Here is a 144,179-nt window from a genome sequence, read left to right as displayed (position 1 = left end):
TGCCTGGGTTTTTGTGGAACTCTTCTTGGCTGGTTCCGGAGCTTCCTATCAGGACGTAAATCAACAGTTCACATGGGGGACTCTTTCTCCAGACAATTCTCTGCTTCTTCTGGTGTGCCTCAGGGAAGCCGTTTAAGGCCGATTATCTTCTTAATCTACTTCAACGATGCGCTCTCATTCCTCGACGGCCCAAAGCTATGCTATGCTGACGACCTAAAACTATTTTACAACATCAACGGCCCGAACGATATTGATGTCCTTCAAAATCAATTTACCTCTTCACACACTGGTGTAATATTAACTGACTGCCTTTGAATCGCAGTAAATGCGCAGTCGTCAGCTTTTCAAAAAGGCGGCCGCCTTTTCCCGCTCAGTACTTCCTCGGAGATGAGCCAATCACACGCCTAGAACACATCAATTATCTGGGCGTAATTCTAGTCCGGAAGCTGGAATTCAGGAGTTGCCGACAAAACCTCGAGAAGTCTTGTAATCTTATTTCGAGTGTCCAAGGACTTCAAGGATGTGTATTGCCTGAAAAGTTTGTAATGCAGTCTTGTTCGCTCTATCCTTGAATGTGCATTAACTGTTTGGTGTAGTAGGGCTACCAGAATGGAGAGAAAAACCTCAATTTTTCTATCGAAACACGTCAGCAGCGTTCAAATCGATTTTCAAACTCCCAAAAAAAAACCATGTTGATAAAGCAAGCTAAAAAAACTGATCTTTGAATGCCACATTTGCATTTTGATGCGGATCTGAATTGTATTTTTTTAAATAATGTTAATGTTTGAATTCTGCTGGTGAAGATTAAATTGACGACACCGACCGTGGCCTAGAGCCTCTAGGCTAGAGGACAGCGTTTCAGTCTTCTACGCCTTCAGTCATGAGATCGAGTCTAGGATACTTAATACAAAATTTGGGAAAAAGTCCGGTCCGGCCCAGTTTCCCGGATTTTATTGAAAAAAATCCGGATTATTCACTTTATTTGTCAAATCAAACAAAAAAAAACACATTGAGTTAAAAAAAATGTTTTATGTATACGCCTTAAACCAAATTTTTGAACAAATTTTCAAAAAATAATAATGGAAGCCCAAAATTAAAATTTGCTGACAAGTTTTGACGACAAAAATTTTGGTTTAGTTTTTTTTTTTGTTGAGTATTTCCTGGGTTTTGACCAAATTTACCCGAATACTGCCTTGATTTTTGATCGACAATTATTTGAAATTATCCTCTACAGAATAAATATTCTAAATTAAGCTTATCATTTCCAATTGACCATTCTAAAATTATTTAGTCATAAAAATAATCCCATAGTTGAATTGCGAATTTCATTGAGTGCTTCTTTAATCATGAATACTTTTATGTTTTTTATCTTATCGTTTTCCAGATTTAAAAAAAAAGATTCAATTCATTCAGATTTTCAAGTTTGTGGTGTTTTTTTCAGTTTCATGGTTTTTCTGACTTTTGAGAACTGAAGATCTTTTTTTTACATATTTGTACTCCTAATCTGATTTTTTATAAATAATTATCCTGGTTTAAAACATTTATGAATTCATGTTTTGAAATGTAACTTTTTTCATTTTGATAAGAGTATCTGTTTTCATTATTTCATATGTTGTGAATAATATTTTGTTAATTTAACGAAAACGATTTTTTAAAGATATACAATAGATATAAATGTTTGGATTATGAATAACAAATTTTTCAATTCCTGTTATTGCGCTGATCGTGAATTTTATTTTCAATTTTGTATGTGAATTTGATCTGTAATTTGTTGGTTAAATTTTGTTTTGAAATGATGAATCTAATTTTAGACACTGATTTTTGGCTCTGAATAAAATCTGATTTTAGGTTTTGAATTTTACTTCTGAGCTCTTATATCTGTATCGCCAAGGAATTTGAATTTTCTTAGAATTAGTTCCCAATTGTCACGAGGGAAATATTTATTCTGCTTAAGATGAAGCACATACAAATATCTTACAACAAAATTAACTTTTGCTAAGATTATTTTCTAAATAGTTTTCTTCAAAAGCTCAAAATTTTACTTTTACTAGCGATAGGGCAGTAAACAACAATTGGTAAATCATAATTCTTATCTAAAAAATCATGTTTTACGAAATTTCCAAGTTTTGTTGTAAAAAGCCCATGAGATAGATTTAACAAAAGTGACAATATATGCCAATACCCTAAAAAAACCAGAACATATTCAGCGTCAACGGATTGATTGTGTACTATCTTCCTTAATATGAAATTTAAAGCTGCAGCTGCCGGGTTTCAGACCAGTGAAACCCTTTAAAACCAACTGGGCGTGTGTGTGTTTGTGTAGAATGGCAAAGTTCGAAAACCCTCCAGACAAAACTACCATCAGCATCATCAATGTGGTACCACCTAAACAATTTGGAACCATTCGTTTTGGTTCCTTTCGAGAGGATGCAGGAAGAGACGAGATTTGGCAATGGAAGAATTTTCTGCACCTAGAACGGTGCACTCTCACGTGCACTTGACGGCAAAGTGCAGACAATCGACTACGACAATCTGTCTGGTTTTTCGCCACTCTTTATTCTTTTTTTTATAGTTGCATAGTTTTCCCTGGCATACAAAAATCAAGTTACAAATTAAACCAAAGAAATGGCAACACTGATAAGAAGTACACTTGACGATTTCAATCGTTACAATCGAAATTGCATTTTTGTGGTCCCTTCGCGAAGTAGTTTTGTACATCGGAATTCGAAAGAGCTCGACAATGAAAGCAGGTTCATGAAACTGTTTTTTTTTTTCCCTTCCCGATTATTGGATCTAGAATCTTCCAATATCTGCTTCAGTATGTACGAAACAATGAACCGGAATGATACAGGCGTAGTTCAAAAGCATTTGTCTTCCCAATTTTGAATTGCTGGAAAAACAGATCCCAAACCGAATTCGAAAACAAATATTTCTTTCTTTCCCCCTTCTTCCGAGTTGAGTTTTTCCAATCTTCGAAGCGAGGCGAGCGAGGGTGGAAAACTACATACTATTCCGGGAAACGTCTAACGACAACCTTGACTGGTACGGAACAGTGGGAACGAATGAATATGTTGTGGCAATTATGAGGCCAGCGATTTCAGGCTTTATATCTGCTTCATGCTTCTCAAGACGTTTTTCCCCATGGAAAAATCTTTAACACTGTCCCTCTATCCAATCGAGGGGAAATTAGGCGAACGCATATCTTCTCTCAAATGATGTGATTTGTTGCTCGCTGGTGGGACTTTTCCTAGCAGCAGAACAACCATGTAATCTAAACTGCCTTCGAATTAGTCGCATTTTATGGATCTTTAATGGTTCTAGCTTTATGGGGATTTGATGAACTGTTGGATTGGTTTGGCTCAAGCAGAGATATGGATTAACTATGTGTTGCGGAGTGGATGAATGGAAGTTTTTTTTTCTCCTGTCGTTCACCGAGTCCTTGCTTTGATTCATGGCTCTGGAGGGTCTCTGGTAGTTTGAAGTGGATTTCAGAAAAAAAAACATTTTAAAATAATATGCCATCTACGTCAATCAGAAACAGACATCGATGTGAACGTTGTCTATATGCAAATCGTTGACTTCCAAACTCGGTAATGCTCAGCTAATATATTTAAGGATTCTTCGGAATCTTTTGGGATTACAACAAAAAGCCAAATATGATTACAGTTGTGACAGTTTGTAAAATCTAGATCATTAAACATATCTGAAAAAAAATTCTAATTAAAAAATTATTTAAAGTTTCAAAAAAAAGTCCAGCTGTTTTGCAACTATAGCCAATACAAAGATTCGAGTGAAAATTACCTTATTCGGCTGTCAGTTTTAAGGCAGGAGTGTCAAATTGACACTCCTAGAACTCCAATGAGTAAACAAAATCTGTAACGGATTGTTGTTCAAGATTGAAAATATTCAACGAACACATGAAAAATGTAATAGGTACCACAAAGTTTGAATTGGTAATTCACAACCGATCCGAAAAGTTTTTTCGAATGGGTGTTTTGTACAGTAAAATAGTTTTAATATTGCCGTAAGACGTATATACTACGTCGAAACAAGTACAGACCCAGTTTGTTTTGGGCTACATTAGATTTTGGCAACATTCGATTTTAGCAACATCCGATGTTGGCGCAAGTGAACTTTTTTTTTAAACAACATTACATCTAGTTTTCGCTATAACAGGACCAAGATTATTTAAAAAAACAAGGGGTAATCGTAAATCCCAGCTAACATTTTCTTATGTATATTTTGCAGCAAATATGTTTCATGTAGGTACATTATAGAATTAGCATTTACCTACCAAAGTGGAGGCATATACTCACATATTTGTAACTTCTGACTTAAGCGATAAGAATTATACAAATTAGAAGATATTCAACACATTATTTGTACATCCTGAAAGTATGCGAGAGAGCGCAAGTTTTGCTCTCAAATCTTGCAAAACGTTACCAGCGACAGTATTCGCTGCTTCTCTCGTTGAACAATTTTTCCAAATGAACCATCTGATTTATAGCAAGCAATCTAGTTGCACTGCTTATCGCAGAGTGAACCAAGGTCTTTTGATACACTAGGTTCTCCGACTCTCACAGTAAGTAGGCGAGGAGTGAGCGGGGCTCTCAATGAGTTTGTTTATTTTTTGGTCAGCTTCTCGGTGGTTTGTTGGTAAACAAACTTCATGAGTTCCGCATAGTTGCATAGCCTACATAGCCAAAATGGCTGAATCGGGAATTCGATATTCGGTAACACCTCCTGAATATATAAACACCTTGGAGTGAACAACAAGGTTGTTTTCTCACTTGAATCCCGCGCGGGAGAACAAATTTGCAATCATGGCGAACTTTTTATCATATCCGATTTATACCGACTTTAAGTAAAGGTTTTTAAGATCGTTTACTTATTTGGTAGGAATTGCGATTTGCATTACATTGTTAACGATTTGATCTACCATTTCTAATGCGATTTTATGTTTGCTGGTATATATTTTACGTTCTTGAATGGTAATAAAATACAATAACAAAATCAAAAAAAAAAAAAAAAAACAAAGTACGCAAAGTAACACAATACAAAACCATGATACAAGGAGCATCTCAATCGGTTTAATGAAAATATTAAACTTTGGAGGAAGTGTTTCGTAAGAAGCAGCTTGAGCCATCGGAGACACCGGATGTATGTTGTCTCCCATCATTTCAACAGAAGATTCTACTTGATGAGATTATCAGTAATGAAAAAAAACATGTATATGAGTATAGCCAATATGTAGACAATGTTTGAAAAAGCAATTTACCTTTGATTTTTTGTTCCAAATGGTTTCCTTTTTTGTCCTCGTTATTCTAAATAGTCCCTTTTAAGTTTTCGTTCAAAAATCGTTGGCATTAGAACACAATTTGCACCAAATTAATCGAAAAAAAAACGGATTATAATCGTCCAAGTCGATTTGAAAAAAATGAACAATGGTGGAAAGGAACATTTTTTAACCATTATTATGGTTTGCCACTGAAACTTTGAAAACGCTTGAAATTTAACAATTCATTCCGTTTGAAAAATTACAATTTTCGAAGTTTTCAAAGGAAAATCATAAAACGGTTGAAAAAAACCTCGAAAATGATTATAAAAAATGAGCGTGCATGTCAACGGAATTTTTCCATTTTCTAAAACACACTTCACAATTATGTTCACCATCGCGGTTATAATCAGCTTGATTCGATGTTCAATTGACTTTTTTTTTGTTATTTTCGTATTACATACTAGAAAAAAAATTTCACGGAGCAAAAATTTTGACGTCCTTGAAAGGCAACACCTACTTGAACCTCCAATTTTTTCTATATAATTGTTTTTTTTCGCTTATTTAAGTTTTTATAAGGGATGAATCATCCGCGAGGATGAAAATCCCGGAAAAAAGAAAACAACAACTTATTTAGGTTCGACTGCATGTAGCATCTTGCACCTGCAGGATCCGTGATTAAACTAATAATAATCTTCAGTTAGGTGTAAAGTGTCACTAATAAAGACAAAAAAAATCTTCAGTTAAAACAAGATAAACAATTATGGAAATTCCAGACTACTTAGATACCACATTCTCTCCCTTTTTCCATCCTTCAATTTATATTTATTTCAATATACTTCATTTGACCTATAATTCGACAATTCAAGCCACCTTCACTAATCTTGGTGTGGTTCTATCTACTGAAAAAGTTTGAGTACGACTCCAATATCTCCTACATCGATCGATCTGAACACTGTTCAAGCTTCCTGACGTACCGCCTTATTCTGCGCCGCGCGTGATGTGACGATGATCGAGTCGAGTCGGAGTCTTGTGAGTCTTGTCACCTTATTCCCGAAGCCGATGTGACAGAGGTTCATGCCCAGCTGACTACTAGATTAGGATAAGAACTCAAAAAGTTCATTTAAAAGACGTTTCTCACCTAAAGCGTCTACTGGAATCGGGTGACTAGGGTGACTCGAGTGATTCAACTATCGTCACCTCACGCGCGGCGCAGAATAAAGGGGGTATTTTCTTCCACAAATCTATGCGGATATTGGTTGGGTGGATTCTTCCAAGGACAACGAGTTTTTACGGTTACAACATCTATAACGTTTGTACTTACGATTTTCCAATTTAAAATTACGATAATTCGATTCTGCGGTTATACTTATGATTTCGTCATACGGTTTGCTTAACGCACACTTCTCGCACTGTTCTAATTGAGATCGGATTTCTCCACGTGATCGGGAAGTAACAAGAAGTTCACTTATGAGATTCATGTTGTTTTCCATCAGCTTTTCCTCCCGTTTTTAATCTCTAGTGTCCATTAGATCGACTTGTCGGATTTTCTGTCGTTCAAGGATTTTTGAACGCCGTGGAATATGATATTCATACAAAACTTGCATTGAAGCTTGAAAACGGTTAACCGTCAGATGATTGCACAACTGACTTTGTCAATTGTTTTGAATGATAGATCCTTCATGATCCTAGATCCTCTTCAATCGACGTAGGCATCAAACATCCGGCGCCATTCTTCTTAGCGAGCTGCCATACTTCCTTCACCATATTCAATGGATGGCTATATTAATGGGTTTACCAGTGGCCATTTATTCGAAATCAATGTTAATGCATATTAAGGCAGGTTAAATTTTTTCCCGTTCTCTCTCTAGAACTATTTTTTTTTTTCAAAATCAGAACTGTCAATCTTTCCATCTTCAGTCAGGCTTTACACTCGACTGCAGGGTAAAAAAATTACCACACTTCGGGCAGTTAGAAGCTCCCATAATTTGAGAACCATGTTCTGATTTGCCCCTAGCCAAGTATTTATTCTCGACTGCATGGAAACATCGAGTGTTTCCACACTTTGGGCAACTGCTCCGAGAATTCCCGTTTTACCGGGTCTCGGTAACAGTTCCCACATTTAGAGAACCAGGTGCTGTGTCTGAGGTATTTCGGCTCACAAGCCGGCACACAAAGTTTCAAATCTCTGAAAGCCACAGGGAGAGAGCAAAAACAACAAACTCACCATTGGCCAAGCCATTTTTCCTCTTCTCCTCAAATATTTTCTTCATTTGCTTGATGTAAATTTTCCGGACGACTGGTGTTCTCGATGAAAAGAAAACAAAACTTAAAAATTTCATCGTCAAATAGTAGTATCTTGAACCTTCAGGATCCGTGGTTAAACTAATAATAATCTTCAGTTGGCACAAGATAAACATTATGGAAATACCAGACTACTTAGATACCACACTGTATATCAAATGTTGTATTTTGATTTAGTTTTCTAACTCAAATTCATAATTTGAGCTTCGTTTTTCAAAATTTTGAATTTATAAATTTGGTCTTCAAGTATTTATTCAAATTTCAGGTTTCAAATCAAAATAAATTTACATCGAACTCGACTTAAGGTAAAAATGTTCATTTACACAATTTAATTTGTGATGTTTTGAACATCTTATCTAGATTTTAATAAAGAATCAGGTTCATTAAATTGTACGAATTCTTCAAGACCTCAAAATATTGTATATCAGAGTTAAACCGATTTGATTTTTATTTTCAAATTCTTGAGAAAGTTGGTTTGAAATGAATGTATTTTTTTTATTGAATCATTTTGTTATCCATTTTACTAACAAGCTATGCAAATTGTGCACTAGTTTTGGGCATACCTATTTCTGGTTTACGACTTATCAGGCTCAATTAGCAACTATTTTTGTTTGCTTTTCTTCCTGCTTATTGAAGGGTTGAAACCCATCGAAGTTCTAGAAAAGACTCAACAGAAGAATAAGGAGGAGCTAATTTATTTAACGTCACAGCTTAGACGATTCTTCGGCAGACGAATTGAAGGAAGTATTCCATCCTAGTTTCTTTTTTATTTTTTTGGGTGAGGGGCAAGTCACCGCAACAACCGTGCAACAATTTAGGCTTAGCGGGCCAGGATAATTGGGCTTTTTGTTGGATGGTTTGAGGTTTCAATTAGGTTTAACTACCTCCCGCCCGGAAGTTTAGTTTCGGCAGTCATTTTGGTTGGCTTATGGAGTTAATTAAATTTTGTCGGTTGAAGAAAGTAAGACATCTCGCCCTAGTTTGGATTAGGTGGACTGTGTATAGCGTGCATAATTTTACTATTATCTGATTAATTGCTAAATATTTACACTATAATGTTCGTACTTTGTCTTTTTTGAAAGAGTTACGTTGAATAAAGTTTGATGTTAAACTAAAAGTTTCTTGAGTTCCTTTCGGCAGAAGTTAGTTTTAAATCTTCCCAGGAGACATGCTGATTCATTTTGGATTCTTTGCACTCTCTCTTGTCCATAGCGCATTCCCGTTGAAAAAAAAACTTCACTTGTGTGAAAATATGCCAGACATGAATCACAAACACTAATTTGGTTATTTGTTTTTCTTCTACCTTTTTTTTCCATTTTTCCAGTGGCCTCAACTTCCAGGACCTGATGGTGCGCCTTGGAGCCATCGATTCGCCCCCGAAAACGCCAACCATCCTCGGGTTCGAGTGTGCCGGAGAAATTGAAGCCGTCGGCGAGGAAGTCGAAGGATTCAAGGTGAGTTTTTTGCAGATGGGAAGGAGGGAGGTGAAAAAACAAGATTTAAGAGGATTTTTTTACCCGACTCCCTTCTTGGGTGAGGAGCTGCTGCTTGCAGGTTGCATCCAACTTTTCCCGGAGACTGGGAGGAAAATTTCGGTAACGCGGGAGCAAAATATAATGGGAAAAGTTTTCTCCTGTACCAGAGGAAAACTTCTATTTAGCATGCTTTTGCCAATCGTAACCAGATGGTGGTGATGACCTGCTGCAGCAGAAAAGATCCAACCCTGACGGGCGTCGTCGGCATCCCGACGCCTATGCTTACCTATCTGTTTGCCCACCAAAAGATGTGGACAAAGTTTTACGTTTGCTGGCAAACTTTTCAAACACCACATTTCTAGGTGTTTTCCGAAGATGAGAAATGAAAATAAAGTAAAAATAAAGAACTTTAAACAATGCTTATCTGACTCGGTTTGCACTTTGCATTTTTATCGAGCAGTTAGTTGAATATTCATGGTGGCGGATGTCGTGTTTCAGATATTGTCGATGCAATCAACAGGAGTTACGTACTTACCTACTGATTCTTGTTCCGTTTCTTTGAATTTATTGAAAAAGAGCAGTCCCAATCGATTTAATCTCTGGAGTATTGAAAACAGCAAACAAACGCTTTAGCCTGATGGATGAACTAATATGTTTATATATTTTTAAACGAACACCTACATTTATTATCTCAGAGATAATTCATAGTTCTTTGAAGAGATCTAATTTACTTCAAGCTAAGTCGAACATCTTTCAAGGATATGATGGCTGATGATGAAGTTCGCGAATATAAGTGCGTGGAGCCACATAACAACCAAAAAAAACTAATGGGAGGTGTAAAAATAAATAAATTTGAAATTTGCATACAAAATTTGTAGCGATCTACTGTCTATGTTTAGCAAAAATATTTTAATATTTTGTCACAGAACACCAACAGCGTTCAAATTGTATTATTGCGGACCAAATACGAGATATTTGGTTTTTTCGCTCGTCGTGATTGTTGTACATTTAGATGCATAACTTAGATGTTATGAATTTAGAGTAAAATTTAATTCTACAAAATTAAACACAACACTTTCGGTTACTCAAAGACTCTAAATTTGAAGTATTTGGCGGTCTGGTTTCTGAGATATAGATTGTCGAATTTTTTGTATATCCCGACTTAATTTTTTTTATCCTTTATATGTTAATACTTCAAAAACACGATTGATGTTTTTTTTATGAAATAAACACACAAAAAAAAATTTCAGATGAAAATTAAATCCTATGAAAACTTAATTTGAGATTTTTGTTAAATTTTCCCAATAAGTCATGTGAATAAACCCTGGAACGAGCCGGGCACTTTTTCGGACTTGTCTCGAGTTTTTCAGTGAATATCCAGGCAAGTCCGGATAAAACCGCTTTTTCTGGCTATAAATTTCCTGGTTCTAATTATAATTCTGATCCCGACATTGATTCTGAAACTGATCTTGTTTGTAATTAAGATATATGTAGAAACCGATTTCTGATATCAAATTCTGTTTCAGAATCTGATCGTTATTCCAATTTTGATTTTTGATCTTAGTCTTGATGCTTATTTCAATCTTGATCCTGATCATGATCTGAAAAATGATTGTTCATACTGATATTTTCGTTGAAAGAAATTCATTTTAGCAGTGGAAACTACTGAATGTGAACCATTAAGAAATTTTTTAGAGCACCTGTATTCGTGATTTATTTTTGAGTCTAATTTATACAATCAACAAAATTAGATCCAATCCAGTGAAAAAAAGGCAACCTCACTCGAGTTTCATTAACTGTCAAACGGTTTAGAACTGCGTCAAATCGGGTCCAAGTATCACCAGTTTTGGAGCCATCCTCATACAGGTTCTAAAAAAAGCGGAATTTAAACAGATAAATTGGTCCAAGGATGCGGTTGCTTTAGTCGGAATTTGAGTCTAAACTTGGGTTACCATATCCCGCAACACCAAAAAGAGTACATTCAGATCATTTTTCCGAGTTGTGCGCCCGGATGGTATGCAAACCTAGAAGGAAATTGGTTTATTCTATGGGATAGAAGTATTAAGATGTTATGCTGACATATCACACAAATCATGATAAAACAATGCATTTAAAACAGGGTTTTTTTATTGACGAGTACATTTTCTATACAATCAATATTTAAGATTTGTGAACATTTTATTTAAATACGAGGCATTTAAGCCTATTAACTAAATTTTGTGCATATGGAAAACTGTATTCCAACTCAAAGGCACTTATCGCACTCACTGTTTATTAAGACTAAATATAAGATGCCTTTGCCAAAATGTTAACGTGGTTTTTGTAAGGTGTTTTGCTTTCATATTTCTTGCATAGCTTCATAAAATTGGAGAAATATGTACATTGGCTTCCTTATCAAATATCTTTCAACAATAGAAGGTAGGTCACAGCAGCGTTGCCGGTTTGCAAACCACGAAAATTCGAAGATTCGACGAAAAACGAAAAATGACTGATTTTGACGAATTGAGACATACCTTTTTTGTGGTCGTCTGTCTAAATTTTCGTTTATTCGTTGAACCCCTTCAATTTTTTCAATAATCCGTAGAAACTGCCAATCCGTAGATTTTGAGCATCGATCCGTAGGTTCGTAGAAGTGTTCAAAATTAGTAGAAATCCGTAGATCTGGCCATGCTTCCGAAAATCAATCATTTTCACTGAGCCATGCTTGACTACATTCAGAGCCAAAAAATCAAAGCAGTCAAATTTTCCTTCTTCAACCAAATCATACAAACAATCATGCATGACAACGACGCTTCTGTATTTGAAACACTTTTGCGAAACATGATGAGGTAAAAAAGGACGCAGACTATCAGCAACGAACGTCTCGATGCTGATTTCCTTCCCCTAATGACTTTCAACCTTTAGGATCATAACTGATATGTATCAGTTCTGAGCGATCTATGTAGGCTATCAGATGATTTTTTATTTTTCGTTTTGCCTAGAAGGACAAAATCATGACTAGGTAACCGCAATGAACTGTCCAGCATGTGCAACAGCTTTTTTGAACATGTGGTCCTGGTATTTATTCAGATTTTTCCTTTTGAAACATTAATGATCGTCTATCAATAACGAGCATTATCAACAATGATGCGAGGATAGATGTTCGGGAATGATTGAGGGAGCGACGTTCAAAATGTATCACCAAGTATGTCGATCACCGTCGATTAGCCACGTGACGAATAGCAACGGTAGCCTCCGGTGGGGCATGGTATATCTTCTTGTATCAAGTTAGTGTTGATTTTCGACATATATTCAATGGGTACTTTTACCACGTGCGTATCACAGCACTCGGAGGTAGCATCATTCTAGCTAGAAACCATTCCTGATTGCTTTTCTTGAGCGATTTTCCGACCACTGGATCTGGCTACGCTGGGTCATAGTTGGATAAGACGGACACTTTCAAAATGTCGAAAATTAAAATGTTTGGCACAAATCTACTAAAGGGAATGTGTTCGCCTTAGAGTATCAACACTTTCGAAACCTTTTGTTTATTTACATCAAGCAAGGTTTCATAATAGTAAACAAAAAAAAAAACTTTGAGGATCCATTATTTGATGTAATTTTCTCTCCTTAGAAAGGAGTTCATAACTTGCAACATTTACGAAAAATTCAACCGTTTTCAAAGGTGGTATGTTTTTAGGCTTCTTCTTAACCAATTGGTACAACATCATCAAATTTGGTTCGAAGGACTTGATCAACCAACAAGTTGCTAAGGCGGGTAAGACAGAAACCTCAAGGTCGGGTAAAGCGGACACATAAGTTTCTCCTTTTTATCGGTTTGATCCTCCATAAATTATTAAGTCTTCAAAAGACCTTGGCAAGAGCGATTTTCGGTTCCGAAAACCAAACTATTTTGCTTCTGGACTCGGACCAGTTGGTTCCATTTTGGTTTAAAAATGTTCTTAAATACTTAACTCACAAATGTATAAACTAAAGCCATTTTTTCCGCATAATGTACCATTTCTAAGTAGTGTCCGTTTTACCCGACGATTTTTGAAAAGTTTAATTTGCAAGCATGTTTTAGATTGCTAACAGTTCAATGCACAGTGGTGCAGAACATCAATCTAGCTGTACGAAATTAACAGCGCCCAAGGATGAAGAGATAGACATTTGATGTCTTCAGCAAAATTATTCAGTTTAACATGGAGCATATTTTGATATAAACATGTTTAATAATATGTTAAAATCCTATTACATCACTACATTAATAGGTAATTTTTATTAAAAAAAGAGTATTTTCAATCATTCAAAACTTTGTTAGTTCCACTAATTTCCCCGCTAATTTAAATTGTAAATGGTTCCGCATATCGTAAAAAATAATCACAAAAAGGTGGTGTTGCAAAAATGTGCACTTTTTGTAGGACGAGCCTTCCAAAACTGCCAATAAAATACACTAAATGCTTTCTATAGAGTTTTAGCATAATCCATCATAATGTATGAGACAATTGTAGATCTAGGCTTGTTACAACTTTGTTTCGAAGACAGCGAACCATTTTATCCAATCTACAACGTGTCAGATTCTGTTTTTTCTGTTTTCTCAAGGTATTTTTTTAACGTTGACTATCACTTCTAAGAGTGATGTAATAGGACTTTAACCCTCATCCGCATTAGAGTGTCATTTTGACACCATTGCAAGTTTGAAGGCTTGTAACTTTTTTCAGAAGCTTCAAAATACAAAAATTTCTTCGGGGACCATAAATGAATTCAAAAGTTCTTCAATATTGCATCTTTACTTTTTTTATGGACGAACCCTGGAAGCCTGGACAAAAAAACTCCCTTTTCCGACTTTTGGTGTCATTTTGACACCACAGAAGTAAAATCTATTTAAGTCGTTTGAATTATTCTGAACTTCATATAAAACTTATATCAATAGAAACCATTTAATGTCAGTAAAATATGTTTAGAACATTATATACAGCTAAAGTAACAAGTTTTCTCGTTATTCAGCATGAAAGAAAAAAAATCTGAAAAAACATGCCTCACGAAAACTGTTGTAGTTCATATGTTACACGTCCAAAAAAATATTTGTCTTATGCATATGAAAGCTGAAGTTAATACCTACGTCATGAAGACAAGAAATATTTTTTTAAATTTTTTTTAGTGAAATGGTCACAAAAAGTTCAAAAAAGTGGTCTAAAAAACCTACTTTTCATTCGATCGCTAGTAAATACTGTTTGAGCGATGGTAGAGTTTTGAAAAAAATATGACTACAAAATGTATTAAAATTCCAACATTTTGATGTCTTTAGATTTTTGATGCAACAAAAATTGAATTTACTGGAAGTTTTCAAAGTTCACTACTTTGCGCGATTTTTTTACAAATTGAAATTTCATCTCTTTTTGTGGTCCACCGTCATGTTGTACCCGGATTATCAGTGCTTTTACTTTGTTTGGACCAACCAAGAGTATATTCATTGGAAAGCACATTTAATCTTCATTCTAGTGAGGTGCTGCAATTCACGCTGTGAGATTGCACAAAAATATGAAAATTATAAACATAAAATCATTCCTGAATTTCTAGAACTACAAGCACCTCGTCCAGCAAAACGTGTTTGTTTGCTCTCCGAGTAGGTACGGTGGGTGGTGATTTGGTCAGAGAGCGAAGCCGACAGACGAAATAATGATGCGTGTCGTGACAAGCAAACGTGAACTACTATCAATAGAAAATTTCCTACCAAGAAACGTACGACACGCATCATTATTTCGTCTGTCGGCTTCGCTCTCTGACCAAATCACCACCCACCGTACCTACTCGGAGAGCAAACAAACACGTTTTGCTGGACGAGGTGCTTGTAGTTCTAGAAATTCAGGAATGATTTTATGTTTATAATTTTCATATTTTTGTGCAATCTCACAGCGTGAATTGCAGCACCTCACTAGAATGAAGATTAAATGTGCTTTCCAATGAATATACTCTTGGTTGGTCCAAACAAAGTAAAAGCACTGATAATCCGGGTACAACATGACGGTGGACCACAAAAAGAGATGAAATTTCAATTTGTAAAAAAATCGCGCAAAGTACTGAACTTTGAAAACTTCCAGTAAATTCAATTTTTGTTGCATCAAAAATCTAAAGACAGCAAAATGTTGGAATTTTAATACATTTTGTAGTCATATTTTTTTCAAAACTCTACCATCGCTCAAACAGTATTTACTAGCAATCGAATGAAAAGTAGGTTTTTTAGACCACTTTTTTGAACTTTTTGTGACCATTTCATTAAAAAAAATTTAAAAAAATATTTCTTGTCTTCATGATGTAGGCATTAACTTCAGCTTTCATATGCATAAGGCAAATATTTTTTTGGACGTGTAACATATGAACTACAGCAGTTTTCGTGAGGCATGTTTTTTCGGATTTTTTTTCTTTCATGCTGAATAACGAGAAAACTAGTAACTTTAGCTATATACAATGTTCTAAACATATTTCACTGACATTACAAGGTTTCTTTTAATGTAAGTTTTGTTTAAATCGGTCTATTACGCCAAAAGTTATAACTATTTGAGCTTGTGGTGTCAAATTGACACCACAAGTGCTGATTAGGGTAATGAAATCTAATGCGGATGAGGGTTAAGGGGCCGTTCAAATATTACGTAACGCAATTTTCGAACATTTTCGAACCCCTCGCCCCCCTACGAAACAAATTCGTCTCAGAATTTCTAAGAAAAATCCACAAAGCGGAAGAAGCTGCTATAACCCCCCCCCCCCCCTAAAAACGTTACGTAAAATTTGAATGGTCCCTAACATATTTGACAAATTTATGTATTTCAATAATATAAACAACTATGTCGAAGACATCGAAGTCCTAATTTTAATAACAAAAAAGGGTTTTTTTCATCTCGCTATCGGTGAACCCCACGGCAAAAAATTTTATACCAAAATACGCTCCATGAAAAACGGAACAAAAGAGTACAGTAACCGTATAGTAACCCTAGTCTAAACCGGCTGTTACCACGGATACAGGTGCTCTTAAAGAGTGTATTCGAAATAAAATGCATCTCTTTGTTTTATTGATCACTTCTGCATAAATGAATTAAATTTGATAAAATTTTCATTGAAGCAACATAGTTTAATGTTTATATGGGCAAATTTTTGTGACGTTCTGTCACGTGGTTTTTGAGATAACGTCCAATATAGAAGGTCATTGATTAAATTTTTTGAGCAGAATCATGAAAAATTCAGTAAAGTCCCAGTTGGAGACTCAAAAACAGCTGGAAATCCACTAATTGACTTAAATTCATATTGTAAATCGTTTAAGGAGTCCTAGAAGATCTAAAAGTGTACTAATTCATTCTTATTTTTACTATTCATCAAGTAAAGATGATTGATTCCATGAATGTAGGGGATATAAGTGCGCAAATCTAAAATTTCGTTTGGGGAAGTGACAATATTTTTTTCTCATAAGTTCATCTAGCTGACTAATAAACCCGCCTGACTTCATTTCTGCAAGAAAAAAAACTGCCCGCCTTAGAAAAAAAAACAAAATACGGTGGTCAAATCGTGTGCAAAATATTGGTACCGCTATCGGGGAGATTTTTTGTAAAATCACGTAAAAGACAGCAACACAAACTATTAAGCGAGCACCTGGCAGGTTTTCCACAAGAAACTTTTCGTTGATAAGTCTTGCCTGGATGTTTGAGAGACGAACACAGAAAAAAAAATTTAAAAAATTTGATGTCTAGCACTTGAGGTGGCTGACGATCTCTGGAAGCTGTAAATCAGTCAGTATTACATAACTATTGACACAATGCATGGCTAAATATACAAAGGAAGTTACCTCCAAATCCGATCTTTTTCCCTGAATAACACTTCCATAGATCCTACAAAGTTGATGCTATGTTTTGGTTGGATCTGGAATGGTGCAATTACTTGAAAACGGAGCGGGAGTGATTAAATGTTAAATATGTTATTCTTGTGTCGAAGGAGGACAATCTTTTTAAATTGTCATATCTTCGACCAAATTAAAAGTTTTGAGTAGTTTTTAAAGTCAAGCTTCAGAAAACAAAAATGCAATAAAAAACGCCTCAATTTGTAAACAGGGTGGTTTGTAGTATGAACAATGGCGCACACGGCGCCCAAAAATTAAAGTCAATGAACTTTTTCATTGGACACTATCTCAAAAACCACTCTACAGAACGTTTCAAAAATTTTCACGTGGAAATATTACATAACAAGGTAGCTTTGCGGAAAATTTTATCAATTTTCATAGATGCATTCAGAAGTTATCCACAAAACAAAGTGTATTTTTACTTCTATTTATTAACATTTTTATACGTTGAGCGCGGATCGTATCGACAGTATGGTTTTATTGGCTGTATTTTTATCAAACCATGTTTTGCGTATAGATTCTTATATTCACGAGAAAAAAACGATTAATGTCAGTCAAACTGTAAACAAGCCAAAAAAATATTTTTCTTAAAACACCAACGCCCCAGCCGTTACCCGAAGCTCGTTCCAGCTGGGGAGATGACTTCTGGGTACTAACGAGCCCCATATAATGACATCCGCCTGCATGTTATCACTTCAATTTCGAACTTCAGGATAGAATACAAAAAAACTGCGAAGGGCAAAAGTTTGATAATACACGCCTTACGCTTGATCCAGAGAAGATGACCTAATTGTGATTCAGATCTCGTCGTATGCCGGCGTACCATTTTTTTCCTACTTCTATCCCGGCAAGCATTAACGTCAAAAGCCGCTGACTCGACCAAACTCTGACTGCCGGCATAATGGATAAACCACCTTTCGGGGAGGCTGAGGAGTCCTGTTTCTTTGGGCTAATCCTTATAGGCTGAGTGTTGTGTATGTTCTTTTTTTCGGGAACCGTTGGGACTTGTCGATGGAGTTCAACTTTAAAGAATATCCTTTGAATAGATAACGTTTTTCTGTCATTGAGGAATTTTAAAGGAAGTCCACATTAGTCTTGATATTTGTTTTTTTTCGAAATGACTGAGGTACTGATTTTCAAATCTGATTTTGACACACTTTGTCAGACTGGGGTTTTTTTTATTCATGTCCTCGTCTATTCCACGAGTGAATCATAATATCCTCACGATTTCCGTTTTTTTTCTTACGTTTTCATCCTTCAACAGGTCGGGGATCGGGTGGTAGCTCTGCCGGAGTTCCGGGCCTGGTCCGAACTGGTGGCCGTCCCAGTCAAGCACGTGTACCACATTCCGGAGGAGATGACATTCCAGGATGCGGCCGCCATCGTGATGAACTACCTGGTCGCGTACATCCTAATCTTCGATTTGGTCTCGCTGCGGGAGGGCAAATCGATCCTGCTGCATTCCGTGGGAGGCGGTGTGGTAAGTTTTTTTTCCTTTGATTAATAAGTATTATTACTTTTGTTGGACCTTTCTTCTGTCCTTCATTGTGCAATGTTGGTGAAAGAAGGTGTTGATCCTTCTTTCAGCAATGCGTAATAAAGCTCGGAGAAAGCCGACGAAAGGCGGAAGAGATGACTTCTCACGAGCGATGATGGAAATTAACTAGGAGAAATCCCTTTTCTTTGATAACGCCTTTCCGGAACGCACCACAAGAGAAATAATTGTGTGAACAACACATCGTTCGGCTTCTTCAATCATATCGGGAAAAATGATGGACGTGATGAAGTGGCTATCGGAGGGATTCGATGTAGTTGGTCACTTTTGGGAAGTAGGTCATTCATATCTTGGTCCTGGGTACAATAATCTCTTATTTGAAATAGATCCGCTTCCTGTGGTGTATCGATAAATTTCGTTATAAATTGGTTTTTCATAAATAAAACACTTATTAAAATGTAATTTTTCATCCATATATGATGGGTGTGCAGTAGAGACATGTCGTCACTTGAAGCAACTTGATTCAATTCTCTTAGCTAGTTAAATATTGCTTACATTACCTCAAATAAATCTTCCTTCCAACGCTTCCCGGTGTGCTTTGCTACACCTTTCAAAAATCAATAAGTCGTGTGAAAAACATTTCATTATTAACACTAGAAAGACCGCACCAGTCAAAATGACTGGTTGGACACTTTGTTTGTTGAATATCTTTTGCATACTTCGCTTCAAAAATTCGCAAAAAATACGACTTTTCATGAATTTTGAATCTCTACAAAATTTGTATTTTTTTATTTCACTAGCTCTTTTAGTAAGCGAGAAAAATTTCGCCATGGACACTCGGACCGTGACCAGTCAAAATGACTGCTAAAATTCACAACCCTATAACTCAAACAAAATAAATTTTTTTGCTGACTTTTGGTTTCATTTGCAAGCTACGTTCAAGACAATGAGTCCTAGTTGATTTATGGTGGGCGGAAGTGTGTCATTCGTTATGAAATTATTGATTTTCGATGCGAAGTCGTGAAGATTTGAAGAAAAAGATCTCGGATTGGCCACTGTGTGGCGCTCCAAGCACTTGACTCCCAATTTTTTTGGTCTGTTTTGTTTCTCAACTATAATAGAACTTTCTGTCAAAATTTGGCGAAATTTCATCAAGATTTGTAAAAGTTATGTTAGATTTAATACATGTCCATTCGAGTAATCGAGTAGTTTTAGGTGATAAATATGTTTTAAACTAAACTAGAATGAGTAACATTATTATGAATTGAGTGCTTATTTATTCAAATTTGAAGACATCAGCTATGAAACTGAATAATTTAAATGATATTTCAACATGGGTGCACGATATATTCTTATATGTTGGTTATCCACCATGGGTGCTCGGATTCACCGCAGTTTCTGCCCAAGCATGTATTCACCTCGACAAATTTCCAATGCAAGTTCACTTACAGGTATTCCGGCTCCCGTCTATATACCTGGCCAGCTGGCAACTGATTGAACATTCTTATTATAAGAGGAAACACATCTTACCTGTCGGCAACTTATGGGATTTGAACCCAAGAATTTTCTTGCCGATACAAGGAATCGAACCCAGTACGCCTGGCATACCTAGACCGGCCTTTCTGATAGACCACATCGGACGCGGATATTTCAACATGGGTGCACGGAATGGCTGCAAATTCGCCGTTGTATATTATATAGAGTGAAATAGTTTTCAACTTGCTTCAGAACACAACATATTTTTGAGTAAGATATGATAGGTATTTGAACTGCAATATTTGTCAATCGAAAAACTTTTAAGTTAAAACAAATCAACGTGTATATTTGACAATGTTGATTCATTATTTTTATTTTCACTGTTTTTGATGCATATGATCCCTAAAACACACTCGGTCCATGGTAACCGTTTTCCAATTTCTTGGATGTTGATCAGATCTTATCAGATAAATGTACGATTGCAAAAACCTGTTTTGTAATAATAAATAAATAAATTTATTATTTCAAGATAAAATTGAAATAATTCTTTTCCTGGATTGAAAAAACGGAACTTTAAATAAAAATCGTTATTTAAATCATTATGTCTGAACATGAAAGACATGGTTTCGACTTTGGCTTAGTTAAGATTTGAAAAAATGCTTTTTTTAAAATTTGCAAAAAGTCCAGTATTTGATTAAAACGCGGTGAATCCGTGCAGTCATAGTGAAAAACCATGTATATAACACACATTTTTATTTGAATCTATAAAAGTCTTTATTCTTTACCTTTAGCATGTAAAAAAATTGATTTTGGATGAATAGCGGTGAATCCATGCACCCATGGTAAATTGCTCTACTTATAGAAAAAATATGCTTCAAAACCTACAATATCAGGTATAATTTATAGGCAACGTGTTGAAAAATTTCAGAGCGATGGATGCTAGAAAATATCTACTGAAACAAAATTGAAGTGAAACCGTGCTCCCATAGTCAATACCCATAGCCATCTAACATGATTTTACAATTACATTGATAATGTGTTTTTATTTTTTGATAATTATTTGAAATATTCATTTTATGACATACACGCATTCGTCAACTATGCCAAAATGAGGTGATTCCGTGCACCCATGGTGAAAAAATATTTCCATTTTATAACAAAAATGATATCGAACAAATAACAAAACAATTTCAAAAGAAAAAAGTTAAAAATATTATGATATAAAAAATTTCCCCTTTACCAGTCATTTTGACTGGTCACGGTCCGAATAGCTATATTCAATTTGCCGGTCCTTCTAGTGTTAATACATATATTTACACAAATGAGTGCTTTCACATTAAATTATTAGGGGGCCGGACATTCGGCCGATAGGCCGAATGATGTTAGACCGAAGGTCGCTAGGCCGAATGGGGTAAAAGGCCGACGGATGTTCGGCCGAATAGGACAATAGGCCGAATGGGACATTTGGCCGAACATTACTTGGCCTTGTTAGGCCAAATGGTCATTAGGCCGAATGGTCACTAGGCCGAATGGTCTTTAGGCCAAATGGACGAAAGGCCGAATGGTCATTTGGCCGAATGGACGATAGGCCGAATGATCATTAGGCCGCACGGTCGTCGGGCAAAACGGTGGTAAAGGCGAATGAATGCTAGGCCGAAAGGTCGTTATGCCAAATGGTCGTAAGGCCGAATGGATGCTAGAAGGTCGTTAGGCCGAATAGCCACTAGGCTGAATGGTTGTTAGGATGAATAGTCGTTGGGCCGAATTTATGCTAGGCCTATAAGACATATTATCTTTTTCTTGCATGTTAGGCCGATCAGTAGTTAGGCCGAATGGTCGTTAGGCCCAATAGTCATCAAGTCGAATGGTCATCAGGCCTAATGGATGCAAAGCCGAATTTGTCCATTCGGCTTTGCGACCATTCGGCCTGTCGTCCATTCGGTTTTACGATCATTCAGTCTAACTAATAACCATTCTTCCTTGTGACCGTTCGACCAAATGACCATTCGGCCTAATAGCCAATCGGCCAAACGACCATTCAGCCTATCAGCCATTCGGCGAAACGACCTTTCGGCCTAGCATGCAGACAAGTGTAAAAGATTTCTTATTGACCTAGAACCCATTCATGACGATCATTCAGCCTTATGACCATTCGGCCTAGTGACCTTTCGGCCTAGTGACCATTCGGCCTAATGATCATTTGGCCTAATAACCATTCGGTCGTATGACCTTTCGGCCTAACAGCATTCGGCTGGATAACCGTCGGCCGAATAACCCATTCGGCCTAGTGGCCTGTTCGGCCAGATAGCCCATTCGGCCTAAAGTCCATCGGCTGAATGACCTTCAGCCAAATGGCTTTCGGCCTCATGACTTTCGGCCGAATGACCCAGTCTCAAATTATTACAGTAATACAAAAAAGATTAGATTCTGTGAAATATTTTTTTTTTAAACTTGATCTGAAATTGTTTTTCAATATTTGTTTTAAATCTGATATTAAGAACTCGTTTTTATTTGCATTTTACCCTGTAATGTGGGGAGGGTCCACGAACTGTGATAACAACATTTTTCGTAATCCAATAACATCAAATTTAGCATTTGGCTCCATTTGCTTGATAAGTTTTCGGGCTATACAGACTTTCCTCCTTCCCGTTTCTCCTCTGTAAGAAAAAGGAATCATAAAAAAAAACCTTTCATGTAAAATATGGTTGCTATAGCTTGAATAGTTTAACAAAATTATGCGATGAAACTTCTGCCATTTTCTGCTCTGTACTGTATGGAATCTTTCCTAAAAAATTAGAGACATTATTCAGACTCGAATACTTTTTCTTTCATATTTGGTTCTGTTTGTTGGATAAGTTCTCAAGTTATACAAAAAATTGTGTGGAGCTCCTTTTCCTTTTATGCTGCCCAACATATTGTGCTCTGCAGTGAATGTAAAACAAGTATTTTAATTTAATAAACTTTTCACAACTGTGAAGTTTAAATACGTTAAGTCTTGGTAGTTAACTTTCATAGAGTTAATTAATCTACGATTTTTTACCGTTGTGCACTTTCTTTACGAATATGTGGTTTAAAAAAAATTCCAAATGCTGCGACTTTTTAATTCTGATGTGAATTCATACGTTGAAATCAGACAGTTTTCTTATGTTCACTTATGTCGTAAGCACGATTTTGGGAATTTTTAAACCCCCCCTCTCCCCCACCCCCTTAATCAGACAAAGTCAGATTTTTCATAGCATGTTCGGGGTAACAAAAAACATCATTCTATACTACTAAAATTACTCATTTCAGCAGTAAGCAATAAAGTTTTAGGATTTTTTTAGTAAATCGTTTGTAAAATTTAGAATCTATCACTGGAAAAGCTGTCTAGAAAATCATTATCTAAAACGCCTAATATTGATTTTTTAAAGATTTTGTCTTGATGAAGTCGTTTTCGAAATATGATGTGTCACAGTGCGCTACTTTCCTTTTTGTTTCTATGAATTGCTCAATTGAAAAGACTGTTATGATTAAAAGGGAAAAGCGATGATCTTTTTTAATAATGTGATTGTGTGGTTTTGGTGTCATGTTGGTTTGAATTCGTTCTCTATAAATTTTATAGAACCAGCTTTTTTTTCAATTAATTCAAAGACTTAATGAGAAATAACATAACATCAAAAATAACCAACAAATAGGTAGTGAAAAAAATAAAATAAAACCTGAGTAATATGGTTTCGTACGGCTGTGACGAATTATCAATTTAACATTTCTTACGTAAGATTTTTGGAAACTCTACCTACCACCCTAGTAAGAGATCGTAATAACTTGGGAAGTTATTTCGAAGAGTCTTACAAAAATATTGATTAATTTGGTAAAAAAAATTGTATGTTAATACATCGTAAAAAGAGAAATATGAATTCAGTTGTTCATCCTAACTCGGTCAATTAATTTTCTAACAAGCTATTTTTACAAAGATCTTATGATTCAATGCTGTTTTTAAATAAATTGAAAAATGCAAAAATGCAGCTTACGATATCTTTATTAAAATTCAAAAATAATCATAACTATACTTCAAGTTTTCATTTGATTGATAAAATATTTTTTAAACATCTTTTTTTTTGTTTGTGTTATATGTACTAACACACTCTAAATTGTCTAAAACTTCAAATTAACAGAAATCAACCGTTGGAATTATAAATCGCAGTCAATTCCTAGTTCCTAAGTGTCCCCTATTGCATTATTAAAAACTTCAAAAATTATGTCCTTCGGTTTGCCACGCGACCCCTGGCCACATACGTCATCCGCAGGTGAAAAAATTTACAATAATTTCGTCGCGACTTTCCATTTAAAACCTCGACCATATATCACTTCAAAATTGGTATCGATTTTTGTCAACTTGGCGATGTTGTTGTGGAGGGTGCTGGAGAGCTGCTACCTTTCGGCGCAAAGTTGTTCACATTCATGCCACCGACACACGAAGACAGGGAGCCCACAACCAACAATCAACAACAACCCTTTCATTGACGACAGCCTACGCTAGGCTAGCGCGAAACTATCAGGCTCAGGTGGGCGCCCGGCTGTCTGTCTGTTGATTTCCCGCCACCACCCTCAACCACTTTTAACATTTGAGTCCTGCTTCCCCTTTCTCTTTCTTCAACGTACCTATTCCTTCGGGGAAAATTACGACCTTTGGTGGTGTGACACGCAAACCGCACTTCCTTTTAACTTTTTCCTGTGTGTGAAGTTGTAAAAGTGACCCGGTTGTTTGTGGGGGAAACCCACCTACGCAAAGCGGAAATCAGAGTCTTATTGTTAACATGAATTAAATTCAAATTTAATATATTAAAAGGAGATGACTCGATGCAGCCTTAATTAAAGAATAACTGGAATGTCAGAAGAAACAGAACATTGAATCAGAAATACTTAGTACAAGACTTCGAAAGCTAAAAGCACAGAACAATGATTTCAAACTAAAAATGTAAAAAATATCATCATTGTTCTGAAGTTCATCAATCCTTCGTGATTCATGACTTATCTCATAAACTCAGACCTGATATCTATCATATCTTTTGTCTTCTATCATATAGTTGCAAACCTTTGTTGACAATTCTGATTCAAGCTTTAGAAGCTATATCTCAATAGTCAAGCGCACTATTTCGAAAAGGTATGATAATCATCAACAATTTGATATTTAAGAAAAGCTTCTAAAATATAGCTTTTGTTCTATAAAACTTATTCTAAAAAAATGGCTCTCCTAAGACAATTCGTTCGTTCCTAAGGTTCGTCCGATCGATTCTTGAGAGGATCGATGATGATAAGTTGTACAGGAATTTCAACTGTCACCACTTGTTACGTGAGACAAATTGCTGCGTATAATCGATCGATCCGGGCGCCCCTGAGTCCAGGGAGTGGTTTGCGCAAATGGTTCTAGTCGTTCGTTCAACAACACTCAGACGTCGTCTCGGCACTACTGTCTGCCGCTGTCTTCTTGAATTTAAACTACGTCGAAAGTAAGTAAAGAGCAAACGCAGATATGAAGGTACATTTTGTTTCTCTAGGTTCAAAATATTTGCGACGTCATAAAACAGTAATGTAGGACTGATAAAAGAGGAACTCAGGCTATTTGAACTATTAGTCATCGTCGTTGCTTCCCAGTCAGCGTCAGAATTATTTAAAAGTTAGTGCACCCCAGTGTATGTATATGGTTGGTGTTTGCCGATAGAAATATTTCCGTTTTTTTTTATTTCGTTCAACTTGCATTTATTCAAACCGATTACGGTCGCTTGACTGGAACAAACAAGTTGTATGTAAACAAATGTGCCGCATTTCGAATCACTTTGCGGTTTCGATCAAGTGTGATAACAGAAATTACTTGCTGTGCGATGTCAGAGTATTGTTGAAATGATTAACCTGTTTTTGTAATTGAATGAGATAAATCAAATCGTGTGTCATTGCAATTTTAAAACCTCAATCTTTTGTTGGAAAAATTGAGGTATTTTTAAATTCTTCCAAGTATAAACTGTTCAGCTATATCACTGGATGGTTTGATAACCGATCAAAGGCCTCATTTTTAAATCGATTTGAATTTTATCCTTGTGTTAGTTTGAACACTCTCATCACGTAAATTTTATGTATCCCTAACACGATTACATGTTACCCTGGGAAGGGCGGGATAAGTTTTCTGCTCTTAGCAGGTCAACTAAACCATCATTCGCCTATCGTAGCTACGTTACTACACTGGATAGCCCATGTTTATCGAGCCTAATCTTCCGGCCTATAATTACTGACAATTTCATCAGTATACTGTGTCAGGGTTGGAAATTTTGCATGAACATAAAAAACGTGCTCAGCGAAGAGAAAAAAAAAAATTGGAAAACTTTGATACTTTTATTTTCCTATGACCCTCTCTTGTGGTAACACGATTTGTGTACCTGCACATGAAACACGGACGCAATTCTTGGCGTCCTTAATTATTTCCAACTATCGCCGTTTTGTGCTCCAGTTACAGGAGGTAGCACACGACCAGCCATTTTCGTGTTGGTTACAAGGACGCTCGGACCTGTAATTTGATCTTCTAGGTGACCTCTCCACCTAAAATATCTTTATTCCTAAAATTATCCCTACATTTTCCGTGATTGAACAAGGAAACGTCTGGCAGATTTGGGATTGCACTATGTAGTATTCTTTAGTTAAGTTCGTAAAAAAATAAATGTAAAAAAAACTAATCGTTGTTTTGAAAAGGAATGAGATCCAACAGTACAGTATTGTAATTATGGTTTTACTTATGGATGAAAAAAATACTTCTACAAAAGTTTTTTTTTTTGGATTTTGAATATCACGACTACTGATGAGTTTTGACGGTCGCCATGAAAAAGAGCGCCCAATACAACATTCAAAAGTTTTCTGGTCTACAAAAACGAGAAACGATTCGCCATGCGACTTATTGCTCGATCTCTCTCCAACACGCATGACAGTCCTTTTTGTAAAGCAATATCTGAAAGTATGGACAAATTTACAGAGAGGGATTTTTTCGAGCAATTCTGAGAGATCGTTTTGCTCAGCGAATGTAGGGTAAAGTGTTCCTAAATGCGCATATCTGACATACAGCCGTTTGACGAAATAGCTGATAGATCAACATATCTCATCAACCCAGTTTGATGGTAATACGCTTTTGATACACGGAATCAAAATTATTTATTGATATACAGTACCGTTCATAATTGTATAGTAATTGGAAGCACGCGCACGGTCACTCCGACTTTGAACTTGCATAACTTTTTACTCTGATGATATTTTTTTATCAAACTATCTGCGTTAGATAGATCATTGATCAACTATCACACTATTATATCACAAAGTTTGAGCTTTCTGAAGTTTGTGTGGCCTGAAATACAGTAATTCTACGAAAATCGGACTTTTTAGACTTTTCTCATTCAAACTACAATATCTCAGAAACAAAGCTACATTTTTTATTGAAATTTTACGGGCTGATTTTTGAAATATGAAGCTAACATGTCTGAAGTTTTTTGAAAAGTTCTATCGATGTGATCAAAAGTTACGTGAGGTACAATGGGTGGTATGAAAAAAACTTAGTAATTGCTTTTGCTAAACTGAATCGAGCAGTCGAGCAGTCGCTTAAAGCAATTGCTTCGGTTGTTATGAATAAAGTTTTTTTGACAGCTGTTTTCTCAGTCAGGAGCTTTTACTTTTAGAACAAGCTAGTTTGGTATGAATAAAGCTCAAATCTGAAGCAATTGCTCGACAAATCTCATAGCAATTGCTTTATTTTCTAAGCATGCTCGGTAGCAGACTTTTCCAATAAAAAATTCTTCAATAACGTCATGAACTTATCAAATTAGCAATATTTCACTTCAAAACAATTCAAAAAGGTATTTTCAACATAGATAAAGAAAAGTCGAAGTGATAACCCAACTTTTTTTCATATTCCTGTCGTTATAAAATCCGTATAAAATCATTCGTCTAAGATGACAATAAAAAAATCAATTAGGAAATATTTCAAATTAAAAAAAAATCCGGCTTTAGTGGAAGAAGTCCCAATTGGCTCAAAGTAAGAAACAAATTGTAATAATTTAAAACATTATACAGATCTCTCATTTTTATATAATTTTTTATAATCCTAAGATTTAAATAAAAATCTAAATTAAAATGCGCGCCTATTGCCTATTTTTTTATACATCGGATTATCCCGATCCGAATACATGTGGGAGAGCTTATGATAAATATTAAATTTAGGCCATTTTTTGTTTGACAATATTCGAATATGTATTCATTTTTCTTTAAACATCAACATACGAGCACGCATTAACAAAAAATACCGGTCGTTCTTACACCCACCACCCGCTTCGTCGACTTCAAGGCTGCTTTAGCCGTACTTTTCAATTTTCTGATCGTCTTCTTTCATTTTACTTTAGAAAACTTCAGATTCTGCTGGTTGGATAGCTCTATTATTCGAAGCAAAAGCTATGTTCTAAGACTTTAGTACACATCCGCTAAGCAAATGTTTATTCATACCAAACTAAGCAAATGCTTTGGACTTTTGCTTTGATTGATTTTGAGCTAAGTAAAAGCTACCAAAGCAATTGCTAAACCTTATTCATACCACTAAATATTTCATGTATGTATGAACATAAAAAAAGTGATTTCTATAGAATTTTGGACGATTCATTAGGACAATATCGTTTCCATCCACAAATCAGTCTAAAAATGTCTGGCAAAAGCAATGAAGAAAAGAAAAAATGGAATAAATGATCCATGTGTGTTTTGAAATGAGAATCTCGCGATATTGTATTGATTTTTTAGTTGAAATTGATTTACTGGTTGTTAAACAGAAAATGGGATTTTCCTATGGAAACATTCGTTCAAAATTCTATAGAAATCGTATTTCTAGGTTCATGCCTGAAATATTGTACCTCGCGTAACTTTTGATCTCATCGATAGAACTTTTCAAATATTTTAGACATGTTAGCTTCATATTTCAACAATCATCCTGTAAAATTTCAATAAAAAATAAAGCGTGTTTCTGAGATATTGCAGTTTGAATGAGAAAAGTCTAAAAAGTCCGATTTTCGTAGAATTACTGTATGTCAGGCCACACAAACTTCAGAAAGCTCAAAAAATTTGAATCAAATTTGATCAAAAAATATCATCAGAGTAAAAAGTTATTCAGGTTCAAAGTCGGAGTGACCGTGCGCGTGCTTCCAATTTCTATACAATTATGAACGGTACTGTATGTAGATGGTTGGCATTTCTCTTCAGTTCGGCTTGTTCAGTGGAAGAAAGTGCAATTTTATTTCTACTAAGGACTGTATTCGAAAAAATGCACCACTTTCATTAGCGTAGATATCTTTCAAGTTACCAAACTTTCTTAGCGAATTAAAAAAAATCTACCTATGTAAAGCCTGCTTCAGATAGAATTGAAACAAACACTATTGCCGGTATTCCAGTTATTTATTATTAAATTCAAGGCCTTCTTTAATAAAATGTAGCGTTTTCTTCATACTTTTAAGAAAAATATAGATAAAATTATTCGTCACGGTTTCGAAGGATTTCTCGAATTTTTTCTGCAATACGGCTCATTTGGTGGTGCACACCTTCGTCCATCGTTTTAGTTATCTTATTCCACCAGGTCTTCAACTGATTGATTGCCCAGTATTTCTCAATAGGTCGGAACTGGAGGCAGTTGGGTGGGTTAAGGTTTTTTCGAAAAAACTGGATCCCTTTCTCTGCATACCATTCTTGAATGACTTTGCTGTAATGACAGCTTGTCAAATCTGGCCTAAGCATTAGGGGATGGTCGTAAGATAGAATGAATGGCCAAATTCGTTTTTGAGACATTCTTTATAGTAAACTTTAGTTTTTTTCGTGCGAATTGTCGACAAAAACTAATTTAAATTTGGCTTTAACATCCCCCCGACCCGTTTCCAAGTAAAATGTTTGAACTTGGATTTGCCCGAAGACTTCCCTGACAAAAATTTTATCGTCCATCGCCCACGGATTTTGGCCACACTATTCTGTTTTATGGTCCAATTTGGCTGTTTGCTAGCTCGATACGACTTGATTCCCCCTATGTGCAGCACCGGATTTTCTGACCAAATCACGGTCTGCCAGATTGGAATTCATCTTATTCGTCTTCAAAGTCTTACCACGCAGTTTCCGGTCGACAGTTCGACTCCAACGATTGGCTTGAGGCTTCCGGATCGTCATCAATGTTTCCTTACCCTTTTATAACGCGCCATACGGTATTTCTGGGCAATTTCAGCTGTTAAGCTAGCCTCAGACCACAAAGGATTTTCCAAAAAAACTGTGCAGAATTTTTCCCCTTCTATCGGCTTCCATGTTGATTGTTTGCAAAGTACATTCGATTTGCGAAATGTTGAAAATACATACGTGCAGCTGACAAAATTCCTGACAGGTGAGCGCCAAGAACTTCCAAATCCTTTTACCAGGATCGCCACAATGTGAGCGAAAGTTTGTTCCAATTTTTAATTAAGCAAGCTTTACATCTAAAAAATATGGTTAAAATTGCAATAAAAATATTTTTCTCCAACATGTCAATCGCTATGGAGAATGACATAAACTTCCCTTTTTCCAAAGTAGTTTTCTATAATTTTTTTTATTAAAGAATCAGGACTTCTATCGCTCCACGAAAATGCTTATAATTCATTTATCAGATCACGCATCGTATAATTTTTTTTCAATATAATAACTTGGAATGTATAGGGGAGAATGGGGATACTAGATCCCTTTTCCTTATTTGATTCCTTATAGACCTGGCCAAAAGTCAATATTTAAAAATTAACTAGGTATTACTATGTATTCTATGTTTATTTGCTTCTTGAATACATATGACACCATATACCAGTCAGTTTTTCAATATTTAATTTTTTTTTACGAACAACAGTAAAGGGTGTCCACGATTAAACTGCCACACCATGAAATAACCCTAACTTTTTAACCGTTGGGTAGAATTTGATGAAAATTTTGGTGGATTTAGTTCATAGTGCATTGTTTATTTACATCCTGCAAGTTTTAAAGTCCTGTGATCAAAACTTGCGGAAATGGAGCCGAAAGAACAGCTCGTGCGTGATAAAATTTTGCGCATTCATCACGAGAACAAGGATCTCTCGCATAGTCCCATCTCTAAAACGTTGGGAATCGCGAATTCTACGGTGTCGGAAGTGATTAAGCAGTTTGAGGAACGATTGACCACCGATCGGAAACCCAGAAGTGAAGGAAAAAGTATTCCGTACAACACCAAAAATCACAACCGCGTAGTACAACCGAAACCCGAACACCTCCGTTCAGGATGTGGCTAAGAAGTTGCACCTAAGCCGAAGTTTTGTCCAGAAGGCTTAAACTAAGGCTGGGCTTCGAACGAGAAGCAAAACCAGTCCGCCAAAACCCGTGCCAGGAAGTTGTATCTCAACATGCTGACGAAAGTTGAATGCTGGATCATGAACGACGAAACATACAGGGTGACAAAAAAGTCATGTCACAGTTTTTTTTGGGGTCGCCTGTAGCTTATACGTCGTTTCTCTCTGGTGCCATCTATATGTCAAATGAAAGGGCTAACTTTGCTGCCCACAGTGGCAGATTTTCGTTTCTGTGCGGTTTGTGTACATTAAGTTGTGAGTGGCAGAGTTGAGAGCAGCTGTTATCGCTGAATACGTGAGAGGGTACAAATCCGGAAACATATTCAACATATTCAAACACCTAAAACCGCTCGTAATCAACCGGAAATTCGTGTTCCAGACCATAAATCGATCCTAGAGACCAGAGGCACCGAGGACAAGACACGATCTGGACGACCAAGGTCTGTGAGAATTCCAAGGTTGAAAAAGATTATACGAGACCGTCGTACCGAGACGTCTGAAGCTGGTTCGATCAGAGAAAGGTAGTGTAATTCCGAGATATCGTCTGTGAAGTATCTTGATGAGTTACTGAATCTATATATATAAAAAGCAATTATCTGTATGTTTGTTTGTTTGTTTGTTTGTTTGTTTGTTTGTCCTCTATAGACTCAGCCGTCTTAAGAGCTAGAGATCTGAAATTTGGCATGGATGCTTATTAGGACCAGGAATGATGAAAAATGTTTTTAGATTTTTGGACGACCCCTTCTGAAGGGGGTCGTCCATACAAGACAAATATTGTTTTCACGTTATTGACGATATTTTCCGTCGGATTGTGATGAAAATGTGCACATGAGTGTTTTGAGAGACGAACAATCGATTACAGTTACCAAATTTAGGGTCAGAGGTCGGCCAAAGGGGTCGTCCATATCAACTGATTAATGTTTTTGCGATATTGGCGTTAATATACACCGGATTGTGATGAAAATTTGCACATGAGTGTTTTGAGAGACGAGCAATCGATTACGGTTGTCAAATTTAGGGTTTGAGGTCGGCAAAAGGGATCGTCCATATCCACTGATTAATGTTTTTGCGATATTGGCGTTATTATAGATCGTATTGTGATGAAAATTAGCACATGAGTGTTTTGAGGGACGAGCAATCGATTTCAAGTTTTGAATTGCGGATCAGAAGTCGGCTGAAGGAGTCGTCCATACCCAACTTTAACGTTTTTGCGATTTTGAAGTTATTCTACATTGGATTGAGATGAAAATTTCCGCATAGGAGTTTTGAGGGACGCTCTTTTGCTTTCAGGTTTCAAATCTTGACTCAGGGGTCGGCAAAAGGGGTTATTATCTGTTCACTGTTTTTACGATATTCTCTTGATTGAGCATAGAATTGTAATGAAAATTGGCAAATGGGAGTTTAACAGAAAAGATAATTGATTTCAGGTGTCAAGTTTTGAATCGTGGTAAAAAAAAGGCCGTCCATGTTAGTTGCTCACTGTTTTCGCGATATTGTCGTGATCATGCATCGGATTGAGATGAAAATGTTCAGATGAGGGTTATAAACTATGAGCAATTGACTCCAGGTAGCATGTTCCGTGTCAAGGGTCGGCGAAAGGGGCGTCTATATTCACTGATCACTGTTTTCAAGTTCCTGACGTAATTTTACATATAATTTGAAAAGAAAAAATGGCACAAGGGAGTTTTGAGGAACGTAAAATTGGTTTCAATTATCGAATTTCGGGCCATAGGACAGAATAAGAGGGTTTCATTGAAAGTTCAGTGTTTTGTGCAGTAATTTTGTTGGAGGCAGTTTATTGATACCAATTTAAGTGTGAAGGTCAAGCAAAAGAGTCGTGCACACAAACAAATAGTATATGTTTCTGCCATAATGTCTAGATTTTGCAACCGATCGAGAAGAAAACACTCTCACATAAATTTTTAATAAAAAGCCAATCAACAGTTTTATTTGAATTACAAGTAATAGTAATAGTAGCGACTTTAAACACTGTTGAATTTTTTCCCCAAAATTGTCGAAAGAATGTTTCGAATTCATTTTCTAAACTCATTTTGACGTACCAATGATTTAAAGCGAAACGAAGTTCGTACGGGTTCAGCTAGTAAAGCTATAAAAGTCAGATTCTGATTTTCCTCTTATTCTTTGAAATATTGAGATTTTTCTGTGTGACCGGACTTTTTTGTCACCCTGCATGTGAAGGCCGACTTCAAACAGATCCCCGGCAACCAGTTTTTCATGGCCAAGGATAAGTTCAGCGTGACCCAGGACACGATGAACGGACAGGTGTACATGAAAGAGTGCCTCTATCGCTGCCATCGCTGGTCCACTGATGGCATGGGTTCGATTCCCATTTCGGTACTGGGTGTTAAATGTTAATCTTAAGTTGTCCACGTCATTTATTCAGTCTGTAAAGGCTAAATCGGTAAGACGGTGTATGTCTTTTAACCCTCCCAACACTCCGGAGCTCCGCCCCATCGAGAAGTACTGAGCGATTATGAAGCAGCACCTTCTTAAGCGACCTAAGGTAGTGAAGACAGTTGAGGAACTGAAGAAAGTATGGGTTTACTGCAAAAAATCGAATGATTCACAGGTTGTGCAGAATCTTATGGCCGGGGTTAAGGCCAAGGTGCGGGCATTTTCGTATGGGGACTGTAAATAAAATACGAATAAAATGGTCAAATGAAGTTTAATAGTTATTTTTCAATCCCTGAAAATTTGATGGAAATCAGATGAAAACTCGAATTTTGCGAATCAATTTTGTGTATGGAAATTTCATCGTGGACATCCCTTAGCTGTCGGAACTTCAATATTTTTATCCACTGGAATTTTAGAACACAACGTATAAAAAATTCGTTATTGTTCTACATGTGATTACAAGATTTAAAAGTGACTTAACAACAAATTTTTAAATGGAGAATTTGAATGAATGTTAGAATGCTATGTTTGAGGATAAGTGGTTACAAAAAATGATTAAGTTACTGTATATGGAGCTTTTAACAATCGTTTATTTTGTTAGCAGCTTTTAAAGCTTATTTTGTTTAACAACAAGTGATTTTTTTTATGTTCCCAGCAACAAATTTTACATCATGTGAAAATTCATAACATGTACCGAAGAAAAAACTTCCACATACTTTCGCACTCGTGATATTTTCAATGATGAAGTTGAAAAATGTATCTCCTTTTTGTAAAATCCTTTCATTGCGCCATATTTATTTTAATCATTTGCTCAAAAAATAAAAGTTTTTCAAACTATAGTTTAGAATTGCTTTTCCCGCTTATTATAAATTGTTTACATTTTCATTAATGTTTTCATTAATGTTAGTCTCCTGGAACATCTTGAAAAGCCGCTGTATTTGTTATGAATTTTATACACTATTCTATTTTATCATATTTTAAATACATTTAGATATACACTATTTTTTAAAAAAAAATTAAAAAAAAAGAAAACTCTCGGATTTTTAGTTACGGGTTTTCAGTCGAGTTTTGATTCAAATGAATTTCAAATTTTTGTTTGCAGAACAAGCGTTCATTTCTCATAGCTTAGCTGTTACTTAAAATAATCATGCAGTATAGATATCGCTCTATAGAAGCAAAACTTATATTTTTAGAGAAAAGGCTTATTGAAATTTTGCGGTGTGCTCCAGATCGAAGAAAAAAGATTAAAAAAAAAGCACGGGAGCTCCATGAAATCGTGCCTTTTGATTTTTTAAGCTATGCATTACAATCGAACCAAGGGGAACGACTGAATTGCAGAATCTTTCTGAAGCACATTACATAATCGGGATGTTGCTTAAAATCCCTTGAGAAAAAAAAACACATTACATAAGCATAACAAAACTACAAAAAATTGAGTAGAAATAAGTACAATAAAATTGTAAGGAAATTAGATAATTTTCATTAAAACAATTTTATGATATTTTTAAAATTCAAGGTTCGATATTGATATCAATTTTTTTTATCAGAAAGCTTGAAAATCACAGCTAGATAATTAATTGGCTAAAATTATTTTTATAAACTTTAATAATATTTAGATAGTCTTATTCCAAGATATTCAAACGTATGACTAAGTATAAAAATAAAAAAAACATTTTTGGTCAACTTTTTGTTCTACATATTCCTGTGTGCAGCGTGTAATTTCAAGTTTATATGCTGCATAATTTAGATCGATACACCACAAGCGTTTTCGGGGGACTAAAAAAGTTGTTTTGAAAGGTAAAGAAGATAGAACTCTTTAATAAGGGTGTCCTAAGCTTTGGCAAAAATCATGCAAAATCTAAAGATAAAAGTTCCATTGGCTATTGTTTTTATATAATTCATTGCTTAAAGGCGCAATTTTCTAATTTTTACATAAAAGCACTTTTTGGAGTCTTTTTTATCAGCGAATTAGGGCAGAACAAATTTCAAATCCTTCTTTCGTCACTCGGAGCTGGTACATCGCGAGGGGGGGATTAAAAGAAATTGCACGAAAGCTTGTTTGCAACCAAATTGCATACTATATCATTGCACAAAACCTATAAATCGAAAAAAAAATTATCGAAAAATTCGATAAAATCAAGAATGCAAATGGTTAAATAACTGCTATCTTCCAAAATTGGTTTTTTGGTCTAGTAATCTTTCGAACATTTTATTTGTTTTTCGAAATTTACATAATATACTTCAAACTTTATTTATTTCCCCCTTCGGGTTTTTTGGAAATTTAAAAAGGGGGGGGGAGGGGGTGTTGACAAAAGAAAACATGATATTAGTGATAAATATTAATAATTTCGTGTTTAGCAATGATCAACATCCATTCAGAAGAAAATATATCTTTTTGGACTCGAGGGATCAAGTGAACCCATAACATACATTTTGGAAAACTTTTTCAAAAAAAAGGCGAGTTTGCTATTACTTTGAAAAGATGACATCAAGAAGTTCATATTATACTCGAAATATTGACAATTTTTCGTGTGGGAAACATTTAAAAGCGCTTAAAAAAGATTTTCAAGTCACATATTGTTAGATTTTTTAAACAAAGTGCAATAACTCGAAAAATAAAAAATTTAAATTTTCTTGTTTGTTGTTTTCTTCTATTTCGCAAATTTGATAAAGAATTCGAAAAACTGCTACTTTTGAAAATCCTTCAAAAAATGTGTGCTGCGGTTTTGGTCAGGAGTGTCAAGAATTCTAATGTGTTAAAAAATCTGGGAACGAACTTCTGGTTTATGAAATTTCAACCTAGTTTTATCATTCCATTCAAAAAGTAATCATTATCCTTGAAAACAGATGTCGGCTTTCTAATGTGAACATTTTTAAAAAAGTACCGAGGCCAGAAAGCAAATGCAGAATTTCCTGTAAATCTGGGCATTGAAAAAAATCGTTTAAATCATCAAAACAAAACCAGCAGTCGCTCGTGAAAATCGTTCTATAACATACGGATGACGCTTTTATCAAGCTCTTTAGCAAGAAAACGATCTAACTTTAAACTTTTTTTTTTATTTCCCAGGGTCAAGCCATTGTCCAGTTGGCTCGCACGGTTCCGAACGTCACCATCTTCGGGGTGTGCTCCAAGTCCAAGCACGAAGCTCTGGCGGCTACCGGCTTGATCGACCATCTGATCGACCGTACCGACTACGTCAACGAAGTTAGGAAGTAAGTTTGTCTAAAGGTTTTTAAAAAAGTTGTTTCAATAAAATGGATTTTATTTTCAGGATCACAACCGAGGGTGTGGATATTGTACTGGATTGCCTGTGCGGTGAGGAATGCAACCGTGGCTACGGACTGCTGAAGCCGATGGGCAAGTATGTCCTCTACGGATCCTCCAATGTGGTCACCGGTGAGACCAAGAGCTTCTTCAGCGTCGCTCGTTCGGTAGGTTTTCCTAAATTTTTCTTAAAGTTTCGAAACTGAAAAATTTATTTTAAATTCTCAGTGGTGGCAGGTGGACAAAGTGTCCCCGATCAAGCTGTTCGACGAGAACAAGAGCTTGGCCGGTTTCAACCTGCGGCATCTGCTGTATCAGCAGGACGGATCCGAGTACATCCGTTCGACGGTCGATAAAATCTTCGGTCTGTGGAAGGATGGCAAGGTGAAGCCGGTGGTGGACAGCGCCTGGGCCCTGGAGGATGTGGCCGAAGCCATGCAGAAGATGCACGATCGCAAAAACATCGGCAAGTTGGTGCTGGATCCGGCCCTGGAACCGAAACCGAAACCGGCCACCCCGGCCAAGGCCAAGAACAAGAAGCAGGCCAGCGAGGACAAGAGCGGCAAGAAGGATAAGGACGATAAGCCGGCCGAGAATGGCGAGGAGAAGAAAGAGGACGAGGAAGCCAAAACCAATGGGGAGGAAGCCGGCGAAGCCAAGGAAAATGGTGACAGTGCTGAAGAGAAGAAGGAAGAGGCACCGGCGGCCAGCAATGGAGAAGCCACCGAAAGCGGTAAGTGGAGAAAGTTTTTCATGACAAAAATGCATAACTTGTTTGGAAGATGTTTGGGAAATTTCTGAAAATATGAAGTACGATTCAACAATTCTCGGTTTGATTGTGTATTTCAAAACTATACATTATCCAACATAGAGAAGGTTGAATAGTTTTTTTTCTGTCATATCTTATTTAACAAAAAAAGACAAGTCAACCATATTTATGTTTGATTATGTGTGCACAATCAAATATAAATATTGTTGAATTATCTTTTTTTTTGCAAAAAAAAATCTTTAAAAAGAACTGGATTATTTAAAAATGATATTTGATGACTCTAAAATTCTAGTAACCCTCAACTTATTTGTGTTAAAGATACAATTTTTAATGTTGATTAATTCATCTGAACATTTAAGACTCCAAGGTGGATAACTGTCTTGCTCTAAACATATCTCTTACAAGTACCAGCCACAAGCACAATTAAATTGTACTTCGTCTATGTTGCTAAATTCTTTCAATCCAAAATGAATTAGTTACTCTCTTTAGGGCTTAATAACGTTCGTCGTTAGGGTGGTAAGACTTCAGGCATTTCAGCAATTCGAAAAAAAAAACAAATTTGACACACTTACTTACAATTTAGACGTGATTACTAATTTCTATTTTTTCTTGTTGTATTTACAGAGAAAAAAGAATCAAGTTGAACGCCCTAAGTTGAGTGCCTCTGTTCCGCATATTCCAGCGAATCATCAGCCGCCAATTGTATCAAATAAAAGTTTAATAACAAAAATTAAAGCAAAACCATACTCACATCATCCTGGCAAAAAAGGAAAGGAAGGAACCATCAACGGCACAACAATCATTCTGTGGCATCCTGCACGCAAACACACACCCACGTCAAGTGCTCCTCAGAAAAGATTTCCGGAACTGCTTCAAGAAAATCGGCAAAACTTCAGATATTTTGTTCCATCGTTTCCATTGTTTCAAAGCGAAAAATTTCATCACTTAACTACGATAGTTTTGTTCCACACACACACTCAGTATAAGATTTAATGTAATGTCATAAAGTTTGTCTTTAAACGTGATCTCGATTCATAGCGAATGCTGCGGTTCTTAAGTTTGATTGGAACCGTTACTGGGATATATTGTAAAAGTTAATGAAGGTTAAACAAAAGTCAAACTATCTTAAACTTCTAGAATGTTGTAGTTTTCAGGATCGCTGCAGAATTTCATATGGATAGCAAAATTTTCCTCCCAACACATTGTGAAACTGAAAAAGGAAAACAAAACAGGATTGCTCCAGATTTAAACACAACATCCACAACAAAATAAAAATGTCATTAAAACCCATCACTCATCATGATCCCATTAAACAAGTTAAAACGAAAGCTAAAATTAGTTACGAAGAAACAAATCAAGCACAAGTTCACAACATTCTTTCAGTTGATAAGCGTTTTTTTAGTGATAGACCCTATTAATTTATCGTCTTGATTTCGAGGACCTTATTGAGTTAGTTAGAGAGAGAAAGAGCGCGCGAAACAAATTGAAAAAAAAGCAGAAGCAAAAATTTAAAATTTTTAACTATGTGTCATTTAATATTGTAATATTTAAATATATATACGTTTAAATCTATAATATGTATAACTAAGCAAATGAATTGATTGATTTGAATCTATTATTACAAACACACAAGAAAAAAAAAACTAGCGAACGGGGGGACCCCACACGTCTTGTTGGAGAATTTGACCCTACACTCTATTGGTTTCCTTAAAGTAAAATGTTTAATTTGTTTTTTTTTGTCTCTCGCTCGCTCGCACGCGACGAAATAGAGAAATATGAGATCGTTTACATTCTGTTAGCAGCAGCGCGGACGAACAACAGACAGACACGTGTGGGGTTTGGTAAGAGTGCGGCTTGAGCAAGAAGCGAACAAACTGTTGTTACTGCAATTTCGCAACGAGTATAAGGTAAAAAAAGAGCAAATAAACTTAGCGGAATACGGAAGGATACGGTTACGGCTAGTTTGTTGTGATTCCCGGTGGGTAATTTGTTCCTTTCGGTTTGGCGTTTGCGTTTTTTTTCTTTCTCCGGTTGCAGATGAACACCACCAGATTGAGGAGATATTTTTGTCTTTTGTATAAATTTTAATATTTTTATATTTTAATAAATTTGACAGTGGATTGATAAAAAAGTGTAGTTTTTTATGTTTATTTTTATTTCTTTCCCCCACTCCGAAATCATCCATTCATTGTTTCACCGTTTCATTGAAAAATCACATTGGAAGAAATCTGTAAAATACCTTGAAGGTTAGTTCACATCGATTCTAGGTTTAATTTTTACTTCCCTTCGAAGATAAAAAAAAGCTGTTCAAACAAAAAAGTAACATGCATAAAATAAAAAAAGAGAACAAATCAAAGACGTAAAGCATAACGAACTGTTGCTGTTGAGTTGTTCATTGTTTGTTCTTACAAAGCAAAGAGAAAAAAAGGAATAAGAGAAATTAATATTATGAACCTGTAATTTAATCACTAATAATGTTGAACTGAATAACACACATTGCAGAAAATGCTCGCACGAGTGTGTGTCTCTACATAGATGTGTGTACAAGTGAATCCCTAAAGGCACTAACGAATGACTACAGAACAAACAAACAAAAATTGCATGCTTGAAGTGTACCCTTAGCAAACTTATGAACAAAAATATCTTTCTTCGAAGAATAACTGTTCTATTCTATACCATTTAAAGTACCCCACAAAGATTCGATTGAAAAAGAATGAACAAAAAACAACACACAAAATATCAAAACAAAGCTGCTGAATTCAGACCTAAGTTACCGAAAAAAATTAGATAACCAGAAATCAAAATTTGTATCTTAATTTTTTTTTTTTTTTTTATTTTTATTTTTTTTTTTTTTTTTTTTTTTTTTTTTTTTTTTTTTTTTTGGGATTTTAAACCAGTTGGTTTATTCATCCCCAATTTGTATCTTAAATATAATCCCGAGCTATATATACAAGCATCCTCTAACTAAACAAACATATACATATACCTACATGTGCTTTTGATGTCGATATACACATACATACAAACTTAACGGATAACAATAATGATTGCTGATATGCATGCACCGGAACACAGGACTGCGATTTGGGATTGAGTGGAATTTATTTCCACTTGATGATGAGAAGACAAAACAATAGAACCAATGAGGGAGAAATCGGTTCCTCTTAAAATTTCGAAAGAAGATAGAATTTAACCAAAAATTGACGTTAACTATTCGACTGGTGTGAATGAGACTGTGTTTTACAAATGTTGAATTTTCTCTACAAGTTTGTCAACTTTTTTTTTTAAATTTATGTATGCCATCCAATTTTTCTGCTTTAAATTTTAAATTTACTAACATACTTGAAATTACAGCGTCTGATATTCAACGCATAGAGCCCAAACTGTTGACAATCCTGAGCCAACGTCTTCTTGCCAGTCAAAATTCTTGACAACTCTTCTTTTCTCGACGACTTAGCTTTTTCGGAACGAGCTTAGTTTGCTATCCAATCAAAGCCATTGCTGTAGATCTCGTTCACATCTATTCATAATTTTACTTAAAAATCTCTCTATAAGAAAAAAAAAAAACAATATGACCCGAATGGCGATTGAAGTGCACTCTGGTATCTACATTGACTTGACAAAAATCAAAATTGAAAACGCTGTCAGTAAAGAGTGTCACGATCTTCTGCAAATAAATCTCAACGAATTGAAAAAAAAAGTGGCTCCAGAGAGTAAATCCTATGAAGGGTTTCCGGATTTTAGCTAAATAAAAAAAACAACTTACAGAACGCAGACTCATTCACACAAAAATTCGCATGTCGAATGACGCAATTCATAATCTTGCTGGAAATGATCGAACTCAATTTTGTTTAGATGCTGTTCTTTGACATAGCTCAACAAGATTAAAAACAATCTTCAATCAATCACGAATGAAGTATCTCAGAACAATCACAACAAAGACAAAACTAAACCGAAGTGCAAAACTAACTTTGATTTCAGTCAAAGACACACAAACATGAAAGTATGAGGTAAGCTGATGATTGAAAATCTTCAAAGTTTTAACAGCTTTCCGCACAATGACAAATATTTAGGAATAGAAGAGCTGGAAACCGGAATGTGATAATCAAATAGACAGACAAGCTTTCCTAAAAGAAATTGCTGCTAAGCACATCTGCACGTAGTTTTTGGGAACTGAATCAGAAATGCACGAAAATTAGTAACAACCTACTCATCTTGTTCCACCGGATTTGGAAAATCTTACAATTTTGGACGAACTTTTTGTCCCTACCACCTCTCTTTTGCTGACGCAACCAAAAGAGTCTGCGCTGTAAGCTGATTGAAAAAAAAACACACATCTGCTAACAGGTTATAGATAGCGTCTTCCTAGGCATAGAAAAATCTTCTTAGAAGCTGCACAAACGGCCAATGCAAGCCAGAGGAACACACTGCCAAAGGATGCAAAAAAACATTTTCAACCGAAATGTTAGGGGAATTTAGCTGCCAGTTTGCATTTTGAATCACCTTTTCCACAAACGATCCATCATTAGAGAAAAAAGGAAGGCAGCTTGACAACAACGAAACTTATGCTGGTACTCACTAAACCACACAAACACTGAAGATGCTAATCAGGTAACCTCTTTGAGGCAGTTTTTACAAATACGAACACTTTTTGTATCGATCGATTAGATCTTTGATAAACTTTACTACTCACGCTTTGATTTTACTAAGGCACTATGCTCATCAAATATTTTCATAAAGCTCTATCACATTTTTCTCCTTCAAACATATCAGCTTCAGTTTGAAATTGCTTGAGAAAAGCAACAAAATTATGCGCAACAAAAAGATACACTGGCTTAACTCTCGAAAAAAGAGAAATTAAAATAATTCTGCAATCGTGGCTCCATAGAGTTTTAACGGTCAAACCAAAAGGAAGTTCAACAGAAAGAACTTTCCGGTGATGATCAAAACTGTTGATAAACCTATGGAAAAACGACTTATCAGCCAATCATTTATTGAAAAACAAAAACTTGCGAACCGGAAAACGAATGTACTGGGCGCGTCAGTTCAGTCACACCCAACAATGCATCAACAACCTATACAAATGTATATTCGTATAAATATAGTCACTTTGATAAAAGTATATATATGAAGTATATATATTTATAAATATTGATAAACAAAAAAAATTCTGTAAACCAACAAATGGGAAACAAAAACATAAATCAACCAACCAAAATAAGTGGAACCAACAAATCAAATCTTGAGATAAATGTACTAACATGACACACACGAACAATTGTAAATGCTTGAAAATATGTAAACTCAACCCCACATGCAAAGACAAACAAACAAACAAACAACACAAAAAAGGAAAAAAAATCAAATGGAAAGAAATCACAACACGATCTTTAAGTTTGTAGAAGAACGGACACCATCGCGGAAATGGATTAGATTAAAGCGTATGGGTATCTATGAGATGCTGGATCGAACCTGCTCTGTCTGCCGATCTGTACCACACTAAAACATTTGATTGTTAAGTAAAAGAAAAGAAAGAAAAAAAAACCAAGAAAGCCTCCAAATTTCATCCTCTGGAGTAGAGCTGCGGAGAATAAGATACAAAGAAATAAAGAAAATGATATCACATGGTGTTGTTTTTTGTCGATATTGAAAGAACGAATTCCTCACGGAAAAGAACTTCAAATTAGCTTAGCTTAGCTTAGCTTGATTGACTACTCACATCCACCTTAAATCATTGAATCCGAAATGCTTTATTATAAGCTTTGAGAAAAAAATCTCTGTTCTCTTTATGGTACCAAATTGTTCAATTGACCTTGTTTTGGAAACATATCTTGAATCAGATCATTATCATTTCTGCATTTCGAACACCATGATCGCTGGTGTGGCTCAGTAGAATGAATTCCACATCGCCAATGGTTGCTACTCCGTGATTGACCGAGGCCACCAATTTTGATCAAAGGTCAAAAGAATGGTGTCTGGGACTGACAGCACATCCACAATGCCCAAAATTGATGCTCTCTCTTTAATCATCAATAACGGCGCCGGCCACGTCCTAGTAGTCAATAGATAGTTTAGAAAGAGAGAAAGGGATGACAGAAATAATTCGTGCTTTAGGACCGAGGTTACCTCTGCATCCTAGCAAAAAACTTTGGACTGGAGATTTGGGTGAAAGGATATGATCAGGAGACACTTTTGACTAGTGTAATCGAATATTTTAACCTACTTTTTGCGGTTATAGATAGCCTTGATTTCAAAATAAACGAACTATTTGTTTGAATTTAAATGTACTCAAAAGAAAAAAATTTGGAATGTTCTTGTAGCGCCACTCGCCATTGAAAAAGCTTTTATTTTTTATTTGACTTAGGTTTCACCTGGGTTTTGTTGTTAGTCAATTTCATTCAATATTTTAGTTTTTAACACCCTCAGATATACAAAGATATAAATTCTGTGTATAAATTGAATTTACGATCAAGAATCTGAAAAACATTTTAATTTGTTTGTCACAAGTGAATCAAGAAATAAAAGTCCATTACAAGAAATCTTTCGTGTGGTTCTATTCAAGCTGTATAATAATCACAATAATAAGCCTATTAGTATTAGAAGTCTTGCCAAAATATAAAATATTTCCCAATTTACTCATTAAGAACATTGTCAGTTTCAACGCCAGGGAGATTGTTTGAGACTGAAGATTGTTTTTCGTAAAGCTCAGAACAATTCTTCAATAAAGGTCATCATACCTTACGTTAATTCGTTAAACAGATTTAAAAAATTCTCAAATGATTCATTATTTGAACCTTGCTTTCTATGTTTACTGAATAATATTGTGTCCTTTTCAACTCTACTAGTCTTTTTCCTACACAATCTTTTGATTTGACGGAAGAGCCGATTTTTTGAAACGCTAAAGACTAAACAAGCTTCACAGAATATCCCGAAATGAAACAGTCCATCATGATTGATCTAGAAATATAACAACATTGATAAATTTTTTGTGTTTAAAATACTTTGGAAAACGAAATTTGGATAACTCTCGTGAGCAAATTATTTGAAAAAAAAAAAAAAATTCTCCAATCAGTTCTATGAATAGGTATATGTATTTCAATTAACTACTGATCATCGAGCTGAAAATTAAATAAAAATATTTCTATTTAAATTATTTTAATACTTAGCTTCGTCCAATTGCTTAGAAAGATTTTGGATCCGTTAGACATCACTTGGGCTTGATATCCGTTATCGGCCCTGCTTGCTTTCACTCCTTCGTTATTTTTATCGATTGGTTCGAACCTGTTCTTCATAAACACGATTTTATGCCTTCAAAATCAAATCGACCATTTCCGTGCAAGAGGACCTGGGAGCAGAGGTGCCAGGTCGATTTGTCAAAAATCAGCATACTGCGAAGAAAAAAAATCAGGATTTTTCAGGACACCACAAAATTGGTAAAAATAAAAGGCAGTTCTTCTTAGATTGCATAACTAAAGGCGAAATATAGGTGCTGAAGACGCCTCGAATTATGCAACTGAAGCGAGAATAACCTTAGCTGGCCTGCAGTTAAAATCGAAAAACATCATATAAACGTCATTCGAATCAAATATTATCATTTGTTTTCTATTGTGCGTTATCCTTCGATCGATGGCTAGGTAGATTTCTTATTTTCGTTTTGTGCGCAAGTTCCAACTGGATTGAGTTGTCGCCTACGGTCAACGGTCAGAAATCTTGGCCTAACTATTTTCGATTATTTGAACGATGTTTTGTAATTGATTTTTTATAGCCGAATTATTTTTATATTATGAAGAGAAATCACCGTGAATTTGTTTTATGAAATTAATTTGCGGCTTTATCGGTGAGGGTTAAAGAGTTGAAATGAAAGACGGATAGAATATCAGAAGAAAATTCTAAGGTGGTGAAAAGAGCGAAGAGCATTTGAAATAGAAGCTTGACCACATACTAAATTCTTTGTCCCACACCAATTAACTGTATTGAAGAAGTAGTACCCAATAGAGAAGGCACTACGTTTTTCGATACAGTTAATTATGGATGGTTCGACCGCCATGTGAATGCACATGTGTCGAACGGACAAAAAATTTAGCATGTGGTTGCTCTGTTAAGTCTTCTATTGTGCGTTATCGTTCGATCGATGGCAAAACATCGTTCAAATAATCGAAAATAGTTAGGCCAAGATTTCTGACCGTTGACCGTAGGCGACAACTCAATCCAGTTGGAACTTGCGCACAAAACGAAAATAAGAAATCTACCTAGCCATTATCATTTGTTTAACTGGTTTAACTATTTTGTTTAAGATTTGTTTGATGTTCTCATCAAATTTAGTTATAATTGGGATATTTTTTAAAAAATCAGGACAAATCTGGACATTTTAAGGGTCATTTTTCAAAAATCAGGACAATTCAAGCGTTTTTGAAAAATCAGGACGGCCTCTCGAAAATCAGGACAAATCCTGAAAAATCAGGACACCTGACACCCCTGCCTGGGAGACACCTTCACGCTCCTTGTTTTAAACTCAAAATTAAGTAGTTTTGGTTCAAAACAGCACTTCAGTTGCAGCCCTCAACTTTGAGTAAGACTGAGCAAACGCAAAAACTAAGTTCTGACTGGCATACTCAAACCTAAGTTCGAAAGCGAGTTCCATTTTTTGAACTTTCTTTATGCCTTTATTCGTAGCTACCCAAAATGCAGTTCTCGCAGCCGAACTCCCTAAGTGCTTTCAGTTCAACACACGCGAGGAGGGTTCAATTTTTAGTTCATTAGATCGATCTCAGTTTTGCTCCTTCGCCGAAGGAAAAATGGGATTAGTTTGAGTTCGCAGTTCGAACTTCCTTTTGAACCATCGCAAGGAGGAAAAAAGGAACTCAACTTTAGTTCATACAATCGAACTACGATATGACCACGGTCAAACAGCACTTCAGTGGCAGCCCTCAGCTTTGAGTTTGATTGGGCAATAGCGAAACTAAGTTCTGACAAGCATACTCAAAACTAAGTTCAAAAGCGAGTACCATTTTTTGAACCGTTTTTTATGCCCTTGTTCGTAGCTACCTGAAATGCGGCTCGGCAAAAATGGCACGAAAGGGATTAGTTTTGAGTTCGCAGTTCGAACTCCATTTTGAACAATCGCGAGGAGGAAAAAGGGTACTTAACTTTAAGTTCATAGAATCGAACTATGTTTTGAACCTCGGTCGTACTTAATTTTGAGTTTAAAAAAAGGAGCGTTTTAAGTACAATTGCAAGCAATTCACGCCATGTCACTGTCACAGTTTTGAAGTTTTCATCTCCGGAAAGCAATCCCGGAACTCAATGATTAGGTTTTGATTTCAAATCGGCTTAATTACATTCCAATGCAGGAACCTCATCAGATCCGGTAGTTTAGTGTCCCCACAAATCGATTCTAACAAAACTTTTGAGAAAAATTTCACCGGAGCAACAATTTTTCCAAACTTCACCGTTCAAGCACATGCCTACTCCTCCTGAAAGAACGAATTCCTCACGGAAAAGAACTTCAAATTAAGTCCAAAAAGTTTGATCGTCATGAAGGGCACGCATGGTGGATCGCAGTTAATCAACCATTTTTGGTCATAATAACTCAACGATGAAACGTTGAATTTAATCATATGTTTTACCGCGTAGATTCAAATTCGAACGTTTTAATAATAACGACATGAACAAGTTTTTTACATTAGGATGTCTATTTTTCGACCCGGGGGATCTAAGCAAGCCTTGGTGGAGTGCGGTCGTGTTTTTTCGCTCGTGTCGATTTTCCTTGCGTTTAAAGAAATTTATCGGAAAAATTGAATTCAAATGGATAATTAAGGATTATTTCTGGGGTTTTTTTTAAACAAAGTGAATTTAACCATATCAGGAGTTGAGCCTGGGTCGTGGACGGTCGTTTTTTTTTTTCTCTAGTTCTCCCGCCTAGTCGTCGCGTTCCTGGTTGTTCGTTGGAATTGGGTTGTGCTGTGTTTCCTTGTGTTTTGAAAATACGAAAATTTTCTGAATCATTTGAAGTGACCCAGTTTTGGTTCAATGAAAAGGAAATGGCCTTTGGAAGAAAATAATTAACAGAAACTGTTGCGGTCGGTGATTGTATTTGGCGGAGTCAAAAAGTGAACAGGGCGGCAGTGGTTCTTTGATGTGTTTAAAAGAGTGTTAGCTTAGCATTGCCCTTGAAGGAATATTTTGGTGTGAAGTATTTGAAAATTTAAGAAATTATGTTTTAAAAATGGCACCTGGAAATTTTCTTGTGATGCCGTATATGTGTATGGGTTTTGAATTAGGAAAGAAGAGAAATTGTGAAATCGGAGAAGGAAGTATGGTTGCTGTGATGTGTTTCTGGTTGGATTCTGTTTTAATAGAATGGTTCACTTTCATCAATCGGACAACTACAAGGACGGCATACGGATTTTCTTATTTATGCTGACACTACCAAATTAAAGCTAAGTAGAGTAGAACCGTTTTCATTAGTTCATCTTGGAAGATGAACTATGTGTTTTTAATGTGGTTTAGATAAAAATATTTAATAATTATTTTTTATAGTTTTCTAGAGCTCCGTAGAATGGACACCCTCAACACTTGCCTTTTGTGTGACTATCCATCTGTCTTGCTATGTTTTGAGCCGGTCTACTTTTATTTTTCGTATAGCCAATAGATCTTGTGTGGCGTTTCATTCCGCTTTCTGCTTTATTTTATACTCACGTTTCACATTATGTGAAACGCAGATCCCGGCAACGATATACAATTCGTGTGGAGCAAATCCCTCAGATTTAGGCTTTTTTTGTCAGACTTAAGCTTTCATCTCGTATGCTATCAAGGCAAAATAGCTTAAAACTGGGGAAAAAAGCTTAAAACGAGATTCACTAACTCTTAGTTAGAAGATGTCACAGATGTCAGATGATCACACGATGCATAGATAAATCCTAATGGAATTCATACCGTCGATAAAAAAATTGAATTTTGAATGTATACATATATTACTCATTGACATTTTCATAGGTTTTCTTTTTTAACACCACTTTTAACACACAGCTGAACAACGTGACACTTGAATTTACATAATTTTCCGACCTTTTATTAATCTGATAATTCTGGTAGATGCCAACCGAATTGTTTAAATATGTTTATCTACTGGAAAAATAACGCACAGCTAATGATATTATGTATTGCGCGCAACGCACGATGAAACAACGTTATGAAATCTAAACATAAATAATAGTTTAAAGAATTTCGCTTTTGATATTTTAAGTATGTCATAATGTATATGTATTCCTTTTGGCGCTGAAATCTTTTAGGATGGAAAAATCCATTGAGATTTCGGTGCTGTATTAATAATTTCTCTGCTTTTTCAAATCGTTTCAAAAGCGGGCAATGGCGCTATAACCATGGTCGATGACCTGAGATGAAGGTACAGGGATCCATAACTAAACTGTGTATAATGGTTAAAGAAATTTCTTTAATTATTATATTGTTAAATTGTGGACTCCATGTAGAAAAACCTCATTTCCATCCTCTGAAGGAAGAATCGCAAGGCCCAACACCAAGGAGCATAGAAATATCTTAGCATCTATGCTCCCAACGAATAAATATCAAATGATCATGGGAACGTATGGTACTGTTGTCCACGTTTCTTCCTCCCCTGGTTCCAGTTGTCTCTGCGTCCAATACTGCACAGTGGGCCCGGCCTTGATAAGATGAATAGTAAATGTACTTTTACTACTCACCGGGATGCTGACAAGATCTGGCTGTGTACGTATCATAAGCATAAGCATAAGCATAAGCATAAGCATTAGGATGTCTATTTTTCGACCCGCAAAAACAAGTTACAAAACTATCGGTTGATTAGTTGGATATTTCTTTTTTAAACAAAAAGTGGGAGAAACATATGAAATATTTAATTGAATCATCTTTCCTATAGCAAAGCAACAGTTCTCTGCGACAGTTTTTGGGAAACATTTTTTAAGGCACTAATTTTAAATTTAAGAAAACGTTTTTTCGTCGTCAATGATGTTGGCAACACTACTTTTGAGTGCCAGTGAACACATTTCGGCGAATAACTCACGAAGGCAGTGGTGCCAAGTATACTAACTTCCCGATATTTTACCTACTTTGAAAAATCCATTTTATCTTAATTGATGTTCTGATTTCAGGGATTTTTGAGAAAACCAACTCTAGCGATTAAAATATACACGAGTGAAAATCTACGAGGCTGTTTCACTGTTTTGGTCCGCCTGGAATCCCCACCTGTGAAATAACACAAAAATCTTACAAAAAAGTATGCAAAACGTGGTCAGTAAGTTATCGAGGCCATTAATGGTTATTTTAACTTAACTGCAAATGTTATCAAAACAACTTTAAAATTTTTATTTCACAGAATATGTTGTCCAGGCCCAGGTCAGGCAAATAGAAATTTGCTGCAGCATTTTTTTACTTTTCGGCAAAAAACTGTGCACTTTTTGAAAAGAAGCGTAATCGTTATGATAAAAACTCGTGCCGGAATCAAACAAAATCAACAAAACTATTGTTTTATTGATAAAGCAAGCTCATATGTCAATCAATCCCTTTTAAAAAATTTGTACTTATCGTGGATATGCCCGCTATGGATGAACTTGGAAATACTATAATGGTAAAAAACAGTTAATTTCAAATCAAAAGGTTTGGAAAATAAAGGTGTGCAATTTTCATACCTTTTTTCCATTTCTTGCGCACAAGGCATAACTTGCATATTGTTTGGCAATGCTGCTCATGAATAATCGCCAGGAAAGTGAGTGGTTCGGGAGAGAGCGGGAGAGCGGAGTTCATCAATCAATTGTGCCGAATGTAAACATAGCATCATTTCGACAGGACCTATATTATAAATGTATTTCTATTTAGTTCCGTTGTTTTGAGCAAAAGCGAAATAATTTTCTCGCAGTTTTTGACCTAACGAATAAGATTATTTCACTGATATTTTGTTTCATATTGATTCACGAACAAAACAATAGATCACCTTTAAATCCTCTTTAATCAATTTTAAAACTCGTTTTTACTTAAATTTGTTGACCTGGGGCGAACAGAGCACTATCAATCTTGGCAAGATGAGCGTTTTCTGCCGTATAATCTATAAGCGAATTCAACTCGATGAAGTCAACTGAATAATAGAGCTACAGCTTGACTTGTTTCATCTGTCGATTTGGCCTACTGGTAAGGTGTCGGAGAGGTAATCAGTAGACTCGAGTTCGATTCCTGTTCGAGGGGATTTTTTTTTCACATACCATTCATGATTGATTTTTTTTTAATGTTACATTATACGGCTAGTAGCATCATCCGTCAAACAAAACACCAGAAACATAATGTATGAGCATGTGTTAATTGTTTGAATTCTACAAACAGACCTAGATTATTTTGATATTGCTTTGTTTGATCTACGCCTCACTGTTTGATGCAAAATGCATCGATCATGAATGATAAATAAATAAAAAAAAACACCTTGACCAGGAATCGAACTCGAGTCTTCTGATTACCTCTCCGACACCTTACCAATAGGCCAAATCGACAGATGAAACAAGTCAAGCTGTAGCTCTATTATTCAGTTGATTTCATCGAGTCTAATTCGCTGCTAGATTCCCCGGCAGAAAACGCTGGGGTTCTCATTATGTTCCTACAGTGACTGGTTTTCAGCTTGTGGCAAAAATTTTAAAATGCATTTTTAAACGTTTTTATCTACTCTTTAAGTTTCATCCAATTAGGCAATAGTCTATTTGAGTGTCTTAACACAACAATGATGTAATTCACATATTATAGCTGTTCTCTATGGTTAAATAAGCGTATTCCTTAAGGGGGCCATTATGCCCTTATCTTCCCTATTCATTATGAACACGACTTTTGTTTATTAAATTTGTTTTGAAATTCCTTCAAAATTTGTATTTTGCTTTTTTTAAATTTCAGTTATCGATGATATTACTATGGTATTCTAATACTATTTAAAAAATAAATGAATATAAAACCCAAATGGTTATCGTGTGAATCTCGCTAGCAGCAATTTGTGTCGTTGTGGTCAGGGTTACCATGACATCGAGCATGTTGTTTGGTCGTGTGAGGACCATCTTATCGCCAGAGCGAATTTGATTGACTCCCTTCGGGCCCGAGGTAAACCACCTTACGTTCCAGTGAGGGATGTGTTGGCTGTGGTAGACCTAGACTATATGTTCGAATTATACTTTTATCTTAAATCTATCGATCTCCGCGTTTAACTATCCCTTTCCTCTTGCTCCTTTTCTTTTTTTTTCTATCATAGTTTTGAATAATGAACGACGAACTCTATACTTGAATCCATAAAACGAATATATGGACAACAATGCGAAAAATCCCTGTAAATTAAACTTAAGCAACTGTTGTAAAAAAATTAATAGTCTCTCGGCTCCGTAAAACTAAGTGGTTTGAGCCGTTTCAAATAAACGAATTGTAAAACAAAAACCCAAATGGTTCACGAGTCGCTTCGAAATGTCACTGAGTTTGATTTCCATCAATATCTGACTAGAATTTCATTATTTGAGAAGAAAATTCCTTCCTGGTGAAATCTTATCCTTTTTAAATGGATGCTGAATAGATTTATTATTTTTATTTTTATTAAAGACATTTTACCATTGATATGGTATTCGTGTCTGTGATAAGATTTAAGATTTAGATAACAAAATAAAGTTTCAGAAAAACGAAATTATCAATAATAGAAATGCAACAAAAAGCGAAGGAAGTGTTTTAAATTCTCATTCGGAACTCTCTTGAATCCCAAATTTTACCTTTGCCTAAGAAATATTATGTTATACACATCGATAATATGGAGTAAAATGGAGAGCAACCCCAAAGTTAAATTTTAATTTTCAGCTAAAAGAAACATTAATGGAATACAAATCATTTACATACCTTATTTGTTTGACAAATTCCGGTTTAACAAAAAAACCATTTTTCACCACGATGTAACTGCGCGACATTTTTCAGCGAATTTAATTGACCGTGTTGTTTTCGCGGAGAGCGCGGCTGTCATTTCAAACGAGCATTTTCTCACGCACTCAGCTGGTCACTCTCTCCGTGCTTCGATTATACAAACCTGATGAACTTTTCGGTCTAATTCATTGACAGCTGCTTCATGCTGGCCGCTAGTCCATTGCTTGACGTCGTGGCGGGTGCACTCTGGTGCGTTTTCGGAGCATTTCGCGTTTGCAATTTTCCTGCGTGAGATTTTTTGCTTCCTTTTACTAGGATAAAAATAATAGCTTCGCTAAGATATTGCGGCTTTCGCTGGGTGACATCTCTCCATAAATCCTAACCATGATATAACTGGCTTGCGTAGACGCGCCACATTAGAATTGTGCTGAGGTTCCGTCAAGCCCATATTGGGAGATCTGCTTGTGCTGTGTTATTCAGAACATACGAATTTGGCTTAGTAGCTGCCGCTAGCATATCCATCAGATTCGAGGTGTTCAGCTCTCTAAAGTGCATAGATGCAGGTCTTAGATACTACAGCCCAGTTTGATATGCTCATTATGTGTAATCTGTGTGTTACTCAAGTGTTGTGTTAGAAGTCTTAAGCATATGCCAGAACTTGCTGGTCTCTATTCTGTAGCCAGCTGCAACTAGGTAGTGCATTTCTTCGTCTTTGTTGGTCAATCTAGCACCAATTAGGTGAATGTAAAACCGTGTGTACAATTTTGCAGCGACTTGTGATCTACATCAATATTGGCCTACGACTTACCAGCTGTGCTCTAAAGCCTAGCACTTCATAAAGCACATAATAAGCAACGCCAACTACAGACCAAGTATCAGCTTCAGAACGAACGGTAGATTGAAAATCGATTCTTGGTTGCGCTTTCTGGGGTTTCTTGCGGAAGCAGCGAAGCAGAAGACGGGCAGTTCCGTGGTGGGCTTATGGCCAGGGCCAGAAACCAGCGCGGTGGGGATTATTCTTGCTATACAACCACGACTGACAGCGAAAGGAAGGAGGGAACCCTGACACCGGTAGATAATTGAGTGGACTGCCTGATACACGAACCGGTAAGTATGTTGATACCTAGGTACATCTGGCTAATTTCGGAGAACAGAAGACATGAACAAATCAATTGTACCTACATGCCGTTCTTAGCACGGGAAATAAGTATGTATATAAGCAAGATCCTATCCTATTTCTAAAGTACTACGAAAGTACAGTTAAGGAATAAATTAATACATTTTGGATTTGAGCCTCAAAGTATGAGCCGTTTCAAATAAAGAAATTGCAAAAAAATACTGGATATGATAACGAAGACAGGAATACTTTTCAGAGACTTTGGGTTTGCTTAATGTTTCGTAAGCCAGGAAGATTTGCATGCTGTTTGAAGGATGACGAACGTTTTGATGATACATTACACAAGAATAACTTCTGGATAAAGAATAAGATCGACCATTACATACAAAATATGTTTGTCGGTTAAATTCTAAAAACTCCTCAAGAGCAAAACTTGCTGGGCATCAAGTAATGGCAAATTTTGGCATCATCATGCTCTCAAAACATTAGGAAAAGGAAAGTGCCTACAGAAGCAAAATATGGCGTTTGTACCACCTTGATAGCAAACCAAAATGATAGCTATATTGGCTCTCATGGCATTAGAGCAATACTTAGTAGAATTTCGGCATAAAAGTATGTTCAGGAGATTGTACATATACCGATTAGCATAAAACCATTAAACTTAAAGCCGTTTGGCATGAAAGTCATTTGACATAAAGTCGTTTGGTTTTATGGGCGTTTAGCAAAATGCATGCATTATGCGTTTTGCATAATGCACATTTGGTATAATATTTGTTTTTCATAAAATAAAAGGTAGTGCATTTACTTTTGGCATGTTTTCAAAGATTGAATTGAAACTAAATGAATACGAAAAGCAATTGACTTAAAATAAACTTTGGGTAAACCTAGGGTCTTCCTAAAGCCTAGGAAGCCGAGATCGTCCTAAAATTATGGACCAAAACAACGAGAAAGCCTCCTTACGCTGCTTCTGGATGTTTGTAACTAGGATTCTTATTTATGCTATTGTACTTAGTTTTACTTCAACATCTGTAGGCTTATCTAGTGATTTCTTAATTTCCCAACAAACCATACCTCCTGCTGATAAAGATTAGATAAATTTGATCTCATCCGCATTATGACGTGAAGCGCTGTCGTAAATTGTTACTGTCAAGCATAAATACCGACACTACTAAGCATCATCAAATGATGGTTCTTAGACAAACTGAATCCGACTTGCAAAACCGGACACCTAGACGAAATCTTCATTAGCGAATTATCTATATAAAACATACCCAACAGTTCATGGGGTGAAAAATTCCAATCCAAAAATAGAATCTTGTTAAACTTTCTCAAGAGATAGGCGCGAAAAAAAAATTTGCCAACATATTTTTTGCTCTGGTCTGCGCTAATCGCTGCCACGTTTTCCTTCCTGTAGCTGCATACGAAATAAGATGTGACAAAATTGAAAAATGACATTCAAAAATAAAATGTGTCTCGCGTCATAAACATCCTGCTCTAAAAGTGTCGCAATAAATTGTTGCCATTCACTCGGAGGATGGTGTAAAAGTTATGAGCGGCATAATCTTGTTGATCTGCACGAATCGAAATGTAAAAAATACGTGGGAAATTCAACACGGAGCCTTTTTTATATAATTATTAATAGAAACTTGAAACTTTACCTGAAAGTCTTAGTTTTATAATGTTAATTGTTAAGTAATGAGAAAATTCGAAAATATTTTGAAAATAAAAGAAAATCTGAAAAAAAATTTAAGCATTTTATATTTTCTCTTTTTTTTTTAATATTTCAAAAACATTTCCCTCGTTGATTTTTTTTTCTATATTGAGCGATTGTAAAATTTAATAAGCGCGAGATATTGTTCAGACAAATTTAAAAACCAAACATTTGTCTAAAAAAAATAAACATCTGTTCAAATAAAATAAGTTTTTTTTGCTTGTCTGCCAGTTGAACAATGAACACGAACAATATTCATTAGATCCATCTGAAGAAACACCTAATTCAAACACATTTAATCACGAGTTGAAAAAAACAACAACTGACGTAACATTTTTCGGAACGCTTTCATGTTTTCTTCTTTAAATCTTAAAAATTTAGCGTATATTCAGAGATTTTAGTCTTCAGAAGTTGTGCAGCAAATATTAAATCGAATCTCCGGCCAGGTAGCTTCGCTTTATTTTCATTTTTATTAATGAGATGTTAGCGCATTCATAACACAAAGTTATTTCTTCCTGTATCACGCTAGTGATGACCTTCTTATCGCTTTGAACGTGCTGTCTGCTGTGAAGCAAAACATCGCCGACGGACAAAGCTGGAATAAAAAACTTGCTAGAACTTTCTTGCTGAAAATAAAAGCAGTTTTCTCAGATTGTATATTTGTTCTTTATCCTTATCAATGAGTAAAAATCAATCGATTTTTCTTATTTTTTTTATTTAAAAAAAGAGAAATATCCGTTTCTTTGTTTTTGAAGTTATTTAGAGGCTTTATCGGTGGAGATTAAAGAGTTAAATCGGTTTCCACTTAAAACGAGAACAGACGCAACCTTATGTAAAAATTCCAACGACCTTTTTGAAGCAATTTTTTTAACTGTCAATACAAAATTGCAAATTAAACAATAAAAAAATAACAAATATATAGTCATCTTCGAAAGGGTCATACGAGTTATTTGGAATTCTTTAATAAATTAACGATAAAGTTTCATAACACTAATGTCTATCTACAAAACGACAAAATATCTTGAATCTTTTTTGTTATTTCCTGCAAATTTGCTCATAGAACTCAATTTTGTGCAATAATAAGTTACAATAATATTCCTCATGGATGGCCAATGACGATATGTTAGTGAGTGTAACTGCCCAGTGCACTCTACCATCCACATCGTTTCGATAAGGTTTCGGGAGGCCCTTCCCCACCCCCTCAATATATAGTAATTTAATTATGTTAAAGTTTGAGAAATTAAATGTAAACGATTTAAATGGTTATGATAGATACAAAGAAAGTGAAAATTAAATTAAATAAATAAATGTTGGAAAAGAGCGAAAGAATAGTAGTTAAATAAATAGCTCGATGTGTGCATTCATTCTTCATTCGTTCTCTACATTTTTTTTAAATTTCCAATGTTTAGTTTCTGCACCGGAAAACACAATCTTAGATTTCACTTTCTACTTTTTTATCTTTTTTTTTTCACCTTGTCCCTATCGCTCACAATATTGTGCTAATCTTGGTCTGAATCGAAAACTAGCCTCTGAAAATCTGCTTCTAGTACCTTTTTCCAAGTCAAACTTGGTCTCCCTTCTTTCTTCTTATTGGTTTTCATATTGTACGCTAAATTTAATGGGTGTCTTGGCTATCTTCTTTTAGTGTGACCAAAGTAGCAAATTCTTCTTACTGTAACTCTTCTATTTATAGTCTTCCCATCTAACAGCTTCGTGGCAATGAATTTTAGATCTTTGATAAAATTTATCGTAAATCAGTATGTGCTGAATGTGCTATTAATGAGCAGTCTTCGATTGAAAATACGATCACTGGAAGAGCCTTAAAAATACGGGAATAGTCATAGACAAATTTCTCGACCATAAACTATTTTTTAGGGCACGCATATTGAGCACTGCAGTGAATATTAAAAAAGTTTTAGATATAAAAAAAACTTTTCACAGCTGTGAAGTTTTAATACGTTAAGTCTTGGTAGTTAACTTTTTTAGCTAATTAATGCTATTTAAAGTTCTTGTACCTTTGTACACTTTCTTTAAGAATGTCTGAAAAAGTACACCTTGAAACCTGAATGAAGAATTAAGTGAAAGGAATTTAAAAAAAAATCTAAACGTCTGTGAAGTTCTGATGTGAATTCATAAGTTAAAATCAGGCAGTTTTCGATCGAATCCACATCTCGAAAACTAAGATTAAAGCTTAACATCTATAACTGGAATAATTATACACTGATCCTGAATTGATTATGTTCGAATCTGCGTCAGGAGCTCAAATTTTTCAGAAAAAACACTTTTTGCTGACACAAAACTTTAAACAATTCGCAGAAATCTATCTAACATATTTAAAAAGAGGGACTTATTTTAAAGAGTCCGACAAAAATATCGAATTAATTTGGTGAAAAAAAATTGAATGTTTATAGAACGTTTAACGAGAGATATGAATTCAATTATTCATACTAACTCGGTCAACTAATTTTCTGAGAGCTTTTTTTACAAAGATCTTGGGATCAAAGTGTAGAGAATAAGACGTAAGAAAAAAATAAATGAGTTTGCGTTGAGGATTTGTTCTAGTGCATTGAATCGAAATAGTGGCCAAGTTGCTCAAGAGAAATTTCAGTTACCTACTCGTTTCCTATTGGTTCGATTTGAATTCAGAGGAGAGCCATTTGGAAGTTACACACACATACACTGGTTTCGATCGAATCGGACCGGAGAAGAAAAAAATAGAGCATTAGAATGAGAGAGTTGAACCGGTTGAACCTGATTGAACGGCAACCAAACGTTGCGCTGAGCGTACGTGATCAGTTTTACAAGCGACGTTTTACAAAGAAGCTGCTTTTAGGAAATCACCCGCAGTTCGAGTTGCGAAGAAAAAATTTGGGTCAGAAAATACCACACAAAAGTTTTTTTCAAATAAATTAAACAACAAGATTTTTTTTAATATTTAAAAACCAAAATCTAAAAAAATAAAATTTCTTTGTTTGTGTTCTACGTACTGACACACTGCAAATGGTCAAAAACATCCAAAACATACAGTCAATCGCAAAATTGAGCGTACACACTCAACTTGTCGATGGTTTTGCTTAGTTTGGTATTAAATACATTTTATTTCTGTTGCCTTTGATTGCACATACATTATTCAAACATTTGATTAGCTATACGTTTAAGCCAATTTTGAAAAAAGTTTTTTCTCAACTTTTAAATCCAAAAAGTTCAACAAGATCTCTGTTTTCAGCACTGCAAAATTGAGCGTACACCTTTCAATTCTCTGGAAAAAAAATCCATGCATAAAAGATCATTGCGATTTACCGTGCTGTTTTTTGTCAGTGTGTGATGTCAACATCCAACAGCTGCTTTGACAGTGTTCTTTATTGATTGTTGCACGCTTTTTAGATTTTTTAAATTCAAAATGGCAACCAAAAGGAAGGAAACGGATATTGCTACGCGAACCATGATAATAAATATGTGTTATCGCGGAAAGTCATTGCGGGAAATAGGAGCTGCTGTCGGAAGAACCCATTCTACAGTGCATAAAATCGTAAACAAGTGGAAAAACGAGGGAACCTTGAAAAACCTTGCCGGTAGAGGACGCAAACGAATCTTGACTTCTGCTGATGAAAGAATAATTGTGCGAACATTGCGAAAGAACCCTAAAACAAGTATTCCGAAACTGACTTCCGATGTGGCCGGAACCATAGGAAGGCCGTTGAGTGCAGATACTGTCCGGCGGGTAGCTCACAGGAACAATCTAAGAGGTCGTGTTGCCCGTAAGAAGCCTTTCATCTCAAAGGTGAATATGAAGAAACGACTGGAGTTCGCAAAAGCATATGTAAATAAGCCCAAGGAGTTCTGGAACAATGTCCTTTTTACTGACGAGACTAAAATTAACCTCTTCGGATCAGATGGAAGACAGATGGTGTGGAGAAAACCAAGAACCGAGCTCCAGGTTCAAAATTTGGTCCCTACTGTAAAACATGGTGGTGGAAGCCAGATGCTATGGGGTTCAATGGCGGCTTCTGGAACTGGAACCATGGAGTTTATCGATACGACGATGGACAAAATGGGTTATATGAACATCCTGAAATGTAACCTGAAACCTTCCGTACAAAAATTGGATCTGCCACAAGATTACTACTTCCAACAAGACAACGATCCCAAGCACACCGCTTACATTGTTCGGGAGTGGCTGCTCTATAATGGCCCCAATCAACTCAGAACACCTCCCCAATCACCGGACTTGAACCCTATCGAGCATCTATGGTGGGAAGTTAAGCACCGTCTGCAAACTAAAAATCCACGGAACAAAACGGATCTCAAGACGGCGGTTAAGGAGATCTGGGAGAGTATTCCGTCCACAGTGACCAAAAACCTTGTGGAATCGATGCCACGACGCTTGCAGGCTGTGCGGGATGCCAAAGGAGGACATACCAAATACTAGATGTTTGATTTTAACTTTTTATGAACTTTTTCTGAACTTTTTCCGAACTGTTTTAATTAGTTTTGTAAGAAAAACTTGAACTGTACGCTCAATTTTGCCACGTCTGAATTGGTGGTTTTTGTTTATTTTTTTTAATCAAGTGAAAATGTAACAGTTATCATTTAATTCTTTGTACTACATGAGAGTAAAAAGAACGGATTTTATGAATTTAAAAAAATTGTTTTTAATTATTCACTTTTTAACCCCGAAAAATGCAAAAATTCCGATAAATCATGTGTGTACGCTCAATTTTGCGATTGACTGTAAGTTAAAAAGCCAAACATACAGTATCGGACAAACATACGTTGAAGTACTTATCTTATTCGGTTTCGAAAATATTTTTTTTTAATTAAGCTCAATCTTCACTTTTGAGAATCGAAAATTGTCCCATGCGGGAAAAATGCCGGAAACAAAAAAATAAAATAAGATGCCATTTTGTTAATTGATATAAGCACAGAAGGCAGAATGTGTAACAAGATATCATGTGTTTGTGAGATTCTTGTATACATTTTTAACTAAAACCAATAGGATTTCAAATAAAAAAATCGAATAAAAACATGCATTTTTGAGATATGATTGAAAATTCAGAATTATATTTTAGATAAATTTAACAGAATTTAGGTAAACAGATTCAGGCATCTAGAACTCAGCGCATTCAAATCTTTTTTTAAAGGTATCCAATAAGAAAAAATGATTCAGTGTTCAATATGAGAACCGAACTAAAATTCCAGGTTGCTAAGCATGAATAAGGTTCATCAGAATCTGTTTTAAGAACTTTAGAAGAAAAATATTAGAATCTAATTTGAATAATTAACCCAAACTTGAATTAAGTTGATTTAGGGATCGGTTAGTGAATACGAAATTCATCGCGTATGATTATTTTTCAAATCTCAGAATTCAGAGGCAAGATTTCAATAGTAAAATTCCATATTTCAACTTGAAATTTTAAAAGTACTTGGCATCATATAAAAAATATAATTTATCTCATACAATTTTCGGTTAAGTTTAGGACAACTAAAATTATTTTCTTACCGTATTGCCATCACCGTATTCTGAGTAGCTTTTGAGTTTCCAGTTTAAGCTAAAAAACGTGTGGAGAAAGTTTACAAAAAATCACACCAATACACACAAATACACTGACATCGTCTGAACTCGAGCTGATTCGATAGGTACCTATAAAGGTATATCTAAGACCCATAATTAATGATCTCCCAAATCGACCGATAACTATACCTTTCTGAAAGAAAGGCAAAAAAGTCAAGTTTTCTCACACTTTTACGTTCAACTGTCATAGAAATATTTTTATTTTTGGTTAAAAAACCTGATAAACATATTTAATTGTGCATTTTGAAACAGGGAAAATCGTAAAACCTCAATCGGGAAAACCGGGAAATTGAAAATGGAAACTCGCTAGCCACCCTGAGTTTTCGATGACTTTGTTTCAAATTACGCCTAGTTTAAGTCAATGTTTGTAGAACTGTGCAGATATACACACAAAGTTAGAATCATAAAAGTGATTTGTCGAGCGATGATAAAAATGCTGTTACCACAAAAATATCATAAGAATTTGAGCATATGGTATAACTTCGAGTTGGCTAATTCAGCTGAAAATTTAATAGGGTATTTTGTACAGATCAAGAAGGAATTTGAGGTTCCAAGGTTTTGATTCTGGGATGCATGAACTTTTTACAAAGTCATCCTAACAGACAGTAATTGGTAAAAACCTTGAAAAATAATCTTTTTGATATCCGATCGATTTGGGGTAATTGGTTAAGTTCTCAGGCTCTGAGGTCTAAACAGCCTCGTTTTTGTTCAAAACTCAACCATGAGTTTTTGCAGAATTTCAAAATAACCTTTATATTAGAAAATTTAAACTTCTAGGTTTGTATTGGAAAATTTAATATTTTGGTATGAAAAATCAACGTCATTGTTTTTACTTATGTGCAATTGAGCTTTATAACGTTTTTTCTTTTATGAAAACTTTTTGTTGGAAACTTTGACCAAGATCTTAATTTCGTATCTTTTGAGGCAAAAATGCTATAAGTAAGCTAAAACCTCGCTTGGCCACAAATTTTCAAGTCTTCAAACTTCCAAAAATATCAAATTTAGCTTGAGATAAAGGATTAGCGTTTCAATACTCTGAAAAATTGATTGAAATCTAAGTTAGTTAACCCTAATCCGCTTTTGAGTGTCAATATGACACTCACGTTTAAAAATCTTGTAATGACGTTTCCCAGCCAATATACAGCTACAACCCCTCAGTTTTCCGTTATTGAAAGTCTAAGAACAAAAATCCGAAAAAACATGCTCCGGAACAAAGACTGTAGATCAGCTACGAAACGCTTATAAAATTTTTCATATAGTGTCCAAGAAAGCTGAAGTTAAAAGCTATACGTTGTGCACAAGAGTATAAATTTTTGATTTTTTTAAGAACATGCCCACAAAAAATAATAAAGTGTAGTAAAAACCGTACTTTTCAGTCAATGAACCGTGAATAAAAGCATTTCAGCGCTAATGCAAATTATTATAACCGGAGAACCGGTACTAAATTGCGTGGAAAATTGTAAATTTACAAAAAAAATCGAAAACAGCTACCTTTGAAAATTTGTCAAAAATTCTGTGTTTCGTAGTTCGAGAATCTCAAGATGCCAAAATGTATCAAATTACGGATTAGAAAGAATCCTGTTTCAAAATTTTTCTACTGTGACTAAAATAATTGAAGGTTTATTGAGAGAAAAGTACGGTTTTTACACCACTTTTTTTACATTTTTTGTGGTCATGCTAGTGGTCAAAAGACTTTGAATAACGGGAAACTGAAGTGTTGTCACTGAATATTGGCTGAGAAACATATTTGAGTAATGTATAACGAGGTGTCTAAAACTCTAAATTCCCCTTGAGAAATAAGAAAGTCGGGAATGTCAAATTGGTTAAATACATAAACTTCAAGGAACACAAAAATTAAACTGTGTGTGTTGAATTCCACAACTGTATGTTTGTTAAATTACTGTTATTCAATACGCGAATCAAGTTATTTATTATTTAAAGTTATCCCAAGTGTAAGTAGCATGAATTTGTTATCAGTTCATTGACCGTGGATTAAACATTGAATTCTTAAGCTTATCTGTACATTCATAGTAAAACCTAAAACCAACGAGTAACATGTATCATGCGTGACGCAACGACACGCACATTTTAACACCATACTAGTTAATGTCGGCTCTGGAATATTCATGATTTTGACCTTTTCTTAAAATTGCTAAGCTCAAGCCCCTGAAATGGACAGGAATCTAGTATATGTTTTTGTTTGTGCACTTCTGCGAAACCGGTGAATCGTTCCAAGCTGCGTGGTACCTACCTACTGTTTATTTTCACTTTGGCGGTGAAATTTCCAAAACCAACCACGTTATCTATTTTTACCCGCTTTTATTTATTTTGCTCTCCACATTTCTGTTGCTAGTGCCGAATCGTAATCAATCTTGTTAAAGACATTCATGATTACATCTTTGGACAATCCGTATCTATAGCCGATTTGTATCGTGTCGTCTTGTTCTGGTAGCGTAAAAAAAGAAGCACGATTGATAGTTGAAGCCTGGGTAGTGTGGTCTTATCACTAAATTATTTGATTATATTTAAGTGAATTAAGTCTTTATTTACAATTGTGAAACTTTTCACTTTTATATTTTCTATTATTGAATAATGAACCATATAATATTTAGTGAATTTTCTATAAATTAAATATTCTAAAATTTTAATTCACCCTACTCATGTTGTAATATCATTTACGATGATTCACAGGTGTTGTCTGAAAAGATAGCAACAACACAATTATCGTTGATGTGAACGAATCGGGAGATTCTTGTGTCAAGCTGCTGTGACGCCTGTTTTTTGTTTACAGGTAGCTAGCTAACAACCAAGATAAGAAGTTCATGGTCTTTGCGGTATTGAGGAAATATTTAACACCCTCCCCGAGAACACCTGTGCGCGATGTAGTGATAGACAACACTGCCGAGATGTTTACGTTTCCAACCGGCAGCGGCTCTTAATCTGCGATTATCCGTTGACTCAAAAATCGATTAGGATTATCTGCTTGCCTAGGATTTTAGGCTAAAGACTTAAAATTCGAACTTATGAGATTCGTAGTCCCAAAAATAACTTTTACGAACAAATTAATGATTTTTCTTCATGTAGAAATGTTTGAACTAGGATTGTTCGATCTTGGATCGATCCATGCGAGATCGATCTTTTTAGTTCTACCTTTCGATGTTTTGAATCGGGCTGAAGGATAAATAGCTTCAATTGGTTTATTTTTGATTCGACCTTTCGATCTTTTAAATTTTGCTCTTTATGTATTTCGGAAGTTTGGGTGGGGGGGGGGGAGAATTGAAGGTAGGGGAAGGTTCCTATTATGATATTCCTTTGGGTACGAGAAATGCTTCTATGAATATTTGGTATTCCTCACTCCTTCAAAGAGGTGGATAAAAAGGAGGACTCCTCTTCCCTTACAATTTTCAGTATAACTGGAGAGCTGATCGAGCAAATGGAACCATATTTGGCATGTGCGAATATTTGGATACGAGAAATGTTTCTATGATAAATTGACTCCCCACCTTTTTTTCAGCGGATAGATATAAAGAGGGGTTTTTTGCATGACTCGAGAATTAATCGAGCAAATGAAACCAAATTTGGCATAAAAAAAGTATTTGAGTACGAAAAATTCTTCTATGAATCTCACCCCTCAATTCAATAGGAAGAACGGAAGGGGGGATGATACTTCCTTTCAAGTTTATGTATAACTCAAGAATTAACTACGCAAATAAAATCAAATTTGGCATGGGATGGTATATCAATACGAGAAATATTTCTATATGAAACAACTCCTTTCTTGCAGTAGGAGGATAGAATTGGGAATATACAGGGCCGGATTAAGCCATCGGGGGGCCCGGGGCAATTTTTCTCGGGGCCCCTATAATTCGATTTTTTTTTTCAAATGCTACCCAGAAAATACAAAACCTTTAAACGTGTAAAAAAAAACTGGAGATGAGTTCAATACACTATCTTCAAACAGCCATGTTGTCTGCGTAGAAAATAGTTTCTGGTATCTTCAAATAAAAATCAATCACGTGCATACATTGCGGAAGAGTTTAGAAATTTTTTAGAAATGAAAACTCTGATTTAAGCTGCTAAGTGCAAAATTTAATTCTCATTTATTTTAAAATCCTTATCACCAACTAAAATTCTCTAATTTAAAAAAATGACCGGCTTAATAATTTTAATGATTTTCATATCATCATTGACCGTTTGGTTTGTGTTTATTCGAGAAATATTTACCTAGTGACAATTATCATGAAAATTTAAAACATAGAAAAAAAAAATAACAAAATAATTAAATCAACATTCCATATAGATGCAGATATAAGAGTTTAAGTTTTCAAAACTTCAAATCACGTTATATTCAGAACCAAAATTCGGTGTCTCAAATCTAAATCATAATTCCAATTCAAGTTTTTTTTAATAATTTAAATTGGCATTTCAGACAGAAGTAAGCAAATACTAGAATTTACAATTTTCCCGACGTTTCGGCCTTTGTCTTGGCCTTCCTCAAGGAATATCTAAACATAGACACTCAACTCTTCTCAACCAATGGCCCTATCCGGATCAACCCATATTGAGCAACCACCCGACTGAAACAGTAGAATGATAAGTATACGCACACTAGATAAATAAGATCATTTTTGGAAAAAAGAGCTTTTACACACCTCTATACTAAGTATAAAAATGTAATTACGTCACACATACAAACACACAATCCTACATCAAATGTAAACAAAACCACACCAAAATTAAAAGTTCTAAACAAATTGTTAGCAACAGTTAGCAATTTCTATATAATAAGACCATAGTGATTACAACATACAAGATAAAGGTAAAGTACACACAAATCCAATATTGAAATAGAAAATACAACGAAAAACAATTATCATAACAGGTTAGATACCAGCAAAACTTCCCCTCACATCCGACACACTCAGGAACACATACAGTATAATGCAATGTAAGTAGAACATTAGACAAAACTTTGTAAAATTCACAATTTCAAAATTTTCAAAAAATAATATAATTTTTAGATATCCCTTGAGGAAGGCCAAGACCAAAGGCCGAAACGTCGGGCAAATTGTAAATTCTAGTATTTGCTTCCTTCTGACTGAAATGCCAATTTAAATTATAAAGAATAATAATCATCAGTCGTTAAAAATTACTTAAAATCAAGTTTTGAGAAACAAAATATGAATTAAATTTTAAAAAAGAGATACAAAGTTACAATCAGAGCAAAAGCAGAAATTGAACCAAATGTGAATTTCAATTCTATGTCTTTGAAACACAAAAAAAAAATTTCATTTCCTAAATGTGACGAAAGTTTCATTCGATACCCTCAAAGCCAAAGGGGTATTAGTGCAAAAATGATCAATTGAAAAAAAGTTAAGAATAAAGATTAAATGTTTGAAACACAGAATCAGTTATCTTTGAAAAAAATCAGATAAGGAATCTAAATGAGTTTAGTACCTTAAACAAAGATCCTGAATTTTCACAATTCTGAAAAAATATTCAACTGAACTTCAGTAACTGAAGAATCAACACAAGAGTTGAAAATCCCAATGAATTGAATCTGGAAAAAGATAAGATTAAGATCATAGAAATATTCATATTAAGAAAATCACTCAATGATACTAGCAACTCAACTACCAGATCGTTTTTATGATAATTTGCGAATGATCATTTGGAAAATAATATGCTAAATTCAAGATATTCACTTCAGTAGATGATAAAATTTTGATTAAATCAGTTGAAAATGTTCTACTATTTAAGTGCAGTAAACCATAACTTGAAAATTTGCCGTAAAAACAAACATTATTGTTGTGCAAGACGTTTGAATGTAATGAAAATGAGAGGATGTTTTTTCTTTATTTTACCTGTTCTGTACAGAATATCGTAACTGATATGTTTCGATAAAAAATGAAAATTTGAGGTGTTTTGCCTTATATTCTTCTTATTTTTTTTCGAACTAGGTTTTGTCCAGCAGATTTTGATATTCTCAGCTCGCAAAATGTGGAGAGCTCCTTCACTGCTTACTCTAGAGGGCCCCCTCAACTTTTTAAAGTCAAAAACCAATCTAGATACTATTTCACGGGGGCTCTTTGGTTTTTATATTTCAAGTTTTTATTTCGATTTTCTAGTTTTGATTTCTTTTCATGGATTTTAAGTAGTATGATTAAAGCAATTTTAAATTTTTCCCCCCTGAGCCGGGGGGCTGGGGCAATTGCCCCTCTTGCCCCCTTTTTAATCCGGCCTTAAGAATTTATTAAGAGTAGAGGAAAGCTTACATTTAAGTTTTTTTTACAATACCCGAGAAATGGTCAAAACTTAGCATGGAAAATCATTTTGTTATGATTCTATGATTATTTGACACACCATCCTCCTTCCAGTGAGTAGGTACATAGGAGGAGGGAGGTGGGCCTAACACAATTTTGTTACCATAAGTTCTCAATTTATGCCAACGAAGCCAACAAATGGAATCCAATATGGCATGGAAAGGTATTTGGTTACGAGATATGTTTCTACGATTGTTATAGACCCTTACGCTTTACAGTGTAGAAAGGAGAAGAAAGGAGGGGGCTCCATATAAATTTTATTGTAAAGCTTAAAAACTTATCAACCAATGGAACTATATTTCATATATGAGGATTTTTGGGTACGAAAAAAATGGGTATGATTTAAAAACCATGACCTCCATTCAGCAGGGGATGATGAGAATGACAGGGGGGCTCTCTTATCAGTTGTTTAGCTCAAATCCAGAACAGATCAAGCAAAAAAAAAAGTTATAGGTTAGGTTGTGAATAATTTGAGACCCTCCTTTTTAAATTATCAGATCTTTGATAAAAATTCATAGACTCATAGATCAAGGTTCAGAAAATTAGTTTAAGTCATCTTTGTATTGCAATTCTAAACTCCAGCTGAAGCTCTCATTTTATAGCGGTTGCTTTCGAATTATGTTAAAATTTGATTTGAAATAATGCCAACATAACAATATACATTTGAATAATTTCTGAAAATATCACTTATTTTTGAACGGTGTAGCAAAGCACACCGGGTCAACTAGTAGTTAATAAATCATAATATCTTCGATTTTCAAACGATTGTAATAAATAACCTTTTGGAAACCCTGTTTTAAATTTACCTTCGAGGTCGGGGCGTCTATAAATTTAAATTTTTCCATTTTCTCATCCAAAATACAAGTGATGCATCCTCTAATATTAACAATTTCCCTATCTCTCTTTCCCCCATTCGCAGTGTCATCGCGATGCAAGATGGCATCATCTCACGCCACCACGGTGCATCATCGAACGTCGCCGGAAATGGACGCATCGGCACCGACAATGCCTTCTCGGATACCACCACCAAAAGTGCCACTACCGGAAGCTGCTGGACAGCAAACGGAACGGGTGCCAGCACGACGCAAGTTTTCCATCACATTCTCGGCGAGAGCCCACCAAACTCGGCAAAATCTTCACCCATTAGGAAGTCATCTTCCTTCTCTTCGGCTTCCCATTCACCGGTTCATGCGGTGCCGAGCTCGGTTTGTAACGGTGGCGCGGGGGAGTTCAAATTCTGCGGTTACGATGCACCTTGTGAAGATTTCGAGTCAACCTCCGGCAGTGGAACTTCGCCGGCGGAGATTTTCGGGGTGCTAGGATTTTGGCTGAAGCTACGACACGACTTGACTTCCATGCCGTGGGAACAGTTGCGCACCGTTAAGATGAAGAACTCTAGAGCTGCTCCCGGCTGCGCCTACATTCCTACCGAGGTAAGTGAACCAATTGATAACAAGATATGTACTTACGCGAATGTACTGTGGTAATGGCTTTATCAATTAGCACCCCAATGGAATGAGTGCCGCCGAATACAACCGATGATAGACGTGGGAACTTTTTACAAGTTGTGTTATCAGCGTTTTGAGATTTTCAGTGAATGATTCCAGATTAAATTGCTTGTTGAGCTGGCCATTGTCGAGTTTTCGACACTAATCGAGTACCTGCCCTGTGTTGACATAGGTGTGATCGTTTACAAATATTTTGGAATTAGCGAGTTCGTCGCTAACAGCTGATAATATAGAGCGGCTAAATTGTTTGTTAAGATGTTATTTTTTGCCAGTCTTCCTTCGGAACCTTTATTGAGTCTTCTGTTATATAAAAAAACTGGGTTACGTAAAAACGAATTGTGTTATTCAAATGAACGTTATTGTATCCTCGGCGCCTCGGCTCTGGAAGAGTTGTGTTGAAAAGAAATGAATCATACAATTGTAAAAAGAAGGCTCTTAACTAAGGTTGCCAAAAATTTTTCCACTCGTATCCCAGCCGGACAAATCCGAGCTATGTTATATTAAATCCTGGCAAAATCCGGACGTTTCATTTCAAAATTTTAGACCGAATATCCGGGCAAATTTGGTCAAAGCCCAAACATGTCTCATCAAAAATCAAGACGAGAAAAAAACCGGAAAAAATTATTCTTTAATCAAAACTTCTCAGCAGATTTTAAATCGTGTTTCAGGCTTCCATAAACCTTTCATGATTATTTTTATAAAACTATTTGGACGCATAAATGAAAAAATTTACAACACAATTTTTTTTTAAATTCAACCCTCATCCGTTCCTGATATTTCCACCCGTTACACTGCCTCTACTCGAAAAACAGTCCCATATGAAAAAGAGGCAAGCAAGAAAATGAACTTTTTCTGTTTTAGAATGTATTTTTAAATTATGACCACAACTTTTAGCATAAACCAAAATAGTTTGTTGGAAAGTTTTCTATGTTGTCATAATAAATCGTAGGACATGAAATTTCTGAGATCGGGCTTTTATTGCAACCCAGAGCACCTTTTTATTCGTTATGGGACTGTTATGCGGGTATATACGAAACTTTTTTTCAAATCTACTCGCATGCCGAATATATTTTTATCTACCATTGTATTTTTTCCTTGGATTACATTATTTCTGAGTTTCTTAAAGCAGTAATCAACTATAAAAACATACTTCTGGAGGAATGCCGTAAGTCGATCTTTTTTTGTTTTTAATTATATCTGGTAGTAGTTTGTCTAAGGCAGTCATTCCTACTATCTTTATAGCCAATCTCAAAAGACTATTTTGAATAGTTTGTCTTCAATTAAATTTGATCTTTTTCAGAAATGACTTACACTATCAATCTGAGGTTTTCCACCGAAAATAAGCTTTAAAACTCAATAACTAAATTCGTAATAATTCACATATGGGACGCTTATTCGGGTATATTTCAAATAGGACAGTTACGAGTTAATTTTTTTCGAAATTTCCAGAACAAACTATCATTTTTCATTGTTTTTTGTAAGTCCTATGTCAAAAAGGACGAACTGTCAGGTTAGATGAAAAAATGTTTAAAACGCATATGAGACTGATATGCGAGTAGGGGTAGAACAATCCTTGGTGTGTTAATATGACACTCCCGCTAAAACTAGCTTCCCATCAATATTCAGCTACTACACTTCAGTTTTCCGTTATTCAAAGTCTAAGAAAAAATTCTGAAAAAACATGCTTCGGAAAAAAGACTGTAGATTGGAATGCTCAATAATGTTTTTTTTCACTTAGTGTCCATGAAAGCTTAAGTTAAAAGCTATACGTTGCACATGAGGATATATTTTTCCGAAATTTTTTAAGATCATGACCATAAAAAATGTAAAAAAGTTGTGTAAAAACCGTACTTTTCAATCAATGAACCTTCAAAATTGTTAAAGTCACAATAGATAACTTTTGAAAAAGGATTGGAAAGTTGCGGTAATTTGGCACATTTGTGCTTTTTTATCATCTTCAAAATACAAAACACAGAATTTTTGACGAATTTTCAAAGGTAGTTTGTTTTTTGAACCTTTTGTCAATTTGCAACCGCTATGTTGAAACATAAAGGGCTAAATGGAGATCCTTGAAGGAGCCCTCTCCAGGTGGTTCGTTCTGTAGATCGTTGATCGTTTTAAAAACACAGAATTCTCTCTTCGAACAAATGAAAGATACTTTTAATAAGACACTCAGGAACAACCAAGGATCGGAGTTCATGAACCAGAATGTTGATTTCAACATTGTCGTATGCTGCTTTTATGTCCAGACTACACAGCATAACGTGTTAATTTCGTTTAACTGCGAAAGAAGCTACATTTGTTTATGGGAATAAGGCGTCCATCGTCCCACGACCTTTCCCGAAACCGTTGATGGCCCCGGAAAAATGTGATTGCTTTCAATGTAATGTTCTAAACGATCCTTAATTAACATTTCGTACACTTTGCGGAAGCAGAATGCAAGTGCAATCGAGCGAATAGAATCGACAGAGTTCGAGAATATCGACCATTGAACATGTATTCTCAGCTTGTTCGCAACAAGCACAGTTTTCAAATTCTTGTGATAGATTTTTAAATGGTATAATAATGGTGGATAATGGTATTAATGGTGGAATACGTTTTGACATCATTTGATGTTAAATATCCAATACGAAAAACAGCATTACTTAATTGGCAGGTGATATAGAATTCGGGATCGAAAGATTGTTTCTGTCACAGCATTATTTCGAATGTTTCTCTGCAACCTTGTTTTTACAGTTAGGAGTTCAGCCGTAGACAAATTGTTATCCTCTCCAAGCTTATAAGCAATCACTCGAGACTTCCGGTTCATAATCATAGAAATTCCATCATCCCAACTGCTATATTTAGTTCTGGTGAGGCAACAGCGGCTCTAAATCATATTATTCTTTCGTGTAGGTAACAGATTCAGTCATCTTCGAAAACCTGTTTGGCAGATATTAGTTGTAAAAGGAATCGTACCGGATATTCAAATCATTCTGAAAAAGAAAATTTTTTAAGTTTACATTATTATTGTAAATTTTATAAGAAAAAGTGGAACTGATATGTGAAATGTTAAATGTTAGGAGAATCACTTGGCTGATTATGTAGTAGTGGTTAAGACAAGTGAAGGAGAGGGGGCTCAAACCACTAAAGGAACTTTCCCCGACCATGAATAACTCCACATGTCATGGTTCATGCAAATCGGTCAAGAAGTTTCTAAGACTATTAGGGGTTTTCTTTGATTGATATTTTTCGGTGGTTCATGTAAGACTAAATTAAAACTGCTGTTTTTACGTTTCGGCTTACTGAACTTCAGCCTTCTTCAGAAAAATTGTATTTAAAAAAGATAAAAAGTAGTAAATTTTACAATATTTTCAAAAAACTATTTTTAATGCACGGCCGTTTCTTGATATTTGAAATCGACGTCAAGAAGATGCTCCTGGTCAGCCGTCGTCCCGGTGTGTTTCAGAGCGAGATGCCATGTAAATCTCAAGCATCTACAACGCTCTAATAAAAAGCTGAGAGGGACGCCTCAATTCAAGAGAACGATCTAACCTAACATCAAACCGACGACGAACCAATCTGAAGCACACAGGGACGACGGCTGACCAGCTGACTTTCAATCTATTTTGACACGTTCATCGTCATGAAACCCGTTTTTCGCTCCGAGATTTTTTTTTGGGCCCAGCTAGTAAAACTAGCAAAATGAGCGTGGCGATGAACGTGTTCAATACAGTTTTTCTGAAGATGGCTGAAGTTCAGTAGACCGAAACGTAAAAAACAGCAGTTTTAATTTCGTCTTACGTAAATCAGCGAAAAATATCAATCAAAGAAAACCATAGAAAAGTGCGGTGATCAAAACCGAAAAACGAAGACTATAGGGAAAAAACCAACAGATAGAAATTCGTTTATGATATGTTTAGCTTAGCTTAGCTTAGCTTGATTGACTACTCACATCCACCTCAATCACCCGAACCCGAAATGCTATATCAAGAGTTTTCAAATTAAAGATAATCTTTCAACAATTTGGTTAATCACTTTTTGAGGCATAGAAGTTAAAAACAAATGATAATATGTTTGTCAGTGTTTTGAAACGAATGCATTTCGAATTCCACGATTGCAGGCGTGGTTCAGTAGAACAAGTTCCACATCGCCAATGGTTGCTTCTCCGTGATTGACCGAGGCCACCAATTTTGAACAAGGGTCAAAAGAATGGTTCTTGGGATTAGAAGCTCATTCTCAATGCACTAAACTGATGCTCTCTCTTTGACCATCAATAACGGCGCCGACCACGTCCTTGTAGTCAATAGATAGTGAGGAAAATAGAGAAAGGGATGAAAGACATAAATTTGCGCTTTAGGACCGAGGTCACCTCTGCATCCTAGCAAAAAATCGTTTGGGAATGTGGGCAAAAGGATAAGATCTGGAAACATTTTTGACAAGTGTATGGATCTGACTTTCAATTAAATCTTTCTATCTCCTAAAATTTTCGAATGAAACTGTTCTATAATATTATAGACACCAGATGCTCCATTTTTCCTAAGGTTTTAGATAGTTGACTGAAGCTGTTGTAAATTATTGTTTGGGAATTGGCGGATACTCAAAAGTTTACTATAACACAACTTATTAATTTCTTTTTTTTTGTATAAAACCTAAATTGAAATATTTTAAAAATTTAATGTTTCTAAGCTTCATTACTATATGACCTAACTTCACCTCATGTTTATTTTCTAGTCGAGCATTTATAATAATTGTTGTTTCTGCGACCACCCTACTTTATTTTTGAATAGATTCAAAACACAATCTGGAAACTTGTTACTCCAAACATGCCAAATATTTATATGTAGTTTATTAACCTACTGGTATTACTCTTTTGAAAACATCAAACTTGAAGTATTCCTGGGAGGTAAAACATTCTCCTTTAAACACCCAGATCCAAAAGAAAATAGTTATTTGCTCAAGCTTTCTCCATCCCTATTGAAAATAACTAAAACCTTGAAAACTTCTAACTAAACATACATAAACAACTCTATTGAATATGTCACCCTGTGTGTTTTTAATTATTAACTTATTATGGAACTAATTCTTAAAAAGATTCAAAAGCAATGTGAAATTCATAGTAAATTCAACCTGTTTTACATAAAATTAACGAGTTTTCATAAATTTTAAATGTTGGATATTCAACGCTTTTTGGCATATATTGTTGAAATTGGGAAAAAAAACATCTTTTTGTTTCTGTAACTCTCAAAATCGATTTCTTTTTGACAGTTCAATAATCACCCACCGATTCCTTGAACTATATACTAGCTCGTTAATCGAACGATATTATGACCAAAGGGTGTGTTCTCCTACCGAAACTATTCGATTACCGACGACCGATTTATAGATGTTGAAACGACCGACATAAGGGAGCATTCAATAATATTTCACTTATAAGTTAAAATATTGAAGTTATAAGAACAATTATAGCTTAAATTTGAATTTTATCTCAGCTCCCAAGAACATAAAAAAAACTGTTCTATTAATGAGCGAGTACTGTACGAAAATCAAAAGGATTCCCAAATAATATAAAAAACATAATATCATTAATTCAAATTACGTCAATCGGTAGTCCGATACTTAAATTGAAATTCTCGTTTGATACTGTTGGAAGAATAATGTGGATTTATGTCGCATTTCAACCCACATGAGTATATGGTTCAATCTTAAATAATATATACAGTTGATGAAAAAACTTGCCAATTGGATCTACCGTTAAAATAATATTACAATGAGTTGAGAAAATATAAATCAAAATAATACTTTTTTTTTTTTTTTACTTTATTCCATTAAAAAAAACGAAGAAGTTTAAAAAAACTGTTGACGGCCCTATACGGTGTTACAATTCCAGTGTTGTGTGTGTTTGCTTAAAGCACTATGCTATCATTTTATTTTTAGATTTTCGAAGCTGCCTTTGAGGAGGAAGGGAGCTTAGCTTGGGTTTTTGTTTATCTTCATCATGCCACATTCTTTGGAGATCTTCGTATTTGCTATCAATTATACATGTATGCATAACCTCGGATGCGTACTTTTTCACCCACATTTTTCTTCACTAACTTCTAAATTTCACGTTCCAACCGTGTGAAGCTCAGCCAATAGGAAGCATCTTTTCTCCTGGGAAATTCTCTTCTACGTCCTCAAAATATCCAATAGATCTTCATGATTAATCTTCGGTTTCGACTTAAGATTTACTTCAGCAAAACATTAACTATTTAAATTCGAATTTGAAATGTATTGAAAAATTTCCTTCAAAAGTAAAACTCGTCCCAGAAATTCGTTTATGATATGTTTATATATTAAATAAGGAGCGAATGGAATGAATTGATCTAATTTTGTTTTTTCATCTAAGCTTTTTGAAGAAAAATAAGCAAACCGACGTCTTTAACAGTGTCTGGCAGCATTTATTCCTAGCTGTTTCTGTAATTTGCTTCCACTTGCTTGAAATACTAATAAAAAAACATAGAACAAAAATATCAGTTATTCAAAATTACCCAAACAAGGAATAAGAAAATAACAAAAATGCCGACGGGATAGTGAGCATCGAACTTAAAACTACTCTCTCAACTCGGCTTGCCAGTTGCACCACTTTACCATGTGTTCTTCGTGTGTAAGTTAGAAGACGAGTGTTTATTTTCGTAGTCTTCCTGTCGCGGGCGCGGTCAATCAAGCACACGGGGATGCAATGCTACGGTATTTCTCTATTTATTGTGTGACCAACATCTTTTTACTAAGTGTTAGTGAATCTCGTTTTTAAGCTTTTTTTCCTCTGATTTAAGCTTTTGTTGCCTTAAGATCATTGGAGATGAAAGCTCAAATCTGAGAAAAAAAAACTTAAATCTGAAAAAAAAAAAGCTTAATTCGGAGAGATGTGTTCCACACGGGTTGAAGAGAACTGCATCCCCGCGATCATGCATTGAATCTTACGGGCTTACCAACACGTGCACAATGTTCGGTCGATTCCCCGAGCATGCAACGTTATACAAGTCGTGTGACGAACTTGGTAAGACACTAAGTGAGATAAGTAAAGTTGGTAAATATAGGTGTAGAATAATCGATTCTCCATAAAGAGAGCACGTTTGGAAGAATGGCCGTAGTGTTAAACTCCCGGAAAAAAAATGTAGAGAGCAGGGTAATAACCCTAGCTTGTCTATGGGCTGTGTTAAGGCCATTTATTATAAGACATAAAACAATTGCCATGATCTGAGATAAGTCTACTAATCCCGATAGCTAGTACTTTTTAAATGTTTTTTTTTTTTAAATAACGAATCTTCAACATCTTTAAGGTCGAACACATCGCCAATGTGATAACGCACGGTCTCTGGGTACTTCCGTCGGTGTACGGGGGCATAAATCTGCTGTGGCGCAGCTCTAGCCCGGCTCAGGTCCTAGCGGCGCTGATCTACGGAGCTGCCCTCGCGATGCTGTTCTTCGTATCGACCTTCTTCCACTGTGTGTTCTACTGCAACCGAAATCGACCGCTCAAGGATGTGCTACATCGATGTGATCGAGCCATGATCTATATTTTCATTGCCGGATCATACTATCCGTGGCTCAGCCTGGGTCACACGACCCACCCGGAGATCGTCTCGGTCATCAAGTGGTGCATTTGGGTGATGGCCATCCTGGGCATCATCTATCAACAGGTAGGGAAAATATCTTGTTTGAAATTCAATTCGAAGTGACATACTTTTATTTCTTTTAGATGTTCCACGAACGGTACAAGTGTCTCGAAACGTTCTTCTACGTCGTCATTGGACTGGGACCTTCGATAGTGATCATACTGTGGGGTCACGAGTTCACCGGAATGTCGGAACTGAAATTTGGCGGATTGCTGTACATCGTGGGAATCGTATTTTTCAAATCCGATGGATTGTTTCCGTTTGCTCACGCGATCTGGCATATGTTTGTGGTTTTGGCAGCTGGAGTACACTATTTCGCAATCCTGACCTATTTGTACCCGGTGGAGACGATTGAAGCTACTTAAACAAGGACGCGATATACATACGAAAAAAAAGTGAAACAATGATATTAAAGTTGACTTCCAAAAATAGGACTGTTTAGGAACAAAATGTTCTGGCTCGATTGATATGCAGGGTGATTTAAAAAATGGCAGTTAGTATACTTTTTACCAACGATATTTAAACCAGACATCACAGTATCTCGAAGTTAAAAGCCTCCAAGTCTTTTAAAAATACTTGCAACCCCTTAGTAGTGTTCATTTTCTTTTTAAAAAAAAAAAAAAATTATCGGTAGTCTGCGACTCGAATATTTTTTTCATAAGTTTTTTTCAGTGAGTTAGTTACAGATATTTACAGTTATGCTGTGTCAAACGAATACTAAGTTAACGATTTTTTGTGATATTGGTTCATTTTAAGAGTACGTTAAGCATTTGATTAGTTAGTGTTATGTTGGGGATGATCGAAAAAAGAGTATGTGCAGTGCAGATAAATAGAATATGTCATGATGACTAATGCCATTCTGGTATTCTTATAGTAGGAATTGAATGTAACCAAATATAGAAGCATAAACAATCATCTATTGTTCGAACACACAATACTCAAAAATCAATATTATTGAATAAAACAAAAATAAACCACTTTACTACTGTACACCGATTACAGCATATATGACGAATACAAATACGAAACTGATCCACCTTTGAAATATATCAACTTGTAGTGTTTTCATAGCAATAGTCGTTAGATATCCATCAAGAAGTATATATGTAAGTGTACAATTTTGAGGATACCTATGAACCAAACTTCAAAACGAGGAAGTAATTGCAGTGTTACGAAGCGAAAAAGGAGCTTTTATTTATCCGTAGATCTTAACGTTGCATTCCGATGAAGTTGTTTACCTCCTGTTAATAAGTAGTAAAATATTATATTGAAATCTGTTTTTGAATCTTACTTACCGTTTTAATATCGTATTTGAAATACCTACATTTGGATTTAACGCGTTTCGTACATTGCAATTAGGTCCGACGTTCACAAGTCTACAGGATAGTTATATATCACACAGTTGTAGCAACACAGTTCCAATCCATAAGGCCAAAAAGTTTCAAATCATAGAGTATTTTCATAGATCCACCCAGAACTTAATCTAATTTTATTTACAAAGTACATTTTCTCACTCGAATAAAACGAATCCATACTCGAAAAATTTTAAAGCTAAAAGTTTTGTAAAAAGGTAGAAATTTCTTTCAACTGTACAATGTTGGCACTGCAGATGAAATCCGAAATTAAAGCGCGAAGATGGAAAATGTCGTATCAAGTCAGCAAAAACTCGATAATCGGCAAGTTTTTCTGTTGTACTGGTTTTGACACTTGGAAGATGTTTCTGATTAAAATAAAATGTCGCCAGTGAATGTTCTCGGCGATGATATTGAAAAAAAAAAACTCTGGTTTTAGGATTCAGCGACAATAAACAGTGGCAGTTCATTATTTAATACTATGCAAATGAAAAGAATAAAGTGATCTTCTGAAAAAGTATCGCTTCGAATAGAATAAACTTTTGATCAAGAACTTCTGAAAATCTCTTATTCTAAGAAAATTGCCTTCCAAGGTCCTTTGTCCCAATATTTGGAAAAAAATAAAGTTCCACGGCATAAATACGATGAATAAGGTCACAGTTTAGGCATTTCAAGCGACCAAGGGGTGAAAACGTGATTTTTTCGTCCTAATATCCACATTTTAGAAGAATCTTTACTAACTTTTGACGGTCGCCACGCAAAAGGTTTAAAATTAAAGTTCAAATTTAATAACAAATCGTCGGAAAATATGAACACTTGTTGAAAAATTATGAAATTTTCTGCAAAATTAAAAAAAAGCTATTTTTTAAAATTTAATGTTTGAGTTAGTCTTGGTACATCTTCGTACCTGAAAATTATCACATTTTCTCTAATACTTTCCATCACCTTTGAAATGTGTTATTTTTATCCGCAAATCAGTAAATCATTAAAATATTATCATATCTTAATCACATGATCCATTCTCGGATAAAATTGACGAAAAACTGAGAAATGTGGTCCAATTTATTTATGGTTGCCTTAACTTTATAGTTGCCTTTAACTTCCTTTTTTTTTAAAGAAATGTGGAAATCGAAAAAGTTTAAACTTATCTCTACATTTATTAATTTGCTGTAAATTTGATAAACGGACTTCAGAACAAAACAATATTCTTGGAATTCATCCTTAAAAGTAATTCGAACTTTAGCAAAGTGCTCACGAGGGTCTAAGTATTTCCCTATGAATGTCTGATTTTAAAAATCTATATTTTTTGTAAGAAGATTCTTGTGAGAAAATGTATTGTGTACAATAGTAGCAGCCCTAGTAGCAGTAGAAGATATTTGTAGCCAATTCATCGAGATGATTATATTAGGTGACAGACGAAAATAAAACAAGATATTAAACTATAAACCATCTACGGCCAACAGATTTACTACTATATCTTTGATTTGAATCAACAAGAAAGAAATCCATCTCAACCTTGTAACATTTAACTGTGATTTAATCCATCAAATCTTCGTCTTTCCTAGTGGACGGGAGCATTCATGATTTCGTGCAGTCGCCTCTGTTGCTTATCCGGCAGCCGGAAGAACTTATCCAGCACAAAATCGATTTCCTTCTTGGTGTGCAACGGAGGCCACAGCGTGGTTATTGCCACGTGTCTGCAAAACGAAAGTCATTTGATTATCGACAACACTTAACCTTTCTCAAAGGTAGAGACATTAAACACGGTACTGACCTATGGAAACGCATCGAGTCGTAGGCCGAGTTTTGCATCAGCTCCAGCATTTTCAACTCGTACTGGAACTGTTTGTTGTAGCGCAGTTTGTCACGGTGATATCGTTGACGACAGACGACGGGACTGAAATTGGGATAACAACACTTAATACGACAGAGTAATCGATACAAAACATTCATTCCCACTTACTAGGTCAGTTGGAATCTGCTGTAGCTGGGATAGGTGCTGCTGGCTTTGGACAGATTCGTGGCCGAAACCGTTCCCGGAGGCTGTTTTTGTTTTGGGTTCGTTGAAACTCGCTTCTTTCGGTCACTCATTTTCGATAGATTTGGATTGATATGAAATTTGCAAATTTACCACACCCGAATCGAGAAACAACAAAGTAATCAATGGAGGATTCTACGTCTAGATTGTTGCTTTTTGTCGAGAATAAACAACCCTACTGTGTATCCTGGAAACCATCGATTTTTCTGTTAGAAAATTTATAGCTCTGTAGGTCAAATGCCTTGTGAATTCTCTCCCCCACTACGCCCACTACTGACTCCTTTGAAACTACAATATTAATATCTAAAGCTTATTTTTATTCAGAATTTCGCGTAATGAATTCTCACTTTTCAAACAGCCCAAAAAGAAGCTCTACCCAAGTTCACAGTGTCAGTGAGAAGAATAGCTTTCAAGCTCTCATCTGCTTTACAAATGATGAATATGTTTCAGGACGCTACAAACATAGACTAATACTGGCATGACTCTCATAAGAAAAATTATTCATGTCACGAATAGCGAAGGCCAACAGAACCCGCAGCTCGAAGCGCTATCAGTAAGTCGCATTAATGGCGTTAACTCGGAAGCTGACTGAAATAGAAGCGGCAATCAAAGACATGAAATCCAAAAAAGCGCCTGGGATCGATTGCATCCCTGCTGAAATGCTGAAAGCCGATCCCGCCTTGTCAGCACAAATGTTGCACTGTCTTTGCTGACATTTGGGATACTGCAACATTCCCAGAGGACTGGATACAGGGTATCCTTGTGAAGGTGCCTTAAAAAGGAGACTTAACAGAGTGTGGTAACTGGCGTAGCATAACATTGATGTATCGAACTCACAAATCACTCTGCAAAGTGATCCTGAATAGGAGAAAATTGAAGCCACACTCCGACGACAACAAGATGGATTCCAAACCAAACGATCATGTGGGGACCACATCACAACGCTACGAATCATACTGGAACAAATCATCGAATTCCAGGACTCTCTTCTGCTGATGTTCGTTGATTTCGAAAAAGCATTCGACTGACTGAACCACGAAAACATCTAGGTTGCTCTAAGACGACGAGGAGTCCAGAGAAACTAGATCATCACATCCAAGCACAGTACGATCGATTGACTGTAGACTAGACTGGCCCAAATTTGTATGGGATGATTTTTACAACATTCTTTTCAACGCGGCACCCCCTAGATTGGTGTCTTTAGGTGAAAAAATGACTTTCTGAAAGTTTCAGGTCATTTGGCCGAAGCACGAGCTGGCGCAAAGGACTTGAAATTTGTATGAAGATTTTCGGAAAAATGTATGAAAAATCGACCTACTTTCACTCTTTGTATTCTAAGTGTGTTTCCAGTATATTAGAAAGCTCAGAATTTCAGGAATTATAGTTCAATCAATGACAAACAAGTTTGTAAAAAATGGTGACGCGATACGAGTTGACTGTGATGAGTTATTCGCAATTGAAAGTGTGATCTTTTTCGCATTTCATCGATATATCGTGAACGGTGTATGGGTGGATTATTAGAACTAACTTGATCGCATGTCACACAATGAGAATAACAGATAAAAAGTTTGTGTCATCGGCAAAGTTGTTACTTATTTTATAACAAATATCTTTGCAAAAAGTTGAAAGAAATGTTTGAAAAACTATGAACTGCTGCATTGTGTGACGATGCGATCAAGTGAGTGCGATTATTAGCCCATACACCGTTCACGATATATTAAAGAAATGGGAAAAACACACATTCAATTGTGAATAACTCATCTCAGTCAAGTCGTATCGCGTCACAACCTTCTACAAACTTGTTTTTCATTGTTTGAACAACAGTTCCTGAAATTCTGAGCTTTCTAGCATACTGGAAACATATTTTAGAACACAAAGAGTGAAAGTATGTCGATTTTTCATACATTTTGCCGAAAATCTCCATACAAATTTTAAGTCATTTGCGCCAGCTCGTGCTTCTGCCAAATGACCTGAAACTTTCAGAAAGTCATTTTTTCACCTAAAGGCACCAATCTAAGGGATACCGCGTGGAATATAAGGATTTTTTTTGGTTATGGGCCAGTCTACTGTAGACCGAACCGAGGATTGCCGTGGAATCCTTCGATAATGGAGCAACTGAATAATCTTGAACTGGCTGACGATATTGTTTTGCTCGCCCAAAAACAACAAGACATGCAGATCAAACTCGACGACCTCACCGAAAGCTCCGAGGCAGCAGGTCTCAAAGTCAATGTCGGAAAGACCAAGTCGATGGAAATCAACACAGAAAATCTTTCCAATTTCGGGGTAGCTGAGCAACAGGTTGAGAAAGAGGAGTGGTTTCAGTATTTATTTATTTATTTATTTATTTATTTCTTTGTGTAAAGTTTTCCATTCTTTAGTCCAATAATAATGACTTAGAGCCAGGGTTCAACAAAACGCACTCTTTTAGACGCGCGCGGCACACGCAAACCATTCCTCTCGAGCGAAACACTTCTTCGTTTGCGTTCTGGCCGTTGACGCGCTCTCGCTCGAAACAAAAACACGCGCGCTCAATCTTTTCCCCTCGTTCTCGTCGACGAGATGCACTATCCGAAATCTGCGCGAGCGGCCGAGTCAAACAGGCACGGCTAGCTCTCGCGCGTCCTAATCGAGCGGCGGGTGAGGCCTCTCTTTTGGCTCAAAGAACAGGACGCAGCGGCTCACAATGCAGCGCGCGGCGGCTCTCCGAATGGTCCGAGGCGGCCCTCTTTTCGTCACCGGGCGGCGCGCACGGGCTCGAGTGAGGGCCTTGTGTTTCGTTCGTGTTTCTGTTTGCAGTGCCGATTGAGAAATCTGTGTGTATGATTTTATCAACAGGATAGTTAAAATATATGTAAGCGCGCAATGGGATTTGGCGGAAGGTTATAAGAATTAATGTAGGATGTTAAAAATGTTCTAGCCACTAGTAATAGTTACCAGCACTAGTAACTATGAAAAATTTACCATGCAATAGTAAAATTTCGCGAAAAACGCCAAATCAAAGAGCTTTACACAAGGATTGTTAAAATGAATGTAAAAATTTTTCTAGTCACTAGTAATAGTTACCAGCACTAGTAACTATGAAAAATTTACCATGCAATTGTAAAATTTCGCAAAAAATGCCTTATGAAAGAGCTTAACACAAGGATTGTTAAAATGAATGTTAAAAATATTCTAGCCGCTAGTAATAGTTACCAGCACTAGTAACTATGAAAAATTTACCATGCAATAGTAAAATTCCGCGAAAAACGCCAAATCAAAGAGCTTTACACAAGGATTGTTAAAATGAATGTTAAAAATATTCTAGCCGCTAGTAATAGTTACCAGCACTAGTAACTATGAAAAATTTACCATGCAATAGTAAAATTCCGCGAAAAACGCCAAATCAAAGAGCTTTACACAAGGATTGTTAAAATTAATGTTAAAAATATTCTAGCCACTAGTAATAGTTACCAGCACTAGTAACTATGAAAAATTTACCATGCAATTGTAAAATTTCGCGAAAAATGCCTAATGAAAGAGCTTAACACAAGGATTGTTAAAATGAATGTTAAAAATATTCTAGCCGCTAGTAATAGTTACCAGCACTAGTAACTATGAAAAATTTACCATGGAAAAGTAAAATTGCGCAAAAAACGCCAAATCAAAGAGCTTTACACAAGGATTGTTAAAGTGAATGTTAAAAATTTTCTCGCCACTAGTTATAGTTACCAGCACTAGTAACTATGAAAAATTTACCATGGAAAAGTAAAATTGCGCAAAAAACGCCAAATCAAAGAGCTTTACACAAGGATTGTTAAAGTGAATGTTAAAAATTTTCTCGCCACTAGTTATAGTTACCACCACTAGTAACTATGAAAAATTTACCATGAACGAGTAAAATTTCGCGAAAAATGCCAAATCAAAGAGCCTTACCCGTAGAATGTCGAAATGAATGTTGGAATATCCTAGCAACTGGTTATAGTTATCAGCACTAGTAACTATGAAAAATTGCTAAGTAAAATTTCGCAAAAAACGCGAAATTTTAATATTGCATGGTAAATTTTGCATAGTTATTAGTGCTGGTAACTATTACTAGTGGCTAGCATATATTCAACAATCGTTTTAAAAATCCTTGTGTAAGGCTCTTTCATTTGACGTTTTTTGCAAAATTTAACTTTTGCATGGTATTTTTTCATAGTTACTAGTGCTGGTAACTATTACTTGTGGCTAGTATATTTTCAATATGCATATACAATCCTTATGTTCAGCTTTTTGATTTGGCGAATTTTGCGATATTTTACTACTGTATGGTAAATTTTTCATAGTTACTAGTGCTGGAAACTATTACTAGTGGCTGGATTATTTTGAACATGCATTTTAACAATTCTTATTTAAGGCTGTTTGATTTGGCGAATTTTGCGAAATTTTACTATGGCATGGTAAATTTTTCATAGTTACTAGTGCTGGTAACTATTTTTTGCGGCTAGAATATTTTTAACATTCATTTTAACATTCCTTGTGTAAAGCTCTTTGTTTCGGCATTTTTCGCGAAATTTTACTATTGCATGGTAAAATTTTCATAGTTACTAGTGCTGGTAACTATTACTAGTGGCTAGAATATTTTTAACATTAATTTTAACATTCCTTGTGTAATGCTCTTTGATTCGGCATTTTTCGCGAAATTTTACTATTGCATGGTAAAATTTTCATAGTTACTAGTGCTGGTAACTATTACTAGTGGCTAGAATATTTTTAACATTCATTTTAACATTCCTTGTGTAAAGCTCTTTGATTCGGCATTTTTCGCGAAATTTTACTATTGCATGGTAAAATTTTCATAGTTACTAGTGCTGGTAACTATTACTAGTGGCTAGAATATTTTTAACATTCATTTTAACATTCCTTATGTTAAGCTCTTTGATTTGGCATTTTTCGCGAAATTTTACTATTGCATGGTAAAATTTTCATAGTTACTAGTGCTGGTAACTATTACTAGTGGCTAGAATATTTTTGACATTCATTTTAACATTCCTTATGTTAAGCTCTTTGATCTGGCATTTTTCGCGAAATTTTACTATTGGATGGTAAATTTTTCATAGTTACTAGTGCTGGTAACTAGTACTAGTGGCTAGAATATTTTTAACATTAATTTTAACATTCCTTGTGTAAAGCTCTTTGATTTGGCATTTTACGCGAAATTTTACTATTGCATGGTAAAATTTTCATAGTTACTAGTGCTGGTAACTATTACTAGTGGCTAGAATATTTTTAACATTCATTTTAACATTCCTTATGTTAAGCTCTTTGATTTGGCGTTTTTCGCGAAATTTTACTATTGCATGGTAAATTTTTCATAGTTACTAGTGCTGGTAACTATTACTAGTGGCTAGAATATTTTTGACATTCATTTTAACATTCCTTATGTTCAGCTCTTTGATCTGGCATTTTTCGCGAAATTTTACTATTGGATGGTAAATTTTTCATAGTTACTAGTGCTGGTAACTAGTAGGGTAAATGTACCCGACATTGGCACCTACGGCATGGTTTATCCTTTTTTTCGACATTTTAACCTTCCTGTTGAGTGTACCATAGAACACCCTTTGAAGAATTTACTTGCTAACTTGCTTATAGTTCAACAAAAATGTTTTTTATGTCTTCCCTCTGACATAAAAAACATAACATACAGGAACCATTTCAAGAACAAACTAATGCAATATTTCAAAGAAAATTTAATTTGATGTTCAGCCAACCACTTTTTTAGAGTTAATTAGATACCTTTTTGAAATTTTCTTAGCTGGATAAATAATTCATTTAATTTAATTTATTAATTTAATAGTTTTAATTAATCTTATCTTAAGCTCAATTTTTAATTTGTTTTTTGTTGTTTGTACCTTTAATAATAGAAACGCATGTATCTCTTCAAAGGAAAATATCTTTCCACTGAGATTCATGTTGTAGTTTAGTTGTTGTATCGTTACATTCCCTCGTTTAAATAATTTTTTTAGGTTCTCAGCATGATTAAATCTTGATCGCGAGTTGTTTTATTTCCCTTTTGCTGCCAGACGTGCTGAGAACAGTTAGCGTCCATTACCAGGGGGCTCTAATGAGCTTCTTGGTGTGGGGGAGTGTGGTGGGCCGCTAAGAAATTTAAATTTCTTTATTAAAAAAAAAAAAAATATGTGTTTTCTATGGAACTTTCAATAATGTGAGCAAAATGCATGCAAAGTACTCACTGCGGTGCTCCAATTACTTGGCCGCCGTACCAATTGTTTTCCGTTTCTATGATCCGATTCTTGGCCACCAGTAGAGTGCAATAGATCTTTACCAACAAAGCTCAATTGACAGTTAACAGAATCGTTGGCTATTCTGAATATAAGGCCACTGACAGAATGACGTCAGCTGGGCGTAAAGTTCTATGCGACGATTGAACACCGGGCGCCACTCATACAACAAAAAGGCTTTTGAAAACATTGATGAACTTGGTTGGATGGGAAGCACAAAATAAGCTTTCATTTCAAAAAGTCGGAAGTCCAGAAATTCCGCAATGCGGGTTATTTTCAATACCAAACAACTGTCTTCGTATTGTGGAGTTTGGCTCCATGAAGTAAGAAATTGAAAAATTCCTTGAATGGAATTTCAAAATTTTGCCCTTTTGAATTTGTAGCTGAGATTATGAGCTTCTGGCAAGAGCCATCTCGAATGCCCGGGGCGTTGCGCAGTGGATTGATACGCCAAAAAGATGTTATAATGTAAACCTTGCTGTAAATATTTTTTAAATCGACTCACATATTTTAAGGAATAATTGAAAAGAAAACGATATTTTCCTGAACTTCCAGGTTCTGTTTCCAAGAAAAAAATTAGAACAAAAATCAAAAAAAAAAAAAAAACTCTGAGTATATGGTTCCCAAGCAATAGAAAACGATTCCAAAACTCAAATAATTATGTATTTTATATATTTAAGTCATAAATTGCCACCGATCTTACAATTTTTGGATAAGAAAAACATCTTAAGTTAACTTAGTTTTTTTTTTATATTTCAAACCACTGTGTTCTGTAGGAGACCACGTGGCTTTTGCTCGGCAGTTTGCAATGCAAATGCTGTTAGCACGCATACCAATGTACCTTCGATTCATGGTTCCCAAATAGCGATTTTTGCATTTTCAATGCTTGGATATGACTTTTAGTTAGTCGAATTTCTTATGTTCTCCAACTTATTTCAAAGCTTAAGTTGATAGAAACGGTCTTATCATACAACCCAATTAGTATGAAAACATTTATGCGTAGTTTTAAATGAAGTTTTGGGGAAAACATCAACCCAAAAATACCTCTTTAATTAACATGTATTTTTTCCAGCTTCCAACACTGGTGGTGTATTTCGATTGAAGTTGCATGCCAAGAAAAGGAACAAAATTAGTTTTAAATTTTTATTTAAAACCTCAATAAATATTCACTCTTTGGTCTTTCTAGTATTTTTTTGATTTTTTGTCGAGTTTAACTGTAAGTATGAGTATTTATTGCAAATTTTTCAAATGAATGTCCGCGTTTGAAATCGCATGTGAATTTAACAGTTGCACTAGAAAGGTGAGTTCATCTGATTTTCATACGATGATTTCCAACATAATTTCCTCGGATGCAGATTGAAAAAAATTTACTTCTTTATTAAAGTACAAAGAATAAAAAAATTCGGTATGCACAGATTTGAAACAAATTATTCTTTTTGCAATGAAAATATATTCAAAATTTTTCAGGCTCAATTTGGACCTGAAAAACATGAAAAGACATGTTGGCATGCCAAGAAAAGGACCATGCCAAAATAGGGCTCACTTACCCTACTAGTGGCTAGAATATTTTTAACATTCATTTTAACAATCCTGATGTAAAGCTCTTTGATTTGGCGTTTTTTGCGAAATTTTACTATTGCATGGTAAATTTTTCATAGTTACTAGTGCTGGTAACTATTACTAGTGGCTAGAATATTTTTAACATTCATTTTAACATTCCTTATGTTAAGCTCTTTGATTTGGCATTTTTCGCGAAATTTTACTATTGCATGGTAAAATTTTCATAATTACTAGTGCTGGTAACTATTACTAGTGGCTAGAATATTTTTAACATTCATTTTAACATTCCTTATGTTAAGCTCTTTGATTTGGCATTTTTCGCGAAATTTTACTATTGCATGGTAAAATTTTCATAGTTACTAGTGCTGGTAACTATTACTAGTGGCTAGAATATTTTTGACATTCATTTTAACATTCCTTATGTTAAGCTCTTTGATCTGGCATTTTTCGCGAAATTTTACTATTGGATGGTAAATTTTTCATAGTTACTAGTGCTGGTAACTAGTACTAGTGGCTAGAATATTTTTAACATTAATTTTAACATTCCTTGTGTAAAGCTCTTTGATTTGGCATTTTACGCGAAATTTTACTATTGCATGGTAAAATTTTCATAGTTACTAGTGCCGGTAACTATAACTAGTGGCTAGAATATTTTTAACATTCATTTTAACATTCCTTATGTTAAGCTCTTTGATTTGGCGTTTTTCGCGAAATTTTACTATTGCATGGTAAATTTTTCATAGTTACTAGTGCTAGTTACTATTACTAGTATGTATTTTAAAACTTGTAACATTGATTGTTATAACCCTCCTCTCAAGGCTATTGCGTGCTTCTATCTGTTTTACCATATCTATTGATTTAATTATTCGCAGAGATTATTCCGTCGGCCCTTAATAACGAAAACACGGCGAACACACCGTGTGCTAAAGAGAGCCGCGCGCGCCGTCCGGTGAGCCGCCGTGTCCTCTCGGTAGATGCTCGGTGTTCCTACACGCACGCGGCAGAAAAACGCAAACGCAGTTTCCGAACCGCTCGCGCTCTCGAATAGCCGCGCGCGAATTCGCTCTGCTCAAAAATTTTCAATCTGCGTTTTGGTCGCAAATTTCTCGAGAGAATTTCGAGCAATCAAATGTGCCCGTGAACTGGCGTGAACCGAGAACGAAAGAGCTGCGTTTTATTTGCTCTTTCTCATTGGACGCACTCCTGCGTGTTGAACCCTGCTTAGAGCAAGTTCACTGATGTTGGGAAAAAGTGGTAGAAATTTTGACATTTTGAAAATTTTACCATGCACAAATGTTTTCAAGATCATTGGGCGTTGTATATTTTTACAGCACTTTTTCTATTTCAGCTGTATGTGATAGAAATATGGCTATTTTTGCATCACAGCATGCGAAACTACAACACGTGTTGTTAAAAAACTTGAAGACCACAGATCTTGAAAATGTTTTTGCATGGCAAAATTTTCGAAATATGCCAAAAGTGACAAAATTTATACCACTTTATCCCAACACCAGTAAACTTGCTCTTAGTATGAGAGTTCAATAACGACCGTATGTCCCATTCGGTCTAACGATTGCCGACTGAAAGATGCAGCTTTGAGTAGTTAATGTCACAATCAAACTTGTCGACTCTTTTATCTTCTAAGAGCAAGTTCACTGGTGTTGGGAAAATGTGGTAGAAATTTTGACATTTTGAAAATGTTGCCATGCAAAAATGTTTTCAAGATCTTTCGCCGTTGTATTTTTTTACAACACTGTTTCTATTCCAGCCGTATGTGATAGAAATATTGCTATTTTTGCATCACAGCATGCGAAAATACAACACGTGTTGTAAAAAAACTTGAAGGCCAGAGATTTTGAAAATGTTTTGCATGGCAAAATCTTTAAAATGTCAAAATTTCTACCACTTTTTTCCAACACCAGTGAACTTGCTCTAAGGATATTATATGGAGTTATAAATTTTGAAGATCATTCAAATCATAGATTTTTACAGAGAAAATCATATCGTGTCAACGCGAGACCTTAAAGTCTAAAAAACGGAGGGGTTTATTGCACCCTCAGATCGCGTTGCCTTGAATGGTGTTGTCATACGATGTCCTAAATCTTCCTTAAAGCAATAGGAAACGTCGCGTCGCTTACTACTTTTTAGACCATGGCACGTTCGAATAATCCAAGCCAAAGAGTTGATGATCTCCGAAACACTCTTGCGGTAGTTTTTAACATGGGCACCGGGGTATTTCACCTACTATTTCGAAGATGCTCATTTTTTATGACCAGTCGTTCTTTGATTGAAGGTGGACTACCTGGAGATTAGTTTTTCGAGAAGATTTCTACTCTCCCCTCAGTCATCGTTGTGAGCTTTTTGAACTCCGTGATTGTTTGACAAACAATCAGAAGCGTATCCGCAAATCCGACTATCTGCGCACTTGTTTCAGCTTTAATACCTCATTAAACATAGCGTTCCTGAGAACAAGTCCGAGTATGGAACCCTTTTAAAACACACGCGGTTAGTCCAATAGGTTGAAACTTGTAACCTGACTTTTTTGGATAGGATTCGGTTTAAAGTATTCCTCACGTTGATCGTAACACCCGTTTTCTGTTATAATTTCCCCATCCGGATCCTATGGGATAAATTATCCAATAGGATGAAAATCTCCTAAAAAAGGCCATCCAGATGGCGTTTCACTCCCTTACCGGAAGTCAAACTGTCCCACAGCCTACTTTCACCCTTCCGCTGATCGTGAATCAGTTGAAGATTATCCTGTCTCGCAGTTTGCCTAGGATACCCACCAAATAAATGGGTCTGTTCGATGCTGGATGCTCAGGAGGTTTAAGGTCTTCGCTAATTAGACCAACTTCGAAGTCTTGCACAGCTTGGGCAATCTCTATAGACTTGACTTCATGGGTTAGCTACAATCTGGCACAGCGCAGTGTAGCAGTTTTCCTATCTTATCCCTTAGATGCTTATATGGCTGCTCGGTAAAAGGCATCGTTTCTTCAACTCGTCGCTTGGCTTTAAGGCAGCTAGCAGCGGCAACTTCTTAATGAAGTCCACTAGTAAGTCGTTCGTCAGCATCGCATGGGTAGAACTATTCTGGACATGGTGATGCCCCACACTTTTATCGTCGCGCCATAATTTCAGAAAGCTGCTAAGCGTAACGGACTTGAGATACTCTCATATTTATAACTTTGACACAGTTTTCTGTGCGAACAACTTCCGGTTTTCATCCCCGTTCTTGGACCAGTGGCTGCCTTGCAACTACAGAGCTCCGGGCTACTCACTATAATAATAGATCACGTGGTGACCGCTGTATACGTCTAATCGGTCACACAGTTTTCCGCTCATCTCAGTGTCCAATTATGGTCTCGAAAAAGTGACATCAATCACTGACATTTTGTCCGGTATACCTTATGCTAGGTGATAGGTGCTGATGGTTCCAACCTCTACTATCTCCAATAGGCGACGGGAGCGCTGCATAATTTAGGTGTTAATCTTTCTGGAGCGTAGCACCGGCAGAAGACGATGCCGTTAACATCGCACCAACTAATCAGTCCCTCGAACTATCACTCCTGCATGGGTAACCTGCCTTGTAACCTTTTTTTCCAAGAAGTAACTAACATATAAGCTGAAAATTGTATAGAGAAGCAATACAGAGGAGCACGAGTTTGTTCTGTTTCGTTCCTTTGTGAAGAAGATTGTTGTGGTTGACATTTATTGATGCCTAGCATGATTAAAGTCAGAGGTATGAAATAGACGAAAATTTCCGAACTGACATTTTAGTAAAACACTGACGTTTTGATACCCAAATGCCAATGAAATCAAAGGGTAATTGGCATTCTGGTTCCAAAAAATCAGTACGGTCCGTTCATATGTGATTACAGTTGTTTCAGTCTCTGATGAAAATAGGATCAATAACTTCATTGCTGTGTTCTTCTTGGGCAGGCTTCACGAGGCACATGACCTAACGACGATAGGCTTAGCCTAGATCTAGAGCGCCGGGGAGGACATCCTACGTGAACAGTGTAGATTGACTCCATCACCGGGGAGCATCTGAGTAGTGTGCATCCGGTCTCTTGATCGAAGCTACAAAGATATGGCATCATCTTCTGCGTAGCGAAGGTCATGGGTGCGCCGCTAACAGGTGTAGAATACCCCACCGCCGGGGAGTATCTGAGTAGTGCCGCTTCTTACGGGGAAAGTTCGGGATAAGACAATACCTTTCTCGTAGTGGACCTCGTAAGAAGGAGGTAAACCACTATCTGGAGATACCCACGGGTAGAGTCGGTGTAGGATGTCGTCACTGTTGGGAAACACCTGAGTCGTAGCATTCAAAGTCCCGATGACGTCTTCGTCGGAGATCATCCGAGTAGTTGCGTTAAGTTCCGCACGTGTGCTGTGATAGCCGCGATTCTAGGATAAGCGATCGGCACACAATGGGCATAAAGATGGCAAACCTCGAATCCTGGAGATAAGAGATCGGGTTTGGAGTTGTTAGAGGAGAGGTCAGGCCTCGAATCTTCAGGAGGAGAGGTTTGTGTGGTCAACCCCGTGTCTTTAAGATATGCGGTCAGGCATCAAAACGCAAAAGGAGGAATCAAGCATTTAATCAACAAGAGGAGGGGCATGAGTGGTTACCTCGAGTCATTACGATAAGAGGTCAGATCTCGAGACGCTAGAGGAGAGATCGGGCCTTGAATGGTGCAGAGGAGAGGTCAACCTCGAGTCGAAGCGAGGAGGGGTCGGATTTCGAGTCGTTAGAGGAGAGACCAGGCTCGAGTCGCGCCAAGAAGAGGTTTATGTGGGAATCTCGAGTCATTGCGAGGAGATGTCGGTTCTCAAGTCGTTTGAGGAGAGTTCAGACGTCGTGTAGCAAAGATAAGAGTTTTTGCTGAAAGTGGTTTCGTTAATGAGTATTGCCTTGAAGCGCACTAGTGTGGATAGACCACCCAATATTGAAACACAGTGTGTTAAACAGTTCGAGGTGGGAACTAGGTCTGTGGTCCCAGTAGGAGTTTAGGGAGTAGGAGGTAAACACGGAGTATATCATGAGTCTTCCCATTTGGACCCAGGGTAGCAAACTGGGGTGACTCGGTGGAACGCCGTGCCTTGGAATACAATCCGTAAACCGGGATTTACCACCTGTAGTTACTAACTAAAAAAAAGACGTAGAAAGCTGAAAACTGGCACAGGAGTTCAGTTCAGACAGGAAAAGTGAAACATGCATTCAATCCAAATGATATTTATTCAATGTTACTAAATTTTCTTTGACTTTAATCCAAAAAATAATTTGAAATTATTCAGCAGTAACATAAACACCAGACACAAAACATCCCAGCAGTCGTATTCAAACGTGTGTCATATTTATTGTATTTATCTTGTATTATGTTTCGCAACACCTATCAGAGCGGATTTCTTACGGTATTCTCCAGCAGTGGCAGCAAACCGCTCGAAATATGGGACGTGGTCACCAAAAATGGCCACTCCAAACGGGTAACGGACGAAGATCTGAAGCTGATGTCGTACGAACTGATGGGATCCAATGTGGCGACGACCTACATGGTGGCCCCTAGAAGGCCCTGCCCCTCTTTGGGCGTAAAGCTTCCATTTTTGGTGCTGCTAGTGAAAAATTTGAGAAAGTTTTTCTCTTTTGAAATCCAAGTGAGAAGTTTATTTTTTATAGGAATAATAATTATAATTGTCTAAACTTTTAAATTTTAGATATTGGATGATAGAAACTTGATGCGTAGATTCCGGGCATCGAACTATCAAAGCTCTACACGGGTTGACAATTTTTGCACCGTTATGCCTTTGGCGCTGACTCCCGGATGGAACCAGATTCAATTTAATTTGGCCGATTTCACCCGGCGAGCCTACGGGACGAACTACATTGAAACGGTTCGGCTACAGATTCATGCCAACATTCGGGTGAAGCGGATCTATTTTAGTGATCGTTTGTACAACGACGATGAGGTTCCAGCCCAACTGAGGCTTCACCCACCACCGAGACCAACAAAGTTGAACGAGATTATGAAAGGGAAGGGCAAAAAGAAGTCCGAAATTCAGGAATCCGTTCGGCCAACTACTCCGGTACCAGAAGGAGAAGAAGCTGAGGAACAGTTACCAGGCGTTGTGGAAGAGGTTGTTGGAGAACCGGTGGAGATTCCAGAGACTGGCGAAAATCCCCCTACAGAAGAAGCTGCTGAAGTTGTGGCAGAGATCTCTCCTGAAGAAGTTCCTGTTGAAGAAAACGTACCACAAGAAGCCGTTGATGAAAACGTAACAGCTCCGGCTGAGGAGGCTGAAGGTGGTCCGGTAGTCGAAGAAGTTGTCGAAGGAACTGTCGAACCACCTCCGGAACCTGCAGCAGAGGCAGAAGAACCAGCACCTGAAGAAGTAGCACAATAATTTGAAAAATGCTCATTTAGCTTTGACTTCTTTTTATCCAAATTCTGTAGTAAAAATTATCGTTTTTGTGCAGCAAACCCGTTTCTTTTCTAATTTTTCTTAAAGGAAACTTTTTTATGATGTAGTAGAATCCTCTTCGGGTTTCAATCAGAAAATCATTCAATTAGAATGTCTCGATTAAAATTTGAAAATATGCCACAGTCGGAAACACCGCAACGAAAACATAACGACCGCCTGTGTTGGCTAATCTATGCTCGGCTATCTGAATCACAGCCAAATGCTTGTTGCCGTTGTCGTCGTCGTTATTGCTTGCTGTCGATATTCTCCAGAAATCTGTATGCTCTACATTGGTGTGGACAAACAGAGCAGGAAATGCGTTTCCCTCGTGTTTCGGATGCGTTGATTTAGCTCAATTCCGGTTTAAATCACTTGCAAGTGCGGTGGTTCCATTCTATCGCCAACGTGCTTAATTATTGCTATGGAAATTTTCACATTTATCCTTAAGAGGATTTCTATCCCGAACTTCTTTAATTTCTAATTATAAATTTTACTGGTATTTTCCGAATTTTAGATTATAAATGTTGATCCATTCCTGAACCTGAAACTTGATTCTATACTTGGAAGTTAAATTTGTTTTCCTAAGAAAAATTTTGAACTATAATCAAAATCGGTTTTCAAACATTTGTAATTCAGCCCTCGAGCCCTCATTCAAACTTTCGCAGTTTGATTTCTGCTTTTTTTTAAATTTTTTTTTTTTGCTTTAAAATTTCTGAATTCGAATACAAAGTTTGAAAATATCTTTTCGGCAAAGAACAACGTCAACCATATGCAAAATAGGGTACCTACCCGAACAAAGGGTTCCAAAATTGCAACCACCCTACCATAAACCATTTGCTCTCTCCATGTTTCTGTTGCATTTTCGGCATTTTTTTTTATCTCGGAGCAGCAGATGCCAACCGGCAAACCATACGCCAGCCAGTTTGGTTAGTAGTTGGTCGAAGTTTGCGCGATGCGTACCTACATCCGATAAAATTGTGACTTGTGACGAAAGATCGCGCGCGAGTGTGCTTCCAAATGTCCTTAGGGCGAGACCAGGCTGTTTAGATGTGTGCTGGTGCTGTTTTTTTGGTTTCTCTCGGTATCTTCTCATCATTGCATTGAGGAAGTAAATCATCTGGATGTCAGTGGATCTCGCGCCAATGCTGCTGCGTCGCTTTCCACGATATTTGGAGCCGCTGTAAAGTAAGCATCCAATTTTGAGATTTTTTGGAATTGAATTCTAAAAATTGGGTTAAAGATTTAGATTTCAAATTTGGTTTGGAGAAAAATAATGTGATGGACTCTACTTCACAACTAAATTACTCTGTTTAAAAATCGTGTTCAGAATGAGGGTAGACTTAATAGCGGCACGTTATCCAAACATACGGGAAAATTGTGGCTATCAAGATTGTCTTTCATATTCTCGTATATTTTGAATTTGTTTACTCAGGATGAATCATCTTTTCATCTAACAAAAAAAAATATTTACATGAAAATGTTTCCAGTTGAATAAGATATGATAAGAAAATCTCCATATTTGGGATTGTGGTAGTTGCCTTCCAATAAAGTAGTCAATTAAGAGAGAATATATGAAAACACGAACAGAGAATAGTGAATGAAGCCCAATTTTATTTGGTAAAAAAATCATAGAGTAAATAAAGATCACAGGTGAACGACAGTGTTTAGAACCTGTTAATAGGAAATAAGTTTTAAATTGTGTAAAAACTGAACAACTGAAACATTTTAGTGGAATTTTAGGACAAATTAAAACTAAAATTGTTTGAGAAAACAATCAGGGGAAAAATAATGGAAACTATAGGGCAGCGGAAACCTTTTGGTCAAATGGATTCAGAGTATATTTTTTACTATTAAAATAAAAGCGAATGGAAAGGACAACTGACGTTCCAATTAAGTGTGGTTAGAGAAAAGAAAAATGAGAAAATGCAACAAGTGCAGATGATATTCAATTGTTTTGGAAAAGCAATATTCAAGTGTATTAAGAGTTGAGAGAACAGCTTAAAATGCAAAAACATTATTCGTAAGACAACTGGGACACATATGTGGAAGTGAATCGGGAGGACAGCTTGAAATAGTTATGAAAATATCGTGTTGTGTTGACAGCTGAAATATAGTAACTTATTGCGGAGAACTTATAGGTGGTTAGGAGGACAGCTTGAAATATTAAAGAAGCGGATTCAACAAATTTCTGAAATATTTTGGAAAATCAATGTTACACCAGGGTCTAAGAGAACAGCTTTAAATTAAATTTATACAAGTATGGATTGTTTCGATTTTTTTAACATTTTCGATTTATTCGTTTTTGTACCTTAAAATTCATTTGATAACGCCTCACTAATAACGTTATTGCTCGAACCAATCTAAATTTGAAGCGCTTAAAACATATGAAGCAAACCAGTACCTAAATTTTAATGGTTGATTAACAAGTTGAAATAAGGCTTTTTCCATGTAGGGGAGGGGGAGGAGAGGGGTGAGCGGTGGGTTTCGAAAATCGAATTTAGCTAGAAATAATAATTATATCAAAAAATTCACAGTGAAAATTTGATTTCTAAAACTATTTTCCTACTAAAGATCATCAGATAAACTCGAAATAATAATAAATCATAATGATATTTACGTTTGAAAATAAATCGGAATAAAAGATTCAAATCGATGCAATTCTGAACTAGTCTGGTTTACAAATTTTTAATCAATATTTTCGGAGCACCAGAATTGAAAGCTTCAGACTAGTGAACCTGCATATAAGAGAAGCGACGTCTGATCCCTCTTAAAATAAAATATGTGGCAACATCGCAGAAAGCTTGGACAAAAAAAATTCTCAGCACTGTTTTAAGTCTCAATGTTCAAGCTCCAAATTGAATTTGATGCCCGAAGGATCGCGATAAACGGTATGAATGACTTGAATTTATTCAACATTCGGATAGTTTTCTAACTAGGAACACGATCCACCAAAGCAGTGAAAAAAATTGCACCTAATCATAAATTTATATCATGGGCTTCAATATTATCTGTTTGAACTACAACAACAATCACAATACTCTACTTGGTTGAGTTTTCAATTAGAAAGACAAATGCTCTACGACAAAAGCTCGGATCGATTGGAATTGATTTTGATAGTTCTTTTGTATCGATTGGAATTTTGTGTTTCAGACGTCGCTTCTCTTACATGTAGGTTCACTACTTCAGACATAAGAATCAGTGCTCTGAAATAGAATACCGTAAACTGGGGAAACTTCGATCACTAAAGCTTAGTTCTTTTAGAAATAGGACACTTTCATTTGCTTATGGCTCGTTTACTAGTTATCGGATATTCAAAATTTTGACGGCATTTTGTTGCCTGTAAAAATTACTTTTCGACCTATTTTTTTCAAAACTTAAAATTTACGCGTTTTTTAGATATGTACGATGCAAGAGAAAAAGAAAAAAATAATTTTGCACAGTTTCCTTTAAAATTCGTCATTATCAAATTGTTAGCTGACAAAACCGATGATTATGCAAAGAATTACTGAGTTTTTGTGGTGGATAAGTATGCAAACACTGTCGGTAATGTCCACAAAGTTCAAATCAAGCATTGGAGTGAAGCACATGATCGGCAACTACGGTTGAGGGTCATCAGGAAAGTCAAGTCTCATACCAGCATTTTTAATTTTCAATAAGTGAAAAACTAAGGGTAGATCGCAGAAATATCCAAAAAAAATTTCTCCGAAAAGCTGAAAGTGTTGCCTAGTCATGACTCATTGAAACCCAACCTCAAACAACAATTTTTTGTTGGTTCCAGAGCTCGTAAGCTGTATAGCCGGTACCGAGGCTATGAGACAGATGATTTCTGATGAACGACAAAACTTATGAAATACCCTATTTTAAACAAATTCCAGCGTTTGAATCCAATACCGTGTCTGCTCGTTGCAAGATCCCCAGTATATTAAAATATGTATTTACTAGTTATTTTGTATAAAATTATAATGATTTGCCAAAATTCTGCTCCGGCGAGAAAAAAACAAAAAAATTCAAATCGAAACTTTGGATTTCACTGTTTTTAAAAGCCTAAAAAGAGTAATCTTGTATGAACCATCCGCAACCTACGATTTATACTAACTGATTTTTTTTCAAGTTCAATCTTATGATGGTTTTACTTCGTTATTGTCAGATTTTGCCAGCAGAAATTCCATTAAAAACGTTAAAAAATGTGGTCAAAAATAATCAAATTTGTTTATTTCGAAACAACTGTATCCACTAAAATGCTTCCAGTTTCTTTTAAAAGAGAAAAATTGGACCAAAAAGTATCAGAAATTGAAGAAGGAGGGTTAAGCCACCTAAAACATAGATTTGACGAAATATAAGTTGTAAAAACTGATCAATACCATGACTGAAAAAAGTGTGCGCCGGCCAATGGGAGATACCAAGAATAAAATAGAATTTTCTCTAACAAAAAACGAAAAATAATTTTTTTTAAATTTTTTCATGAAATACAATAACATTACCTTCATTTTCTTCATAGAAAGTGTTTCGATCAAACGAATGGTTTTAGAGATACACGCATTCGTAACTGTCCCATTTCTAAAAGAACTAAGCTTTATTAGAAGATTTTTTCTATTCTTTCTATTTTTCTATTAGAAGATTTTTGATATTACTTAAAATGTAATTTTAAAATCCTAAAATATCTGGTTTTTCGAAGGCTCACAAACAAACATCTCTCCTAATCAAATTTAAGCATTTAGAAGCAAATGAGTTGTTTCATGTGAAATTTCAACTTTTTTCTTTGTTTAGGTTTAGTTTAAGTGTTATTCTTATGGTCATTTGGTGATAGGTTTTGAATATTGCACAAAAAAACGGTGATTTTCCATGAGAAAGTCCGTATAGTAACAATGGCTTAAACCCTCTCAAATGGTTCGTAATATTTTTAATTGAAGAATAATGTTTAGCTTACATATTCTTATATCAGAAATTCAGTGTTATAAAAAAGTGAAATTCTACAGTTTATCATTACAAGTCTTGAAAGTCTTAAAAGGGCTGAAATTTCTTGAATGATTTTTACCTATTTCAAGAAGAAATTTCAAAAAAACAAAACCTGATAGAAAAAAAAACTAATAGAATATTTGGATTTTGGGCTCCCAAATTCATCTAAGAAAGTTCATTAATTCATTGCACCTCGAGAAAAGTGTCAATTTAGTTGCCTTGTATAATTTACCAAAACCCTTTTGAATGTAAAGTTGAACATTTAGAAGATTAACTTTAAATATTATACAATTTGATAAGAAGGAAAAACGTTTAGAAATAAAATTGGGGCTGAAGTTCGTTTTTTGAAAAATATTTCAATTCAGTATAACATTTGTAAAGACATGAACGATTTTTTTGATAGTCAAAGTTATCAGCTATAAAGTAATGGAGTAGTAAAAGCCTGGCGCATGGCTCACAGCTTGTTGATGTGTTAAATAAGTGTTTTGATGGAAGAATTTTGGAGTTAAAATGGTTGGTTTAAAACCCTTTCTATAGACAATAAATGGTTTTTTAGTGCCAAAATTTGATTTTTAAAACAACAGTTTGGTGGAATTGCAACTAAAAATCAAAGTGTCGGAAAATAAAATGTATTAGGCTTAAAGAGATTCTGCCGGATGCGAGCCAATTTTCTGACATGTTTGTTATTGTTAACACTTATTTTTAAACAACTTTTGGGATCAAGAGATTTTCTAGCTCGGCGTTAGATTTATTTCTTGAACTGAAAATTTTACTTGGAATAAATCTCCAGGGGGAAGGGTGGATGGGGGGGGGGGTTAAACCCCTAGAAAGCAACTGACTTGCCTACTGAGCTTAATATCACAAGCCTGTACAAAAGAGTTCGACACATGCTAACTCAAATAGTTTGTGATATTTGCATTTTTTGTGGATAGTGTCTGGGAAATGTTCTAAAGGCATGGAATCTCCTATAATTATCTGTTCTTCCATTAAAAGGAGAGAATATATTAAACCAAGGAAAATTTTAAAAGACACTCAAAGTGTCGAATACTTATGTCCATCACTGTATGTACACAGGACATGACCCTTAACATTGAAATCCAGTGATGTAAACCTTCCCGATTTCTTCTATCTGACTTTTTTAGGAATCTAGAACTCTGTTCTTTCGAAAATGTCTCCCAGATAATTCCAAATATTGGGAAATTGACATGAATTTTCAATCATGTTTTTAAATAAAATATTTTACTTAAAAGTTGCTATATAAAGTTGTTTTCTGGCTGGAAATAAAGATTAATAAATTAACTTGTTGATCCTGGGATACTTGAAAAATATATCTTACCTGGAAGCATTTTTTAAGAAAGTTTGCGAGACAAATTGTGTAGGACTTTTTCAGAACTAGAAAAAAGAAAATTGTTTTAGTTATGGTTCGCAGTTCATATTTAAAGTATTTAAACAAACGAAAAATTCTTTTGAACGAATAGAATTTCACCTTAAAAAACACAAGTTTCCAGCAAAATTTGGATTGCTGGACGTTTTCCAGTCTTTTTTTGCTGGAAATCGATGAAAAAATTTGCTCTGCAGTCATGTTGCCAATAAGGCGATATCTAGAATATTTAATACATGATATGAATAATATATGATATGAATAATTTAAGATATGAGTCTTCCTTCCTTTTTTGAAGAATAGTTGGAAATTTAGTTAAAAGACTAACGAATTATCATCGAGCTTTTCTGTTATATTCAAGCATAAGTTATCTTAAATCTGGACGCAATGTATATTACCCTCCTCCTCCTCCACACCGCTCCTAGTGGTCTGATCTGTAATGTTTTGACAGTACTTTGTTGTAGAATGTTTCCAACGGTGTCATATATACAGATTGTTCTGTATTATACAGATTTCTCAACGCCAATACAGATTAGACACAGATAGCGATTTTTAAACCTGAATATAGATTGAAAAAAAAATTGAAATCATCCTTTGATGGACTCCCAAGCAACCAAAAATCTCGTTTAAAAGGTCAAACAAAGCTTAATCAGCTTAATCAATGTGCTGAAGTTCATTTTATTCAGCTTAAAATTTAGTTCTTATTGAAACTTTGAAGTTCCATTACAGATTCGAACAGCCCTCTGTTCAGCTCACAATTAATCGTTTAATCAGCAAAAAGAAAAAAAAATCTCTCCTCTTCTCTCTTACTTTGGTCAGCACCAGCCAATGTAGTGCTGCCGGTTTTTCGGCATCCATCTTAAAACCTCCCATCACCTCAATTCATCTTTCTCAATTGCTTTGTTTTTAACTTTGTTCGATACATGCCGGCACGCATGCCAGCTCTGCTACACATTTGTTTTATTTACTTATTGAAGCAATCAAACAACCTGATGAAAACATTTAGTCCTGATACCAGATTTGAACCGCTACTCTTCGAGATGATAGCCAAACACGCTGCCACGAGGTCACGCCTAGATGTTGCCTTACCAGCAGCTAAAATTCGAAGTGATAACAAGCTTCCCTAGGATACCTGCATGGACAGCCAGTGGCCAGCAGCGAAGACGCTATTGATTAATGTTCAGAAACATTTCGAAACGGCATATAAATCAAACATCCGTTAAAATTTGAGTCCGGATTCGAGTGCTTCCAGCTACAAATCTCACACTCTTTGCATCGAAGAACTATCCGAGCAGCTTTCGCGAAATAACTCATTGTTAGTGATAGGCGATTACAATTTGCCGTACGTCTCTTGGATATTCGACGACGAGTTAAATAGCTTTCTTCCTGAAACCGAGCGATACTAGATATGATTTTAGAAACTGCAACTTTCCCGAGCTCGATATTATCATTCAGCAAGTAAATTGGCCAACCATTTTAGACACCAGTATGCTTGACGTAGACTCAACGACTGAAGCTTTTTACTCTTATATAAATGATATTTTGAGCAAAAACGTACCCGTGCGCCGTTGTCATACCTCCACAAAAATTGAATGGTGGAATCGGGAGTTATTCAAATTTAAAAATCGCCTGAGACAAGCTAAAAAACTATATAGACGCAACCCCACGGACGTGTCAAAGCAACATGTGAGAGCAACAGAGTTAGAGTACTTAAATCTAAAGGATACCAGTTACCATCGTTACCTAGCCGGTATCCAGCGTAAATTCAAAAATGATCCCTCATCTTTTTGGAGCTATGTAAGAAACGAACAAGGTAATTCTGGTCTTCCTCTGAATCTGTCGTATGGAAATCGTCAATCAACTGACATGACTGAGGCAGTCCAACTGTGCACAGAGTTTTTTAAAACCACTTTCGTTGACCACAATAATATCGTTAGCACTCAACATTTGACTGCAGTAAAATCGTGTAATATCAGCATTCCCGAAATAAGAGTTACCCCAAGCGACGTGATAAAGGCTCTTAAAGAAATATACGAGCGTAAGGGAGCTGGACCAGATGGTCTGCCCCAGTGTTCCGAAAATCACTCATTTTCAATTAATGTTCCTGATCGCACTTCGCAACTGAACGTACAGCGATCGGGTTTTGTTATTGATTGCTACTGGACTTATCCGATCATCGATCGTTCTATTCATCGCTTAAATACAGATCACTTCGCACGATGTTTGCTGTCAAAACAGTGCAGCACTATCATCAAATTGGAATCTCACCATTGAGCGATGCATGCGGCGAATTATGTTGGGCTAGAATCAGGAGTGAATGGTTCATGCAGTGAGCGAATGATACATGTAACCGATCATTTGCAAATGTTGTTTGATTTTAAACATAGCCAATTAATAAATTTATTTGATTTTACAGCTTTTTTTTACTACAGTAAGAATAAAATCAAACTGTAGTTGTGTTTGTGATGGAAATATGGTCACTTCCGCCGTCTTTTCAATTTCTAATCAGCCAGGCGGATACTGAGTGAGCGACATTCAGATTGGATCAGTTGGTATCTCTCTCATCTCCGATATGCGATGTTTGCTAAACCGATGATTCTGAATGATGCGACTCGGTTTGCATAGCTGATAGGAGCGCTGATCGAGATTGCATACCAGCGAGGCGAAGCAGTTGCGAGAGGCGCTATCCCATTATACAATCAGAATGTATCCAACAGGAAACGCATCCTGAGTGTTTATTTTGATTGATTTTCGGAACATTGTTTCCATGTGTTATCTAGTGAAAATCCAGTATATCTAGCTAGTAAGTTATCAAAGACCTCCTCTGCATGTTTTCAATATGTTTTTTTAGTTTTCTATTAATTGGATGGTAGAATTGATCACATCGATGATCAAAAATAACTTAAAATTTATGAATTGACACATAAAAATGAATTGTAAAAAACATTAAACTTCAGATTAAATTATTAAAAAGTTCCATGTGTTGGATTTGGTTTTAACTTTTTGCATATAATGAACGTTTATTTCGTTTTTACAAAAAAAATTCTAATTTCTATTGCAAATTAAATCCCTATGCGGCAATCAAAGTGTTGAGATTGCAGCCTTGAACTTACAACCCTCAGTTTAAACCAATTTAACCCTTCGTTTTATAAAGTAACAAATTTGCAACAATTAATGTGTGAAAAAAACGAAAAATCGTATTTTATTATAATTTTTTTTCTTGATGTACTCATTATTTCCAACTGTTAAAAATGATTTTGAATACAAAATAAAATATCATGAAATGGAGGGTTAATCCCCTATGAGCAATTAAAAAAAAAGGTAAATAGTTGTTTCCTTGAAGCTGGAACATTAGTTTTCACACTGCACACTGCAATTTACACACTGCATAAGTATTATTGTAGATTCTCAACACCCCCAGCGACGGTTGACACCAATTTTCAAATAACTGTTCTTATTAATATATTTATAACAGGCAAGAAGTATTTATTAATCCTAAAGAAAGGCTCACTATTGCAATCAAATACCTCGCACCGGTACCACGTGCTTTGAACAGTAGAAGGAAAAAAACCCGCCAAAATTTCTCCTTTCGAATTTGTTATGCTCAGCAAGCTTTGATTTGCTTTCCAGTACACGTGAACTCTGGATGGTCGTATCTAATGCCCGGCCCATATGGTGATGGTGAAAAAAAAAACCCGCCAAAGGCAACGAAAATCGGTTGACAAAATGGGTGCCATGACTTTTGGTTCGTGGGAATGAAAACGAAAGTTGTATGGGAGGGTCCCTTTTCTTAGGTGAGAGGGGCTCAAAACTATTACCTCGACCTTTCTCATGTCCGTTTACATCACTGTACCAAATTTCAGGCTAATCGGTTAAGCGGTGTAGATTTGTATAAGGTGCATATATATATATACAAACGTATATAGCCCAACTCATCTTTATATTTAAGAAAGAAGAGAAGAAGATTTCATCCGAAGATTGCTAATCGAAATAAGTCCTAAAAGTGTTAGGTTTTTTTGAAGCCCTTAGAAATGAATGAGAGATCACGAAGGCTATATTTAAATTAAAAAAAATTGTTCGGGGTTCAAATCAGATTTTTGTAATCTCGATACATTCAGACTTCAGTTTAATTTGTTTTAGGATCTACAAAATAAATAATATTAATCAACAAACCAATAAAATATATTTCCTGAATCCGAAGATCATTAATTAAAAGTTGAAACTAAGATTTTTTAAGAAACGCAATTTTGAAAATGAGTAAAGATCTTATTTTATAACAGTGGTTTTTATCTGTTTTGCGTTTTGTTCTGAGTAATTTCGAATTTTTATTCTGAATCTGAATTCTGCATTTGGAACCTAAATACAATTTTCGAATTCCTATCCTATAAAATAGATTTCTGAATATAAAGTCCTTACAAAAATTCCCAATAAATATGAACAGAACAGACAGAATTCTTAACCAAAAATCTCTTTTTCTAATTTTGATTCTTTGATTTTCTATATGAATTTTTACTTCAATTATTTATTCGTAATTCAACTATTGAATGGGACTAAAAATTACGAATGATGAAACTCTGATATATCATTACTGGATTACCATTATGGAACTTAAGAATTAAGAGTAAAAATTACAAATCCAAATTTTAAAAATGGTTTGTTATTTTAAATATTTTTTTTAATATTCCGGAATGATGAATTTCGAACATGTAAAATGAATCTAATTTTATCTTTAAAAGCAAAACCATGAATTTTGTCCCAATGATGAACCAAGCTGACAATCAAGAATTATTAACTGGGTACAAATTCCTCAATTCGGTCACAGGCAACAAACTTAGATTGTTGAAAAAAACCATAGAATTGGAAATTATTCAAACCTAAGCTCACCAGATATTTTTCCGCATTTATCCAGGCAGGGAAAATCTGGACTTTTTTATTTATCTAAAAACCTTGCAAAATCCGGTCATTCGATTTCAAAGTTTACTACCAAAAATCTGGGCAATATCCAGGCAAATATTGAAATTCTTCAATCAAAATCAAGGAGAAAAAATCGAAAAGTAGTTTGTTTTCATCGAAACACATCTACCAGTTTATTTGGATAAACTTTGTTACAAAAAAATGGTTTTGGACGCAAAATTCAAAATTATGATCACGCAATTTAAATTTTGCATTGATTTTGCAAATAAGTAAAAACATTTGGGAAAAATTCGGGCAATCAGGCAACCTTAGTGAGTCTTATTGGAAATTCGATATTGGAGACTAAGGACTGTACCCAAAATTCTTGTAACAACTTATTTTGTGACTAATTTTTGATAGCGTTTTTCGAGTAGTCTTTAAGTTTCTCACAACAAGTGAGAAAAAATTGTATAATCTATTGTAGAATTTTTAACTTGAGGTAAGATTTCGAGATTTTGGTCTTAGTTCTGAGATTGCTACTCTTGATTAACTTTAGTCGTTAAGTCAAAATTTCACCCCCTAAATAACCCCGTTCCTACGGTCATGCTATGTAGTAGTATTTACGTTCCAATTGTATTTCCCTTTTCATGTTGTCTAATAAAACAGGCAACACTTGCTCCCGTTCTGTGTTGCTTAGAAGAAGGATGGCTTATCAACCACCCACACCTCCCCATAATACCAGCAAACAAAACGACTGGCGGAGATTTTCCCCCCATCAACGGAGGGAGAGTATGTGAATGAGAGAAATATAATCGACTCACTAGGAGGAAAAGTCTCCCATTCGAGAGTCAACAAGAGACTAACTGAACTGGAGAGAACGGAAAAGAGATACCAAAGGATTTTTCCGATTTTTCCGTCTGCCTCCGACCGATGATTAACAATCCAGTCAGTATACGACGCTGCTGGAGGAAAACTTGCCTAGTAGTTTTGCCTTTTCTGCTTTTCTCCCACTATATTGTTGGAATGGAACACTGATGGTGGGGTTCTTGAAAGATTAATCTACGCTACGGCTACTTCCGATTCTGCTGGATTAGCGTCTCACACACGAGGGCGTACGTTCCTACGTAGAGTGTAGAGTAGAGTGCTATTCTTGCTAGTTGCTGCTCTGCTGCTACTAGCATGTTTGCTGCTTCGATGAACCGATCTTGTAAATCAGTGATGGTGTTTAATCTCAGTCGGTGTGGAGAATGAGCGTTGCTGCTGCTGGCTGGCTGCTGTTAAGAGCTGATTTGGTTTTCCCAGAGTTTGGATGGAAAATTTTTCCAGCCGTACCAAATACGATGTGAAAAGTGTCGTCCGTTTCGTCGACAAGTGTTTTCCGATTTCGCTTAGTTTTTTCACCTAGCTAATCGTTAAGTCGCCTTCCGGACGAAGCTACTTTTATTGAGTGAACTGCTGTTCCTACTGTTTGTTAGTTAATCTACGACCCTACGAAAAAATGGATACCCGCGTCTGTGCTGCTGATCTGTAAAAAAATCGTGAAAAGTTGTCAGTGAATTTTATTTAATCTATCGCATGATGTGAATGCTAAAGGGTATTTCTGGGAAGGGAATGAAAAAGATATGAATCAAGATGGATTGGTAGCGAGTTCTCGTGCTGAAACGAGTGGAAATACTTTGGGATCGCCGCTGACCGTAGCCATTCGAGTGGACCAGCACTGGGATATGGCGAGCAATTTTCAACGCTAATCGAGCATCACGAGGAATTTCCGCACAATTCATTCCGTAGAGCGTAATTTGTGCGATTAACCCCTTGCTTGGAGCTTGGGGTGGTAGTTGTGATTTGTGTGTCCAGTGCAAAATAAAAAAAAATATTGAAGCATAAGTATAAATCACCAGCTGCGGGGTGTCTCCATGTGAGTTATTCCGATCTACATTCGAATCATGCTGAATTTTGGAGTAGGAGCAGTGTAAGTTTTTTACAGGCTTAAAGCATTGTGGAAAATTCGCATTTTCCGATAAGAATTTTCTTTCAGCTTGTGCGTTATTCGGGGAAGAAAAACAAACATGGGTGCCAAAACGAAGAGTCCATCGGTTGGGAAGCAGTAAAAATATATGTAGGGAAAAAAGTACCTACTACTATATAGAACCATTAGAAATGATAGTAGCTCTCCTGCAAGAGCAAGAGATTTGTCCATCGTTAGATTGAGCATTTGAGCGAGAGTGTCTATCTCACCAGTTCTTCTCCCTAACAACAAACTGCTTGCTGGTGGTCTTCCTCGTGGTGTTCTCCCTTATCGAAAAAGGATTAGCGAAGGAGCAGCATAGTAGATAAAATAAAGTTGTAATTTGAGTTGTCTTCAACTGGGTCTGTACTATTTAACCATCACAAATTTTAATTTCGATGAACTTTAAAAATGAGATGTTGAAAAAAAAATGTGGCAAACAATTTTAGCGAACTAATTAAACTTTCAAAATAGTATCGCAAGAATTATAATTTCGCGACGTGGAACTTGTTCTGCTTAGCCACCCCAGCGGTCATGGAATTTGAAATGTATAGTTTGAAATCAAATGAAAAAAATACGAAGTTCTTCTAGAATCTATTTTAATAAAAAAAACCCTGTAAATGAAGCATTTCGAGTTCAATGATTTAAGGTGGATATGAGTAGTCAATAAAGCTAAGCTAAACTGAGTATCGCAAGAATTATAATCACGACCGGGAAGATGTTTTTAAACATTAATTTCCGACTTTTTACGGTCTGAGATTTTAAACAAACAACGTTCCCAACGTTTCGAACTTGAGAAAGCCCCTCAAAAATGGTCGAATCGTCGGGTATTTCAAATAAAAAGTTGTTTGATTAAAATCTCAGATCGTAAAAAGCCGAAAATTATAATTTTAAAAGTGTATCGCAATCCGATAGTGATAGCCGTTAAAAATCTTTAAAAAAAAGTCAACCTAAACAGTCGCTCCATTCATAAATAAAACCATTTACATACTCATATTACATCAAACCCAATTGTAAAATAAATTTCAGACTTCAGTTCATCATTGAAATCTTGAACTGACATTGTAAAGGTTGGATAATAGGGGATTTCTTGAATGATCAACAAGGAACTGATAGAAAAATAAATAAGGAATGCTCAGTTTTGTTATTGATATTGAAAGCACGAAGCATATACTAATTTGCTTAACATTGCACATTAAAACTTAACTTTACAGTTGCTATTCCGAATCGTTTTTCGAACTTTGCATATATTATTTAAAAAAATATGATCGATTTAATAAAGACGATTTAAAAAAAAGTAAAAAAAACAGTGCAACATTTTTAATTTTTGAACGCGAGTCTGACTTAAAAGATCCGGTACGGTAACTAAAAAACGATTCGTTAAAATTCGGAATATTTATTTGGAAATCAAAACAAAATTTGAAAATGCAAAAAAAAAGTTTTTTTTGACATTTCAGAAGGAAATTTTTCAATAAATACATCTTGACATTTTAAAAAAATATTTAAAGATTTTTATTAATTACTCTAGAAAACAGCATTTTGACGCCTAGGACTTCACCAATTTGGTAGATTTTAGCGTCCTAAACTCTTATCTTTTGTCAGATCTGTTACCTCTAGTTTTGATGCAAATGGGTTAAAATGAAGTTGAGATGAATTTTGAGTGAAATCAATCATTATAACTGATGGATTAACAAATCTACATGAAATAAAAAAAACTGTTGCTGAACTTGTTTATTATACTCATGTAATTCGGGAATAATATTTTGATGGTTATAATAAAAATGAGCTTAAAAATTTCAACTCTACAGTTAAAAAAAAAATTGAAAACTATCATCACTCGTATTACTGACATTTGTGAAGAAAGTTATGTAAAAAGATTTTGTTGCAATCAACAAATTTATTTAATCTTGTTAAATTATTTGACATTTGCTTTAAAAGATATCTTAAATTCAATTTGGTTTAACAATTTTCAAAAAATCGATAAAACTCCCGTATTTAACAAAATGGGGTAAACGAAACAAATAGAGATTCTCTAAAACTTTTTTCGCAGAAGTTAAAAGTACTTGCGGTTTTGAAGAAAGTAAATAATTTGTTTAAAACCTTTATTTTAAATTTTTAAGGTTTTTCCAGAAAATGCAGAAATTTCTTAAATGATATTTACCTATTTTCAAAAGTTAATTCAAGAATAAAAGCTGATTGAAAAAAAACTAATTGAATTAAGGGCACCCCAATTAATCATATTAAGTTCTTAAGTTCATTGCACTTTCGAAAAATGTGAATTTTGTGGCTTTGTATGGTTTTTGAGAAGAACAGGAAAAAATGTTCAACTAAGTCTGCAATTCGTTGCATGAAAAATATTTCATTTAAGCATAACATTTGTAATAACATAAATGATTTTTTGAAAATCAAAGAGTAATAAAGTAATGAATGCTATGTTTTAGATTTTTTGGCTAATTATCATTGTGAATATTTAAAACCTGTCACGTGGCTTATAACTTGATGGTGTGTAAAATTATTATTCGATGCATGAATTTTGAAGTTTAAATTGTTGGTTTCAAATTCTGATGAACTTTTTTTATTATACTTCTTAATGAAAACCCATTCTTAAGGTAGAATTTTTGTGTGTCAAGATTTGAGTTTCAATATGTACAAACAATTTATTTAATCGCAACTCTAAACTTACAATGAAAAATAAGCTTTAATTCGTGAAGGTTCTTTGGCCGAGAGTGATTCAGGAAAAATTTCCGCCGGAGGCGAGCCAATTTTCTGTCATGTGTTGTTTGAACTTATTTTTGAAAACCTTTTGGGATCAAAAAATTTCCTGATATTTATTTTTTTATCTGAAAATTTTTCTTGGAAATATCTCCATGGGAGGGGGGGGGGCTTAAACCCTTAAACCCCCCCCCCCCCCAGTTCGCACGGCCTTGTGATGAAAATAAAAAAAAGAACATTTTATTGATACTAATAGACAATTAGGGGCCGTTCACATACCACGTGGACAACTTGAGGGGGGGAGGGGGGTATGGAAACCTGTCAAGTTATACACAGCAAAAATTATTTCCTGTAAAATTACGCAAATGTCCTGTAACAAAAACGAGCAGGACATTTACCATAATTTTACAGGTCGAAAACATGACTACGTGACATTTAATTTTTAGTGTACTACTTTTTTAACAGGACATTTGCTGTAATAATAAATGAATCTTAGTTAACTTTCAAGGAAAACAATTTAAAAATTACAGGTTTTATTAATTACAGGTGATTTATTTTAAAGGTGGCAGTTTTCAGTGACACGTAATAGTCAAAAAAAATTTTTGTGAAGGTATTTTAAAAAAAAACTATTTCAAATCTGTCCACGTGGACATCCGGGGAGGGGGGTAGGGGTTTGCCAAATGTCCACGCTTGTCCACGGAGGGGGAAGAGGGGGTCAAAAATCTCATTTTTCTGTCCACGTGGTATCTGAACGGCCCCTTATCATGATCAAGCTTCAGAGACCAAAGTTACCGCAAATAAAAATCTATTCAATTTATGATTTGATCCAAAAAATTTGTAACGGTCCAATGTCATGGGTTTTGGGCTGGCTTTCTTACAGAAAGGCAAAGCGAACGGTCAGTTGGGGCTATCATTAATAAAGGGTCCAAGACCCCACTTTATATATACCAATCGACTCAGCTCGACGAGTTACGAAGATGTCCGTGAATTTGTATGTTCCTATTGAAATTTTGTAACCTAACCTAGTTTGTAACTCTATTCTGGGTTTAAAGATTTTGATGCATTTAGTTTCAAAAAATTGGATTTTTTTTCTGTAGGTCATATCTTAAAAACAAAAAAAAAACATATTTTTGTTCTATTCCATAGTAAATATCATGCTTATTTTGGCTCCGAAAAACGTAGTCATTTGCTCAGCAGCAGTAGCCAGCAATCGCTAAATTAATAACGGAGGCGATCGGAAATTTGACAAAAAGTTCATCAAACAGCCGAGATTCGATCCCACGCCATCTATCATGAGAGTTTAGGAGGCTAACCCCTTGACTACTAGTGAGTGTCGAGAAATGTGGCTCTCAAACTTAAACAGTTTGAAATATTTGAATAGTAAATGACCTTGTTGAATATCAGTTCGCTTATCCTCCAAAAACGTACTGGCCATCTTTTTGCCTTTCTAACAGAAAGGTTTGGTTATCGGTCGATTTGAGAGATCATTAATTATGGGTCTTAGACATACCTTTATAGGTACCTATCGACTCAGCTCGACGAGTTCTGTTGATGTCCGTGGATTTGTATGTGCCATTTTAAAAATGTCAAGAACGTTTTTGCGAAACTGGGCTGCACAATTAAAATGATTTTAGTCTCAAAAGAATGCATTTTTTTTTCTACACAACCCTTTCAAAAACGGGAAAAAAACAAAATAGTTGAAACCGTTTTCTTTACGAAATACATATCATACTTATTATGGCATAAAAAAAAGTTGCTAGTGGCGCCTCGAAGCAGCAGCACCAGCAATCATTTATAAATTAGAGATAATCAAAATAAAAAAATAAAATTTATTGACTCGGGAATCGAAGCAATAACCTTCAGATCCCAAGACGCAAACGCTATCCAATAAACCATCAGCACGCTTGACAAAGAGTGGCTCAAACTCAAATACGTAAAAGGCATTACTAAGACGCATCGTGGTCTGGGCAGTTTCTCAGTCTGCTGGGGCAAATACGGCAACAGTGTTTATATCTTACACTTCTTGCTTTTCAATGCAGCAAATGGCGGATGGGCGTTTCCTTCAGAGTCCGCCATGCCTATTAGACAGGGGGGGGGGGGGGAATTTATATGAAGATTTTATGACCTTCGTTTTTTTTACCCGTGTTGAAGAATGAATTTATGTTTTTTTTTTTTTTCATTTCTACATACTCATACATAATTTAGATTCAATTTCAGATGCAGAATTCAGATTCAGATTTCAAATTCAGAAAACAGGTTTAGGAAACAGAATTCAGGATTCAGAATTCAGATTCAAAATTCAGATTCAGAACTCATATTCAGATTCAGAATTCAGATTTAGAATTCAGATTCAGAATTCAGATTAAGAACTAGATTCAGAATTCAGATTCAGAATTCAGAATTCAGATTCAGAATTCAGATTCAGAATTCAGATTCAGAATTCAGATTCAGAATTCAGATTCAGAATTCAGATTCAGAATTCAGATTCAGAATTCAGATTCAGAATTCAGATTCAGAATTCAGATTCAGAATTCAGATTCAGAATTCAGATTCAGAATTCAGATTCAGAATTCAGATTCAGAATTCAGATTCAGAATTCAGATTCAGAATCCAGATTCAGAATTCAGATTCAGAATTCAGATTCAGAATTCAGATTCAGAATTCAGATTCAGAATTCAGATTCAGAATTCAGATTCAGAATTCAGATTCAGAATTCAGATTCAGAATTCAGATTCAGAATTCAGATTCAGAATTCAGATTCAGAATTCAGATTCAGAATTCAGATTCAGAATTCAGATTCAGAATTCAGATTCAGAATTCAGATTCAGAATTCAGATTCAGAATTCAGATTCAGAATTCAGATTCAGAATTCAGATTCAGAATTCAGATTCAGAATTCAGATTCAGAATTCAGATTCAGAATTCAGATTCAGAATTCAGATTCAGAATTCAGATTCAGAATTCAGATTCAGAATTCAGATTCAGAATTCAGATTCAGAATTCAGATTCAGAATTCAGATTCAGAATTCAGATTCAGAATTCAGATTCAGAATTCAGATTCAGAATTCAGATTCAGAATTCAGATTCAGAATTCAGATTCAGAATTCAGATTCAGAATTCAGATTCAGAATTCAGATTCAGAATTCAGATTCAGAATTCAGATTCAGAATTCAGATTCAGAATTCAGATTCAGAATTCAGATTCAGAATTCAGATTCAGAATTCAGATTCAGAATTCAGATTCAGAATTCAGATTCAGAATTCAGATTCAGAATTCAGATTCAGAATTCAGATTCAGAATTCAGATTCAGAATTCAGATTCAGAATTCAGATTCAGAATTCAGATTCAGAATTCAGATTCAGAATTCAGATTCAAAATTCAGATTCAAAATTCAGATTCAGAATTCAGATTCAGAATTCAGATTCAGAATTCAGATTCAGAATTCAGATTCAGAATTCAGATTCAGAATTCAGATTCAGAATTCAGATTCAGAATTCAGATTCAGAATTCAGATTCAGAATTCAGATTCAGAATTCAGATTCAGAATTCAGATTCAGAATTCAGATTCAGAATTCAGATTCAGAATTCAGATTCAGAATTCAGATTCAGAATTCAGATTCAGAATTCAGATTCAGAATTCAGATTCAGAATTCAGATTCAGAATTCAGATTCAGAATTCAGATTCTGAATTTAGATTCAGATTCAGAATTCAGATTCAGAATTCAAATTTAGAATTCACAATCAGAATTAAGATTTAGAATTCAGATTCTTGAAGAAAGAATATCGGAATTGAAAATTTATAATGATTGATGTTGCGGGGTAAAGTATGGTGTGCGTTTATAAGTTTTCCTTGCAAAAATGTTCTTTTGCTCTTTTCTCTTCATTTTGCTATCCATCTTTATCAGATTCAGAATTCAGATTCAGAATCCAGAATTAGAATTCAGATTCAGATTTAGAATCCAGATTCCAGATTCAGATACAGAATTCAGATACAGAATACAGGTTAAGAATTTAGATTCAGAATTAAAATAAAGAATTCAAAATTCAAAATTTTGAATTCAGAATTCAGAATCCAGAATTCTGAATTCTGAATTCTAAATTCTTAATGCTAAAATCTTAATTCTGAATTTGAATTCAGAATTCAGATTCATAATTCAAATTCTGAGTTCAGATTCAGAATTCAGATTGAGAATTCAGATTTAGAATTCTGATTAAGAATTCGGATTAAAGATCAACCTGGAATTTGAAATTGGAAATTATATTCAAATATTAGACTAAGTGCTGTAACTCAAAATTCAAACTTTAGAATCAGAATAAGATTTCAGATTTAGTTTTCAGAATGAGATTAATCATTTAATAGTCATATTACTTTCCCCTGCTTTTGTGAGAATTTTTCTTTTATGCATGGTTGAGCTCTAAAAAAGGTATCATGCTAGGCCACGTGTCACGGCTATCCATCAATATTGTAGTTGGTTTTACTTATTCAGTAAAAAAAGCATAAAAAAACAGTAAGATTCGAACCGTGACCAGCATCGTGAAAGTTCTGGTTGCTACCACGGCACCATTTCAGCGTGTTATAAGACTTGGAAATTCAACTGTTTAAATACCATTCTTTCCATACATAAAATGAACTCCTCACATACCAGTTCGCTTTTCGCCAAAAAACGTACTATGCATAATTTTTTTATATTGAGATCGGAATTTTTCTTGTTTGAATATCTGAAATCATACTTATATGATGCAGAGGGAAGGAATCTATCATGTGTATTCTATATTATTTTATATATTTCCAAATATAACTTACACTCTGTTAGAAAGGCTCCAATCCACTGTTAAGTGTATTAAATCGGGTTTTTCATATTGAGTTTAGTAATTTTTGCTTCGATTTTCTTTAATCATAATCTTTTTTATAGATTAATCATATATAATTCAGAAATAAGGAATCCATTATTGTGTCATATGTTTCCAAAGATAATTTACACTCTGTAAAAAAGCCTGCAATCCACAGTTAAGTGTAATCAATCAGGCATTTTTTTAAATAATTGCCCAATTTGCGCCGGAGGCTAGATTTTTCACACAATTTCCAATTTGGCTCAACCCATATTATTTTTTGGTAGTATGAACTATGAAAAATTGTTGAAATGCTTTAATTTCTTCTAACTTTCTATACTCCTTCAAAAAAATCATAATCTTGAAATGTCCTTACTAATAAGAACATCACTTTCACCGATAGGCGGATCAATAAATAAACAAACATATATAAGGGAAATTTAATTATTCTCTAAACATAATCACATAAACATAACCTTCGCGTTAAAACGAGCTAAAAATTGAAGCTCTGTAGAAACATTAACAGTTATAATTTTGTAAATGTTTCTGTAATTTTGAAAATGTTTTAAATCTGTCAATCAATTTTAAAAATCTGTGATCTCTGAAACAGATTTTATGACAAAACTTGCGAAAAGAGTTAACTGATTTTTCTGAGATTTCAGCAACCCTGCTTCAGATGCCTAACGATCTTAATAACTTTTATAGTGTTTATAGGCAAAACTTATAGTTGCAAATTGTAACCTTTTTTTCTGTATTAGGGATATGACTTGAGACTTGACTTATACCGAAAAAAAGCTGGTAGAATAATAAAATTATTTGAAATTTAGGCATATACGCTGATTATTTTGACTGTAGCCAAGATGAAAAATATTCGTCATAAGGAAAGAATTTATCTAGACCCACGCAACAATTGTTAACATACAAAAGGAGTTTGGCTCCTTAAAGCCTCGAGATATGAGCCGTTTCAAATAAAGAAAATACAAAAAAGGAGTGTATTTGAAAAAAATGCAACACTTGGATTTGTGAATAACTGATGAATGCATGAATGGAAATTGTTAGAATTTTCAGTGAAGCTACCTAGTAATGTTGTGTCTGATTTTTGAGTTAGCGCCCTATAGAGAATTTCATAGACAATTTTTTAAGAGCAGGATCGGGAAAAGGCCATGAACATCCCAGAGGGAGATTCAAAAACAGTTGGACTTCGACCAAAGTTCATATGATAAATCATTTAAGGATTCTAGAGGATCAAACAGTGAAAATTTTTTTTAAAAAAGGAGAAGATGATTGATTTCATTAAGTTGAGGAATGTGAGAGGTTTTATAATGCGAAATTCGAAAATTTCAATAATGGAAGTGATAAAAAGAAAATTTTTTCTAACTACATCGTCTTTCTGACAAAAAAAAATTATGAAGAATTAATCAATCAGCTTCATAGTATTGGGCCCGTGAGGAACAAAAATTTGATATGTGATGATATGTTTCTAAATAAATTCTACCCGCTCATTTTCAACATCTTTCATTTCATCTAACCTTCTATCCACCTATATAAAAACACTTCATAATCTTTAGATGTCCCTACTAAAAAGGACATCACTTTTCACCGCTAGGCCGATAAATTAAATCTACAATTTCAAGTAATTTTATATCTTTTTCCTCGTGTATGTTTAAGAATAACGCCTAGTTTCGGCTCAAATTTTCCCTTGTTTTTAACAAGTTTTTCAAAAAAAAAAAATCGTTCAGATCCGGCTGTGTGCCCAAGGTTAAAGATCATCGTTCCTTTTGGCAACTATTTTGAAGACAGCTACCAGAAATAAGACATTCATCTAATTCGACATAAAAAAGTAATTTCAAATAGCTTGGCACCTGTTTTGAAATATTTTGTCCCAGATTTCACTCAATCTCTTTTGTGATAAATATCCTGGAAGCGACAATTCATCTGATGTCTTTTCAGCTAATAATAAAATTTTGAAAATCAAAGAAACCTCTACTTAAAAAAGATCTGAAGTATACATCTGATTAGAAATAATCGACTTATAAACATTAGGGACATTAAACTGGCAGATATAGGAGAAAAATTAATTTATCGTTTGGGATTGATATTGATAACTCAACAGAATATTGAACCGAATATTCGTTTGGCCGAATAGTTGAAAAGGTCAATATTCGGTATTCGGCCGTTCGCCGAATGCCACTATTCGGTACATCTCTACTAACTTCATTTCAACAAGGTAAAACCGCTGCCTTTCGGTAAAATTATCAAAATACGATGGTCAAGTCGTGCGCAAAATATGAAAACCACCAGTAGGGAAATATTTTGAAAAAAAAAACGAACTCTTTAACGGGGCACCTGGTAGGTTTCCAGCCACTAACTTTTAGCTGTCAAGGTTTTCTTGGATGTTTCGGAGATAAACAAGAAGAAAAAATAGACAATTTTGATGTCTTGTACTTGAGGCCGCTGACGATCTGTAGAAGCTGCAAATCAGTCAGTTTTTCATAACCATTGACAAGATAAATGGATAAATAAACAAAGAAGACTGCATTCCCCTGCATAGCACTTCAATAGATCTAATACAGTTGATTCAATATTTTGGTTGGATCGGAAACCGTGCCATTACGTGAAAATTGAGGTGGAGTTATGAAAAGTAAAAAATGTGGTTTTTGTGCCGAAGGAGGACAATCGGCTAAATTTGTCATAATTTCGACCAAATTCAAAATTTTGATTTATTTTAAAGGTAAAGGTTTAAAAGCAGAAAAAGTTTTCAGAAATAACCTTGATTTGAAAAAAGGTGGTGCGTAAAGGGTGATACGGTCAAAATTTGGTCAATATCAACTTGACGTATTTCTTTCAATTTTGCATTTAAAAAACCTGAACACCCCTCATTTTAAAGGTAGAATGTGGCTCCTATTTTGATTTTGGAATTCACTCTTCAGTTGTCAAAATGCCGTCTAAAGCGGGCCATAGACTACACAAATTGGCCTGTACAAATTCGATGTTTCCACGACGATTGTTTGATCTATGCTCGCCCATACACTATACAAACATATTTCACGCGAACACAAATGATTGCTGGCGAAAACAGCAACAGCAACAAAAAAAACCATCTCCACCCCGGCTGGGAGAATGTTTTGTACAAAATATTTCGATCCCGACCGATTTTACTCCAACCGTTTGGGCGCTCATTCAAGCAGTGCCATACACTATGCAAATCGTGCTCACAGCGACAAAATTTCATCGAATTTCATCGCATTTGTACAAATGTTGTGTAGTCTATGGCCCGCTTAAGGAAGAAGAGCAGCGTATCAAAATTTTGCTCGCGCATCGCGAAAATCCGAGCTACTCGCACGCAAAGCTGGCAAAATCGCTAAAAGTTTCCAAATCAACCGTTACAATTGTAATTAAAGTCTTTGGGGAACGTTTGTCGACAGCCAGGAAGTCTGGATCGGGGGGAAATCGAAAACCGGAAGCCGCTGAGACGACAAAGAGAGTTGCTGGTAGTTTCAAGCGAAACCCTAACCTAAACCGAGAGGCCGCAAATAAGTTGAGTGTATCGTCCACAACCGTGCATCGAGCCAAAAAACGAGCCGGACTATCGACTTTCAAGAAGGTAGTGACTACAAATCGCGATGATAAACAAAATACGACGGCCAAAGGGCGATCCCGGAGGCTGTACACGACGATGCTGACGAAGTTTGACTGCGTGGTAATGGACGACGAAACCTACGTCAAAGCCGACTACAAGCAGTTTCCGGGACAGGAGGTTTATACGACAAAAGGAAGGGGAAAGGTAGCAGATATTTTCAAGCACATGAAACTGTCAATGTTTGCGAAGGAATATCTGGTTTGGCAAGCCATCTGTACCTGTGGCTTGAAAAGCAGCATTTTCATAGCTTTCGGGACTGTCAACCAAGAAATTTACGTGAAAGAGTGTTTGAATAAACATCTGCTGCTTTTCCTGAAGAATCGCGGTTGTTCCGTACTGTTTTTGGCCGGATTTGGCATCTTGCCATTACGGTAAAAAGGCCATGGAGTGGTACGCCGCCAACAACGTGCAGGTGGTTCCCAAGGACAAGAACCCTCCCAACACGCCAGAGCTCCGCCCAATTGAGAAATACTGGGCTATTGTCAAGCGGAACCTAAAGAAGACCAAAAAAACTGCTAAGGACGAGCAGCAGTTTTTTTTGTCTTCTTTAGGTTCCGCAAACTGGGTTTCTGCGGCGAAGAAGGTGGACAAGGTGGAAGTACAAAATCTGATGGCAGGGGTTAAGCGTAAGGCCCGGCAATTCGGATTTGGAAAAGCGGAAGCCTAACTGAATATTTTTCGTGAATTTTATACTAATTAAATTTGAAAAAGAAATTTAATTTGATTTTTTAAATATACGATTTCACCGATTACTTGACAAATTTTGACCGTATCACCCTTTAGTATACGTTATTGGTGGCACATGTGGTGCCCAAAAATTAAAGTTCTTCATTGGACGCTATCTCAAAAACCACTAAACAGAGCGTCACACAACTTTGCACATGTACACATTACATTTTCAGGTAGCTTCACTCAAAGTGTCATCAATTTCCATCCATGCATTTCAAAGTTATTCACAAAACAAAGTGTTGTATTTTTTTTTCGAATACACTCCTTAAAGCTAATGAAACCCAATTTGGCATGGGAGTACATTAAATGTTTTTTATGCTTTTAGACCTCTTCCTCCTTTCAGTGAAGAAATAAAGTGGGAAGGGGTTCACGCATATCTACAGTTTTTTTTCAAATTTAATATTTTATTAAGAAAATGGAACTAAATTAGGCATGGGTGTGTATTTGTATATGAATAATGTTCCTTTGATGATTTGAGACCGCTTCCATAAACTCGAAAACTATTCGAGAAAACGGAACTAAATCTGACATAGCAGCGTGAATTTGGCCAAATGTGACATATGACGTTATTATACGAACATTGTGTCTATGATAGTTTGAGACCCTCTTCACATGAGAAGGAGAAGATGGAGGACTCCATATAAATAAAAATAAGCTTTAACATATGAACTCATGAAGCAAATAATCCCAGAGTCTTAATTTCTGATATAAAAACAATAATTTAAAATTAATTCACAAATAAATTTTTAAAATAGAAAAATTAATTCATTTTTTTTAAAAATATATCATCATTGTTTAGTACTTGGGAAACTAAAACTACAGCTTTCTACTGAATGATTTTGAATTTAAATTTAAAAAAATTGTACAAATAAATCAAAATTTCAATAATTACCACAAATGTCATTAATTGTCGGAAGGTGTAGCAAAGCACACCTGCTCCAGCTAGTTGGTAATTTAAATAGTGTTTAAAATATTAAACTACAGAATCGAAGATCAGGAAAAATTATAAATTATTGCGTGGAGTTTTAAAAAATAAGTAATTGTGACCACTCTCAATGATCTACTGTCGGACTAAAGGTAGAATTCTGGAATTAAAAGGAATTTTAGTTTTGTAATCATTTCTGGAAGTCATAAAATCAAAATTCTAAATGTCGCAGTTATCGATTATTTTGGATTTTTTATTTTCATAATCAAAATTTGTTTACCAATATCTAGATAAATAATTCGATTTGAAAAAAAAAAAATTCAAAACTTATTGTACAAAAATATTTGACCGTATTTGACCGTTTTGTTTCCTGTTTCCGCAATGTTTATACATATCGTAAAATGGCCACGATTACGATCTAGACGTGCCTAAATAATTCAAATCGCTCGATGCCATCATTAAAAGCGACAATTGTCCATTCCGGCCGGAGAATAGTTTTTCCCAAATACATAAGTATGTAGAACCGGTTGACTTCTAGCCCTGTCGCAGAATAATTTTTCTCCTTGAAGTTACAGAGCCCCCCTATCCAGCAAAAGGTACCACAAGCGAGAAGCTTAGGTTAGGAATGATGATGATGATGAATCACGCTGATTTGCTAGATTGTCGATTTCGCAACAATTGTCCGAGGGCCCGAGGAAACGATCGATTAAGGTAAGGCAGCTTGTGGTTTGCTTTCTACCTGCCCGTTTTTGTCGACTAGTTTATGAATTATGGAATAGGAAATAAAGGACCAACCCTTATCGAATGGGGATGTAGTATTTCACCCACAGGTGCCCACGTGGTTGGTTACAAAACTTCCGTAATCCAAACGAAAAACGGGGGAAAAAACGCCGGTAAGAGCTTTTAATAACCATTAATCTTGGTTATTTTTACACACAAAAATTTGAATTTTATTTTCGACTAAAGATTTTGCGAAGAATTATCTACTGTTTTGGCCGAATTCATGATTTTTTTATTATTGATTTCATTTTTCCAGATCAGAAAAAAATAGCTTAGAATTAAGTATGTCGAAGACCCATGAATAAGCTTGCCAGATTGCCCGGTTTTATCCGGGTTTGCCCGGATATATGATGCAAAATTTCGATAAAGTCCGGTCCGGCCCGGTTAACCGGATATCGTGAAAAAAGTCCGGATATTGCCCGGATTTTTTCACAATATTACAAAGAAACCCAAAAAAAAAAAAAATCAAAGTTTTTGAGTACATTTCAGCAAAATCGATTAACGGTATGGAAATTTTCAACGGTTGTTTCAAATAATTTCGCTGATTTACTTTTATAAACCTTTAAATATTTAAGTATTCCAAAAAGTTTTTGGAAATCTGCAATTACATTAATAAAATATTAATTTCATTTTTTTTGCATTTTTTCTTTGCTTTTATTTATAATTACACCTAAATTTTGCCCGGTTTTTGTCCGGTTTTTGGATTTGAAAAATTGAAATCCATGCCCGGATTTTGCCAGGTTTTTTTGAAAAAATGCCCGGAATTGCTAGACCCGGATGGGGGTGGAAAAAATTCTGGCAACCTTACCCATGAACGTTTAGGTTCTCATGCATTTAAGAGTCTCGATACAATAACATTGGAAGTGGCCGATGTTGAGATTGAATTTATTGATCATTTATCTTATATCTATATATTCCAAAATTTTGAGCTACGCAATCAAATGAGAAAGCAACTTTTTTTTGAACATTTTTTTTTTGTTTTGTCTGGGATAAAACAAAAAAAAACAGTGACAATTTTGCAAAGTTGCATCCTCATTTGATTACGTATCGCTCAAATTCTGGAATAGTGTGTCCTCGTATGCCTAAATTCATCCCGAGCAAATGGTTATGGATTTCATATTTTTATTTTCTTTAACTTTTCAATTTCTATTTTTTTTTAATTTTATTAATATGAAAATTATAAAAATGATAAATAAAAAAGGTTATGAGACTGAAGGATTTTGAATATTGTTTCCGCTGGCGGCATGAAACGCATTGCCTGTGCCATTCAGTATCTTGTTTATGTGTTTAAGTTAAGGTTACCAGAATTTTATTTAGATCGTATCCGGGCCGGACATATCCGGGCTATTTCATCTACAAACCAGGCAAAATCTGGGCATTGGTTCAAAATTGACAACCAAAAACCCGGGCAAATTTGGTGATTTGGAATTTTCAGGTACAAAAATACAAATAATGTGTAACATAACTTCCGACCTTACAGCATGTTGAAAATTCACACACGACCATCTAATCGAAATCACAAAATCAAGAACCACAACAAAGTACAGATGTATTTTTTTAATATGTCATTTTTCATCATTACATTTATATTACATTGTTACATTAAATTATGTGTTCAGTTCAATAATGAACTGTTCAGAGCCCTATAGTTTACTAATCATTGAAATTTGTTTATTCGAATTAAATTTGCTGAGCACAATCAAGTATTTATTTGTAGGAGAAAATCCTGTAATGTCAAAAATAGTTTAAACTTATAGGTAATTAAAAACAAAAACTTTCCTAAAATTAAACTAATTATAAAGAGAACGAATCTCTGCGATGGAAGATTGCATCGATTTGCCTCTGAAGTTAGAGATGATTTTGTTGGCCATCTCTTCGATAGATTCAATGCCCGCAATCCGATGAAGATCTTCGGTGCTGTGCCAAGGTGGAAGCCGCAAAATCATGTTCAGAATTTTGTTCTGAATCTTTTGGATGGCTTTCTTCCTCGCGCAGCAGCACTTAGACCAAATCGGAACTGCATACATTATCGCTGGTCGGAACACCTTTTTTTAGATGAGTAACTTATTCCTTAGGCAAAGTCTGAATTTCCTGTTGATGAGAGAATAAAGAGATTTAGTATATTTATTACATTTAGATTGAATATCTTCAATGTGGTTTTTAAAAGTAAGATTCCGATCAAGTGTGAGTCCCAAGTACTTCACGTGATCAGACCATTCTAATGAAACTCCATTAAAAGTTATGGAATGATTTTCATTAGGTTTTAAAAGTTCAGCTCTTGGCTTATGAGGAAATAAAATAAGTTGAGTTTTAGAAGCGTTAGGAGACATTTTCCAATCTACTACGTACTACCCTAAATTTCGTCCTGTGGCTGAAAGCGAAGTATCATCAGCAAATAATCTTCTACCTTTTCCTTCTGGAACATCAGGAAGATCAGAAGTAAAAATCTTGTATAAAATTGGCCCAAAAATACTGCCCTGAGGTACACCAGCTCTAATGGGTGTCCTTTCAGAGCATGAATTTTGATAGCTTACTTGTAAGGTTCGGCTAGTCAAATAATTTTGAATAATTTTGGTGATATATACAGAAAAATCAAATCGAGCTAATTTGGCTACTAAACCTTTGTGCCAAACACTGTCAAAAGCTTTTTCAATATCAAGAAGAGCAACACCAGTTGAATAACCTTCAGATTTGCTAGCGTTAATCATATTAGTTACACTCAAAAGTTGATGTGTAGTAGAATTCCCATGACGAAAACCAAATTGTTCATCAGGGAAAATAGAATTCTGATTAATGTGAATCATCATTCTATTCAAAATAACTCTCTCATATAGTTTACTTAAAGAAGGAAGCAAACTAATTGGACGATAACTTGAAGGCTCTGAAGCACTTTTTCCAGGTTTCAAAATTGGAGTTACTTTGGCATTTTTCAATTTATTGGGAAAATAAGCCAAGTGAAAACATTTATTGAAGATTTTTACTAATAATTTAAAGTGCTTTCGGGCAACTTTTTAATGAGAAATAGAAAATCCCATCTTCCCCCGGAGCTTTCATATTTTCAATTTTTTTGAAAATCAATTTAAGTTCATCAATATTTTTCTCACAAGAACTTTCAATTACATTTTGCTTAGAAAGAATATCATCAAATTCAAGGGAAATTTGAGCATCAATTGGACTTACAACGTTCAAATTAATTTCATGAGCAGACTCAAATTGTTGGGCTAATTTTTGAGATTTTTCTGCGTTAGTTAAGAGAAGTTTATCTCCATCTTTCAAAGTAGGAATTGGCTTCTGGGACTTTTTCAGAATTTTAGTTAATTTCCAAAATGGCTTTGAGTAGGGTTTTATGTCCTCTAAATGTCCTCCTCGAATAAATATTTTGGAAAACTTTTTCTGAAAAGAATTTAGAGTTTACTATTGCTTTGAAAATATGGCATAAAGAAGTTCATATTATACTCCAACGATTGACGTATTGTAATACACATTATTGTTAATATTTTTTTTCGTATGGAAAACATTGGGAAATTGAAATCACATTTTGTTAGTTTTTTCAAACAAAGTGCAATAGCTAAAAAAAATTTTTTTTAATTGTTTTTTGAGATTACAGTTTTGCTGTTTAGTTCTATTTGATAAATTTTTCTTGAACAATTGATCTATATAAGACATTCTAGTTTAGAGATATAGCTGAAGAATCATGTATCCCCTGGGATCAAGTATCCTAATTCTCCCCTAAGCATTCAGGGATTCAACAATTCAGGGAGGAAGTTACTCCTTGATATCAATGAGCAAAAGGGAGCCGGTCCGGACGGCATACCGTCACTATTCTTCAAAAAATGCTGTGAATTTTTGGCACATCCAGTGAGCATACTGTTGGAAAATTCTACCGTAACCATGCATTGGAAAACTACAGCTATTTCACCTATTCACAAATCTGAAAACATTCATCTTGTTAAAAACTATCGAGGCATATCAATTTTAAACTGCTAAGCAGAGGTATTTGAATTGTTAATCTTCCATAAAATGAGCTCGATTTCGATGAGCTGAACGCCAACATGGTTGTAATTGTAATTGTGCTTTATTGATTTAACGTCAGCCCATCGATATAAAATCATAAGTTAGGTTCAAGGAAACATGGTTTCCGTAAAAGATATCAACACTTACTAACTTGATGGTGCATGTTCCGTCCATCCGGAAATCTCTCTACGATAAGAAACAAGTTGACGCAGTTTACGTTGATTTCGCCAAAGCGTTCGATCGGCTGCCTCACAAATTACTTATCGATAAGCTCGACACAATCGGATTCCTCAAATGGATGATCAAACCCTCAAGACAGAACCGCATTCGTCAGGCAGGGTCACATCAAGTCTACAACTTTCGCCGTTCCTTCTGGAGTTCCCCAAGGAAGCCACTTGGGCCCATTGCTATTTAATCTTTATATGAACGACCTTTGTGTACTGATTGATTCGGAAACAAATATTCAAGACCTCTATAAACTTATTAATTGGTGCCGAGTGAATGCAATGGAGGAAAATGTATAATCTTGACTTTCACACATAGTTAACTAGCGAGTGATTGTGTGTTTTAGAAGGTTGAATCTATGAGGGATCTTGGTGAAATTATGGACAAATCGCTTAATGTCAGGATCACCTAGCTTTTTTTTATGTAGCGACCCACCATACCCCCCACACCAAAAAGCTCGATTGAGCCCCTGGTAATGGACGCTACTGTTCTCAGCACTTCTGGCCAGGGGTGCCAGGTGGTTTTGACAAAAATCAGGACACTGCCATGAAAAAAATCAGGATTTTTCAGGACACCATTAAATTGACGAAAATAACATGCAGCTCTGCTTAGATTGCATAACTTAAAGAAAAATACAGGCGCTGAAGACGCCTCAAAGTATGCAACTAAAGCGAGAAGAACCTTGGCTGGCCTGAAGTCAATATCGAAAAACACCATTTAGATATCATTTGAACCAAAGATTATCATCGGTAAAACTAGTTAAACTATTTTATACAAGATTTGTTTGATTTTCTCACCATTTTACAAAAAAATTAATTATAGTTTAGATATTTTTTCAAAAATCAGGACAAATCAGGACGTTTTAGAGGTCATTTTTCAAAAATCAGGACAATTCAAGCGTTTTTGAAAAATCAGGATGGCCTCTCGAAAATCAGGACAAATCCTGAAAAATCAGGACACTTGACACCCCTGCTTCTGGCAGCAATTGAACAAAGAAATATTAAACTAAAAACGCGAGCAATATTTTACTCATGCTGAGAACTCAAAATGTTTATAATCTAGTGCGAGGAAATGTGACGCTTTGAGCTTTGAAACGAATTTTATAACCCCTTTGCTCGGTTGGGGACGTTATAACGGCTTTTTTCGCTACTTCTACCGCTTTGCCGTTTTGAGCCAAGTTGTAGGCAAAGAATTTTCCAAGAAGCTCCGTATATATTGGGATTTGATTTTCAAATGTATTCAAGAAAACCACAAAGGGACATTCTCAAAATAAATTTTTGCATTTTTCCAAACAAAACGCGGGTACCTTAACCTTATTTGCTCCGTTTGACGGTACCAAAGATACCACGTGGTAGGGTTCGAGGAAGTTTCACGCGATCTTAAGATGGCTCTCAAAATGCACAATATATTGTTGAGATGAGACTGAGTTTAGTTCTTTTAAAATTTTCAACTTCCAGATTGGAACAATAGAAGTCAACTCGACTGTGCTCAACCGCTGTAGGTGATCATTCTGGCCCGGGCGTTTTTTCCGGTAGACGATGGTAACGATGACCACGGAAATCGATAAAGACAAGGCAGCTTCGATAGCGAAAAAAATGGCCTCCTCCGAGAAGGACAAAGACAAAGAGAAGGAAAGGGACAAAGACAAGGAGAAGGAAAAGGATAAGGAAAAAAGTAAAGAAAAGGAAAAGGACAAAGACAAAGGCGTGATTAGCAGTGCCAGCAACTGCAATCCGAGCGGAAGTGGGACCAGTTCCGGTTGTGCGGCACCTAGCGGGAGCAGACCGAACCAATCACACAGCACCCAGGTCGTGATGAATCAGGATGCTCCCAATATTTTAGTGTATAGAAAGGTTAGTTGTTTGAGAATATTAAGAAAATGTTCTAAATGGTATTTGATGGTTTATTTTGCATTGCAGATGGAAGCGATTGTTGAACGAATGCAAAGCGAAGAGGGTGGCGTATCCGTACGAACTATTAAAGCTTTCATGAGTAAAGTACCGTCCGTATTCACTGGTGCCGATTTGATTGCGTGGATCATGAAAAATCTCAATATTGAAGATGTGGCGGAAGCGTTGCATTTGGCTCATTTGCTCTCATCCCATGGATATCTGTTCCCGATAGACGATCACCAGCTGACGGTGAAGAATGACGGGACATTCTATCGATTCCAGACACCGTATTTTTGGCCTTCGAACTGTTGGGAACCGGAAAACACAGACTACGCGGTCTACCTTTGCAAACGAACCATGCAGAATAAAACGCGTCTGGAGCTGGCTGATTACGAAGCCGAAAATTTGGCCAAGCTTCAGAAAATGTTCTCCCGGAAGTGGGAGTTTATCTTTATGCAGGCGGAAGCTCAGAGCAAGGTCGACAAGAAGCGCGACAAGCTGGAGCGGAAAGTTTTGGACTCACAAGAGCGTGCATTCTGGGATGTACACCGTCCGATGCCAGGTTGTGTGAACACCACTGAGGTTGACATCAAGAAGGCGTATCGTCGGGGTGCCTCCACCCACGGTTCTGGCTCATCCGGTGCCGCCGTCAATAGCAATCCAATCGAGCAACTCACTAGACAAATTAAGCTCTTAAAACTCAAATTAGAACGTAGAACTATCAAGATCTCCAAAGTAGCTGAATCGTACGTTGAGCAAAAGAACATTCTTCGAAATTTCAACAGTCATTAACAGGATTTTTTTCTTTTCAGTTATATATCATATTTTGAACAATACCACGAATACGATTACTTTCTTTCATCTCCTGATCAGCCTAATCCCTGGATTACGGACAATACTGAAATGTGGGATGCTGATCGAACTGCGTAAGTATACTATATTGTGCACATATTCGAAATAATCGCCAATACACTGAGTTTCGTATTCTAAAAACCTAATGTAGGTATTTTGATTTAAAAGAAATCTTTAATGCTTCTAAACATGAGCCAAAACAAAAAGTTGTAAAATACATAAGAATCTTTACTACCAAAAACTCAAAAACGTTTTTAAGTTAGGATGTTATAAATAGATATATTCATTACTATTGAAACATTCATTCCCTTTACAGCAAAGACGTTACATTGAAGCGTGTCAAGCGATGGGCCTTCAGTTTACGAGAGCTGTTAAACGATCCGGTTGGGCGGGAACAATTTTCCAGATTCCTGGACAAGGAATTCAGTGGAGAGAACTTGAAGTAAGTATTATTGGCTTCTTTTTGGTTAAAGCTCTAAATTGAAAATCGGAATGAAACTCAATTTTTTTTGACTTGCAGGTTCTGGGAAACAGTCCAAAGCATGAAGGCCCAGCCCCAGTCCAAGGTCAAGGAAGCGGCCCATGCGATCTATCTGGAGTTTCTGGCACCGGATGCACCCTGTCCGGTCAATGTGGACTCAAAATCGATGGAACTGGCCCGGGAAGCAGTCAGCGAGGCGGCCCCGCCCAATCGGTGGTGTTTCGATGTTGCCGCCGCCCACGTGTACCACCTGATGAAAAGCGACTCGTACTCAAGATACCTGCGGTCGGACATGTACAAAGAGTACCTTAACGGATCCAAGAAGAAAATCAAATCCATACCGAACCTGTTCGGGGTGAAACGTTAAGGCGATCGATTCGGGAGTGCGCACTGGAATTGAACAATAAGCAAAAGGAAGAAACGAAAATTTTAAGGGCTCCGTCACATACTATACTAGAGGCCCGTGAATTGATTCAACGGATTCAACCAACAGTTTTAAATCAGGTTAATACCGATTAAATAACAAAAAAAGCAAATTGAGTAAAATAAAAAATGCCCATTGAATTGAACTGTAGATTTATTAGTCGATAAGTCAAGCTTGTTAAGACAAAGTGTAAAATCAAAAGTATAAAAAACGGAAGAAAAAATCAATCCAAGAAAATTGAGAAACCACGAGGAATTGTTGAATATATTTCGAAATTAGTGTGATTTGGACTAGTTCGCCTGTTTTGACGGGCGAACGCCACGATCTGTATTAAAAATATCGATAAAACTATAATTGATAAAGAAGAAGAAAACACAACCAAACCAATGGAAACCCAACCAGAATACGGATTCAGTATTCTGCAAAAACAAAATAAAAGAAGAAAAACACGAAAAGTCATTCAATGAATTATTGGAATATAAATCTGAAGGAAATATATATTATATTGATGACAAATTGTCATGTAACTAGTTGTTTTATTGATAACGAAGAAGCAGAAAAAAAGAATTTCTTGTTTCATATTTTCTGTTTAATGGACTACGAAATTCGACCAGAAGCGATGGTCGTTGTGTTTGTGACCTCATTTTACATGATCTTGAAAGCAGATGGTAGTAAAAATTTACTTATACTGTATTTGTTTATGTCGAGTGTTGCACTGGTGCACCACTAGGTGCTGTCAAACTGTTTGTTTATTCGAACGGTGTTGCACTGGTTTTGACCTGTCGGAGTTCTGCTTACGGACGGTGGCCCACCGATAATTTTGCCAGTGTTGCGAGAGAGCGTGTGAGTGAGTGAGGTAGCAATACACTGGCGACGATTTGTGTTTGTTTTTGTCGGGTACGGTGGAACACTGATCGAGGGGAGAAAACAAATACGGTATTAGTTACAAAGATATCGATGGAAAAACAAGCAGATATGAAAGTAGGTGCTTTATTTTTATGCTTTGTGTCGATGATATTCGGAAGTCAAAGTCTATACGCAACAGGTTAGCGTGCACCCAGCATGGCAACGAATACTTCAACGACGCTCTGGCGCACACAGAAAGGACTACGACGACGCCTCGGAGAACTAAAGACACGTACACAGCAAGAAAAAATCGTGTAATTTTAGATCGAAAACGATGCACGAAATTGGAACATCGTTTTTGATCTAAAATTCTATCACTGTGTATTTTTAACAAGAATCTAATTTTTGGGGCGTGTAAATTTAGATTGATAACGATGCACGCCAATGGAACCGCCTTTTGCCGTGTAAAAATACACAACGGTGTAAATTATGATTTTATTTTGATTGTTTGCCGCTTTTGAAGGTATAAATCAGGGGACTGGATAAACGGAGAATCATCGTCAATGATCAAACAAATTTTGCAGCCAATGATTGAATTTGTGGTAATTTGTTGCAATTTGTTAGAGAGAATTAGAAGGTTTAAGTTAAAATGAGAGAAGCCGGTGCTCAGAGAGAGTGAAAATGTGCTAATTGTTGCAAATTGTTGAGATTTGTTAGATTTGTTAAGCAGTTGTGGAATTTTGATCATTACCGTTCCAAATGCAAAGAATTCTCTCTCCACTGCAATCCCTCGGTATAAATAATAAATAATTGAAACACACTTATATCTTTTACTGAAGGAATTTATTTTCAAATCGAAGCATAAAAATAAAAAAAAAAGTTCACCCACCATGATGAGCAGTGCCAGGTTGGAATGATGGACTTCATACAGCCTATTTTTACCGGTCAGCGTCGTCATCAGTATTCTCCAATCTTGGTTCCACTTCACTGCGTAAATCTGCTGAAACAAAAATAATAATTAGGTTCCACATCTTTCACTTACATAATGTCATTTACCTTATCTTCATCCGAATTCCGTGGACTTGTTTGTTTCCTTGGCTTTTTCCATACTAAATTTTCTTGCCGAACTGATTGGAACGTTTATGGCTGCTCGGACAAAAACAAACACAAATGCCACAAGTTGAGAATTTCAATTCAATTTTAAACAAACAGATATAATTTTACACTGTTTGTGATATAAATTTCATTGACCGCTTGGTTTTTACATCACAGAATGTAAAATTATATCAAAACAATTTATTTCTATTCTAAAGACTAAAATTACATCAAAAGGAGTTGAAAATTACATCTTTTGTGAATTACACTCGTAAAAAAATAGATCACTCGTGTTTTATATAGTGTTTTCGTTTATTGGCAGTGGCAACCTAGTTACCCGCGAGTTTTGCCCTAACTGCTGTTATTATGTTCGTTTATTAATTCAGAAGTCCACTAGTTTTGCCCGAGATTTGAACCTCAAGCAGGCGGTTGCACCCCGTAAAATTTGTCAGTGTTGGGGGTAAACATAAGGGTGAGTATAGCAACCATATATTTGCATCGTCCCGCCCGCATGACGAAAAACCGTACGCTGAATCTTCCGTACTATTCTATTCTGATCACATTAATAGTTACGTTCTATATTGCATCTTGGCTTAATGTGCCTTCGCTAGAACGTATAAAATATTATTCCCGAAAGATACGATGAATATTCTAAGGAACAAAATGATTAATTTAGCAACGCAATCAAATGATAAAGAATTATTTAAGAAAGATACAATGAATGGTTTTTAAAAATTAATAGATTATTTTAGCAACACGCACCAACTTCTCTGCTGTCACGTCATCACACGTGGCCAAACTTTGTGAAAAAAAGTTTTTCCCGGCTGAGTTCGGGCAAAAATCATTAAAGAGATCGCCTAGTTCCGTAGCTGGAATGCTGAAAGTGGAAGACGGAGGCTACGAGGAAAGATACAGTGATCTATGAGAGTAAGTAAAATGCCTTTTTTTGTGTATATAGCGAGAAACTAAAACCTCTTTTTATTCTCGCTCATAGACTGGAGGAAAAATGCGAAGAAACTCTTTTTCTATGGAGGCAGTATTACTATCAAGGCGAGGAGCACCATCACCAGCGGCCAACCGCTATGTAGCAACAGCGTTAAGAATGGCTCGGCAGTGCTGCAGCAGCAGGCGAAAGCGCTCAGAATACATCCGGAAGCTGTTCCTGCGAACATCCGCGGATGGTCACGGAAGGTTTGTTTTTTTTTTTTTTTTAATTTTTAGAGCAAAAATAAAATGAATGTATGTAATATAAACCTTTTTTTTATTTATTTTGTCTGGAAATCATACTGAAATTGAATAAAATCAACAAAACCTCAAATTGGGTTCGAATCTTATCATTGTTAGGTGACGATATGCTCTATCGTCTATGATCAAATCGTTCTAGAACGAATAGAAAAAGGCAAAAAAATGAATCGTTTCTTTACTTAACAACCCGTTCCCTGTATCGTTATTCGTGTCTAAACGATTCCATTTGATGAAAAAACGATTAGCATAATCGTTCATTAATAATCCAAAACTATTAAGGGAATCTTTTGGGTGTCTTGGGAAGAAGATAATGGGGATCGTTATTGTATAATACTGCTCCATGCGGGCGGGTAACGATTCTGTTTGTTTATTCAGAAAAAGTTTTGCCCCGCGCTCGTGGAGAAAAACGAAAACGGCATTAGATTCCGTATACTTTTAGAAATTTTTTGCTATGTAGAGAGCCGAGAGGCTGTTATTCTCTCAGTTCTCTTTGACATCCAGACGTAACGCGCTTAGAAACTTTTAGGCGTTTACAAATTGGAGCCAACATGTGGGCGTAGAAAATTATGTGCCTACATAAGAGCTCGTCCAAATAGTTGAAATAAGACAGTTTTTTTTTTCCAAATATTGCGTGGGTCCTACAATAGACAGAAAAATTAAAAGTGGTAAATTTATTTTTGAACTTAATTTCAATTATTAAAGGATTATTAGCTCCCCAAGCAACCAAAAGTTCCCTAAAGAGGTACCATAGAACCCAGACAACCAGAAGTCGTATTTTCTTTTACAGATTACATCGTATAGAATGTTATTTATACTCATTTTCGTATATCTGCACCTACAATGTGCGGTTCATGCATATTCTTTATCGTATTTAAAAGCATTGCATGTTTTTATTACGACAAGAAGAGAGACTCGTATTTATGTACATATGAACTTGACCTTTGTGTACGACAATTCGCAAAAAATCCGTGAAACGACCGATATACGGTGATCAGCCGTGACTGAGAGATTTTGTCGTGCTATGCATAAAATAATTCGAAATAAAAAACGTATACAACTGCATTGATTCGTAATAATGTGCATGCAATCGTATACCTTTGCAAATTAATTCGCATGTCTGATTTTCGTAAAACGTATTTGCTGGCAATCGTAAAAGAATACAAATAACTTCAAGAAGATCGTTTATGATAATGGGACATCGATGATTGGAATCGAATTAAAGGTGGCTTCAAAATGTTGGTCTATTTTTAGATCATCGATGACGTGTTCTACGATTTAAAAGATTTAAGTTATAGAAATATACGATTTGCTTTTGGTTTAATGCCTTTGAAGCAAATCCCCTTGAATTTATATATCCCAGATAGCTTCGAGGAACTATCATGAGCTGCAGATCGTATGGTCAGGGGATCAAGTCCAGGTACTAACAATAAAATCAGCAATCTGGCAAATAATAAGCTTGTACGATATAAACTTGAATTTGACAGCAAAAAATGCATTTCTTTGAAATAATCTCATTTTTATTATTTTTATGGATGAATAAACTGATTGGTTTGAAGTATAAAAAAAAAATCTTATTTTTATTCAACTGACGGAAAATGAGAGCCCTGCATTCAAGTCGCAAAAGACGACCAAATAAGTCGTCAAACTTTCCATATTGTTACGAAAAATGTCGTATATTACAACCTCAATCATCTATATGATAATGTAAATTGTCGTAGTATATTCCAAAAAGAATCAGGGTAGTCGTAAATGATGCGCATGACAAGTCGTGCAAATCGTAATTTAATACAATCCAAATCAAGAATATGTTTGCTAATGTACCTATATGGCCTCCAAAATGATACGTTTATACTGGTTTCGCTGCATTATATACGATATATTTACACGTATATTTGCACGTATATTTGCGTTGCAAATTCGAAATACCCACCAAATGGTTGTCTGGGAAGCTTAATCAGCTTCTGCAGGTGGTCCTAGAGAATGCTAATCAGCCTAAAATTTAAGTTCTTAAAGAGACTTCCAAGTTCGTTTCAGTTGCTGGAGAGAATTCTATGCAGCTCTTAAGGGAATATCAAAGACCTTCTAGGCGATGAAAAAAAAATCGTGGTTGACAGATTGCTCTGACAACCAGATGACAGATGGCAAGATTGTCGGTCTAGCCGTTTATTTTGTTGATTTTAAATGTTTACCTTATTATTATCACAATTGTAGTATGTCTCCCTTTGAGAATCGATCCGCTGCCCTCTAGGTTGCAAAGAAACCTTCCTGTTAACCACTTGACCAAACCTGCTCATCCTCTATTCTACTGTTTAAAGTTATATTTGAATTGAACTACCAGAGAATATTCCATAGCTCGCTTGTGAATGAGTTTTCAGGATATTTCATTTATTTTGTTCTATTTTTATGGGACTTTCAGTGGGTTAAAAATATTAGAAACGTTTTTCATCATCAGCTTTTTATTAAATCACATTAGGAAAATTAAGAATCGTTTTTGAAACACACAAATGCCATCGGTCGGGGATTAAAAATTAACATTCTTACCAACAACAGCTGGCTGGGCCTCCGGGAGAGTGCGAGTGTAATCCGAATACCCCCTGGCCGCGGTGATCGACTACGGAAATACTTGCCTCAGATTGTTCCCAGCTCGTTGCTGACAACATCGTATTGGTGGGCACCGGTCTTGGTCAAAACTGTGCTCGATCTCGTATTACCGTCCTTCGCAGTATTTGCCGTGAATGATGCCCTAATTAGTAACTCTGTAGCGTAATTTCAGTGAAGATTTCCTAAAATACATTTAAATTAACTAAAATCCCCTTCCTTTTTGTCTTCTTCGGGGATTGTTATTCCCAAATTCCTTACGTAAACGTCACCATGCATTTTGACAGAAAAATTTGACAAGTCGCTTAAAAGTCACACAAGTTTTTTTAAACTCCCTGGAAGAACCATCAATGGTCCATAAGAATGTGCTGAGCGAACATAAAGGAACTTCTTGAAAGAAGTTGCGTTGAATTCGCTTAGAAGTTCCGTTATCATTATTTTTATCTTTCAAAAGGCGCTAAAGGTTTCTTTGCAACTTTAAAGGAACATGGGTACCTAAAGGTCTCCTAGAGCTTTTTCTCAGCCAATTGTGAACTTCTGAATGCCATTTTAAGTAAGTATGCGACTTTTGGTTGCTTGGGTCGTTTTCATTCATTATCAGCATTGTTTGGCATCGCCAACAGAAAAGTTAACGGTGCTAGTTTATTCGCTAACTCTACAAACTTTGCGATCACCTATCGAAACCGCTAAAATCTGTGTACGAGTTAGCGATCTCTAATCAAAAGCGCTGATATCATGAACTGAAATTTTAAAAAAGTTAAGAAAACCCACGTTTTGTTGACTATTTCAACATCATGTGGAATAGAAACGTGGTACTGGTAGACAAGATTAATACGAGAATGTTTTTTGATTGTGTTTGTTATATTTTTGTTCATGTTTTAATTCTGTCGAGAAGATTTGGTGTATTTATGTGTATTTATAGGAAAAACAATAAGAAAGTCATAAATTTGAACCAATTCAAATCAAAACAAACCAATTGAATTCAATTTTATTTTTCCATCTTTTGTAACAATCACTGTTGGAATTTTTGTTCAACAGATGTTCCTGATTCGTGCAATTCAATTTTTCATCTGATTTCATGTCTATACTTGATGAAGGATTTCAAATGATGCATAAATACAGGGGCTAAAGTTACTCTAAAAAATTACTTTTTCCTGTGTAATTCCATTCAAAATTGAGATCCTGTTATTTTCTGGAATCAATATTCAAAGAGGTTTAAATCGAAAATCGGATATGAGGTCAAATTTATCGAGATATTTTTATCCGATAACTCAATTAATATTTTTTTTTATTATTTTTTGTTATTTGAAACAACTCGTACCCTTGAGTTTTAAGGAGCCAAACTCATTTTGTGTTTATAACAATTGATTACTTAGGTCTAGCACTTTTTTAAGAAGAGAAAAAGGTAGAAAGGGAAATAGGAAATTAATAAGAGTTTTAGGCAGAGATCGATAGCTTTTAGATAAAGATAAATTTCGAATATGCAGTCCAAATCTAGCAGAGCTAACACATCTCTTAAGAACGTTGGGTGGTTTCCATCGGGCCCGAAGAAAATCAATTTAAATTTATCGTCAAAAAAAATCCCTAATCAACAATTAGCGGGCTAAGAGAAATAACTGCTACTTTTATATTGAAAAATATTTTCATTTTCTCATAACCTGACATCTGGCATCCCTGCTCACGCGCGAAAGAAAAATGCATTGAACAGGCTTAATAATAATGAATTTTATCCCGAAACCAAAAAAAAAATTTAGCGTGTAGTTATCTGTCAAAATTTTCATCAAAACAGTGCACATTCCGGAAAGGATTGCGGATTTTTTCGACTGATTTATCGGAAGTTTTCGCGGCGCTATCGTCCAAAATGTGGTTTGAAATCCTGCCCTCGTTCGGCATCATCACCGTCATCCTGTCGGTACCCGGCTTCGCCATGTACGGACTGAATAAACTCACCCTGGATAATGTACGTTGGTTTACATAACATCATCCACTGAAGTCGATTGTTTACGTTCATGGATGGTTCATTGCTGTTTTTTTTTGTTTCAATCCGCAGGCCTACCGTCGTAACACCGATGAAAGATGGTCCCGAATCATGTACACCCGGGATATGCGTCTCACCGGAAGCCCCTACAAAAGCAATGTATGTTATCGAAAATTCCTAATACTTTGGATAACTTTAAACAATTTTCTTTATTTTCCCTTCCAGGGTCTGGAATCCATCCCGGATAAATAGGTGATTGATGATTTGTTACATAGATAATATCTGAATATAAATCGCTGGGAATAATTTTGTTTGGTACATGTTCTAATAACATATCCATAACTCATGAACTCTGATTTAGAACATAATTTCAAAATGTTGGTTTAAAATATTTTGGGAATTTAATCAAGCTTTCAAATTTAAATAGTTTGTGGCCGTACATTAAACCCTCCAAAGCATGAATTTTAAAATAGTTACAGCTATTACTGATGCAGTAAAATAATACCTACCATTTCAATTCGAGTAACAAACTGAACAGGTTTAAAGCCGTCGTTTGAATCAAATTTGACTCAAGACATTTTTATCAAACATTTTTATAAAAAGCGGAAGGGTAACGATGATTGATGTACATTATTTTTTTCTTAGAGTTTTTAAATCTATAAAGATATCAGCGATTTTCTCTATCGAGAAAATAATAAAAGAGTTTTCAGTCTAAAGCTGATCACAATTTGACTTCAAGTTATAGAAGACATCGGTCAGGCTTACTCGAAGAATTAGTAAAGCAATTGATGAGATTGGTTAACAACTCCTGCAAATCTTTAACACACGTCAACTTTGTGGAAAGAACCACCTGGCACGTGTAAACCAATTTCGGATATTTGTGTGAGTGAAACAATTTCTTTCTTACATAAAAAGCTTCCTACTATTCTCCCGACTATATTTATAGTTCACTATGGTTTTTTGCACATTTTCTGCCTGGTTTATTGTCAACATTAAATACATCGATCTGCTAGTCAGCAATACATAGTTACTGCCAAGAGACGAACCAGCCCAAGGCTGAAAGTCTCTATAATAAGAAAAAAAAAAAAAAAAATAGTTACTGCCCTCTCCATTAGCTATATTTCGCAGGTTGTTACAAAATATTCTTCCTAAATATATATATTTAGTATGTATATATGTGTGTGTGCTGTGTGTATGTATATATCAATGCTAACTTGTTTACTAGAATACGTTTCATTTTTAGTTTCTTTTTTTGTGGTTTCGGATACTAAAACTTTAGCACATTATTGTTTAGTTCACTTAAGACTCATACACTTATCCTGATGCTAGGTGCCTGGCAATATGAAAACCATCATTTGTTCATAAATATCTCATTTTTTTCAAATGATTGTGGCGCTGTCTTTTTATTCAGAAAATCAAAAGCACTCAAAGCAAATAAGATAAAAAATGTTTTAAGCCTTCTACTGTGCTTCAAATTCAGCCATTTCAAAGTTTTCGGTAATTAGACTTTTCGTCATTTGAATATCACTCCTATAGAAAACACACAATGATATTCAAACCACGAAAAGCTGTGGAAATCTTTGAATAATATTACTAGCTACCGATTTTAATACAAAGAGAAAGCTTGCAGCAACCAAACGCTTAAACATCGCACACAAACTGAAGTCCACCCTTTCATTGATGTTCTGTTCTAATTTTCCAAAAACGCTGGACTTGAGTTTTAACAATAGATATGTGGTTTCGGAATATGTATATGGTTCACCATTATATAGTAACAACAAATCTAATTTGTATTCAGAATTGACCAATGTGTCCGTTAAGTGGTTTCAACATTTAGTTTTCCTGTGTCTTTTTTCCTTTCTGGCAAAACAAACGCCTTTATTGTCGACTGGTTTTCGTTCATCGGTTACTCTTATATCAGAGTATAAGTATGCAGATAGATGTTTCCTTTTGCTGTTTAGATTATTGTCATAATTTTGTTTGAGTTTCAAATTATCATTAGGTTTTCAAGAAGTTTAACTTCCGCTAATATTGTCTTCGTTTATTTATACTCTTAGCGTGAAATATAATGAACACTCTAGTTTACATATGCATCAACTAGTTTCTGTTAATCTACAGGAAAAGCATATTTCATCAAAACTGATTCGAGTGATTAAGTAGAAAGAAATGCTAATCAACCTCCAATGTAAGTCGTTATTATCTATTACAAAAACAAACCATTGAATTCCAGGACACGTTTAATGTGATTTACAAAAGTTTCAACGCAGTTTAAATATTTAATATATCCCTGGAAACATGAAAGTTTTTTAATTTCCACGTTGAAAGGCGCAGTAAATTGAATGTGCAACTCATATAGCTCTCAAGAAATGATTTTTTATTTTCCCTTTTTATTTTTTAATTTTCATGTAAGTTTTTTCGTCAAGCTTCAAAACAGCCAAAATGTCATATCATTTTCATCAGAGCTATACGACATTCCCCTTAGTAACTCAGCATAGACGTAGGTGTGCTCTTCTAGCAATAATCTCCTTATAATTAGGCATGTACATTGAATGCTGGGTTTTTCTTGCTACTTTTTTCAATCTTTATTTTTTTGTTACAAAACATTGCATTTTTTTTTTATCTAGAGTAAGCGCCACTATTTCGGGATTTCTTAGAAAAAAAAACAAAGAGTGTTAGTGTGCTCAAAATTCCTTCGGAGTGTGCCAAATACAAATTATTCACACTTGAAGGTTTTTTCGACCATTTTTTCCTTCTATTCAATATTGTTTTTGTCTTTTTTTTTGTGTGTGTTTCATATAGTTTCATCTGAAATTTGAGAGTCGAGTAATGGTTAATTTTGTTTCACTTCCAGGGTGACATTTATTCTTCTGTATAACAGATAATAATAGTATATCAGATGTTTCTGTTATCAATTGTTTCTACTACTGATTCTATATATTCCCAATATCAAAAGCACAATAGTTTCTGCATCCTTACAGTATGGTTTCTCGAAAGTATCCTTCTAAGTTTTAGCTCAATGTTTTACAATATTTTTGTTATATTACAGCTTATCATCTAATCTCATTATATCATTAACACGGTTTTGTTCCAGTTGTATATGAAGAAATACATAAAATCTATCATTTTCACTATTAGATGTATGAGTTTTTGTCTGTGAGTTATTCAAATAATGCGTGTAGGGTAGATATTTGTTCCTATTGATAGTTAAATTTAATCTGTTCTCCATCGATAGCAATCTACACTAATTCTACCCATTTACCCAAATAGATGGCCAGATGTTGTGCATCAGTAACAAACATGTTGCAATCTGCCTCCAAAATGTGTTCATCATTTGATTCTACGTACTTTCTATGATACATACTGTCAAATTGATTTGTGTGCGTCTCTTTAAAAGTACTTTTTGAGGCAACACGGAGGCTTTTTTACGAACGCTATGAAAAACGAACAATTTAACTTTTTAAATTGATGATACAATATGTAGGATATAATTACTTCGTAACTTTAGAATCTTGCTGAAGAGCTCAAAACATAAAGAAACTAGAAGTTCTTTAAATTTCTCAAACATCTAAAAGCTAATAATTTAAAAAACTGAGGTGTCTACAAACGTAATCATAATTTCGATTAAAAAGCACCCTGAAAAGATATTATTCTGATTCATTTACGAGGACAAAATCTCAAAAACAAGTTAAAAAAATACAATTGACATAAATTAAAAAAAATCCATTTCCATTTATTCCAAAAATAAATTGAATCAGGTATGAATATTTCAATTTAATCAAAAAGTAAGGTTTGTTTATCTGTGAGGATGAACTCTTGTAGAATGAACGCTCTGTTTCGGTGTAATCTTGACGTTTCCATGCTTTCATCTGTAGGTTTGTTTATTTCGTTTATTTACCTAATATTTCTTCATACGCAGGCAGTTTTCTGTACTCGGCTGGAAATTTTGTAGTTTCGGATGTTGATTAGTTATTACCTGTGTAGTAATTAGGCAAAACTTTATGATTTATTGCGTTCATATTGCCAGTGTTTAGATGCTATATGCGGTCTCAGTGAATTGAGTGAAGTTCAAAACTACGAGATCGTATTATTTTCGCATGTAAGTTATGTTTTTAATCTTGAAAATATTTCATCCCTTTTAATCAATTTCCATACTAATATTTATTAATATGCTTCCAAACATTCGTGAATTATTTGTCTAATTAAATCATTACAACCATTCCAAGCTTATCCATGATACATTTAATGGTATTGCGTGATAACGGTTGTACCTCTGTCCGCGGTTTTCACATCAGCGGTATAGTGTTTGGCGGTATGCTATTTTGGCGGTTTACCATTTGGCAAAAGGACCTAAAACGCGACATGACAATTGGCGGTTTGGTCGATTTGGCGGTTTACCATTTGGCAAATGGTCTTGTTTGGCGGTGTTATATTTTGCGGTATGAGTCTTTCCGCGGTTTGTCTTTTTGGCGATATACAACATTTCGCGGTAAGATATTTGCTCAGAAATATATACTGAGCAAATGTTGTACCCAAATCTTTTTTCTGGTTTCGAGACGTAATGCGTACATACATCATTCTAGTTCGAAAGCGCCGCGTGAGGAGGCCTCTTGGTTTTGATCTACACTCAGGCAAATTCTTATTATAATTTTCATAAGATGCATCTTATGAACCGCTTTTTAGAGTGTAAAATAATGTTTCATAAGAGTCTTATGAAATTCTTTCAATTTTCATACGATGTTCTTATGAAAAATAGAAGTAACGGCATTGTGAAAAAATAATGAACATATTCATTCATAGCATCAGTTTTTTTCATCATCTAACAGTACGAAACAATCGCCAGTTCATAGTTATTATAGTTTTCCTTCAATGTTAAATGTTATTGCTATCTCCGGAATGGTAAGTCCGATTTGATGTTTTTGGTATGAACGTTTAATATATTAGTAAACAAAAATACATTATTTCTTTACTTTTCAGCAAGCTGATCGCCAAAAAACGAAAGGTCGAAGATTAAGATGCGGCAAAAAAAAACTGATGGAGCCTTCTGTTGATGCACTGCTGATGGTGACCATGAAGAATTTAGTTTTAAACAAATTTGGCAAACAATAAAGTGAATGTTTTCAGCATGAAATAACTAGATTTTTTCTTATTAGAAAGTGATTTACTGTTTCCATAAGAGTCTCTTATGAAAAGCAACAACCTCTCATTGAAGTAGGCGTTCATCTTCAGAATTCATTCGCGTCATAAGACAATCTTATGAATTTCATAAATTTTTCTTATGGCGCCACTTCATAAGAGAATCTTATGGCATACATAATAGTATTTTTCTGAGTGTACGTTTCTGAGACGGTCCCGTTTTTCTAGGTCTACTGAAAACCTAGGAAGGCCCCGTGTTTCTAGGTTTCCCAAAGCTAGGGACAATCCCCTAGCTCGGTCCGCAACGCGAAGCGTAAGGACCATACTTCACCGTAGTTCGAACGCGCAGCGTGAGGAGGCGGCCCCTTAGTTTTGAACTACGTTTCTGAGTCGGTCCCGTTTTTTCTAGGTTTACTGAAAACCTAGGAAGGCCCCGTTTTTCTAGGTTTACCCAAAGCTAGGGACAATCCCCTAGTCCGGTCCGAAACGCGAAGCGTAAGGACCATACTTCACCCTAGTTCGAACGCGCAGCGTGAGGAGGCGGCCCCTTAGTTTTGAACTACGTTTCTGAGTCGGTCCCGTTTTTTCTAGGTTTACTGAAAACCTAGGAAGGCCCCGTTTTTCTAGGTTTACCCAAAGCTAGGGACAATCCCCTAGTCCGGTCCGAAACGCGAAGCGTAAGGACCATACTTCACCGTAGTTCGAACGCGCAGCGTGAGGAGGCGGCCCCTTAGTTTTGAACTACGTTTCTGAGTCGGTCCCGTTTTTTCAGGTTTACTGAAAACCTAGGAAGGCCCCGTTTTTCTAGGTTTACCCAAAGCTAGGGACAATCCCCTAGTCCGGTCCGAAACGCGAAGCGTAAGGACCATACTTCACCCTAGTTCGAACGCGCAGCGTGAGGAGGCGGCCTCTTGGTTTCGATCTACGTTTCTGAGACGGCTCCATTTTTTTTCTAGGTTTACTGTAAACCTAGGAAGGCCCCGTGTTTCTAGGTTTACCCAAAGCTAGGGACAATCCCCTAGCCCGGTCCGCAACGCGAAGCGTAAGGACCATACTTCACCTTAGTTCGAACGCGCAGCGTGAGGAGGCGGCCTCTTAGTTTTGAACTACGTTTCTGAGTCGGCCCAGTTTTTTCTAGGTTTACTGAAAACCTAGGAAGGCCCCGTGCCCAAAGCTAGGGACAATCCTCGTAATTATGATTCATGGACTTTTGAACATTTGAAACAGACCGCGAAGTGACTCAGTTGCCAACTATCCATACCGCCAAATAGTCTTACTCGCAAATTGGGAGACCGCGTAATGTTACAAACCGCTGAAAGGCAAACCGCCAAAAGGGTCATATGCCAAATGAGAAACCGCCAAGTGTTACAAACCGCCAAATGATAAACCGCCAAACAGGTTCATACGCGAAATGTCATACCGCCAAAACGAATACCGCGAAATGGTTTACCGCGAGCTGTGATACAATCGTGATAACATTTCGTTTGATTTTTGAATTCGAATTTTCAGAGCGATGTCTTCACTTCTCATCACCATCAAAGATGAGCCAGTGGAGGATGACGGGCTCATGGAAGAAATTCCGGGATCGTACGATTCCATAACAATCAAAGAAGAAGATGCTTGGAAACAAAATTTGTATAATATGGACTCCGAGGATTCTGGTGAGAACGAACCCGATGAATCATCAACAGCAAGCGGTACGAAATCTTCAACTAACAATACGGACCAGGTTGATTCGAAAGAATCTGATAGGCCCGACTATATGAAACGGAAGCAAACAGTAAAAATGAAGATTAAGGTTAATAAGGACGCTGGGGAAACGTTCGAATGCGACATTTGCAAACTAGAAATAAAGAAAAAGTTTCGAACAAGACATCTCAAGTCCCACAAGTATCCGGTTTGCCAATTTTGCAACAAGAAATTCGTCCGGGAGAGAAATCTAGCTCTGCATCAAGCCACCTTCCACGGATACCTCAGTGATGAATGGGCCAAGAAAAATTATAAGAAATGGCCGCACCGTTGTGACCGCTGCAGTTTACATTTCCGATGCGTTGAATTCATCTGGTGCCACAAATGTAAAGGTACTGATGTGTCGAATTTCGATTGTAAGCTTTGTAATGTTAAATTGGACACCGAAGATAAACTAACGAAGCACGTGGCACAGAAACATAAAATTGAGGAAGAACTCCAAGATAAATTGAAGTACAAATGCTTAAAATGTGACAAAATATTCAGTAACAAAAGATTGTTTGAAAAGCACAAGCAAAAATGCGTTAATGATTTTGCTGAGATAACTGAAAGTCAATCGTCAGTTGATCCTGATATTGGGGCCAGTCCCCAGAGGAGGTTTCAGTGCTTGGAATGTGGGAAAAAG

General features: G+C 35.6%; 7 protein-coding genes across 12 annotated transcripts in view; 6 read left to right on the top strand and 1 right to left on the bottom strand.

Annotated features, from left to right (window-relative positions):
* LOC129754749 (synaptic vesicle membrane protein VAT-1 homolog-like) overlaps nucleotides 1-39,846 on the top strand; it is a 143,405-nt gene extending 103,559 nt beyond the window's left edge. For both annotated transcript variants that reach the window (XM_055750965.1, XM_055750964.1), the window contains exons 3-8: nucleotides 8,904-9,033; nucleotides 18,183-18,398; nucleotides 36,744-36,889; nucleotides 36,949-37,108; nucleotides 37,170-37,674; nucleotides 38,335-39,846. In XM_055750965.1, the coding sequence (XP_055606940.1) occupies nucleotides 8,904-9,033; nucleotides 18,183-18,398; nucleotides 36,744-36,889; nucleotides 36,949-37,108; nucleotides 37,170-37,674; nucleotides 38,335-38,354 (1,177 nt within the window). In that variant the 3' untranslated portion in view covers nucleotides 38,355-39,846. The remainder of the gene's footprint in view (nucleotides 1-8,903; nucleotides 9,034-18,182; nucleotides 18,399-36,743; nucleotides 36,890-36,948; nucleotides 37,109-37,169; nucleotides 37,675-38,334) is intronic.
* A 13,009-nt stretch (nucleotides 39,847-52,855) lies between these two features.
* On the top strand, nucleotides 52,856-79,305 carry LOC129758804 (monocyte to macrophage differentiation factor 2). The gene is made up of 4 exons (XM_055756436.1): nucleotides 52,856-53,736; nucleotides 68,272-68,785; nucleotides 76,162-76,521; nucleotides 76,581-79,305. Exons 2-4 carry the CDS (start codon nucleotides 68,282-68,284, stop codon nucleotides 76,860-76,862), a joined length of 1,146 nt encoding a protein of 381 aa, XP_055612411.1. The 5' UTR covers nucleotides 52,856-53,736; nucleotides 68,272-68,281; the 3' UTR covers nucleotides 76,863-79,305.
* On the bottom strand, nucleotides 79,290-80,053 carry LOC129758806 (uncharacterized). Its single transcript, XM_055756438.1, has 3 exons — nucleotides 79,813-80,053; nucleotides 79,624-79,746; nucleotides 79,290-79,546 (listed from the first exon to the last, which is right to left on the bottom strand). Exons 1-3 carry the CDS (start codon nucleotides 79,938-79,940, stop codon nucleotides 79,411-79,413), a joined length of 387 nt encoding a protein of 128 aa, XP_055612413.1. The 5' UTR covers nucleotides 79,941-80,053; the 3' UTR covers nucleotides 79,290-79,410.
* A 12,998-nt stretch (nucleotides 80,054-93,051) lies between these two features.
* LOC129758805 (uncharacterized) lies at nucleotides 93,052-94,159 on the top strand. The gene is made up of 2 exons (XM_055756437.1): nucleotides 93,052-93,368; nucleotides 93,429-94,159. The coding sequence occupies exons 1-2, from the start codon at nucleotides 93,093-93,095 to the stop codon at nucleotides 94,113-94,115; spliced, it is 963 nt and encodes a 320-aa protein (XP_055612412.1). The 5' UTR covers nucleotides 93,052-93,092; the 3' UTR covers nucleotides 94,116-94,159.
* A 972-nt stretch (nucleotides 94,160-95,131) lies between these two features.
* On the top strand, nucleotides 95,132-129,437 carry LOC129758803 (regulator of G-protein signaling 7-like). Of its 4 annotated transcripts, XM_055756434.1 has the most exons (8): nucleotides 106,370-107,371; nucleotides 120,665-120,755; nucleotides 120,818-120,953; nucleotides 126,719-127,114; nucleotides 127,181-127,899; nucleotides 127,966-128,079; nucleotides 128,322-128,447; nucleotides 128,526-129,437. In XM_055756434.1, the coding sequence occupies exons 4-8, from the start codon at nucleotides 126,800-126,802 to the stop codon at nucleotides 128,851-128,853; spliced, it is 1,602 nt and encodes a 533-aa protein (XP_055612409.1). In that variant the 5' UTR covers nucleotides 106,370-107,371; nucleotides 120,665-120,755; nucleotides 120,818-120,953; nucleotides 126,719-126,799; the 3' UTR covers nucleotides 128,854-129,437. The 4 variants fall into 4 exon arrangements, with proteins under 4 accessions (XP_055612410.1, XP_055612409.1, XP_055612408.1 ...); XM_055756433.1 differs by having other exon boundaries at nucleotides 120,665-120,953; XM_055756435.1 differs by lacking the exons at nucleotides 106,370-107,371; nucleotides 120,665-120,755; nucleotides 120,818-120,953 and adding an exon at nucleotides 95,132-95,357.
* Nucleotides 129,438-136,457: 7,020 nt separating this feature from the next.
* LOC129756653 (NADH dehydrogenase [ubiquinone] 1 alpha subcomplex subunit 1) lies at nucleotides 136,458-136,978 on the top strand. The gene is made up of 3 exons (XM_055753580.1): nucleotides 136,458-136,654; nucleotides 136,745-136,831; nucleotides 136,898-136,978. Exons 1-3 carry the CDS (start codon nucleotides 136,556-136,558, stop codon nucleotides 136,922-136,924), a joined length of 213 nt encoding a protein of 70 aa, XP_055609555.1. The 5' UTR covers nucleotides 136,458-136,555; the 3' UTR covers nucleotides 136,925-136,978.
* A 3,514-nt stretch (nucleotides 136,979-140,492) lies between these two features.
* LOC129758532 (zinc finger protein 99-like) overlaps nucleotides 140,493-144,179 on the top strand; it is a 7,192-nt gene continuing 3,505 nt past the window's right edge. Inside the window, exons 1-2 of one of the 2 annotated variants that reach the window (XM_055756049.1) lie at nucleotides 140,493-140,768; nucleotides 143,315-144,179. The exon at nucleotides 143,315-144,179 is cut by the window's right edge and continues 497 nt beyond it. In XM_055756049.1, the coding sequence (XP_055612024.1) occupies nucleotides 143,319-144,179 (861 nt within the window). In that variant the 5' untranslated portion in view covers nucleotides 140,493-140,768; nucleotides 143,315-143,318. Of the gene's footprint in view, nucleotides 140,769-141,419; nucleotides 141,569-141,646 lie in introns of those variants that run through there. The other variant, XM_055756050.1, reaches the window with a different exon arrangement.

This window comes from Uranotaenia lowii, chromosome 3, assembly GCF_029784155.1.
Source record: "Uranotaenia lowii strain MFRU-FL chromosome 3, ASM2978415v1, whole genome shotgun sequence".
NCBI lineage: Eukaryota > Metazoa > Arthropoda > Insecta > Diptera > Culicidae > Uranotaenia > Uranotaenia lowii.
Note: the sequence above shows the minus strand (reverse complement) of the source record. Positions and strands in the feature narration are given on the sequence as shown.

Excerpts from the sequence above, each read along its gene's own strand:
- LOC129758804 (XM_055756436.1), top strand. The coding sequence starts at position 68,282 with ATGCAAGATGGCATCATCTCACGCCACCACGGTGCATCATCGAACGTC. Across the intron at positions 68,786-76,161 it reads GCGCCTACATTCCTACCGAG|GTCGAACACATCGCCAATGT; the intron begins GTAAGTGAACCA and ends AACATCTTTAAG. Across the intron at positions 76,522-76,580 it reads TGGGCATCATCTATCAACAG|ATGTTCCACGAACGGTACAA; the intron begins GTAGGGAAAATA and ends TATTTCTTTTAG.
- LOC129758806 (XM_055756438.1), bottom strand. The coding sequence starts at position 79,940 with ATGAGTGACCGAAAGAAGCGAGTTTCAACGAACCCAAAACAAAAACAG. Across the intron at positions 79,747-79,812 it reads AGCAGATTCCAACTGACCTA|TCCCGTCGTCTGTCGTCAAC; the intron begins GTAAGTGGGAAT and ends TCCCAATTTCAG. Across the intron at positions 79,547-79,623 it reads GACTCGATGCGTTTCCATAG|ACACGTGGCAATAACCACGC; the intron begins GTCAGTACCGTG and ends TTCGTTTTGCAG.
- LOC129758805 (XM_055756437.1), top strand. The coding sequence starts at position 93,093 with ATGTTTCGCAACACCTATCAGAGCGGATTTCTTACGGTATTCTCCAGC. Across the intron at positions 93,369-93,428 it reads TTTTCTCTTTTGAAATCCAA|ATATTGGATGATAGAAACTT; the intron begins GTGAGAAGTTTA and ends TTTAAATTTTAG.
- LOC129758803 (XM_055756435.1), top strand. The coding sequence starts at position 126,800 with ATGGTAACGATGACCACGGAAATCGATAAAGACAAGGCAGCTTCGATA. Across the intron at positions 127,900-127,965 it reads ATCTCCAAAGTAGCTGAATC|TTATATATCATATTTTGAAC; the intron begins GTACGTTGAGCA and ends TTTTCTTTTCAG. Across the intron at positions 128,448-128,525 it reads TTCAGTGGAGAGAACTTGAA|GTTCTGGGAAACAGTCCAAA; the intron begins GTAAGTATTATT and ends TTTGACTTGCAG.
- LOC129756653 (XM_055753580.1), top strand. The coding sequence starts at position 136,556 with ATGTGGTTTGAAATCCTGCCCTCGTTCGGCATCATCACCGTCATCCTG. Across the intron at positions 136,655-136,744 it reads ATAAACTCACCCTGGATAAT|GCCTACCGTCGTAACACCGA; the intron begins GTACGTTGGTTT and ends TTCAATCCGCAG. Across the intron at positions 136,832-136,897 it reads GAAGCCCCTACAAAAGCAAT|GGTCTGGAATCCATCCCGGA; the intron begins GTATGTTATCGA and ends TTTCCCTTCCAG.